Here is a 142084-nt window from a genome sequence, read left to right as displayed (position 1 = left end):
GCTCCTTGTGATTACTCTAACTGGTGCTAAGAAATAAATATATTTTAATGTCTCAAAACAAATACTATCATGTCTGTTAGAGTTGAGGATATTGAAGCAGAAACACCAGAAGAACACAGTTCGAGGAACAAAAGGACTGCTTCTTTTTCTGATTTAGTGGTGACGACTGAGGTATGTGTATCTATAAACTTAACTTTTTTTCTTCTTTTTTTGGCAATTATTCAATTATACCAATCATGACCTAACTGTGAGTCTGTATGTTTTAGGGAATATTTAGCTCCATTACAGAAGAAAAGGCAAACGATGACGTTGGCATTGCAGTAGAAGAATCAGTGGATGTAAACACTACTTTAACCCCACACGAAGCAGAGGATGCAGCAGCACTTGCTGCAGAGGAGAATCAAGGCGGAGAGGCTCTGATGGACACCAGCTGTGATCCTCACATGAGAATCGAAAACGTGTCGGACATAAAAGGAATAGAGGAGCAGTCTCGGGAAGACGGCACATCTGTCGACGAATTGCATATGATGATTGATGAAACGTTTGAGGGAAAAGATCATTCTCTTTCCGAAGGATGTGACAGCGATGATAAATCAACTGTTTTGCCGTTAAGAGGCAGATCTAAGGTAGCTCTTGAAGAAATTAACAAATACGGTAAAGTAAAACCTGACAAAACGGTTAATGAAAGAGAAGCAGAAGGACCAGCAGAAGAACCGAGCTCTATGGGAAAAGGTGGTGCTCCAGAGGCTGAGGAGGAAGTTAAATCATTGCCTGAAGTAAACCTGGAAGAGAGGAAGGAAGTGCAGGAAGATGAAAACACTAAAGGAATGAGAGCGGCTTTGACTGTGGCAGGAGATAATGGAGAAAATGCAAATAATTTGACACTGGAACTTGACACAGCTACTGTTGTTTTAGAAAAACACAAGCCAGGTGAAGACCAGAGTGTCCCAGCAGAAACAGAATCATCTCAGGCGGAAAGCACGGAACTTCCCAAGCTCCAGAAATCCACGGTCATACTTGTGGATTTGAAAACAACACACCATCAACTCAGTTTGATGGAAGTGGAAAAAACGGAAGCTCCCGTTGAGTGTGCTGAATCGCAAAAGGAGGCGACTGTGCTGGGACCAACAGGCGAAAAGGATGCGTCCAGTTCTGATGGGAAAGAACCCAAACCAGAAAAGCCTGAAACCGTGTCACAGGAAAATAGTTCAGAAGAATCTATCAGTAAAGTTTGTGAAACAGCAGAAACAGAGATTGTCAAAGACGGTTTTGCAGAAAAACAAAACAAGGAAGCTGTCGATAAAATGAAAGAAGTGTCAGTCATTCAAACAAGAGTGCTTAGGAGTGGGGGGAAGAAGGCAAAACCAAGCTGTAAGTCAAGATGCAGAACCAAAAATCAAAAGGCAGAAGACAACCGTGACATTCCCGTAAAGGAATTTAATGAAGCACATGTCATTGTGATGGAAGAAGACCCTGAAACTGTAACAAAAAACACAGACCAGAGCAAACAAACTTCGATTTCAGACACATCTGTAAATCGGAGGAAAGACATCATAGTGATGGTGACTTCAGATCATGTCGTCCCAGCAAAGAATCCGGTCCCACCACTTGGGGAGCAAACAGAACCGACTGCAGCTCAACACCAGAGTGCAGAAATGGTGTCACAGTTACTGGATCAGAAAACCGTTAATGTGGTCTTAGTCGACCAAAGTGTCCAAAAACAGACTTCTGACAAAAATGGAGACAAGAACGAGGAGAAGACAAACACGGAAACCATGGCGGAGAAAAATGTGACCAGAACACTTGCATGCGTGGATAACGAACAGGTAAACCTGGTTATGCGGTGCACAAAGGAAACGGAAGATCAAGTGATCGGTCACAAGGGAAAACCTGAAGACACAAATGAATTCATTCGGGATAATCAGGAGATCTATGATCAAGACGGAGGCCTTGAGGAGACGGCTGTTGATCTACAAATGGAAACTACAGAACTAAAAACAGACTTTAAGAAAGAGACTGTGATTGAAGACTGTGTTGCACAACAAGAGGAAGCTCAACAAGGACAAACGGCAACGGAACCAAAGGTTGCAACCAGAGACACTGCTGATTCCTTGAATGATCCGGCACCACAAGAATCCATGAAAACACAAGGGACGATAGAAGAGCATGACCAGACCAGATGTGTATTTAGCAACATTGAATCGGGGGGAAGTGGGCGGGAGACACATGTGGAGGAATTGACATCTATTGTTGATCAGAGCTCCGTGGAGAAGAGGGCAGATCTTGATCAACCAGAAGCCGAAAGGGTTTTGACTAAAGGAACGAAGTCCGTTCCTGCTACCACTCAGCGCAAACCCAAAAGAACCTGCAGATTGCATCAGTCAGAAGGCGAGATGGAAGAAAGTGCTACACGTGAAGAAATGCAGGTTGAGCAAATGGGACAACTACTGAAAGAAGCCGAGGACAAATGTGAGAATGGTGGAACCACGGAAAGGGATGAAGAAGGAGCTGCGACTCGGAGGGAAGAATACCCGGAGTCAAACATCGCGATGAAAGAAGAAGAATGGACGGCACATCCTCAGACACAAGAAGAGGGACGTACGTCGATTGCAAAGATAGATAAAAGGACAACCGTTTCAGAAGCGGAAACGGTTGCTGATCCTGCAAAGGAAACAGTTTCCCTAAGAAAAAGAAAGTCTACTCTCACTACTCTGCCTAGATCCAAAAGACCCCGCTCAAACCGTCAAAAAGGCAAGAATAAACTTTAGATTACATAGGAGGGATATCAAGGGAACAACTGTGGTCTGAGGACAAAATAGGAGACTAAACTGAAGAAGAGGTAACTCCATCCATCCATCCATCCATCCATTTTCTTGACCGCTTATTCCTCACAAGGGTCGCGGGGGGTGCTGGAGCCTATCTCAGCTGGCTTTGGGCAGTAGGCGGGGTTACACCCTGGACTGGTTGCCAGCCAATCGCAGAACAGAAGAAGTCTCAGAAATCGAACATACTGTTATCAATGAAGAGGCACTTTTGGAATTGACTGTGTTGGCATAGCAAGACACTCCAATCACAAAAGGAGTGCTCAGGAGCAAAACAAAAACTAAGAACAAAGATCACAAACCTGGGATTAAGCACACAAGTCTGCACGACAAGACAAGACAAAAAAAAAAATGATTTTTTTTTTTTTTTTTTTTTTTTTTTTTTTTTTTTTAGTTCCACGATGAGTGAGTGAGTGAGTGAGTGAGTGAGTGAGTGAGTGAGTGGAAAGAAAAAAAATATCCGTGTGTGCTGTCAAGTTGCCGCGGGAGTGACGTCACGCAGCCGACAAATGCGCCCCCCCCCCCCCCCCCCCCCCCGCCACACCCCCCACTATGCGATTGGCTGGAGAGGTATAAACACTGTCTGTCCAGAGAAACGTCCCGCTGTTTACAAAACAAACACAAAATGGCAAAATACAGACTGAGGGGGTGGGGGTTTAGGAGAAGAATCACCACCAAACATTAACATAAGCCCACATGTGTAGACTGAGAAAGCGTTAAAGTGTGTACACTTCTTCCCCTGTCGTGATTTAACACATTCACTGCCAGCCCAGCAAAAATGCATTATTTGACATCTTTTTCCGTCAATGGCAGTCAATGAGTTAAAAGGCCTTTGTGTGACCTACCAGAAAGTTACCATTACATGTTGTCAAATTTAATATTCCAACAATGTGCTCCCATCCCTGTATTGACAAGGATAAAATCAATAAAGTTGCAGGTTGACCACTCAACCGCACCACCGGAAATGCGTCACACATTTTCAGTGGGGGGTATACTTGAAATTCCACTTTTGTTAAGTACCTGTAGTCCAGAAAACGTCCCATTAAAGATATAATGATGTAAGAAAAAAATCAATTCACAATAATAAAATTATCGTGACTTCAGAAGTTTGTAGTTATTACAGGTAACACAAGCGGCCTGAATGAATGTAAAATGACTTTGTCATGACTCGTGAGGCAAATATACAGTATGAATAATGTCAATCAATATTTAGTGAACAATGAACAAAAAATGTGGAAAAACATTCACTATTAGATCCCAATATTGTTTTCGGCTGAATCAAAGTACATGTCTCCATTCTTGCGTTTTAGTTTACTTTAAAAAAAATGCAAATTCGCAGCTAATTTTTAGCTTACAAACATACATCACATAAACACATTCAACATACTGTATGTTGACGTAGACTTTAACTACACTTTGTACATTTTTTTCTTACATGCTATTAGTTATATAATGTTCTAAAAAAAAAAAAAAAAAAAAAAAAGTCAAACAAACATCCAAGTGTTAATCTGGCACCTGCCGCAGCTCTCACAGCCCCTGGTTCAGATGGAAAGTGTTCTTGCAGGAGCTGATTATAATGTACAGAGAATAATTAGCAAGTGTGGAGTGGTTTATGTTCTTTCTTTATTTCTTTGGCTTTTGTTAATGATGCCAGTGTTTGTTTCTACTTTGGAATTAACGTTTTATGAACATCCGACAGCAGAGGTGCAGCAATGGGAGATTGCAATGTTCCCTTGACGAAAAGCGCTTTTCTTCAAACCGCTTTCTCTGTTCGGGCTGCTAATGAGTGGAATCTCACTCCCATCACCATCAGAACTGTAAATACATAATATTACTAACTAAAGAAATTGTTGATTGATCATCAGAAATGTCAACCCTCACAGTATATAAGTAATTTAGTTTAATAGCACTTTTTAGTAAGTGTATTTCTGCACGTTATTTTAGCATAATAGTACTTTAGTGAATGTATTGTTATGTATTTTATTATTTTTTATTAGAGTGACACTCACTGTTCTGCCTGATTGTGGCATATTCACTGATATAAATAAATGAAAAAAAATAGTAGGCTACATGTGTTTTGATGTGTCGTCACTTTTCTGGTGCTATGGATGGCGTGCCTCGATACTGCTGTTTTATGAATGGGTATTTGTCGAATTATATTCAATACAATTAAAGCAGTCATGTCAAACCAGGTTTATTCTGGCTGTGATTCACGTTGGTCATTTTTGCCGTTCTGACTAAGGAGCTATATACTTTATTGAACACAACTATAACAGTTCAATGACTATTGTGGGTCAATATTCTACTGTACTAAACCCTTAAAAATGCTCAAGGGCTTTATGTGTTATTGCACATCCAAAGTTGCATCACTATGACTGCACTGTTGGTCACGTTTGCTTGATGATTGTCCGCATTGTTTGCACAGCAGTGGACAGTATTGCAGCACTTAACATTATGGAAAGCCTTATGAGTTACATCTTTGTCATACAGTAGTTGCTTGTTACTGAAATACTAGCACAGCTCACACTGCCGGAGACAAATGCCTTGTGCATTTTTACATACTTGGCCAATAAAAAGATGATTTTGATTCTGACTAGCAACATGATGGAACTCATTCGCTCCCAGCAATTTTCACAGAAGCAATCCCGTTCGCTCCCGGCTGTTTTACTGGATTTTGACTGATTTTCCAAGGCCCACAGAATATTGTGTTCTATTGAAATAACTATCAAAAGAAAGATTAAAGAGTCTTATTTCATCAGGAAAAAAAAAAAAAAGTATACTTCTATCTGTTTCCGTTTTGCAGCAATTAGCATTAGAATATGGCTAAGTTTCATCAATTTTCACAGATCTATTTAAACTTGTGAGTAATTGAGCTTTTTTTTTAAACATGGCCCTGGTTGATCTTCTTTGCTCTGCTGCCACCTGCTGGCCGTTTGTGTAATAACTACCATTTCTGCAACCGTTCTTTGCAGTTGAGAGGCTGCATCAAAGCCTTCTGTAGTCTAGCATTAAAAAAAAAAAAAGTATAAATACGTCTTTGGGACACAAAACATAAAAAAAACGTATTTATATGTTATTGGGAGCAAATGAGTTAATACATTTCAATCACATAAATATAGTACATATACTGTATTCCTTTCATAAATCTGTTATTTCTGAGTTTATAAAATCTTGTCAAGTATAAAACACTCATTGTGTGCCATTGTGTCGTGTTTGTCTTTTGACAATGTATCCACAGCATATAGTGTGTCGTTTGATTGTTGAAAGACACTTTATTTTTCTTTTGCATTGGGGAACAGTTGTTGGTAAACAAGGATTTAGGAATGACTGAAATCAGACATCCACAGTTTTAATTGTGTATACGTTCTTCAGAGATTCTCTGAGGAAAGGCTAACTTGTGCAAGATCAGTTGGATTCAATGCTTATTGGTTGTTTTGGCCAAAGGTGTAGGCATAATGGAGGGTGCCACCTTCCTCCAAGTAGCAGTCGTGCTCATGTGTTCCAGGTCGGATCTGTCTCTGGCACACTCCGAGCAGGTCATCAAAGAGAAGATCACGGTCATGAACCTCAAGCCTCAACACATCACTCTCCTGGGCCTTGAAGTAGGAGAACTTCTCCTCCCACCAAGGGTTAACAGTGTCCTCGCGGACCGTTGTTGTGCCCAGAGTGGCGGAGCCGCAAAACACATTGACATAACCGTCTGTGATCCCCAAAATGTCAGAGGGGAGACCGCTGGCGCGCAAGTTAAACACCTTGAGCTGGGCCTGAGCCACGGGCAGGGCACATAGCACCAGAAGGAGGAAGGACAGACTTGAGGCCATGGCTGTTGAGGGAAACAGACAATCGACATATTAGGAGGAGAAGGTGGAGTAATTTCACATTTCAGATTATTTTACTGTAACGTGTAAAATGAATTACATTCATATTTTTAGACAGATAAAAATTTTGCATGCACTTAGGTAGGGCTGTGCAATTAATCGGAATTCAATTACAATTTCAATTATTACACTCCACAATTACAAAATCAGCATATTCGTAAAAAAAAATAAATAAATAAATAAATTATTAATACTAATTTTTTTAATTTATACATTTGCACCTTTTATTTTTATTTTAAAATAACTAATTTAATATTATTTAATTACAGTTTTTCCTAGCAATTTTATTTGCCTTAATATTTTTATTTGTTTTTTACATTTAAACATTTTTTTGTTTCAAATAATTGATCGTCCTACTACACAATACACGTTGCACTCCAACCTCAAGTTTTTGCCAACATAAATATATATTATTATAATCAGCATAATCGTAAAAAAAATAATATACATTTTTGAATTGTTTAAATTTATACATTTGCACCCTTTTTCATTTTAAAATAACTAATATTTTTGTAATTATAGTTTTTCCAAACAATTTTATTTGTCATAATATTTGTATTTATTAATTTATTTTTTACATTTAAACATTTTCTTGTTTTGTACCAAAAATTAATGATCGTCCTACTGCACAATGCACATTGCACTCCAACCTCGAGTTTTTGCCAACATAAATATATAAATATATATTATTATAAATATATATTATTATAAATTCTGCTTGGTCCAAAAGGAACTTATATAATTATAGTGTTTCTATTTTTTAAATTGATCTTAATATTTTTGCATGATTAAACATTTTCTTGGTTTGTACAAAAAAAAAAATTGCCAAAATAATCATGATTATTAATTTTTTCCATAATCGAGCAGCCCTGCACTTAGGCAAACTATACTTTATCTCACGCAATGACTGACCACATAAATGAGTACACTGTCTTTAAAAAGCCTTTTCAGTTTCTCAGTGATGATGACAAAAATAATCTTCCAAATCATGCTAATTGTTAGACCGAATTATAAATATTTGAGACTTAATTTTGCCCAGTTATTTTGTTACATTAGTTCCAAGTAGTACAAAGCAGTAGCAGACAGTATGAACAGGTGCATGTCATAATCTTACCTGTGTTCATGGGTGTCTTGTTTCTAACCTCTGTCAGACCTTCGTTGTTTTTAAATGTCAGCAGGGCTCTTATCAGTTTGATAACGCTGTTCCAAAAACAGCCAGGAAGCACAACCTGCTCAATTCTCAGCATTTCGCAACACACAGCAGGATGGATCCAACCTGATGCAGCTGGTCCATGAATTGGAATTGTCATCATTTTACATCCCAGCCATCAAATTTGGAATAATCCACATACAAAAATTACCCAATATTAGTTTAGCAATCTAAAATATCATACAATTCCCTCCAACATATTATTAAAGGCACGGTCTTCCGTTTTCACTCAGGAAAATGCACTATGTAAATACAGGACTTGTACCCATGAACTCCTTCTCAATATACACCACTGGGTTTCTGTTAATGTGTGGTGGTAATTTTTTTCCTAAACAAGCATGCGAACATAAATAGTTAAAATCGGCAAAAAAGAGACCAATAGTCAGGCATTGATAGATAACATAGTATACTATACTTCAGATTTATCAAGTCAGATTTATCAAATGCTGTTAAAACAGTAACATGAGTTAGCTAAAACAGTACTTCCTGTTGTGCTCTTATTTGAAACCAATTCACACAACTTCCGGTGCACTACTCAGTGGACTGACGATAACGTCACGATCGACATGTTAACAACTTCACACCATATAAAATATTGTTTTGAAAAAGACTGGCCAATCCTTCCATCAAATTTTGAACGTGTTCAAAATTTCTCTGCAAAGGTTTGAGTGTGCGGCAAGCATGGACTTATGCTGCATTCGGGGAAGGTGGAAAGTGGGAAATTGGTCTTTTCCAACTTCATACCAGGAAGTGTGTACGGGAACGCCCCCTTGAAATCCCACTTGCGAAGTGGGGAAAAAAAAAAGGACGACTTCGCTCACCAACTTCAAGATGCCGTATAAATACATAATATTAACCTCATTCGTCATTGCTCCTTTTCTATTTGATTTATTGCGAGAAGGCAAGTTTGCTAGAGGCCAAAATGTGTTTGTGTTTTACGTTCGCCTCGAACGGGAAAATCCAACTGGGATTTTTCCGATTTCAACGAATGCAGCATTACATATGACTACGTAGACGGTCAATGGGTCCCTCGCGGCTGAAGCCAAACGGCAGCCATCTTACGTTGACACTTTAATTGCCAACTTATTCAAAGATTATCTCAATATTGTGAACTCAGAGGTTAGGTTTGCAGTACATTTTGCAGCATATGTATTCCTGATGTGCTTTACAGCCACTTGATTGTGGATGGTTCTAACAAAATGATGGAGACAAATCTTTGAGTGGCACCCAGAGATTAAGCATTTTTCTTTGCAACAGACCGCCATTCACTGAGTGGCAACGTAAGATGGCCGCCGGTGGCTTCACTTCTCCGAGCGGCATTGACAATCCATTCATAGGTAAATCAGTGGTGGCGAGTGTTTGTCTTTGCAACGTTTTGCATCAAGCAAGCCGAAAAGGCAACATTCGCTACCCCTCGCCTCCGATTTCGCGGCTCGGCTCTCCCAGTTTGAATGGCGTTCCCGACTGTGTACTTTTTTTTTGTCTGAATGTCTGAATGGTCGTCGAATGCAGCATGTATTTCCGTTTTCCGGCAGGACTGAACCATTCGGGAGAGCGGGAGGGGTGAACTGTAATTAGGAAGGTATTCGAATCTTTATTATTAGGGGGTTAAACCAGCAAAGACGAAGATATTCATTCAACATGTAAAAATTACGTTACTTAGATTACTTATTTGCAAGTTTTTTAAGTCTCATGTGAGTCTTTATGCAGCCATTGGAATCGTCCAAAACCCTGTCTTGAAACAAAGCAATGTCACAAGGCGATGTAAAGACATGTGTGAACAGTTGTTGGAATATTTTCAGGGTCAGATAAAGAAAAAAGACGCTGCTGAGGTGAGATGGTCACACGCAGTGAACAGCAGGGGCAAATTGACCGAGGCTCTCCAAGGTGGGACATCTCTTTTTTTCATTTACAAAGTCCTGTACAGCAAACTCACCATGGGTAATATATGCGAAGGTGCTTGAATTCAAACTTTCGTTGGAACCCAACCAATATTCATTTAATGTCAACAGTGAATACCTGAGACGTATTAGCTGTTACATACGGAGTAAGATTTACGATACTAATGATCAAAACAGTTTTTTGTTGTTGTTGTTTTTAAGTGTTTGTTTGCTCTTTGTTTTTGCTATACACTGTGGAATTCAAACCATTTGGTTAAAAATTCAATTCTAGCATTTTCATCTACTTAGTAATATAATTCAAACACATTTTTTTTTCTACACAAATAAAAAAAAAACAAAAAAAAACATCTTTTATTCTGAAGGTCCCACTCATATGATTGAGGCTGACATAATCGTAAGAGGTCGTGACCCTAAGGAGCCAATCATGGGCCACCCTCCTGACACCGACAGTGACATCACACTGAAGGAGTGGCTTGAATGTGTTAAGTTGCATGACAAGGGGATCAAACTAGACTTCAAGAGGTGAGATGTGATCCGATTGTGTTCTTTCAAAGTTGTGAGAGCTGATGTAACGTTAACCCATTTTGACGCTTCCATGCAGCCAGGAGGCGGTGTCTCTTTCTGTGGCGCTGTTGCAGGAAATGCTGGCCAAGATGACCTTTCCTGTGTGGATCAATGCTGATGTCCTCCCAGGACCTGGAAGTCAGGACAAACCGTTGGCACATCAAGCTTTCCTGGCTGCTGTAAAGACTCTTCCCACTAACATTGTACTCTCCCTTGGCTGGACCACAAAGTGGACTGCAGGGACTGATAACCCAGGTGAGAACGCATCAGTTTGTGCTATTGCCTTGTGTCATCTTGGCTGTTAACCGTTTATAGTACGTGTATTTTCACAATTATACTACTGGCTATGTGACAAGCAACGTAACAAGTGGCCGCCATTTTTGTGGAATTCTTCACCTATCAGCATAACAAATTAAAGGGGCGTCACCGTGTTCCAATTTGAAGCTGCTCAAGACTCTCTCAAGCGTGACATAACGTATTTTTCAGGTTACAGTTGGGAAATGGTGCATGAGATGCAGAACATATGCGGAGGCCTGGAACATCTCGTCACCTTCCCAGTACGGGCGGCCCTTTTGGCCCAGTCGTTCTCGGAGCTCACGTGGCTGCTGCAACAGTCCGACAGGTGACTGCCTCGCACATGTCATTTTTATTTTTATTTAATCTCTTTGAGATCAATCCGTTCAACAATCCTAATTATATCCAGCACGATCCGTTCCAAAATCATTGCGAATGTGCGTTTTTCATCATTGTTGAAACACCAATGGTGTCCGACTGTAGATTTGAGGCAAAAATAAAAATCTATCCAAAGAGAGGACATCTATAGATAAGTGTTGCATATTGTCATTTATCTGTTTGCTAGTTCTCATGAGAAATAATTCAGATGATCAGTGTCTTCACAAAAAAATGTATTAATAACATATGATTAAAGGTAATTTCATAAAATTTTATTTGTGAAGAGTCTGTCAAACCAGTAGCCCTTTGCATTAGTCAGTAGTAACGATATCCAAACATCACAATACGATATTATCACAATATCAAGGTCACGATATGATAATTATCACGATATTGTTGGGGGGTTGGCGATAATTTATAAAAAGATCACAATATTGTAAAAAAAAAAAAAAAAAAAAGAGCTCATACTAAAAAAACAAAAAAAAACAAAAAAACACGCACACAATATTGTGCTTTTGTACATAACAGCAATGCATATACACCACCTACAATCTCTAATAACAATATGGAGGCACTTACTTGCTAATGCAAGCACACATTGATCGCTTCACAAGCAAATTAGGTTCCCCTTCATCTGACAATTAACATAGATTTGAAACATAGAAGGCCAAAACATCCCTAATGAAAATTGAATTGCACTAATAAAGTAGCCACTAGAGGGTGCCAGAACTTCACAAATGGAAATCAGCCTGACTTTCTTAACTGTGTTCGTTTTAAATATTGTCAACATAACGACGACGATATTGTGGCAGTTTTAATATCATGATATCACATTATTGCCCTTTTTGTTACATCCCTAATCAGTAGCCAAGAAGGACCTCTTGGTGACCCCAGATGTCGATTATGCTTAAAAGCAGTGGCAAGCTACTTTAAATGGACTCAACCAATTCTGATGAAAAGAGTTGTCATATTATCAAAATGATTGAAATTGTATGTTGTATTATCATTCCACCTTGCATTAAAAAAAAACTGATCAAAAGCCCCAAATGAATGTGACATTTATGCCCGTGATGAGTATAATGTAACTTGCAATGCAGTTGTGCAAACGGGCATTATTTAGTGTTGAACTAAAGTAAGCAAAGGCACCTTTGGCCACGTGTAAGCCTTGACAAGCATCGAGTGAGCAAGTGCAACAACAAGGCAATGTGTTCTTGGGCCCACAGACCCGAGTGGGCGGCTCAAACTGCGCCTCCCGTTGTGATGGAGGTGAGTGCTGCAGCATTAAGTGGGAAAGGGGAATGTAGGTAAGAGGCTGCGATGATTCATTCAATCAGTCACGGGTCACCAACGGCTCAGTTTCGTCCAGTGAAGCCCCACAGAAATACAAATCATCATATTAGCGTGCACATTATGGACATACAGTATTAACTGTCGGTCGTTCTGCCATGTCGTGTCCATGTGATTACTTATGGATGCCAATTTATGCACGTGGTTAATCGACCTGTGAACCAAAATGTGTCTCAAGCAGGGATGGACAACTTCATCAGTGCTACTGGGGGGCCACATGGGTTCGTGCACTTTCCTAACCAGATGTAGTATGAAAAAAAAGGCTGTTTTAAATATGGACACAATGCGTGCATACATGTCCAAAATTAAAAGATTTCATTTTGGATACATTTTTCAATGCATGTTATAAAAGATCCACTATCCTAACCCCTAATAACAAAGTGTTCCACAGGTGAAAATTTCATGTTCGTTCTTATCGAAGGGGGGAAAAGCACGAACATCTTACCAGCTAGAAATGCAAGAAGCGCCTCTCGCTGTTCAACATTCAACAAGGAAATGCTATCACGAATGAGGAATTACATGTGATACTTTAATTGCCCTACAATGTGTTTTAAAATAGTTTTACACATTTGTTGTGTGCAGGTATTCTCTCACGGTGTGGACCGGCCAGAACGACCACTTAAAAGTAGATGACCTTTTGCCTTATAGAACATGCTTCGACGTCAGGAGGATCTGCTATGACCTACCAGAACCGCTAAGGAAAGAGCTGACAAAAAGTCTACAAGATGAGACATGAGCAATCATTAGTCAGGCTGAAAATGAGAACCTCCAAAACTCTGGATGGTCACTGTACCACTTTTTTTTTTTTGTTATTCATACACATAAATAAGTTCTCTTTTTATGCACAGAAATGTTTTGTGTCTTCGTTTAATGAAGAAATGTATTTGTTTATGCTAAAACTACTGCTATAACAGCATCCATGCTAATCTCGTCAAGAGAAGATACTATTCGACCTATTATGACCGTAAGTAATTGAATTAACATTTACAATACAATTTAGGAAATGCAGCCATTTTATAGATTTCTTTTTTTTTAGGTACCTCTTTTCTTTTTTTTTTTTGTTTCATGTAAAAAAAATTGTAAACTAGACCCATTTTGGTTGTAACATCACACTTCTTAGGTTTGAGTCATTTTGCATATGCACTGTGAAGTGTCATCGTTTTGCTTTTGTAACGTTTGGCTAATGGAATCCCACAGCAGGATCATACAACCATCATCTACTGTCAAAATGTGTCTAATTTTTGGAATAAAATCTGTCAAAATAAGCTGCATTTACTTGTTCATCACTCGGCTAGTTAATTAGCCCAACACATATTGTATTGTTCAGCCTTCTTTTTATTTGAGAAGAGCTTTTCTCTTCAGAAAGCCTTTTATCCAAATTGCCAATTCGTAAGCATGCATCCTTGAAGCAAGTACTGTATGCTCAAAAGGAAAACGGGTTGCCTGTGGCAACGGTTGCACTCAACCTTCAACATTCACTTCTTAACTGCGTGTACACGCATACACCACATTATTATGCGCACACACACACACAACTGTTTTAAGACATTATAGCCTAACCCATAAACTTGTCTTATGAACTATTACATTGTACTGTCCTGTGTACAGATGTAGGCTGTGAGCGTATGAATGGAGGAGAGTTGGAGACCAGACTGGAGTTTGAAGATTTTACTGAAATCTCAACACACACTTTCATCCACTCAGCCCAAAGTATTTGACTAAAATGAACTTTGTGAGGCAGACATATTTGTTTCACCATGTAAATACACATCCATCTAGCTATGCTTCAAACTCTCACAGAGATTAATACAGTTCACTTCCTGTTAAATCACTTTGACAGTTGTGACGTCACTTCCGGTCCTGCCCCTAACTTCCGGTCCAAGTCCCACCCCCTTGACGTCGAGGCTCAGTCCCACCCCTTCACTTCCTGTCTAAGTCCTACCCCCTACACCCATATTTGGACTTCCTGTGATGTCATACTTCCGGTGGCTGAGGACATGTCCTGTTTTGACCCCACCCCCTACGACCATATTTGGACTTCCTATGACGTCTCATTTCCGGTGGTTGCAATTGGTGAAGCTGAGAGAAGAAGCGGAAATGAATCGGAGCCGTTAACGACTAGTCCGACTATTCGTCAAAGTTGGACAACTGCTTAATCTGCTCACTCTGCATGGAGTGGCGCCTCCAAAGCATTTTACTGGTTTCCATTGCCTTTGGGAAAATAGGTACGCACGGCAGGGCAGGCTTCGATCCCTTACAAACGATATTGAGCGTTTTGTTACTTGCAGCCAGCGGGCACAGAGTGACAGAGTTGACACCAATATCAGGAATGGGAGCATGCGGGTTCAGAGGGGGGAGGTACCCAGGCCGAGTGGAGGAGATGTGATCCTGCAGAAGGGCCCCTGAGCCTCTTCGCTCCAGTCCAACGGCACCTCGTCTCTGGACAGAACATTCCAGAGACTCTCTGGAGCATGACAGGGTTGAGGACCTGCTGCTTGTCAGCTTGGGCCTGTCCGGCCCTTTTGTCAGGCAATTTGAGCTTTTGTCTTTGCTGCCAAACTGCGGCAACTGAGAGTCTGAACTGTAATGGTCAATACCAAAATTACGTCGATGAACGATGTTTTGCAGACTGGAAATATTTAACTGCCGAAGACCGTCTGATGTATTCCCATCGGCAGGACTGGATTCAAGGGGAAACGGGAGATTGTTTTCGTGGTGCAAGTTAGGGTGCGAAGTGGAGTGCTGTCCGCTTGCCACACTGTCGTATGACATCTTTCGAGCAAAGCCTCTTGGACCTCGCGCTTTGTTGTCGTTCTCCGATATATTGTCCATCGCTTTCAGGAGTCCATCCTTCATGTCCATGCTATGGTGGCGCGAAACAGACGGAGGGAGACTCTGGAAGTTGAGGCCTCTGAGAGACGAGACGTCCTCTGGTGGAAATTCGACTTGCTCCTCTGCCAACGACGAGGTCTGGCCCTTCTGAAGAAGTACGGGTGGATGTTTGACCCCTTTCTGCGAGTGTAATCTCTGGAGATTAAGCCTCTTGTCTACATTTAATGGATTAGGATGTTGAATAAGAGAATCTGGTTGAGATGGGCTGAAGCTAACCAATAAACCGGGACACTTAGGATTTCTGAGGCTGAGAAGGGGACTACCAGGCTGAGGAGAAGCACTTGCCGAGGAACCTTGTGGAGGAACTCGTCTTTGGACGCCAAATGGAGACGAGCAGGTTGGTGCGCAATGCGGATTCTCCTCAAGGTCAGCGGGTGGTGGCACATTTAGGTACTGCTTTGTTGTCTGATGGCCAGATGGGAGCTTGTTGGTGGTGATGATGATGACCTCCTTTCCCTTCGCTTTACAAGCATCCAGGAGGATCTTGAGGATGCCCCTGTTACCCGAATTAACGGCGTAAACGAGTGCCGATAAGCCGGAGTGGTCCTCCAGAGTTGGATCGGCACCGCTGCTCAGAAGCAGGGACAGGATCTCAGCTCCGTCCTGTCCGAGGCACGCATGCATCAGGGCAGTTTTCCCGCTCTTGTCTTGAATGTTTGGATCGGCGCCATTTTCCAGCAGATACCTAAAACATGGAACAAAAACATGCATTTACTATTTGGTTTATAGGGATAAATCAAATCAAGGTTTAGTTGTATAATACAAACATATTTAAATAAGTTCAAATGTAGTCGCAAATACGTTCAAATGTACTTGTAGGCTAAATGCCACAAACATTGCATACTTTCCCATAATTCCATGGGGTATTATTTGCGTAGACGTGAGTGGAAAAAAAACATCTGTAACTTTACGATTTATTTTGTCTGCAGTGCATGATTGAGGTTCGTTGTTCGTCGTCCCCCCCCCCCCCCCCCCCCCCTACATTGGCAGCTCCACGCTTCAGTAATATAGCACCTTTTATACATTATAATTAGTGCTATCAAAGTTAAAGTGTTCACTAATTAATTAACTCTTTGACCGCCAAAAAAGTTTAATAACGATTAGTAAAATCACGACGTATGCCGCCATAAACATAAATGATTTTTATTTATTTTTTTAATCACCGTCTAAGTGCAGCACGCGCTGCCTGGTCAATGAGTTGTGGAATCAAAAACACTCACTATCTATGGCCAGCAGATGGCAGCATTGTATCTCTTTTAAATGGACTCATTGCATATGAAATTACAATGAAACATGATGAAATTGAACGTTTTCAAGGATGATGTAAATGATCAAAGCCTTTGTAATATTAAAGTGTTTTTTTTTTATAATGTGTGGCAGTAAAAGAGTTCATCACAAAAAAAAAAATCGCATTAATCATGTATTAATCACATTATTAATTTTGACTGCAGATTATCCTTTAGCTGACAGCGGATGGTTATGTTAAAGGTGTAGCACATAAACATAACTACATGCATTAAGGTAAGCATTTAATAAATGTTTCCGTGTGACATTCAGAATATTTTTCATCACATTGACAATTTCTTTTAATGAACAAGTAAGTAACTGATTAGAAAAAGAGGAGAATGGGTGTGTGGAGTGGATGATCAAAATTTTTGAAGATGATCGTCATAACATTAAATGTTGAGAAAGAATTAACACATAACAGGTGTACTTTAAATTTGGGGGGTAAAAAAAATGTTGCTAAAAACGCCTTTGTAATTAAGTGATTAATCGTGATTAACTCATTCACTCCCAAAAACGTATTTATACGTTTTTTTGTTTTTTTTGTTTTTTTTTTTAAAGAGTTTTTGTATGAAGGCTTTGATGCAGTTTCTGACCTGAAGTGGTTGCTTAAAAAAAAAAAAAAAAAAACGCCAGCAGATGGCAGCAAAGTATAAGAGATCAACCAGGTCCATGTTGCAACAAGCTCTTTTTTCCCAGTATTTTCAACAGGTTTGTGCATAATAATCAAACTTAGCTAATTATAATGCTAATTGCTACAAAACATAAAACAGAAAAAAAAATATAATGTACTTTTTTTTTTTTTTTTTTCCCTGATGAAAGAAGAGACACATTTTTCTTTTGGTAGGTTCCATGTTTTTATAGCAAAATAACATGAAAATGGCTGGGAGTGAATGAGTTAATCAAAATTCTAAGATGTGATTTAATCTGATTAAAAAATGTCATCGTTTGACAGCTCTAATTATAATGCAACTCAAAGTGGAGAGTAATTAAATCAACCATAGTACAATAAAAAGAAAACCCACCCGTGTCCACAACATCCCCATAAATGGAACTTACTGGACCATTCTGTGTTTGGGCACACTCTGCGTGTCCGAGTGACGTGTCTTGCAAGCCACCATCAGCGGCGTCTCGCCATTTTCATTGCTCTCGTTGACGTAGGCCCCTCCCTCCAGAAGCAGCCGAGTCAGACGCAGGCGACTCAGATAGACGGCCTTCAGCAGAGAATTGCCAACTGTTGGAACCTCCGTTGACTCACCCATGCCGAAAATGCGCCGGCGTCATCCTGAAGAAGGGTTCACTCGCTCATTCAAAGCACACAGCCTGCAAACAAACAAAACACGCGTTTGTAAGGTTGTTGTAGTTTGTTTTTTGGACAGCAGGACATCCTTAGTTTTATAGAGTATCCGTATGATTTTTGACATTTTCCTTTTAACTCATTCATTCCCAGCCATTTTCACAGAAGCAGTCCCGTTCGGCTGTTTTACTGGATTTTGACTGATTTTGCAAGGCCCACAGAATATTGTGTTCAATTGCTATAAAAGCATGGAACCCATCAAAAGAAAGATTAAAGTCTTTCATCAGGAAAAAAACAAAAGTATGTTTCTATCTGTTTCCGTTTTGCAGCAATTAGCATTAGAAGAGAGCTAAGTTTCATCAGTTTTCACAAATCTATTCAAAATTGTAAGTATTTGAGCTTTTTTTCTACATGGCCCTGGTTGATCTCCTTTGCTCTGCTGCCACCTGCTGGCCGTTTGTGTAATAACTACCATTTCTGCAACCGTTCTTTGCAGTTGAGAGGCTGCATCAAAGCCTTCTGTATGCTCTACCATAAAAAACAAAAAAAAAGTATAAATACGTCTTTGGGATACTTAGAACATTAAAAAAACGTATTTATACGTTATTGGGAGTAAATGAGTTAACATTTTCTATGTGTGGATTCCAACATAATTTATCATCAATAACCACTCATGACATCAAATGTTTGATTAAAGTTGCTGTACTGGCAAAGTTGTGTTCAATTTATTCGTACAATCAAAAGTCATTCTCTTGTAAGCCGAATCGACAGAACGCAGACAGGTTGCATTTGGAAGGACTGTGACCAGAGTCAGCTTTTAACCTATGTTTGGAGCGTTTCTTTTCTTTTCTTTTTTTCTTTTCTTTTTATGCTCAGGATGACATTCAAACCGCCATCTATGTTTCATTAAAGGGGTCAGTCCTGCCCTTCATCCATCCCTGACACAAGACAGCATATGTAATGAGGCAACAGTGAAATGTCATTCCTGAACTGTTTATCATGACTCTTACAAGGAAAAATAAATATCGTTGCCTCATCTTTGCTTAAATAAGCTCCAGCAGATAAAATAATGCGGCTTCATTTTACGCGATGACAAACATCCAGGCTGATGATTCGTGGCACAAAAAAGATCACTGATAAACATGAGCAAGGATAAAGAAAACAAAGATACTATAAACAATGGTGGGATGGAGTCCTCCAAAACTCAGACCTACCTTAACGAATGTCACCCTTGAATGTGGTTCCCTCTGATTGTTTTCAGTATCGAGACTCCAGCAGGTTAGAGCAGCAAATCCGGGCAATAGGAGAGAGTGGTGGAAGCAGGCAGCCAAGACTAATATATGTCACATATGAGTGGCAGCAGTGGGAGGCATTCAGCCAATGACAGCACTTTGCATTGTGAGCAGACACAGTCATGATGTTGGTCTTTGGTTGAAGCATGCGCGCAGGTAACACTCGTTTCTTTCCACCTCCAGGTTATTCACATTGACGATTGTGAGGTATAACAAAAGGCGCCTCGGACGTCACCGGCAAGTTCAAGGCTGCGGACAGATTTGCTTTCAGTCACGTCTTCCTGAGTGTTACCATATTAAGAAGCAAAAAATGGCTTTTCAAAACATCCTCTCCAAGGTCCTTTATTTATCGCACGAATCTTTGACTGGAACCGACGCAACAAGAACGTAGATACATATAATATTTTAGAAAAATGTCAGTCTGGTTTTTCGGATGAACCACAGTACCGAGACGCCCTTTTAAAGACTTCAAATGATATCAGTTGTAATGGAGACCTGAAAAAGGTGACAGTCTTGGCGCTACTGGATTTAAGTGCTGATTTTGATAGAGTAGATCAGCACATTTTATTAAACAGACTTTATTAACTCATTCACTCGCCGCCATTTTCACAGAAGCAATCCCGTTCACTCCCGGCTGTTTTACTGGATTTTGACTGATTTTGTCCCACAGAATATTGTGTTCAATTGCTATAAAAGCTTGGAACCTACCAAAAGAAAGATTAAAGTCTCTTCTTTCATCAGGAAAAAAAAAAGGATGTTTCTATCTGTTTCCGTTTTGCAGCAATTAGCATTAGAAGAGAGCTAAGTTTCATCAATTTTCACAAATTATTTAAAATTGTCAGTAATTTAGCTTTTTTTCTACATGGCCCTGGTTGAACTCCTTTGCTCTGCTGCCACCTGCTGGCCGTTTGTGTAATAACTACCATTTCTGCAACCGTTCTTTGCAGTTGAGAGGCTGCATCAAAGCCTTCTGTATGCTCTACCATAAAAACAAAACAAAAACAAAAAAACGTATAAATACGTCTTTGGGACACTTACAACATTTAAAAAAAAACGTATTTACACGTTATTGGGAGCAAATGAGTTAAAAAGCCTGGTGGCATCTCCAGTACAGCTTTTAACTGGCTTAATTCCTATCTCACACACTGATATTTCTTTGTAAGTATGGATACATGTTCCTCAGGAAGCCATGAAATTAAATGTGGGGTTCCCCAAGGTTCAATTTTAAGCCCATTACTTTTTAATCTTTACATGCTTCCCCTTGGGGAGGTCATCAGGAGACACGGCGTCAACTTCCACAGTTACGCTGACGATACACAGCTGTACATCGCCAAGTCACCTGATGACATGGGGCCCGTTGATATTGATACCCTTTTAAAAATACATTTTAGATATTAAATTATGAATGGTGGAAAATTTCCTGCAACTCAACCAGGACAAAACAGTGGTTTTAGTCATCGGTCCTGAAGGTCAGAGAGAGAGACTTTTACCAAAACTACAAGATTTTAAACCCTCGCAATGTGTGAAGAATGTTTTTGACTTTTACTCAGTTTTTTTGTCTAGTTTTGAACTGTTTGTTTTGTTTGTTTGTTTGTTTTAGTGTTTAAATGTTTTTGTTTGGTACTTACTAAGTTTTAACTTCAGTGTTTCCTCAAGGGGGAGCCTCCACACTGGGACGGATGGCTGGTCTTCTCCTGCAGGCGGGAGGTTGTCCCGGTGGCCCCTTGGCCCCGGGGAGCTGTGGCTCGCTTCAGTCCGTATGGAGAACGCTGCGGTCACTGTGGTTGGCCATCATCCCTTTCAGTGAGGATGAACTCCTCCTGGGTGCCTTTCCTCACAGGGTTCTTCTGTGCCCCACCATGTTGTGGTTTGCGTGTGTGTCTGTGGGTACAATCATGGGGATATGGGGTGGAGGAGTGGCTTTTTCTTTTTCTTTTTTTTTGGTATTACGGATGTTTTAATTGTTCAGCACTTTGAATTGCATTTGGCTGATTTAAATTAATTAAATAAATGCCACCAATTCCAAACAATGCTTTTTGTTAGACTTTACACCCATCTGTTTGGCTGGATCGGACATTTTGAATTTATGCAAAATCGGTGATTGGCTCTGATGTCTTAATTTGCCAGACTGATCAATGAGATCGGCTCCGTGAAATAAGACATATTTTGCTCCATTCTCTGATTGAATTGGTGATCATTTTTGTCAAACTCAATCGCTGATTGGCTGAAAAATCCTGATAGTGTCAAGCCTGCTTTTTGTGGTCTGTAATACTCTAAATTGTCCCTCATGACAAATGAGGTCACTTACCCCAAATTTTTGTAAAATGCAAAAAAATATTCATTGAATGTTCATTTTGTGTGTGGTTTTATAGACCAGAATGTTTAAATCACTCTAGTTTAACAAAACTAAACCCAAAAAACTAATAATGTAGCTGTGACGAAATCAGGAAGCCATTACTTAGGAACAAACAACAAACCAAACATGGCGACATTGGTGGACGAATGCATGGATGCTGTGATTGATTTTGTTCTCACAGAATTACTCACAGTTTCCTTTAAGAAGAACAGCGAGATGCACTCCGTGCTTTTTTTTTTTTTTTTTTAATTCATGCACCACCAACCCATTCGTTGCAGTGATTGGTCAAAACAGAAGTAGGGTAGGCGTGCACTAGTTGGCGAATCATCCAATCAGGTCGTAGTATTCTACAGAACGTGCCCATTTGCCGACCGGTCCAAAATAAGTTGCTATAAAGTCCACACATCACAAACATACTCATTAAAAAAATAATAAAAAAATCTTACCGCTTTTACAGTAGAAAATACACCTCAAGTGGCCCAGTCAAGAGTCCTGACACCGCTGTCACATTTGATATATTCATTCAGAAATACGGGCAACACCAAATGTTCACATTCCATTTAAAGCAACCGTATTCATGAGAACTTGAGTTTAGAGGCTCTTTTAGACATCCACATTATCCCATACAAGTTCATTAGGAAGATACCAGGGGGGGTTTCATCGTGTGCACTGCTGACGTGGCCTCCTTGACAAACTTTTGACTTTCAACCAGTCTTATTGTTGTCCCCTACAATTCCATCCAAATTTTTGACCGGGGAACATAAGAAAATACAATGTTTAGTACTGTACTGGAGCAGATTAGCAATTACAAGGCAAAATGAACTAAATGTTATCTATTGAAATAATCGACCAAGCATCATCATCTTCATTCATGAGACAGTCAAAAAGTACACAGCACTTTTAATGTGGAAATGAGTTTATTGTGCTACTGGAATTGCACGGCAGGCGCATGTCAACAAGCGTTCATAACACATCAAATGGAGAAGTCCAGTACAAGGACCTTCCTTCCCTTTCCAAGCAGGATTCGTGTTCATTCCAGCATTGAATGTAGCACCTAGCCAAGACAGAAGGGCAAGGAGAAGTACATTTCCAATTCCAATATAGGATGCATTCAGAATATAATCATGCTCTCCACAAATCAAAGCCTTGCTTCGTCTATGATTAGAATTATACATGGAATTTCAAATTTCAGGACCTTTTCGAGGAGTAATTTGGCCAGATTAATACGCCACAGTAGCAAAAACACATCTTGGAACAGAACTATACAGATGAATGAAGGCGTTGGCAATGATAACTGCTCACCTCCCGATCCACAATAGAATAAAGCGTATTTCTCCATCACATCAAAGCAAGCAAGGAAAGTAACAGCGGATTGTTAAGAAAGCCCACTTGACAATATCACAAAACGGAATAATTTAACTGTTAAGATTAAAAAAAAAAACAAAAAAACAACTGCGGTAACTTGTACAGATGGAACCCAACCATTAAGAAATCTACAACTAAAACCAAGACACAAACACGGCTTTGCTTCTCTATTACACGTGAGGCTGCGATTACACTGGCGTTTCTATAGCTTAGTAACAAAAACAAAAGAAAAAAATAATAAAAGCTTGACTTTGGAGCTAAGCCAGGACACAGGTGATGGTGGACCCCATTTTAAACATACACATTTTTTTTGTTTGTTTTTTTGTTTGTCTTCTAACAGATTGTGACCCTTACAAAATATCATAATCCTTCTTATCCTTTTTGCCTTCCCCCTCAAAGTTGTCCGCCCCATCACTGTTGTCGTGGCGACGCTTGCGGCTGCTGTTGACTCCGAAACGAGGGTTCGTCTGCGGCAGAGGGTCCATACCCAAAATCCGATGAATATGACGGAATGCCAACAGCCTCAGCGCCAACTGAAGAGACAAAGACAGAAAACACATACAGCCATTTAGCACATAAGTTGAATTCTGCTGTTATCCAGGTAGGCTCACTTTGTTTTTTTGTTTTTTTATATTTTTTCGTTGTCTCCTCAGACAAAAATCTTAATTTTTTGGGTTGTTTTGCAGCTTCTCCTTGACAACAGTAATCACGCATAGACGTTCAACTTGACTTCCATCTTTGGAACAAATGAGGAAAGCTATGCTGTAAAGCAGTCTGCATGTTTGTAGTTTTTTTTTTTTTTTATGTGGCAGTGTTCCCACCATCCTCCTCAAAGTTGTTTCGTGCAAGTAAAAATGATACAGACAACTAATTACTTATTTAGCCATTTTTGGCAGTCAAACATGAATATTTTGCCTATAATAAATGTCATATTTTCATTATTTTTCATGTACAATTAGTACCTTTAAAAACACATTTTGCAACTTGCTGTCGACTGAAAATGACATCACGAGGGCTCAGGTAACCAATCACAGCTCAGCTTGTGAATGTCACATGACCAAACAGAACAGGTGAGCTGTGATAGGTTACCTGAGCCCTTGTGATGTCATTTGCAGCCGACAGCAAGTTGCAAAATGTGTTTTTAAAAGGTACTAATTGTACGTGAAAAATAATGAAAGTATTAAATTAATTAGAGACAAAATATTAACTTTTTATTGCTATAATGGGCTAATAAGTGAAGTATCCCTTTAATGTTGGTTTAATAAAATGTTTATGTACCTGAAGTACTAATGGTATCGGTGCCAGTGACTACTTAAGAGTTGTTTACTAGTACTGATCTTGGAAAAAAATAGTATGAAAAAAAAAATCCCTATTTTTTTTTTTTTTTATGTATATTTTACACAACGTCACACTATTTGAATTTGGGTTCGTACCACATTACGATGCTGGTTTGAATTCAATTCATCGGTCAAGCCTTATCGCAAGCGTTTTACATGCATTTCACAATGTCACAAATACAGGAAAGAAAAATGAAGAACTTGTACTTGGGCACTTAAGGTTATGTCCTCTCTCTCCTGCTGTCCAATAGGTGTCAGGGTATCGACAGCACTCTTTTCACAGGGATCCATCAGCCCGGGCCCACCTGTTAAAACAAATGCCCTTATCAATGTGAATGTAGTAAAATGTCAGCCAAAAAGTAAAGCGCTGGGACTAAGACAATCAATGTATTTGAAGATTACGAAAAAAGTTCAACGAATGAAAGGATGACTTTTCTGCAAAAGCAACCTTAGAGCAGCATGGTGAAGCCTCACCAGACAACAAACCAAAGCAACAACATTTATTTATTTATTTTTTTAAAATGGCATAATAACTCAAGACTGTCAAAACATTTACCGCTGCACTATTCAGTTCCTTGAAAGATAAGGATTGATACTGCAATTTTAAATATAAAAAATTCACAATATTAGATTATTTAATACAGGTAGTCAGCTAATATTTAAGTGCGCGCCACATCATACATTACGGTACATTATCGTACTGTAGTGCCCCTCTTTGCCACAACCCGCCGAGCAGCACAACGCCATTTGCACACGTCATCTACCTCCCCTGTCCGGCGATTAACGGCACAGGAGCCACGACCCAGTCGTCGTCTTTATCAGCATAGTAGCAAAACGTACAATATCGCTTCAGCTTCGAAATCATTTGAATCTGACTTGCCGGTTGCCATCTTGACTCGTCATACGTGACAATCGCATTCGTGTGCCCTTCACGGACAGTCGGAAAACACTTTCCTGAAACCATTCCACCCGATATGTAACGTCTTCCACTTCAGCAGCCTCACATGAACGCAGCTCAGTAAATCCTCGACCATCATATGTACAAGTGAAAAGTATGCAATACTCGAGCAGTAAAAAGTGGCAGATTTAGATTTAAAAAAATATGGGCTGGACTTTGGAGGTGCCTGTTAGGCGAACCAAATAATTTATATCTGAATTAACAACAGGAATGATCTAATGAAGAAAAAGAAAAAAAGAAATCTTACCAGAGAGTAAAATCCCAGATGAAATACATTCAAAGACGCGCCTCAGTGCGTCACCTGGGCTAAGCGGCGCAGAGGCACTGCTGATGGCCTTTTCCACAAGCAGCTCCATGGCCTAATGTGGGACAAGGGATCACAGCTTTAGAGTTCCAACATTACAATTAACCGTTTTGACAACTGGGACGCAGTGTCAATTATATAACGAAGCGACACGCTCCTAACCAAGGAACTTCTCTTCAACTACTAGCAGTTTGTGATTTCATTCCAGATACAAAATATGAGCTCAAAGTACTCAACTATGCGAGCAGAGTGAACCCATTGGAGAGGAGAAAACATGGCTAGTTCAACTAAAAACCTTGAAAAGGCAAAGCCTCCAAACCCATTCAGGTCAGCAGTGTAGGAGCATTTCGGCTACCTGGTCGAGAACAGAAATGGAATTCTACATATTTTGCCACAAGTGTTTAAAAAATAAAAATAAAATAATAATAATAATAAAATAAATTAAATAATAAAATCCCCAAGTCAGGTCAAATGTTGATGCACCTTCAAAGACACCATCCCAAAATTAAGTCGGGCATAAAAAAAAAGAAAAAAAAAAAGAAAAGAAAAAAAAGCACAGCCTACTGTGACAAATATATTAATGGTGCTGTTATGTCACTACTGAATATTTTTAGAATTGATTAATCTATCGATTATTCAATCGATTGATTGACTAATTGGATTCCTTTTATTTTGAACTAAAGTGCATTACAAAAGCATTTTTCCTTGATTAGTATTTACAAATTCATTTGCTCCCAAAAACATATAAATACGTTCTATTTTAAATATTACCATGGTCCAAAAAACGTATTTATAAATATACGTTCTTATGGGGTTTTTTTTTTATGCTAGAGCATACAGAAGGATTTGATGCAGCCTCTGCACAACAGCTAGCATGTGGCAGCAGAGATAAGAGATCAACCAGGGCCATATTGCAAAAAGCTCTTTTCCCCACTGTTTTAAACAGATTTGTGAATAATGATGAAACTTCAGTGCAATTAGAATCGTCTCTAGATTGGGACCATTGTCACCGATATCCAATCCAATTTATTTTCCATATCGGATGGGAGCATCCCTAGTTTATACATGTTAAACGACTACATTTATATGATATATAAGCTTCTGTTCGTCATCCATCTTCTGTATGACTTATCCTCACTAGGGTCACGGGTGATATTTATCATATGCCATTTGATTTATTCATGAAAAAAAAACAAAAAAAAACTGATTGTATATTACACCGTGGGTCAGAAATTGAGATAGAAATGGATTCTTAGCTCAAGTGTATTGTCACAGATATAACAGTAACCGATTTGACTCAATTACAGACAAGACAGGAAGAGGATTTTTGTGATTGTCATTTTGTTCGATAAGCTGACATCGTAATATGGGGACACTCACCCATCCTGGGAAGGTCGACCAGGTTGGAACTCGTTCACACAGGTCTCGGAGTATCCGAATGATGATCACGCATGACTGCAGTCCATTTGCTCTAGCCTTGTGATATAATAAAGTTACACTTATGTGCCAAATCAAGGGTGAATTTTGGATAGTCAATCCATTCTTAGAGGTCCAACAACTACTGTACATAATGGAAGCTTGAGTATGGTTTAAGGCCTTTAATGAGCCATCAAAATTTGCAATCAGCTGCCATTGGCAGTAGCCTTGTACCTCACAGTTAGTAAGAGTTCAAAGTTTGCAAGATGCGCAAGAAACGAGGACTTTCCTTGCCATCTTCTAAACCCTGACCCGAGGTTTTTCAAGGAAACCCACAAACATGTATTTCAAAATACAAGAGTTCAACTGAGAGAGAATGGAGACTGAAGGAGCACAGGAAATCTGCAATAATTTACCTGTGATTCGGCACAAGAAGTGGTCTCACAGGAAAATAATCAGATTTTCCTTTATCTCTCAATCTCCATTTCATACATATGTAGAATAACAAAAGGACACAAACTCTGTTGCACAACTTGGTGCATGTTATCATGCAGCCTTATGGAATCCTTTGCAACTTACAATTGAAAAGGCAAAACACTAGGATGCCAATTATCGGACAAGATTTATATTGAGTACATAAAATAGTCACTAATCAATTTCTTCATAGGCATCTTTTTTAAGTGCATAATTTCCTCAGTAATAGAAGATTCAAATATGTGCAAACAAAATAAATTAAACAAATAATGCATCTCATAAGGCTACAATAATAAAGTAAGATGATGTTCCGAACCTGGAACCACTTAGCGTGGCGCAGAGCAGCCAGAGCGTCAAGGCATTTTTGCCTGTCCAAGACGTCCGCTGGGTCTTTCACCAAACCCGAAGTTACATCTAAAAATGGATTTGAAGTGTCAAAATGTTGATGGGGAACGGGTGTTTGACCAGGTCAGCAAGGCTGGCAAAGAACAAACACATTGCCACACATACCAATGATTCTTTACAAAGCAACCCACTTTCTTTTTTTTTTTTTTCTTTTGATAACTTTCTTCAACTTTGACATTATGAACAATAAATATGTAACTTTAACAATCTGACTTACTGGATAGCTACACACTGAGAATGTATGCTACGTCATTTGATTTAGACTCAATATTGTAGATTGCTTTATTTGGAAACCACCATATCCTAGTCCACACAAGTTTAGGCTGACACCATTTGCAACCATTAACATTTTATCAGGTAATAGATTTGTTAAAACAAAATACTTTAGTTATCATGAGAACTGTAGACCTTCAATGAAACACAGAGAAAGATGATGGATCTGGATGACCAGTAAAATGTGTCGTACAAGACAAAGTAAAGGTCAAGACCTACAACAGCGACCTGATAAAAAGCGGCATGGCAAAATGGTAGGTGTGGCAACATTTTTGGGGTGTGGGAAAACCTTGGTCAAAAATCCTTCCGGAGCTGTTGGGCCCTACGAAATCTCTGATGGGAGAAATCAGTGGACAATTCCTTTTCATTTTGCTCAAGGCAATTTGTTGAACATGTGAACACTATGACAAAAATGAAGTAGCAATGAGTGCTGAAGGAGAGGGGGAAAAAAAATGCCAGCAATCAAGAGGTTAGGATTTCACTGCATGCATACCTGGCATCAGTGGGCTGGAATAAGACCTCAACAGACATTGCATGTCAAAGGCTGAATGAACTCAGGTCTAACCAACCAGTCTACTCAAGCCTTTATACCTCAGCGTCAATAATACTCCCCTAAGAAAACAAATTAATTGATCTAATTTTAAAGATTGTATAGCTCGTGGCTGTGTTCAGAAGACAATGTTGGTGTTTTGAATCTGGCATTGTTGGAGGTATACTTAAAATGTATTGAGCCACATTTTCAATTCAAAATATGCTAATCTACTCAGGGGAGCACGTTGGATCAAGAGACAGCATGGTGAACTGTTCACCAGAACACAAAAATCCCATTTGTTTCCTGTGGGGGGGGGAAAAAAATCATTTGTTGCGAGGGGGATTCTGATCTGCCTTGATCAAATGTTGATTTGAATGCTGGGTTGCAAAACAACCGTGACTCTTTGTCGAACAAAATGAATAAAACAAAAACAAAAACAACAAATCTATCGTTAATTCCTGCAAACAAATTTTTCTTGACTATTTTTGTTTTTAAAAGACCAAAATTCACATTTAAAGATCAATTTCAAAACACAGCCAGAATCCCTGAGAACACAGGAAACAAAATTTCTCCAGGGTATAACTAGACTTATCACAATGCAAACACTGATCATGCTTTGCTTGAAAGGGATAGCATCTGAGAAGAGTTATAGAGCGGAAAGACTAAAGAGCAATACTGCTGGCACCCTTTTTTTTTTGCTTTACATTTCAAGTGATCTCTTCAGCAATTGTGAGAGCATAAGTTAAAGTAGAATGTTATTTATTAGGCTCCAACCTCACTTTAATTATGTCAAAGAAAATAATTTTAACCATTTGTGGTTTAACAAACATTTATATAAACAAAGCCTGAAAGAAAGAGGTTCTTTTTTTTTTTTTTAAACTTTAGAAGCCAGATGTTTCTGACATGAAAGAACATGTAGCCAGAATGCTTCTTTAAGGCCCAAATTATTTTTGTGGTGTGCCAGCAGCACAAAACTCTCAGTGTCAACCAACGTACTGGAAATGATTTCATCGGGAAATAGCAGAGACAATATATAAGGAGGTAAAACATAAAGCTGTTTTTGGCTTTCCCAACCTCCATCCCGGCCATTTTCCTCTCTGATGACAGGTGACGTCAAAGTGATGGTCACTTGCATCTTTGGCTCCGTACAGGATGCAAGAATGATGGCCGCTTCTTGGAGAGACCCTTTAACATCATATTTTTCCGGTGCTACTATCTGGAAAGATAAAAGCACATGCAAAATAAAACAAGTATAATAAGTATTAAAAACAACAACAACAAAAACAATGACTTAATATTGAACACTTAAAAATGTTGAGCTTATTAAAGTGGTGAGTTCAGAAATAGATCAAACGAGAACTGTAAAGACAGTACTGTTAGTTGTTTAGGGAGGAGCTCCACAATTCGTGTAAGTAGACTCATGGTGGGGTTTTCTGAGCAGAGCAGCACTAAGTTGACGTTCTTGTCGCCACGAAGAAGCAACCCTTTTGCCAGAACTCCCACTCTCATCACACCCTTCAGGGCTCTACAGAAATACAAAAGAAACATGATCATTCCAACAGCGATAATGTTATTGTTGTGTTTAATTCATTTACTACAAAGGGAACGAAAGACAAAATACTTTTGCACAAATACTGTACATTGTTATGTGCCGGCACCCGATCTGATTACGGTAATATTGAATAAGAATTAAAACAGGATAATTAATCAACTGAAATTGTCATCAGCCGCAGCCCGGAAGTGACAAAAACACTGCAGTTGCGTTTTTCCTGCTACTTTAAGCACTTTTGCGTAAGCCTGGTTTGTTAAAAAACAGATTAGTAGGAAGTGCAAATGTGTCAGGATGTCAACTTCAAATACTTGCAAGAGTACAGACATTTGCACCTATTGCTTTGGGGGAAAAAAAAATAGTGGGCGGCTCTCACGGACCTGCCTGGCCATCATCACTCACGAATATGGCCAAACTGTACATTTTTAATTAAAAACAGCGTCATAATAAATTAGACAATTAACATTATTTCGGGGCGGTGTTGTGTTGATGACATTAACTCTTTTACTGCCACACGTTACCCAACCCCCCCAGATTCCGTCACGTTTCAGATTCCGTCACGTTTCACTGTAATTCCATATACCGGCAATCCACAGAAAAGCGATACAATGCTGCCATTTGCTGGCGACAGTTTGTGGTGTTTTTGATTCCACAACCCATTTACTAGGCAGCACTCCACTTTAGACGTTGCACTTCCCATTCATAATTTAAAAAAACAAAAAAAACAAAAACAAAACGGAGTTGACATCATTTAACGTTTTTGGCAGTCAAAGAGTTAATATAACAGACCTGGGAAACGTACAGCCTGGCTTCACATCCGACCCGCACAGTCGCTCAACAGCCCTCAAAGTGACCATGAAGTCAAACGTAAAATATGTGCTGCTTTTATTTTGAAAGTTGTGCTTTTATTTTATATGTATACATTTGGATGCTAGTACAAGCAAGGTCGCAAGGAAGAGCTACGATTTGTTCCTGCAATGTTGCCAATTTTGTGATGTTTTTCATCGATTGATAGGATCTGCAGGAATCTTTTGCACAAATACAATTGTACAGGATAAAGAAAGACTGAGAAGTTCAAGGTTTACAGTTCCTGTAATGTGCATACAATTAAGAATCACCACTGCTATCATACCTGTCGATGTCGCTCCTATCTTTGGATGGTTCTTTCTTTTCTTTGTCATCTTCTTCCTGGACCTTGTCTTCATCTGTTATTATGTCTGAAACCAGTTTGAGGGCACGCTCCGTGATTGACACAATTTTCTGAATGGACTGCAGCTCCTCCTCTGAGGGGTAGATGGAAGCATGCTTGGTCATGACATAGCGGTCATCTGAAGAGTCAGGTCGGCGTGGGGGCTGCAGAGCACAAAAGGTATTAAGTTCAATATTAAATTCCTCATTTCAAAACAGAATAAAGTAGGATTCTGTAGTGACTTTCTCCATTGATTGGCCTCTGTGTTACACGAGCGTGCATTGCTGTCTCAATTCATGCTTTCCCTGACCTGACCTGGAGGCAATTTAAGGTTCAGATTGTGACATACTGTACCAAATGATGGATGGGATAGGGGGATAGTTTATTCATCCACAAGGAAATTCTCTTTACTAGTTGTACAAGAATAGATACCAGATTTGTAGTTTACAAAACAAGAAAGTTATCAGTTATCGATATTACTGTGGAGGAACAGGAAGATTGTGGTATTTGGTATTGGTGGGAAAAAAACGATTGAGGGAAATAAAAGTTATGGTGCACCCCTACCCTTGACCTTACCAGAGGACCCTGTGGCTGCAAACCTGGGATACCAGGTCGGACTCCAAGTAGCCCCGGAGGGCCAGGTGGATACCCTCCATCAGGTCCACGACGACGTTCATCCCAGTGGTGTTCTTCCTCCATACGCCTCCAGTACATGTCCTCTTCATAGCGCCTGAAGGTAAGTGGCAGCTCAAATTATTTCTTGGTCTTTTACAGACCAGACCTTCCAGAATGTCTGACACAAAACTGATCTCGATGTTTATTGTAATTATCATCCGTTAGGTCTTGCCATACTTCATTTACGTTAAATGTTAGGGCAACACCAGATATTTTTCTCTTTCATATCTGTGTAAGATTACCAACCAAGAAGTAACCAAATTAGTCATTTGGGACTGAAACTGAAACAGTTTGGGAGGTTCACAGGCAGACTTCGTTCCAGATCTGTACTTTCTACGTGGACTGATTATTTAATTATTTTGATGAATGACTGCAACCTCAAGCTTCTTGCCTCACCATCTTTTAACGGAATCGTCATTGATGGATTATCGTATTTCAACCACAGACTCTCATGGTCATTGGGGTAGTAAACGTGGTTGCACTGGCGCGACTAGATTCTAATTTTAGTTGTACTGCCTCAAACTGTAGGGGAAAATTCAACTAATTAGTGGCTGTCTGGAGCCCTGCAGTCAATTATGTGACCTTTTTTTCATTTCAAATCCATTGTGGTTGTGATTAGAGCCAAAAAGAGGAGAACTGTGTCAGAATTTTGTGACATTTTTGTTTGCTGGTGCGCTGTGAGATTTTTGTAATAGGAAAAAAAAAAGGGTGCCAGTAAAACACTGCATTAAACCAGTGTTTTTCAACCCTGGTCCTCGGAGCACATTATCCAGCCTGTTTTCCATGTCTCCCTTTTCCAATGCAGCTGTTTCCAATCACAGCTCATCAGCAATCTCCGGAGAAGCCTGATAACCATCCTCGGCTGCGTTGGAATAGGGAGACATGGAAAACAGGCTGGATAGTGTGTCCCGAGAACCATGGTTGAGAAACACTAACATTAAACTACTCATTGTATACTGCATATTCTTAACATGCAAAAGATGAAACCACAACCACACCGCATTTCCATTCTCCAACGTTCCTCTTCCTCTCGTCTTCTCCAGTATTCCTCTTTTTGCATCTGCTTCCTCATCTTTTCTTCTTGAATCTTCCTTGCTCTGATGCTAGGTTTTACCTCCACTTGCAGATCTGGATTCACCTTTTTCTGAAAGTGTCAAACCAGCACCGTGAAGGTAAATGAAGGAAATACAGATTCATAAATGAGGGTTTTCGGCGAGAAAATGTGCATTGGAATAATGGATGTATTTCTACTTGGCAACAACCATCAGCGGACTACTTAACGAAATTGAGAAAATGTTCATATTTACAGTCCTTAATTGGACTAAAATGGACTTCATAATAAAGGCGGTAAAATGTGGTAAAATGTCAATTCATCAATTTTCTTGAAGACATTAAATGAATCCTCAACTGAAACACTGTATACTGTATATGCATGTGGTGGAATTGGGCAATCCAGTGACATTGGTTATGAGGAAGGACGTGGAATAGCTGAAGCCAAAAATATGTGAATCGCGGTCTCAGTCATTAGTCTTTACAAGAATAGATAGTATGATTGGTTAAAAAAAATAGAACCAGTAAAGCATAAGGGACTTGGGTCACTGATGTCAGATATTAGTTAAAACCGGTGGAAAAACATTTCAAAGAGAAATATTTCAATGGTCCCACATGTATGATTATTGTAAATAAAAACGGGTTGCCCAACAACCTTACCGGTTTAAGGATGAAGAATAAAAGGTCAATGAAACAAACCTTGTATTGCAGGCGATGTCGACGTCCCTTTAAATGCATTTCTTTTGCATTTGGATCATTGAAACTGCATTCACAGAGCTTGCAATGGAAGCGGATCACTTTTCCTTCATCATTTCGGACCTAGAAATCAGTTTCACATATTAAAGTTGATAGAGCTGAAAATTGTCTCAAAATTATTCTGTAATTTATCAAATGAAAAACAATTTGGTAATCCTTAAATGATCTAAAACAAGAAAAGCTTAGTCTGATTTCATGTCATACACAGAGAACAAAAAGACGTCTTAAATTTTGGGTATCAACTATATTTTCCACATCTTTTCTTTCCTTATTAACTTGAACTTCGATCAAAGCTAACCTCTTCAACATAGTCGTGGCCAACAGGTTGGACGTCATTCTGCAGGGCAGCCAGGGTCGATGCGGATAGAGATTCTGAAACCTCTGTTTTGACATCTGCAGCACCTGAGGACGACATTGCAGTCTTGGGGGTCTCGCCTTTGCCCTCATCAGTTTTCGCTGTGGTTTGCAATTTATTCCCAGCTGCATTCAAAACATGCAAACATAATTATTATTAATTTATACTGCAGTTAGCTACCAACCAACACTTGCAAAAAGGCCAAGAGGCTCTCAGTTATTTGTTTACTCACCAACAAAATTCATCTTGGGTGTGTTGACTTTCTTTCCAGATGGGGTAGAGGTGGCAGCAGACAAATTGTTCATCAGTTGGTTCTTAACACCAATTGCGCTACTGCTGACGAGGCTAACAGGTTTTAGGTATGGAGCACTAGATGAAGAGGCTCCCACACCAAGAGAGCTGCTGGTAGAGGAGCTGTTTAAGGTCGATGTGATGCTTTTGCTTGGGGCAGATGTGCTTGAAGCTGACGTCTGAGTCACCATGCTAGGTTCAGTAGAGGGAATGGGCTTTCCAAGTTTGGTGTGAAGCTTCAAAACCTGTAAGAAATACAGATTAGCCTGCTATAGTTTCGGCAAATCAACATCCAACGTTAGGGGTGGGCGATATGGGAAAAATGTCATATCACGATTCTTTAAAAATAAATTCACGATCTCGATTTTATCGCTATATTTTTTTTTAACATATTTTTAAACTAATCTTCACATTTCTGAACATTTTTGTAAATATATAAAACCCTAAAAGAAAAAGAAAAAACAGACATCTTAAGCCAACTAAGCTTCCTGAACAGGTTTCAATTGAAATAGTGTAATTTTTATCAAATAGGCTGGAGTGTGACGCACGGTGGACTGTGCGTGCTGTGACTGGTTGGTCGGGTACACGTCAGCAGCTGTGGTCGATATTCTCCCAGACAACACGAGGCAGTAAAGAGTGCCAACGGTGTATGAACAGCGTTTAACACCACAATAGAAATTGAAAATGTTTTTTCCTCAATAAACTATCGACAAAAACAGTTTGGAATGAGTTAGCAAAGTAAATAAAACAGAATAGGAAAGTTGAAAACACGGTTTACGAAAGCGTGGGCAATGTGGACGTGTCGCGGCGCAGGGAGAGTTGCATACCCGTCGGCTGTCGGGTAAGGTTCTGAGGTGGTCATTTTAACATGACCTAAATAAAACGGACATTTTCTATGCACAAAAAAAAAATGTGTTGGTATTCATTCATATGGTGATGGAATGCAATGTTCCAATTATTCCCATACCTTCTGATGTTTGGCTCCTCGAATGTGGGCAGCATATGCATCCGCACCGGTGCAGGAAACATCACAAAGCTCGCAGCGGAGTTGGTTCTGAGAACTTCGGGCCAATAACCCACCACCACTACCACTGCTGCTGTTACTGCTCTGTGAAACCTTCAATGCTGCTTCCTTCTTCTTGTGCTTCTGGCCTTCCAGGTGCTCCTTGTAAGTCTGGAATATTTATAGAAATACGAGAGATATGGCTTTACTTCAGACACCATTTCTTCTCAATTCAATGAACAGGAGTGTTTTGCTTTTGGGCATTCTGGTGTTCAGGATGTAATGAGATTATTTTCACAATTTAAAACAGATTCCTGATTTTCTTAATAAAATGTTTCTTTCATGCTTCGATGATAACGGTCCACAATCAAGGATTAAAGTACACTAATCCATTTGATGTAAGCTCACACCTCGACTATGTTAGAATGATGAACAAGGGCAGAGCTAGTCTGGGTCTCCAATCTGTATTGTGTGATAGTGAAGCCAACTGAGCCCACATGAGAGAGAAAAAGCATTGATTGTACTCATTGTAGCAGCACTAAATCATCAAGTCACTAAATTACATGCGCATGTGGTGCATAATACAAATAACATGAATATATGCCAAACAAGTGAGTCTTAACTGGTTATCCCAAACTAATGCTGATGACACTGTTAGCTGTCTGCATCTCAGAATAGTGGAACACAGTCGCTCTGGTTAACTTTAGGATTTGACATGATATGGTCTAACGTTAAAGGAACACAAGACTTATGGAAAAACTAACCAGCTATTCTGTGAAATGGTTAAGTTGAACTCTTCCCTGGAAAAATTGCCAATTTATGTTGAGCAATTGTGATTTTATAGCACTATTTATTAATATTTTTGCGTTAAGTACTGTATCGGGCAACTTGCTGGAATACTTTCCTCTCGACCAGAACTCGTGTCACGGAACGCTGTCAGGGGTAAGTCAGTTCTGATCGCGCACTACTTGAGGTGAGGATGAAATACAGATTAATATCTAAAAATCCGAACTATGCCTTTTTTCTTTGTTTTGTTTTTTGTCGATGTTTCCGTGAGGCGCTCGCACGATGGGAGTTCACTCGTACACTCTCTGGTGACCTTCATATCCAATTTTCAAACTCACCTGAGGGCCAGCACAGCTGATCTTACAGACGTCACAATAGTGGATTTGTGGGGGTTTTGGTGGCTGCTTGGGTCGGAGCTGCTTATTCTGAAAGGGAGGTTTCTTAGTGAAAGTGTTTCCAGTCCATGCTGCAGTTGCAGCCACAGCCGCCACCGCCTGCTTTTGGTGCTGCTGCTGCTGCTGTTGGTAATAACTTGAGGCAGCTGAATAGACTGCGGCTTCATATCCTGAATATGAGGTCCCTAGAAAATGGGGGGGGGGGAGTTTTCATTGCGATCTTTCCATCATTGCCTTTACTGCTGATGTGACATCAAACCAACGCGCACTATTAATTACAGTATGTTGTGGTGGGCAAACCTCCACCATATTTTGCAGAGACAGACACTTACCGGAGTAGGTGACAGCATTTGTGCTGTAAGTCGGACTCTGGGAATATGACGGGACCACGGAAGCGGCAGCAGCCACAGGCTGGACAGTGGAGGTCACAGGGTAGATGGGGAAAGAGGATGTTGCGGGACTGGGTGCAGCTGGTTTAATCACCGTCACCTGACGAGTCTGCTGGCTCTGGGTGTATGATGTTACCCCCTGACTATAGCCTGGTTTGGGGGCTGGTGAACCAAAAAATAGATATTCACAGGCTTGGTTATCATGACAAATGAAAAACTTCACTATGGGATAATTTTGGTCATTAGGCCAAGGTAGCAACATTACAAATGTTTAGGTGGGTCCAACTGACAATGTTCAAAAGTAATGCAGTAATGAAGTGATGCAGAAAAAAATAATTCCTATCTCAGTTCAATAAATAAATTTAACTCAAAACAATTTTATTTACAATCGATTATGAACTAGAAAACGTAATCAGTGCCCAAGAGTGGTATAAAATATAGTACAACGGTGATGTGGAGTTAAAAAGCCACAGAGAGATGAAAATCTATGAATTACTCAAGAAAACATTTACTCCAACCTGTTTGATAGTAGGACTCTGCGACAGTAGGTTGCGGCTGAGCAGCAGCCGCAACCACTGCAGTTGCAGTTGGCTGCTGGTAATACTGCTTGCTGTCATATGCTACAGCAGAAGCTGTGGAGCGGACATAAGAGTAGGAGTCCTGACAATGACAAAAATATAAAATAAATGAGTAACAGTCATATTCTTGCATTTCTAATTCCCTCATCTTCAATACAAATGCCTTTGTAGTGCAGTGCATTTACACCAGAAACCCCAAACCTCATCAGAAACATCAGAAATTCTTCCCTACATTCCATTGCAGCTGACTAAAGAAACAGTTACACAAGTTGCCGACAAAGCTGTACCACTACATAGAGTTGAAGACGGCGGTTTTGGAGTTGTTGAATTCGGCAGCGTGCCTCTTACAGGTGCCGGTTGGACTTCCAGACTGAATGACCCCTTAACTGGTAAAGATTTTCGTGCTCGTGCCCGTGAAATAAAAAGTCCAAGTCCAAATTTAAAATCCAAAAAACAAACAAACAAAAAAAAACAATACGTATCCGACCGCCACCAAAGTATCGGGATCCGGACTGTGAGAGTTACAGAAGTGGATCGTCCCAGCTCTAGAGTTTTTTAAGCAGACAAATAACATTTGCAATTCAGCCACTAGATGGTGCACTAACAGAGGAAATACAAATTCGATCACAGCCACCATTGCAATACTGCATGTGTCTGCAAAAATAAAGTCTATGTATAAAAAAAAACATGGGACGCTCCAAACATTGTTCTGGCGGAGGTTCGAGGCAGAAAATATAAGTCCTCCTAATTTTAAAGTCAACTTTTCCGACATGGTCGACTCTTTTTCTCAACCGTACAGACCATATTTCCGAACGCACCCACACGCAACAAGCTCTATTTTCATGGTCTCCTACCACAAATGACTAGTATAAGTATCGAGAGTATCATTATATAAGTAGTTCCGAAGATTTGAAAAATACTTGAATTGCGAGTTTTTAACCCAAGACAACCATGAGCATAAAATCCAGCTGTGTACCTGGTAGTTTTGTGAGGTGACAGGTGGAGGTGGTGGAGGAACTTCAGCCTGCCGCTGAGTGTAGCCATAGTCAGCTGTAGCATGAGTTGGCTGGTATCCCCCATATGCTGCAGCAGTAGCAGCAGCAGCCACTGCAACTGGCGCCGGCCGGGCAACGGCTACGGTCGCCGCCGTGGGCGCGTAGGCTGCTGCCACAGTGTGAGCTGCCACAGGTGCTTGGTGAACTGTATAACTGGCCACCGTGGTGGGATGGGTGTATGCTACACCGGCAGTTGGCTGCTGACTGGCAGGAGGAAAACAAAGCGGTTTTTAGTTACGTGTTGCATCTTCCGGCGTCATAAACGTTCACTGCAACAGAAGATCGACATTATTTCTTGAAATGCCTTGAAGTATAATAATAAAAATGTTAACATTGTTACAACTGTAACAGAAGCTAATCTCATTCTGTGGTATTTTTCTCAAAGAAACAGCATGAATACTGCAAAAAAACATATATATATACAACCAAAATATAATAATTGGCTATTTCATGAGCCTGCGATTGGCTGGCAACCAGTCCCAGGGTGTACCCCCGCCTACCTACTGCCCAGAGCCAGCTGAGATAGGCTCCAGCACCCCCCCGCGACCCTTGTGAGAAATAAGCTGTCAATAAAATGGTTGGTTGGTTATTTCATGAGCTAAAAAACGGGGGGGGGGGGGGGGGGGGGGTGAATTCTAGAGGAAAACACTGCAGATTCTATTATCTTTTCTGTTAGTGCCTTTATGATTACATACCTTTGATTTTGCATGCAGCTACGATAAAACTTTTTTTTTTATTTTTTTTAGAAGTGTTCTGGCAATAATTTAGCACTACCTTTATAATGATAGCTACAGCATGGTATATAAAAACATTATTCCTCATTCCTAAGTAACTTTTGGTTTTAAAGTACATCTCAAAATGTTTACATTTACGCAACAGTGTTATGACGTGTATTTTATTTTTATTTTACTTGTTTTTGTTTAAAATAAACATTTTATAACCTGCTAGTGATTGGAATAATACAATTGTCCTAAGGCAAAATCTAAACTCATTCCAAAGTTAGATTATTTGCGAGTGAAAACTAGAATTGAAGTCTCAACTTCCCACTGCATCCTGAAACTCTGATAGGCACGCAATTTACTGATGATCGTCATTCTTGTTTCTCTTGACTTGAGCACTCTAAATGGCCTGCTCAGTGCTCACATCCAACTGGAGCAGAAAAATACTGCCGCCCCCCTCCCCCCGGAATGAACAATGGCAGCAGTGGGAAGCATTCCACTAGCAAGTAAAACTGTATGGACACATACGGTGAGCGATGACCTCCTCGATCATAAGAAAGCTCGCAGAGAGGTGATCGCCTTACCTATACTGCGCGGCAGCGCCATGAGTGAATCCAAAGTAATTGCCGGTAGCCATTTTGGCATCTTCACCAAGCCGGCTGGGCACTGCGGAGGACAGACATGATACAGGGTTACGCTAAGCTAACAGTTAGCAACAAGCTAAACGGAGCACTCCAACGACAAATGACCTTGTTATGCCGATACCGTGTCGACGGCTTTGTAAACAGTAAACATGAATACTGCACTGACACCTACCATAGGTGAAGGATACAACAGGACATATGGGAATCATTGGTTTGGTCTGTTCTATCGACGATCGAGTAGGTCAGCGTATTTGTATTACATGTCGTACCCGGAAATGGCGTTTCGCGAATTCGCGCCTGCGCGATAGCCAACACTAACGGCGACAGACAGACGGACGGAATGCACATGTATTTAGAGGGCAAAATAACTATAAAGTGTTTGTTTATTTATATATATATATATACTATTAGTTTTCATTTACTTAGATTCACTTTTTATTATTTGCTTTTATTCTATTTTATTATTTTAATGTTTGTGGGTAGGAGTCGGTTGGGGTTTTTGATTTCTCTTTTTCTTTCTTTTTAATGTGAAGCACGATTGTGTTGTTTTTAAAGTATGAAAGGTGCTATAGAAATAAAGATACAAAATAAATAAATAAATACAAATAACTTAATTTACATTTCATGCAGAGAACCTTTTGTATTTTTCAAGTGAGCAATATTTTACATGAAAAATATAAGATTCTTTTTGCTGGTATGGTATTGGCATGATCCAATTCTAGACTTTTCAATTTCATTCACCTCTACAGGTTAAATAACACATTTCTATAAATACACAACTGTAGTGACAGTACTGTAAAGTCTATCAAATAGTGCAGACATATTGTACAGCATCCTGTAGTATGAGTATGTAATGTTATGCAACACATATGGACTTGAAACAGTAGACGTACAGAAAATAATTCAGCTAGTGCCTTCCTATTGGTGTTAGGCTACACAAGTTCACATGTGAAACTTACTGGAGGTATGATCTCGCGTTGCTTCATTTGGCTGTGGCTAAATCTTGATTGATGTACAACAGTAAAATTAACACTCAAATGTAAAGAAACATTTGTGGACAATTTAAAGGAATATGCAGCCAAAATCATTTGCCGATCTGACGCAGCAAGATAAATGACTCAAAAGACTGGCAAAATGACAAACGAGTCATTCAAGGGTAATAAGTAGAAAGTTTTAGATTGGCAGTCTCCAGACTCAAACCCTATTGAGAATTCATATTACAAAAAGAATCAACTGACAACATGAGTGACCGCTAAAAATATCAATTGAAAGAGGCAGATGTGATAAAAGCATCACAAAGGAAGAATGCAAAAGTTTGGTGCTTGCCATATTGACCAAATGAAATTATGGCTGTCTACGGACATTTGACCAAAGAAATAAAAACACAGCAACAAACAACGTTTGTTCAGTTTTCTTCCACAATTAAGAATGCTGATGGGTGAATTTTCCAGTTATAGAATATGCCATTCAGTCAATATATTTTGACAGTCTTATGAAGACCATCGGTGTATCAGTATTGAAAGTTGGGTGAATTTCCCCGAAGAAATTCTGTGCTGAAAATGTATCGTGCATCATCGGCAAGTAGTCCCGACAGGCACGTCTGGCGTTCGATGGACGTCAGAGCCGATGACTTTCTCGTGAATGAATCGCCCGGTGTCACATTCTGACTTGGATTTCCTCATCCTGGGAATTAAATAAATAAATGAATAAATAAATAAATAAATAAATAAAGGGGGGGGGAAGTTTCACTGTATGCAGACATATGCAGAAAACAACATCATTTCCTGAAAAAGGTTCAAATAAAGTACCTGTTTGATATGTTTAGATGTAAAAGTCAGCTTTAAAATTGGTTAAAAATAAATGTTATTAAATCAAAATCATACTGTATTTCAAGGGTGTCCAAACTTTTTCATTTGAGGGGCACATACAGAAAAATAGAAGGACGCAAGGGCCACATAATGTTATGAAGACAAATTGTGTTTAGTCCTAAAAATTGTACAAATAATTGATTTGTGCTTTTGCATATTTAGAAAAATGCTACAGTATATAAACCAATTTATTTGTACTATAGCAGTAGGATTGTTATAGTTTTGGAATTTTTCAATTTAGTTAGTTTTTATTCATATTCAGGGTGGTTATGCTAGTTTTTATTAGTTTGGTTCTTTTAAAAATGCTTAGTTTTAGTTTAGTTTGTTAGTTTCAGTATTATGTTTTTTTTTTTTTATAAACCGAATAAAGGCATTTGCCGAAAATTAACGACAACTAGCGACCAATTTTATTTCATCCAGATAAACCGGATAATAAAGACATTTGCCAAAAATGATCGGCAACAATCAACCAATTTGATTTCATCCAGATAAACCGGATAATAAAGAAATTTGCCGAAAATGATCGGCAACAATCGACCAATTTGATTTCATACAGTTAACCCGGACAATAGGGAAATCTGCCGATAATTATTGGCAATTATTGACCAATTTGATTTCAATTGTATTCAAGTAAATTTTGCAAACGGTTTACTTATCGGTTATCGACATCGACACTTTCTAAATGATTGCTTTATCGGTATCGGTTGAAAATAGCATTATCGTGCATCCCTAATAGGAAGGGCCAAAATCTCAATGTGTAAACTTTGAAGTAAGCCAAACGTGTAACTAGAGAGAAAGAAAATCCAAGTGGTTTGCAAATTGACAAATGACGTTTGCATTTTTAGTCCGATATACCGTTTCAGCAGTGTCGACCGTCTCCTCTCCTTCTGTGTATTCGCCGCCAGGCAAAAAGGTCTCAAAGTCAGACAGGCTTTCTACTGCCTCCTCGTCATAGTCCGTCTGGTAATCTTCTGATAGCTCATCTGAAGAAAGACCAGTTAGTTTCATGATCATTTCAATGAAAAAAAATAATAAATTGAAAAATCATACCTTCAATTAATGCAGTCTTGACAGGCTCGATCCGTGACACGATCTCGGCCAAGTCAGTGAAGGAGGCATTTGGACATGTGACCACCTAAGAGAGGAAAAAAACGACAACAACATTATCAGCTCCTGTTCTCATACCAACAAACAATCGTGGTGCCCCTAGAGGTGACAGAGAGAACTGCAGGCAGTTTCTCTTCGTATACATCACTCCTTGAGCGATCCGAATTTCTGTTACAGTAGATTTAATTTGAGACTAGATTATGTTATACGTGCTCTAACATTGTATGTCATCATATTATACTGCAGCTTGTGAATTGTATTTTATATTTTTGCAGCAAAACACAAAACAAACTGTGCTCACATGACTACTTTTGGTCTTATGGAACTCCTCCTGATGTCTGTCTTTAAGCATGCTGTCCACCACATTACTCCGCCGCCAAACGTCAAACAGTGTCTTCCCGTGCTGATATCCCACTTCCTATATCATAATGAAAGATCAGTGTGTGATTTTCCAGCCATTAATGAAAGAGCTGGTAATTGTAGCAATGGATGACAAGAAAACGTACAGCAATTTCGTCAAACTTGCCAAACTCCAGTGTTCCGTAGTGGTCGATGGGAGGCCGGATGTACTCGCAGTACTCGCTGTCTTTAACCAACTCGAGTTGTCGGACACAACAAACATAAGCAAGACGGGTTTGGATCTCTGCCATATTAAGGACCTGGAGGGATGGGTTAGGAGCTTAATAGAGGCTAACAGAAAAATAATTGACAAGTACTGTTTTACAGTAATGTAGCCATTCACATGTTCAAACTTGAATATACAGTTTTGATTTTTTTTTTTGGCACAGAGCACTGAAGTGAAGGGCATTTGAAAAATATATGAACTCATTTGCTCCCAATAACGTGTAAATCCGTTTTTTTTTTAATGTTTTAAGTGTCCCAAAGACGTATTTATACGTTTAAAAAAATTTTTTTTTTTAAATTTTTATTTTTATTTTTATGCTAGAGCATACAGAAGGCTTTGATGCAGCCTCTCAACAGCAAAGAACGGTTGCAGAAATGGTGCCCACCTCTGCTAACGATTCGCATACCTTGACTTTCTCAGCGAGAGGGTTGAATCGCTTCCACAGAAGCCACCACCCATTCAGGGAATCGCCATAATTGGTCAAGTTGGTTTCATCTCGACTTCCGACATCGACAGCAATCACAACTTTGGCGCCCATGGAGCGAGCCACGTCAGCTGGAAACAAATAAAAGGAGATTTTCAATGGACATAAAAGCCAAACAAATAATGAAGTGAATTAATATCCCCCCCCCCCAATATGTATACAGTCAAATAATATAAAAACAACGTAAATTAAGGAAATTTCCCTTGTAAATTAATTTCCTATCTATCCATCCACACATCCATTTATTTCTAATATATAGTAATGAGGACAAGAATGAATCAATGTGACCGCCGATTAACTCTTTGACCGCCAAAAACGTTTAATAACGATTAGTAAAAACACGACGTATGCCGCCATAAACGTTAAATGACGTCAACTACGTTTTTGTGTTTGTTTGTTTTGTTTTTTTAATCAATAGTGCAACGTCTAAGCGCAGCGATGCCTGGTCAATAGGTTGTGGAATCAAAAACACCCACTAACTATGGCCATCAGATGGCAGCATTGTATCTCTTTTCAGTGGGCTGCCGGTGTATGACATTACAATGAAACATGACGAAATCTGATTTAATAGAACATTTTCAAGGATGAGGTGAATGATCAAAGCCTTTGTCACGTTAAATCCAATTCACAGAGTGTCACTAAACAAAAAACTATTAACGTCAAAGTCACTGTTGTGGAGAAAATTTTCCCAAAAAGCTTGTTTTCTCCTTATCTTTTCAATTTTCGCTTAATGTTACTCAAATTACCTATTTTCAAATGATAATTACAAAAGAACGAAATAAGGTACAAATACATTTTTTTCCTAATAAAAGAATGAAATGCGATCTTTCATTTGGTACCCGCATTGTATATATAGTAAAAGCGCGCAATATTCTGTTTGCCTTGAAAGATGAGTTAAAATGCTCGAAATCAGCTGGCACTGTCTGGGTTGTTTTTTGGATAACGTGTGGCATTAAAAGAGTTAAATACATATAATACTGGAAACAATACTAATACTAAACACAGTATAATTTGTATGATGTTGACATCTTAAGATTGGTCTTACCAGGCAGATTGTTGATGTAACCACCATCCATCAGTAAGTGCCCGTCTTTGGGATCACAAAGAGGGGGAAGGTAACCAGACAGTGACATACTGGCACGGACGTAACGCCACAGTGAACCTGACAGGAAATGCACGGTTTCAACACTGAACATAAATGGAAGCACTTCCAAGCATTCAATTAGTCAAGAATATGACATTTTATTTTCATGCAACATCAATATTGTCACTTGACGTCATTTTGTGACTTTGGAGTAAAAGTGGGTGGGCGGTAGGGAGGGATGTAACGATATCCAAACATCACGACCCGATATTATCACGATATGAAGGTCAGGATACGATAATTATCACAATATTGTGGGGCGGTTGGCGATATTTAAGAAAGATCACAATATTGAAAAAAAAAAAAAAAAAAAAAAAAAAAAAAAAGAGCGCTCATACTTAAAAAAAGCACAATATTGTGCTTTTGTACATAACAGAAATGCATATAAACCACCTACAATCTCTAATAACAATATTGAGGCACTTACTTGCTAATGCAAGCACACGATCGCTTCACAAGCAAATTAGATTCCCCTTCATCTGACATTTAGCATAGATTTTAAACATAGAAGGCCAAAACATCACTAATGAAAATTAAATTGCACTAATAAACTAGCCACTAGAGGGTACTAGAACTGCACACATGGAAATCAAGCTGACTTTTTTAACAGATGTGTTCCTTTTAAACATTGTGAACATGACGACGACAATATTGTGGCAATTTTAATATCACGATATCACGATATTGCCCTTATCGTGACATCCCTAGCAATAGGGGTCTTCAAGATTTATATTTACCATCAGTGTGAACTCTCATGGAGGAAGCTGTGATATCTGTTGTAATGTTGAAGTATGGTAACCATAAGTCCTGGCACAGGAAAAATGATAAAAGCATTTTTTGTTAAATTGTTATGTATTTTAGTAGGTATAGAAAAATGTTGGCATTGATCTTTTGTGGAGTCACGATCTCAATGCCAAGTGGGCAGACTCAAAAATATGTTTTCATTATTGCAACATTATACTATACCTCTATCTGTTTGCCTTTAAAAACGGAGCTAATGCCGGAGTTAAAGGAAGCCCCAGAAAACATGGAAGTGACAGGGTAGGTTAGATCCACAATCTTTTTAAAGAAAGATGTCATATCCTGAAAAAAGAACGGAAATGCAGCAACAATTAAAAATCGGTGCATTGACGAGTAGGCAACAACAAAAAACAGAATGACTAATTCCTCATTAACCTACCATGGCCCATTCACGAGCTCGAACCCTCATTCGACTGCCGCTTTTTTCCTCAGCATACAGTGCCCCAATGAAGGACCCGATGGAAGTCCCGCCCACAATATCCACGGGGATCCCTGCCTCGTTCAGTGCCCGGATGATGCCAACTTGGGAGCAACCCCTGAAAAAGACGCCACATATGAAGCAAAGAGTACTCACAGAGGGAACAGATCTCCACCATGATATGGCTATGATGTATCAATCAGATAGCTAAAAAGAAGTTAAAAGTTTGAAAGAAATTTCTGATCTGGAAGAAAATTTCATTACAGCTATTAAAAATGCAACAAATTAAAACCTTGTAGAGATTAGATAGACATTCCTCCCAATCACACCCTCGCAGTTCTTACTGTCAAATCTCAAAGTGTTCTCGAACAGAACGATGGAAGACACCATTTCCAAAAGTGTGGGTACTCTTTAGTGCAGTGGTGTCCAAACGACGGCCCGGGGGCCATTTGTGGCCCGGCGTCCATTTTTCAGTGGCCCGCGACATATGCTAAAAATGGCATTTGACTCAGTTCAAATAAAATAAACAAAAGATAAATGTTTGGAGATGGTCAAAGTAAGAAGGGAGGGTGTCGAAAAACAGGTGTCATTAAAGGTTATTTTAGTTAACGAAAACTAATGAAAAAACTAAAATTCCAAAAACAATGTTGTTACCGAAATAAAATAAAAACGAAAATGCTTTTAAAAAACAAAAACTAACTGAAACTACATTTTAAGTATAATTATAGCAAACATGTCCTTTGTTTTAGTCTTTGGTAATTAATTTAATGCATGAGCCTTTGGGGATGTTTTGAAATGTGATTTTTAGTAGATTTATTTTGATATAAACCGGAATAATGACGTTTGAAAGTATGTCACACAGAAGTGACGTCATCTAGCAGCAGCCAATAGAAAAGCACCAAAAGATAACGTTGCTCCCATGGCGTTTTTTTTTTAAAGATTGCGCACAAGTATTACACATTAAAAAAAAAACAAAAAAAACTAATAATAATACTGAAACTAACAAGCTAAACTAAAACTAAGCATTTTTTAAAGAACTAAACTAACAGAACCACCCTGAAAACTAATAAAAACTAACTAAAATGAAAAATTCCAAAACTATAATAACCCTACTGCCATATTACAAATAAATTGGTTTATATACTGTAGCATTTTTCTTAATATGCAAAAGCACAAATAAATTATTTCTACAATTTTTAGGACTAAACACAATTTCTCTTCATAACATTATGTGGCCCTTGCGTCCTTCTGATTTTCTGTATGTGGCCCTCAAATGAAAAAGTTTGGACACCCCTGATTCTGTGTTTATGCCCAAACCCACACAAAGGGAAGGAGGATCCAGGTTGCACACACACAATTTCTGTTTTGTACTGTATATCTCGGGTGAGTGCTGCGAGGTATGCAGTCAATACCTTGTTCAAGCTTCAGGCCGGAGCATTAAAAGGAAAAGAAATAGATGAGTTAGAGCACAAACAACCGAACCTTCACAACCAATCATCTATCAAAATGAAATATAAATCCTCTATTTTATTAGTATTATGTTTTCTTAGGCTGTATCAGTGTTTCTCAAATAGTGGGAAGGGCCCCCCCAGGGGGGCGCGAGGCTCCATCAAGGGGGGCGCGTTTGGCCTTGGGTAACATGCTTTTTTTATTTTTTTATTATTATTTTTTTACTGTCCTAGAATAAAGTGCAATTGCACCTCCACTACATTAGGGGGCAGTGGCACGCTTATTATTGGCAGCGTGTGCGCAGGGAGCATTCGCTTGGTGGTGTAGGGGTTTTGTTTGCACTGAGCATTCGTGCTTACACACAGCAAAAATAAATAAATAAATAAATAAATAAATCTGCACAAATTATTTTATATTTTTGTTTTGCAGGTTAGAGTTTTTTTGTTTGTTTTTGTTTTAAATATTGTGCTCCTGAGTTAATGTTGGTGATCAGTTTGAATGCATTATTATTTATTGATTTTATGTAATTTTATTTTTCCGTATCATATGGTTTGACATGGTCAGTCAAAAAATGTTTATAGTTTAATTAAGGATTAAATTTTATTTTTGAATTTCAGATGCACTTTAAATCTTTTCTGTTACAGTTAACTCATTCACTGCCAGTCATTATAGAAAATTTTTACATTTCCAATACTCGCGTGATATTACATTCAATAATTATATATAAACCGAATCTACCAAATAACAGAATAGACTCCCTACTTTTTGTCCCGTCCCGTTCTTTTATAATTGACAGCAGAAAAATGTAGGTTTGCCAAAATACAGCCATTTCTCCCATGGACTCTGAAACTGTGTTTATTTCCTATAAAATGGGGCAATGATGTCATCTACCGGTGGTTGGGCATCAGTAAAGTTGTTTCCAAGTTTGATATTTACAGTGGAGCATGCTCAGATTCGCCCCCATTTAGCACCGCTCTAAAAAATACAATTGACAAGTATACTTGTCAAAGGCAGTGAATGAGTTTAATAAAGCTATTCTTTGTTGTAAGTTGGTCCATATTTCTTTCTTTTTTTATTCTCTTATACGTTAATACGGATCCAGTGTTATGCAGAGGTGTGCTCATAACAATTTTATAGACAAATGATACTATTTATAGTCCGGGGGGGGACTTAGCCATTCTTGGGTCAAAATCTTGCTATTTAGTTTCTTTGCAATGTAGCGTTTGTATCAGGATTATCTTAAAAGCCGCAGTACCTGGCACCTCCCCCACCTAGCACAACAGCGATGCTGTTTCCTGTCAGAATCCTGGCCAAGCGGGAGAAGTCCGAGTGCCGATCTGGACACTTTTCAAACACACGTTGGTACAGCTCTCTCTACGGTCATACACAAAAAGAGAAAACACAAACAATTCATGCTCACACGCAGAAAGACGAACCAAAAGTGTTAACTGATCTACTGAACGCAAGGCTAAGTCAAGGTTGTAAAGGTTGAAGTACCAATTTAGGCAAACTCCTCCTGGAGAAAACTCTGCGAGGACAGGACAAGTGATGGTGTCTGGAGATCCAGCTCCGCATGTTCAGCCACTCAGCAGTCCCTTTGGGTGGGGGGCCGTCCTCCCTGTGCAGCAACACCAATTGCTTCTGGGCCCTAACAGCGCCGCTTTCCAACATTTGCTCCAACTACAGGCAGATGTGCATTGTAAATAACGTCTCACATACAGTAGGTAGTGTATGTAACAATTCATTCATTTTTTTTTCAAGATATTCTTTGAAAAATGTGTTTTTTGGGGGGGAAGAGGAAATGAAATTTTTAAAGTAAAATTAAAAAAGTTGAAACAATTTTTTTTCTCTCGCTATTTTGCTGTCACTTGAGAATAGCGGAGGTCTATTTAGGTATAATTTTGTTTTACTTTTTTTTTTTTTTTTTTTTTAAATTCTGATTTTTTAAAATTAAATTATACTTTATAATGTAGCTAAGAAGTTAGAAGAGATACATTTTGACAGAAAACAAAAATATTTTCTGTCAAATGCATATGAAAAACCTTACTCGAGTCTTTCTGTATTGTGAAAAAAAAAATAAAACTGAAAAAATAATGATATTCAAACTAAAATATGAGTAGTATCTGGGGTCAAAAGTCAAAACAGAATAAGATTTAAATTTCCGGTTCAGTGCGTGTGACGACTAGGGATGTCACGATAAGGGCAATATCATGATATCGTGATATTAAAACTGCCACAATATCGTCGTCGTCATGTTCACAATATTTAAAAGGAACACATCTGTTAAAAATAAAAAAGTCAGGTTGATTTCCATTTGTGCAGTTCTAGCACCCTCTAGTGGCTAGTTTATTAGTGCTTTAATTTTTATGAGGGATGTTTTGGCCTTCTATGTTAAAATCTATGCTAATTGTCAGATAAAGGGGAACCTAATTTGCTTGTGAAGCGATCAATGTGTGCTTGCATTAGCAAATAAGTGCCTCAATATTGTTATTAGAGATTGTAGGTGGTTTATATGCATTGCTGTTATGTACAAAAGCACAATATTGTGCTTTTTTTTTTTTTTTTTTTTTTTTTTAGTATGAGCTCTTTTTTTCCAATATTGTGATCTTTTTTAAATATCGCCAACCCCCCCCACAATATCGTGAGAATTATCGTATCATGACCTTCATATCGTGATAATATCGTATCGTGATGTTTGGATATCGTTACATCCCTAGTGACTACACACCGTCGATTGCAATCCCTAATAAAATCCATATTAAAATCGTCATAAACTATTGTTTGTAATGTTTTTTGTCCAACCCCCCAACCCAAATTCTCGGAAAAAAAACACTGCGACTGTATGAGTGAATTAACGGACCTCTCCCACTGTTGGCTCCTGTTCACCCAGTCCCACAATAATGATGCAATCAGCCTGACGAATGCAGCGCTGCGTCCACGGAGTAAGGCCGGAGTCGGATTGGTAGAGGACGATGCGATGGATGTCTTCCTGCTGGCCGAGCCAACTGGACAGACGGTACTCGTGGACACTTGAGAGGCAAGGAGCACAACCCAAGATTATTGCATGCAACGGGTAGCTAGCAACCAGTACTCATCATGAAGTACTGCTAAGCCAGTCTCCATTATTAAGGCTACCAAAGTGGGGTTATTTTCATACTACCATTGGGACTTATTAACTCATTCACTCGCAGCCATTTTCACAGAAGCAGTCCCGTTTTCTCCCGGCTGTTTTCCTGGATTTTGACTGATTTTGCAAGGCCCACAGAATATTGTGTTCTATTGCTATAAAAGCATGGAACCCATCAAAAGAAAATTAAGGTCTCTTCTTTCATCAGGAAAAAAAAGTATGTTTGTGAGTAAAAAAAAGTATGTATGTATATTTCTATCTGTTTCCGTTTTGCAGCAATTAGCATTAGAAGAGAGCTAAGTTTCATCAGTTTTCACAAATCTATTTAAAATTGTAAGTAATTGAGCTTTTTTTTCTACATGGCCCTGGTTGATCTCCTTTGCTCTGCTGCCACCTGCTGGCCGTTTGTGTAATAACTACCATTTCTGCAACCGTTCTTTGCAGTTGAGAGGCTGCATCAAAGCCTTCTGTATGCTCTAGCATAAAAAAAACAAAAAAAAAACAAAACAAAAAAAACGCGTATAAATACGTCTTTGGGACACTTAGAGAAACAAGGGTCGTCAGGGAAATAGCTCACCATGTGATTCTCTTATTTAGCGAGGATTGTCAATAAATCTGAAAGAGTTAGCAGTAGGCAGATTATTAGTGAAAATATTGTTTGAAGTTCAATTTTTGCATTGTTTTATAAATGTATAACCACTGTTTTTCCATTTAAAATTTACATTTGTGAAGTTTGTTGAAATACTTTTAGTGTTTTAATATTTTGACCTCTTGCAGAGGACAGTTTAAATAACCTCCTGACTGCAGACCAGAAAATCAAATTCACATAAGAAAAAAAGTTCAACATTTTTCTGGTGTACCTGTCCAAGGCAGCAGAGCCCAGCCGTTGTTTAATGATGTCGCTTGTCAGGAGTAATGTAGGCCCTATGGGAAACAAGGTTACACAATACCGGTTTCAAATCTTTCCATTTTCCTCAACTCATGGTGGTCACGGTTGTTACTTTGCTGTATTTTGTTGGAAATATGTACAGAACTTTAATAAAATATATGGGATTATAGTTATTGAAACATGAGATAAACTTTTTCCAATGCCTCATTTTCCTACATGTTGCAGTTAATTTTAGGTTATCATGCTATATATTTTCTTATTCTTGGACTAGGAATATTGTTGTACTTTTCTTTGTATGTGACCACGGTGGTGTGCAAAACACTGACACTAGTTAATGACGGATTATCGGCCGGGCCGATTATCGGTGCCGATATTTGGCATGTTGACAAATATCGGCATCGGCTTTTTTACGAATCTGAAGGCCGATTAAAGCTGGACTCTCACCGAGCAGTGAATGCTTGTGAATGTATAGCCAATTTGGTGTTTTCATCAGGATACGTAAGATGTTCACAGACACTTTGTCCTCGTTGCAAAGACATTTTGAACATATTCCGACAAATTTTCACTGTTTGTGAAGATCTTTTGAACCCTGACGAAAACCCAAAATTAGATACATTTGTCACTGCTGACACTGGGAAGTCCCAACGCTTTTTAATTTTTAAAAATAATTAAAAAAAATTACATTCAGAAATGATGTTGAAATTTTGGAAAACTTTATTTCAGTGGAAAACTTTAGAAAACTATGTATTTATTTATTTATTTGCTGCAAACACTTGGAAGTTCCAACACTTTTTAATTTAGAAAAAATAATAATAAAAAAACAACAACTATAAATTATGTTGAAATTTTTGAAAACGTTTACAGTTGAAAACTATTTATTTATTTATGTATTTATGTATTTATTTATTTATTCACTGCAAACACTGGAAAGTCCCAACACTTTTTAATTTATAAAAAAAAATAATAATTAAAAAAAATAACTTTAGAAATTATGTTGAAATTTTTGAAAACTTTTACAGTAGAAAACTATGTATTTATTTATTTATTTATTTATTTATTTATTCACTGCAAACACTGGAAAATCCCAACACTTTTTTTTATTTATATATATATAAAAAATAGAAATTATGTTAAAATTTTGGAAAACTTTACAGTAGAAAACGATGTATTTATTTATTTAGTTGCCTAGTTTTGAATTTGGCTTAACACATGCTGATGAACCTGGAAGTTCCCTACAATTTCAGTTAAAAAAAAAAATTATTACACAAAGATTGTATTGTTTATATGTTAAAATTTAAAAGAAAAGTTATTTTTTTTACGTTTTTTTTTTTTTTTACGCTATTATTTTCTCTTTTACTGCACATGGCTAAGATCAAAAATCAAAATGGATGATCGTACCGATACCACTAAGTGCATGCTGTAGCTCCAAGGTGAACGCCATGAGAGGAATTTCATCCGACACAGGCAGAATGGCCACAGTGGATAGATTGGAGGCCGGATTCCCAGCATCCCACTTACTGTTTGGGGTGTGGAGGGGCACATTTCTACCTAGAAGTCAAAGACTTTTCTTATGAAAAGCAAAAAACACCTTCAGTACATCACACCATAATTCATATTTTTATAATATAATATAAAAAGCTTTCACTACAGCATAATGTGCCACTTTAATAATTTCTTTTCAAGGACTCCATACAGTATCACAGCCACATTACTTAGCCGACAATCGACACTTTTTATTTTTATAATTTCAAAAAGTGATAGAGCCTTAACAGTACATACCAGCCAGGGGTCCATTGACCTGCTGCATATTGCCCAAGATCTTCTGTCCCAGCAAATGAATCAGCCTAGTGACAACCTGAGGATACCTCCTCTTAATCGAGTTGAGAGCTCCTTCAGGCAGCTTGGCCAGCTCAGAGTCCCTCACGGCGTGGACCGTCGTGGCTCGGTTCATGTGGGTCAGAGCTTCGACCTAGATAGGTCACATTCAAAGGCAACCTGTCATTGTCGACTATATTCAATATACTTCAACACTTACCACTCCAATCAGGTCCCCGCGGCCATACTCTCCTGCAAGCTCCTTCTTCCCATTATCTTTTGCAATGACGGAGCGCAAACGGCCGCTAAGGACGATGAAGGTGCTGTCGGACTTGTCTCCTTGTCTGCATCCAATCAGAAAAGATATCGTTTATACTTCTTACGCACACAAGCATCGACATGATAATGAAAGAAACTATAGGCTGAAGCCATTCTAGCAGTGATTCTGACTATTTTTATTATTATTATTATTATTATTATTTTTAACACAAGAGCCACCTCAGCAGAGCAAAATCAAGGAGGGAGCCACTTTAGCGACAACAGATCAAATCACCGGACTCCTTAGATGGAGCGCCGACATATGTTTCCATGTTTGACAGCCACCTCTTTTTTGAAAACGGCTTTAATTGAGATGAAAGGCGACTTAGAATTTGGGTATTTGCATATTAGTGGCATAATGTTTGTTATCTATTTATGTAGCAGAATTTAAAAAAGAAAAGTATTGACTGTGTTTTTGAATGGTTCTAAGTCGCCGCTAGGCATCTGCCGATATTACATTCTGACAGTATGATATCAGTGAGCAAAAATATCACGGTCTTGCGGTATTGAAATTGCAGCTCTAAAATGTCCTTTTTTGGAAAAATTGGGGGAAATAAAAACAGCATTGAACACAATCGAATTAGTGTTGTTTTTTGGTACATTAACAAACATGTACCATGTTATTAAATAAATAAATAAATAAATAAATAAATAAATGCATCCTACTGCCAAGTTTAAATAAATAAATGTGTACAATCTTCTCATTGTTCAAATTCTTCTTTGCAAGTGTCCCATCAATGGTAAGCTCTTTTTCGAACAGACCACCGTTAACTCAACTGTCACACTTTGCGGGTGCGTTTGCACCGTTATATAATTAGAGCAATATCATTTGTGAATAGTACGTTAAAGGCGCAGTCTGCCGGTTTCACTCAAGAAAATGCACTTTTTAAATACAGGATTTAAACAAACAAACTACTTCTCAATTTATAGATATGGGCTTTTCATAACGTGTGGGGGTGATTTTGTCCTAAACCCCCAACCCCCCAGCCTATATTTTGCCATTTTGTGTTTGTTTTGTAAAGAGCGGGACGTTTCTGTGGAAAGACAGTGTTTACACCCCTCCAGCCAATCGCAGAGCGGGACAGGGTGGCGTGTCGCAAACGGGGCCGGGCAAATTTGTCGGCTGCGTGACGTCACTCCCTCGGCAATTTGAAAGCATGCACGGATTTTGTTTTTTCTTCACTCACTGATTCACACACGTAAGCTTCTGTGAGTGAGTGAGTGAAAAAATAAATAAATAACCGCGGTCTTCAAGGCGTACCTGTAGACAGCACGGCCAGCCTCCAAAGCCATCCAGTCCAAGGCAAAGTCAATCTGCCTGACAAAGGGTGACACCCTCCTCACGACAGTGTGAGCTACATTCAACACCACTCGGGGCTCCTCGCGCATTATCCTGTCAAGTAAAACAAAAAAGTTCTGTTTGCAAAATAAAGCTTCAGGGAAATCATGATGACAAGAAAGTTATTTGCATGGCCTTACTCATAAAAGTGAGCCTTTGATATGGAGAGGAAGGTGCAGTCTTTGTGAGCACGCGTGGTGAAGATAAGCGGCTCCCCCGTGAGCACAGCGAGGTGTCCCACCATCTCTCCCGGGTGGGTCACAAAAAGCAGCGTCTCCTCCTCACGGTCAATCATACGCTGGTACACATGGAGTGAACCTGAGATGACAAACGCCACGCTCACATCCTGCAAGTAAGGGAAAGGACACCGATAAGAAAAAGCACCGTCCCTCCAATTAGGGATGAAAATTGATAATAGAGCATTTCATAAACGGTATTAATTATTTTATACACTACAGTGTTGCTCTGAAAACCTGGTCTCCTTGGTGGGCCACAACTGAATTGGCTTTGACTTGGCGAAATGTCACCCTGCCCTCCAGTAGACCAGGATCCTGAGAAAATTCAACAGACTTGATAGGAAATCATTTTCAACTAAACAAGGAACCGCAACTGTAAAAAGTGAAAACTCACAATACCTTTAAACTACAATGTTGGTTAGTATGAAGCAAACTATTTAAAGTGGAAGGTTGGTTAAGTTACAATCCGTTTTTCTTGAGCAGGGTGAGTCGTGGTGCATTGAATTGTTTGAAGGCATCATTTGATTTTTGACATTTGTATTTGCCTGATGGATGGTGGTTGAACGAATGACGAAGGTGGTGAGTGTTCCTCTGTGATCAGGATGGCTTTCCTGAGAGCGCTCATACAGATGGCGAGTGGAATTTATGGTGAAACAATTCTTTTGTTATGTGCGAGTTTTGATTTTCTGTTTGCTGGTGAGATATTTGTATGAGGATGTGATATTGGAGGTGAGAATGACATACAAAATAATGTATGACCAATTGGTAGACCAAAAGTATTTAAAATCTTTTTACTGATATTATAATTCCTCATCTTCCTAAGAAGATGGAGGGATTTTAGAGTTGTTTTTTTTTTGTTTTTTTTTAATAAATTGTGTCCAAGTGAGTTTGGAAAAAAGGTGGGGATCCATCTGTGTCCCAGATGTTTAATACTAGGGCTGTAACTCATGATTATTCTAATAATTGATTAACCTGTTGATTATTTTGTCAATTAACTGATGAATTGGATTATTTTATTTTATTTTTTTTAATTTCCAAAATGCACCAACAATTATGATTCAGTTACTGGTTTGGGCTGTAACAATCAGAAAATGTTGATTATTGTTTTCCAAAGTAAAAACAATGTTTTATTTTGATTGGGCATAAAGATCAGTCCACCTTCATGAGGGACTACATAAATTAATTATACAGAATTAATATTGACTAATGAGAAGCTTAAATTCTGACTATTTATGCTCCAAGTTGGAGACCCACAATTTGGTATCATTATTTTGGGATACAACACAACAATCTTTAAAGGGATACTTGACATATTTAGCCATTTTTGGCAGTCAAACATTAATATTTTTTGCCTATAACAAATTTTATATTTTCATTATTTTTCATGTACAATTAGTACCTTTAAAAACACATTTTGCAACTTGCTGTCGACTGAAAATGACATCACAAGGGCTCAGGTAACCAATCACAGCTCACCTGTTTTCTAGGTTTGGTCATGTGACATTCACAAGCTGAGCTGTGATTGGCTACCTGAGCCCTTGTGATATGATGCCGATATCATTTGACAGCCATTTTTTTTTTAATACAGTAATTTGCCTTGTTGAGTGCTCCTGTATTTTAACACACTTTTTAGCTGCAAACTGCAAACACTCCCTCATTCGTAAAATATGAGTTTGGATCTGAATGTTCAAAAAGTCGACGCATTAAAACAACAACATGAACAATTGAGTTTGTGGCCTACCTGGAGCTGGATGACCTGCAGCAGGTCCTTTTTGGCAGCTTGGAAAATGGCATTGACTTTATTATGGGGGTCATTTCCTGTTCCAGCCTCACCATAGTGGTAAACTGCCGAAGGACTCTGTTGCATTGTCACAGTCTTCTTTAAAATAGACTGCAAAAAACAGACACTGAATGAATTTAAAAAATATATGACATACAATTTTGCTATTTACTGTATACATATGTCCCTGTGTTTTCTCCAAGTACTCATACTCACATTCCACAAACATGCCTCTTAACTCATTCACTCCCAGCCATTTTCACATTTCGCAATCCCGTTCGCTCCCGGCTGTATTGCTGGATTTTGACTGATTTTGCAAGGCCCACAGAATGTTGTGTTCTATTGCTATAAAATCATGGAACCTATAAAAAAAAAGATTAAAGTCTCTTCTTTTATCAGAAAAAAAAGTATGTTTCTATCTGTTTCCGTTTTGCAGCAATTAGCATTAAAAGAGAGCTAAGTTTCATCAGTTTTCACAAATCTATTTAAAATTGTAAGTAATTTAGCTTTTTTACTACATGGGCCTTGTTGATCTCCTTTGCTCTGCTGCCACCTGCTGGCCGTTTGTGTAATAACTACCATTCCTGCAACCGTTCTTTGCAATTGAGAGGCTGCATCAAAGCCTTCTGTATGCTCTAGCATGAAAAAAAAAAACAACAACGTATAAATACGTCTTTGGGACACTTAAAACATAAAAAAAACAAAAATGTATTTACACGTTATTGGGAGCAAATGAGTTAATTAAGTTCATTAAAACTCATTCACTGCCAGTCATTATAGAAATTTTTTACATTTCCAATACTCACGTGATATTCCATTCAATAATTATATATAAACCGAATCTACCAAATAACAGAATAGACTCCCTACTTTTTGTCCCGTCCCGTTCTTTTATAATTGACAGCAGAAAAATGTAGGTTTGCCAAAATACAGCCATTTCTCCCATGGACTCTGAAACTGTGTTTATTTCCTATAAAATGGGGCAATGATGTCATCTACCGGTGGTTGGGCATCAGTAAAGTTGTTTCCAAGTTTGATATTTACAGTGGAGCATGCTCAGATTCGCCCCCATTTAGCACCGCTCTAAAAAATACAATTGACAAGTATACTTGTCAAAGGCAGTGAATGAGTTAAAGTCTCTAATTTGGCCAGAAGTGTGAATGAGAGAATGGTTGTCCATAAATGCCCCCCGCGATTAGCGTCCAGTCTATAATGGTATACGGTACCCTGTTTCTCGCTCAAAGTCAGTTGGGTAAGCTCCAGCTCACCCATGACACATTCTATCAAAAATAAGGGGATGGACGGATCCACTAACTTTTTTAATGTGACCAGAGATTAAACTGATTAATCTCAATACACCCGCAGACACAGAAGCCCATCAAAAAAGGTCTCTTTGGGCCCATTTTCTAAAGGTTTGTGCGTGGGGAAAAAAAAAAACAACAGAAAAGAAAAAACAAGCACAAACTTGATGTGCTCACTCAAACAGATGTGAAAGCGGATCTACTGATCGATACTCAGGACTGCATCTGCCAAATGGGCAAAATTGCCATGTAGTTCATTTTTCGTGTAGTGGGTGACGTCCACTCAACGCCCCCACCCCCACTTCCAATTCCATCACTTCAAACTTGATCTTGCACTAGAGACACTCACCCTAAAGCGTCGTGATGAGGAGCTGAATCCCATAACCGTCTTCTTCCCCACCATTTTTACTATTGTTGTCAACTTAGCTTACAACCTATTTGACTGAATGAACATGCAATTCGGCACCCGCAAGTTGCGATCTTTGAGAAAGAATAAAGAAGATAATCACCTTTACTGGACTAGAGGGCGCAGCCTCCTCGGAAGCAACTCGATTCCGTTCAGAAACTCTGTTAAGAACCATTGACATTTCATCTGCGTGACGAACAGACACATGTAATGGTTTGACCAGGTCATATCAGAAAAACAATTGTTCATACCACTCCAGCACATAAATGTTTTCTGCAGTGTTTTTTTCCCCTTCAGCAATTTACTGAAACATTGGCCTTGCGACAGGCAATAATAAAAAACAAACAAATAAATAAATAAATTTTAAAAAAAATGTCTTGAGGTGGCTAAGACCCTTTCGCAGATCTGTACGTTTCTATCACCAATAACGTTTCCTTTTTGGTGAAAAAATAAATAAATCCATGTACACATGTGAGTCTTTGTTCTGAAGCTTGAGAACATTTCCTGTTGTAACATAATTAAAAATGGCTCCAGCATACTTTCAACATACGTTTCAACCTTGAAACGACATTGTACCGAAGGTCAAATGAAAACTCCAGAATACAGCGTTGACAAAGAATTTATTTGAACCAACTAAAATATGAACTGCATGTTACTACTACAGAAAAGAATGAATGAGGTAGAGTGTTACCTGTAACAGCGAGTGGAGTGGACAGCGAGCGAGATTTCTTGTATTTGGAACTTGAATTTTCAGTCTTTTCTGTTTTTTTAAAAAAAAAAAAAAAGAAAAAGAAAACATGAGCTAATCAAAAATGCCCACATGAACAAAACTGCATATTGTGCTCCCTGACCTGGGTCTGCTTTTTCAGAGCCCAACTCATCCGAGTGGGAAGGCTGCCTGCGAAGACCTCTGTGTGGATGAACCTCTCCTAAGACATGAGCCACTGACACCAAGTAGATGGCTTGACTATCCTGAAACATGTCAAATTCAATCAAAACAGCCCCACGTGTGCTGTGACCCTTCATCCCAAATATTTTCATTCATGCAGGTCATTGGCAGTGGCTACAAAGAATCTGCTGCCAATAAGCAAAATGGGGTTGGCGGTCTGGTGCCTGGAATGCGGCTGGCGTGGGCCGCTCTGCTGGGTGAGCTGGTCTTGGTAGTGCTCAGGAGTCCTCCGACAACAACAACTACAAGTAGCAACAGTGGTGGCTGAGCTGACCAGAATCGAGGCAAAATTGCTTGAAAGCAATGGGCCGAAAGCAAGCCGTGCTACTCTTCTGGAAGCCACAACGTGTGCGAAAGCTGATCCGAGGTCAGCGAAGACGCTACTGGTGAAAGAGAAGAAATGCGCTTGCCTTGGCTGCTCGCCTGGTGGGGTGGGCCTGCTGGCGGCGTCTGGGGACCGACTCACCAGTTCCAAATGACTGGGACTAGCCGCAATCTACACGCGGACATTCAAGATGAACTGAGCGAGCAGTGTCTGGGATAGTATGGGATGGATAACGATAAAAATCAATGACTATTCTAAACAATGTATATGACTGATGTGTTACAGTAATGGTTCGATGGGGACGGGTCTCCAATAAGCCATCGGATTCTGCCCTTCTTTCGGATGTCAATGTTGCAAATGATGTGATGCGATCGATGTAAGCTGTAATGTGTCGGAAAGGAAAAATAATAATAAACCAAACCAAACCAAACCAAAAGGACTTAACTCAATTGTATGCACTGGGTGGGAGAGATTCAGGTTTAAAAAGGTCCACTACAGAGGACAAATCTGAATTGCTGGTAGTCAGGAGGTTACAAAAACACCAATGTGACAAAAGTCAGGCAAATAGTTAAGTAAAGTAGCCTACCGTGTTGAAGAGCTCAGTGGTGAGGCCAAGATAGTTGTGTAACGCAAGGAAGGTCACTCTCTGGAGACGCACCATGATGATCTGCACATGACACAGGAACATGTGTAAACATCTGTTGCCTCTGTCTGACATTCTATTGCTTGTAAATCACTGCAGGATTTCAAAACTCTTTTTGTAACACTTGCTCTCCTTACCTGGATTACACGGACAAGAGTTTCAGGATATTTGTCAAAGACCGATTGGAACGCCGCCGCTGGAAGACGCAGGACCGTGGATGGGACCGCAGCCCTCGCAGATACCGTCTTGTATGGAGCCGGGTAGCCCTGAAATGACAATGAAACTATTGTGTTGAGAAGGTTAAATATTAGTTCAACTATACAGAATTAGGGATGGAACGATATCCAAACATCACGATACGATATTATCACGATATGAAGGTCATGATACAATAATTATCACGATATTGTGGGGCGGGGGGATATTTAAAAAAGATCACAATATTGTATAAAAAAAAAAAAAAAAAAAAAAAGCTCATACAAAAAAACACAAAAAAAAAAAACACCTACAATCTCTAATAACAATATTGACACACATTGATCGCTTCACAAGCAAATTAGATTCCCCTTCATCTGACAATTAGCATAGATTTTAAACATAGAAGGCCAAAACATCCCTAATGAAAATTAAATTGCACTAATAAACTAGCCACTAGAGTGTGCTAGAACTGCACAAATGGAAATCAACCTGACCGTTTTTAACAGATGTGTTCCTTTTAAATATCGTGAACATGATGACGACGATATTGTGGCAGTTTTAATATCACGATATCACGATATTGCCCTTATCGTTACATCCCTACACAGAACACGTAGTGAATAATGTTTTCGGGCTTGTGTGTTCATTAAACATCAATGCAAACTCATAACTGCACTGCCCGAGACGCAACCAAAAACGTCAAATACGTCAAAGTATATAAGCATAATTATACAGCTTGAAACTTACAGTGATGATATCTAAGATACTGAGCAAACTGTGGACACTGTCGCCTTGTAAAACCTCCTTTACCACAGCATCTGTACCATCCTGCAGCAAAAAAAATAAATAAATAAATAAAAAAAAAACACAAAACACATGATCAAATCACTCTGATTCACAAAAAAACTTGTTTGGAGCTAAGCAAATAAATAAATAAATAAATAATCAACTGTGCTGTAGTCTTACACTCTCACGGATGCACAGCTCTAGGCGGCCATCTTGAACAACATATATACTGTCATCTGCATCTCCTGGGCGGAATAGAGCCTCTCCCTGATGCAGTTGGATCAGGACCATGTGACGGCATAGCTCGAGGAAGAGTGGCTTCTCAAAGTGTCCAAGCACCCTATATATATAAAATAAAAAATAAAAAATAAATAAAAAAAATGGCTTGAATGACGATTCAATACGTATCTTGATACATGGGGAGAATCGATTCGATTCAATACGGCTCAGTTGAAGAGGTTATGATGCAATGAGTTTCTTGTCATTTGACATACATATCAATGAACTAGAGGTGTCAAAATTACTCGATTAATTGACAACCAATATTAATCCACACTATTTTAAATAATCAAATAATTGTTTAGAACCATTTTTTAACTTGAAATTGTCAGTGTTTATATGTACACATTTACTTTTTTGAAATACACAGTACAGGCCAAAAGCTTGGACAAACCTTCTCATGCGAAGCATTTTCTTTATTTTCATGACTATTTACATTGTAGATTCTCACTGAAGGCATCAAAACTATGAATGAACATTTGGAGTTATGTACTTAAAAAAAAAAAAAAAAAAAAAGTGAAATAATTGAAAACAAGTTTTATATTCTAGTTTGTTCAACATAGTCACTCTACTGTACTTACCTGACATTTTTCAGCATGTACAGCACCTCAGATGGTAGGTGGGAGCTCTGCACATCAAATTCTGTCAAGTCTGCCTCCAGCAATGAAGGAGGGGGCTCCTTAGGCTGCAAGGATGGGGGATCCCTTCGGATACGGAGGATCCTAAAACGCATACAATCCATATGTGCATGGACAGACAGGCACGCTCTCACCTCAACTATGCAACTGTAAAATAATTTAGCCTGAATAACCTGAACTGAAATTACATTTCACAAAAAAAAATAATAAAGCCAAAGAAAAACCCTGACAGGAAGTAATTATTCAAGGAATGTGGTCCTTTTGAATGGTGTCTTTCTTTTAAATAATCAAAAAAAAATTACGTTTTTATCAGTGCTTCTTTTCAATACATTATAGCGCTTGAAAGCATTTCACTTTGTAATGATGCCCCATTTGTGGGATGAACAGCTGAGTACAACAACAACAACAACAACAACAACAACATGTGACTCACTTGCGAGCTATAGTCAGGACTTTGGTCCTTTTCCGCACCCTCTGCCGGGAAGTGGAGTTGGACGAGGTGGGGGGAGAAGACAATGTCTGGACCTTCAAAGCAAAAAAAAAAAAAAAAAAAATTGATAGCAAAAATAATTATTGCATATACCGCACATTTTATATGTTGACATTCGATCATGGAGTCTTTTCATCAAATTTTGTAAGTATAGATGAGGCACTACTTTTAATTAAAAGCTGAATCTGACATGAAGTAGTCAACAGCAGTCATGGCAACTTTTTGTCGCTTAGTGCTACATGACTACACATACAGTATACACAGGTAGCTCGACTCACAGGTAATTTGTTTCATGACGCCGTTTGTAAGTTGAAACGTTCTTTTGGAGGGATTTTAAAATATCAGCCATAAATAAGAGGAGAGATGTGAGCAGAACATGTATAAGACGGACTAAAAAAAAAAAGAGGCAATGTTTTATTGATTATTCATTCCCCTCCTACATCAAGAAATAATTTCCTGACTGGTTGTTTGGGAAACTATAGGGACAGCTAAATGCAAGTGACTTCATGTAGCAACAGGAACGTGTCCAGAAATAGGCATCAGTAAATAAATGTACTAACCTTTCTCATGATCTTTCGCCCGTAGAACATAACCTTGTCTCTTTTTCGAAAGCGATAATGTGGTTTGCCTGCTTCCTCCTCTGAAACACACCAGCAACCTTTGTTAAGATTTTTTTTCTGGTTTTTCTGAGGTCTGCTGGTGCTAATATTTGTGCTATACTTATGCATCACGTGACGAGGCTCCACATCCATGTCAGAATTTTACTTCAAACAACAAGTAAACATACAGACAGTATTGTGCCCAACCTGCTTTCATAGTGGCAATCTACAGGGTGTTCCAAAATGGTTGACCCCATTCTAAATGCCCATATCTCGGAAACTACTTGATGGATCTTAATGAAACTAAATACACTTTATGTTGAAGGTCATACGTTTTATTGGTTAAATTTAAAAATAAATAAATTTGTGAAGAAGGCACGCTGCACTGTCTTCGGTGACTGAGTCTGAGCATACTCTAACACGCAAAATGCCTTTTCTTTTGAAGTGAACGGCATTTCTTAAGCTGAAAAGATAGAAATGCCAAACGTTACACACAACAACTTGAAACGTTTCTACACAAGCTGTGAAAATTTGAGGTCATTCCAATGAAAATTGTCAAAATTATTGGCCTAGGAAATGGGCTCAAAACATTTTGGAACACCCTGTATTACTGTCTAAAAAGGACAAAATAGCGTCAATGCAGTCAGGCCAAAATCAGAACGGCCTGACAAAATATTTGATCCATTCAAGGTAGTCAGATTATTTTCCTTTATTTGTTTGACGGTTGTCAATCAATGAAATTCACACGAAAAAAAAAGAAAAAAAAAAACTTGTTGGTTTTATTTAATGGTCTAACACTGTGGTGTCCAAAATACGGCCCGGGGGCCATTTGCGGCCCGCCGTCCATTTTTCAGTGGCCCGCGATATATGCTAAAAATAAAATAAACAAAACAAAAATGTTTGGAGATGGTCAAAGTAAGAAGGGGGGGGGGGGGGGGGGTATTGAAAAACAGGTGCCATTAAAAGTTATTTTAATTAACTAAAACTAATGAAAAAACTAAAACTAAAATTCAAAAAACATAAAAAACGAAAACTAACTGAAACTACATTTTATGTTTACAAAACTAACTATAATTATTGCAAACATGTTCTTCGTTTTAGTTTTTGGTCATTAATTTAATGCATGAGCTTTTGGGGATGATTTTAAATGTGATTTTTAGTAGATTTATTTTGATATAAACCGGAATAATGACGTTTGAAAGTGTGTCACACAGAAGTGACGTCATCGAGCAGCAGCCAATAGAAAAGCACCTTCCGATGACGTTGCTCCCATTGTGTTTTTTAAATATTGTGCACAAGTAATACACATTTTAAAAAAAAACTAATACTAATACTGAAATTAACAAGCCAAACTAAAACTTAGCATTTTTTTAAAGAACTAAACTAATAAAAACTAACAGAACCACCCTGAAAACGAATAAAAACTCAAATGAAAAATTTCAAAACTATAATAACCCTACTTCCATATTACAAATAAATTAGTTTATATACTGTAGCATTTTTCTAAATATGCAAAAGTATAAATAAATTATTTGTACAATTTTTAGGACTAAACACAATTTCTCTTCATAACATTATGTGGCCCTTGCGTCCTGATTTTCTGTATGTGGGCCTCAAATGAAAATGTTTGGACACCCCTGATCTAACACAACACAATATTTACCAGCCTCGATAAATGTTTGCCTTTGTTTTACATTGCGTCAAAACTCCGGCCTCATCACAGATAATAATTATATTTATCTATCATGATCTACATTGGAAAATGAACACTAAGTATACTGACTTGACAGCCTGTATCTTCTGTAGAGAAGGAACACCACACCTCCAACAAGGGAAACAACTGTCACAGCTCCAATGAGAAGAGCCGTCCACTAAAAGAAAACACGTGACATTCAAACGGCTCTTCAATTAAACAATCACAACTTGCGTGGACCATAATCATAAGCATTTTCAATCCTGCACCACCATAAGTATCGGATAGATTAACAAGGGCAGTCAACTCTCTAGATGTCCAGTGAGTCAAGAACAATACTTCATTTAACGAGTACACACTGTGGGTGTTTACCATGTTGGCCTCGGTCCGTTCCTCGATAATCTGCTGCATCTTGGCCTTGAGCTCACTCCCAAAAGGAGCCAAGCTCTGAAACAAAAAAAAAAAAAAAAGCACATTCGCAACACCAGTGTTGAAGTTGAGATGAAGTGCAAACCGTGCAAAAAGTAAAGTACTGTGAATATGTTCCGGATGTTGATGAGAGTGCGTAAATATGAGCACATCACCGCCATGCTGCATATTCTACACTGGCTCCACAGTGAATCCAAAATCTCCTTCACACCCATCACCGCTTAAAGATAGACCGCTATCGTTTTTCAGGGCCGATACCAATACCGATTGTTAGTAGTCAAGGAGGCCAATAACCGGTATTTGAAGCCAATATTCATTTTCAGTAAAGGGAGGGAAAATTAGCATCAAATATTTTATACATATAACATAAAGTGCAACTATAAACATGGCTGAAATATCTTAAAGCATTATGTTTATTTAACTTTTCAGATGAGCAAAATGTTGCAAATGGTTTTTTGTTGTTTTGTTTTTTTTATCTTAGGGACTTGACATCTTCAGTATAAAATTCTAAAAAAAACAACAACAACAACAACAACAACAAAAAACCCTTCAGGGCGCTCCAATGATCATCAGTATGTTTTACAAAGTTAAATGAAAACTTAAAAAATTTAATACTGCAGCTCCTTTTCTACTAAATATCTCTAACAAAGATATATTATATAAATAAATAATTCCCTAAGGTTTCCAAAGTCTTAAATTGATCATTTAGCGCCATCTGCCCCCCCCCCCCTGCTCAAGACCATGGACGACGGGGCCTTCGAGTTATTTATTCAATTCTTTATTTTACTAGTTCCAAGTGTAAATATTACTCTAAAACTGAGTCTATTTGCTCCCATTCTATATTGAGTCAAATTTACTCAGAATTGACTGTCCACCTCAGAGCTCCACAGAGGGTAGAAGTAAAAAACAAAACAAAAACCTCCCTTAAAAAAAATAATATATATATATATATATATATATATATATATATATATATATATATATATATATATATATATATATATATATAAGATGTATGTAAGATGATCACAATGACTTGAACACAATGACAGACCTACCAGATTTATACTGCAAATCTCGTCTTCATTGTTGCTTTCCATGTCTGATTGAAGTGAACACAAGGCAGCCCCTAGGTGTGATAGAATTAGGAAATTTCAGGATGTTGAATACAATGGACTATAACCTATTTGTATACTTGTATGTGGGTGGGGAATATGCATCACAAATCTAAGGAACACGTAAAGTCATGTAAAGACTCCCCTAAAGGAAAAAAAAAAAAATAGGTCACCCATTATATCAGCCGAGCGTCAGTAACCAGATACTCCAGAAACACCTCCAGTGGACTGTCCTATGAGCTTTAACCGCCCCGAAATTGGACAAAGGGCAGACGGAATTTAAAAACAAGTATCGCTTATCTGTTGTTTATATAGCTTTGAACCGGGCCAGCCTTTCACCTTGAAGTAATTAAATTTAAGTTCCAGTTAATCTATGGTCATTTTATGTATTTTTTCGTGACATATGTCCTGTGCATGCAGGAACGAGGGAGCGACTTTAGTGCCCGGGGAGATCTACCTCAGTAAGTTCTGTGGGTTGTGTGGGAGGCTACAAAGTTGCGTTATATTTTTAATGGACTTCAGACTAGGTCAATCAGAAAATGATCCAGTTTTGTTGCTGACAAATGCGCTGTGCAGCGCACCTTTGGCGAAGACCCGAGTAAAAATATTCAGTGAGGTTGCATGCAGGAATGACATTATTCAATTTAGAAATAAGTGAAATACATCGCCTGATGACCTCAGTTAATTCCAATCACAGTCTGGTTTACTCACTTTGGACTCCGCCTCCGTGATGCGCTACGATAAATGCGGTAAAAGTTTTTGAAAGAAGAGAAAAGTTCAAACAAAACGCGCCAGTTGTTAATGCAAGATATGCGTAAAGAAATTCATTCGGAATACAGCAAATATTTTCTCACGTACCCGCTTTTTGCTTTCGCGAATGCATGCGTATATCAACAACAAGGTCAAGATTGATTCGTGACAACAATTGGCATATCCTGTCTGACCCATCAAAATAAAAACAATATAGCCAAGACATTTGAAGGCGAGGCTTATTCCCAGTGAAATGTTCATGTCACACCCTCATTAAAAGGCCCAAAATAGAAATATAAATAATTTTAAGACAGGTAAATGTACTTTTCTTTGTGTTCGCCATACGAATCATGAACATTCGGGTCTTCTTTTGCTAAAAAATGATAGCTTTCGCATTATTTTGAAGGGCGACGTGCCGGAGATTGTGGTTCACTTAATGCTCCTAAAGATGGGGTGTTTCACAAACGCGTGTACACCAGTATCTTGGATTCTAATTGGTGAACACTGTTGCCTTTCGGCCAATCGCCAGACGTTTCATTTGACTGTCGTTCACATTCACATTATTGTCGCCCGCGTGCTCAAGGTGAGTGGAGTCAATTGTATAATTTCACTAAAATGCTTACCTTTAGACGCTCTATGTGTACTAAAACGATACTCCATGATTAGTATAAATAGCAACTAATGCGACACATATTTGTAATACAGCATATTTATTTGTTTATTTTTAGTAAGCTAACAAGCTAAACACAGCTGCGGTTTCAATGAGAATGCAAACTGCGTCTGCCATGCAGCACTTTGGCATGAGATTATCGTTAATTGCCTTATTAAATGTTTCGAAGAGTAGAAATGAAATGAAATTAGTCACACCAGTGCTGCTAATGCCTACACGAACGAAAGTAGTGTAGGCTACATTGTTGTCGTACAACAGTGTTTTTTTTTCCGATACTAACTATTGTTTCGGTTTTGCCTGTCACCAATTTGCAGCTCAATGATAGTGACCCAGCTGACACTGGAAGTTATCAAATTTCAATTTAATGGTGACTTTGCGATTCACTCAACAAAATAAGTCACGGCTTTCTGTGAGCATATTAGCATTCACACTGAGTACATTTGTGAGGAATTTGAGCTAATTTCATACAGTAATCTTACTTTTCGTGACCTTTCTGTTTGGTTTCTTCCATTTCTCCAGGTTTTCTAATCCGGAATCACAATGGGCGTATTGTCCACATTGATAAGGGGCCTTACGAGAGGAGCAGACAGAATGTCGGAATTCACCAGCAAGCGAGGTTCAAGGACTCATAATAAAGGCAGAGGTGCAAGACCAGCTGGAATAAAGATCTCCAGCAGAAAGTTTCTGTCAGTAAAGGAAATGATTCCCGAGTTCGTGGTCCCCAATCTGAATGGCTTTAAACTCAAACCGTATGTATCATACCGCTGCCCAAGAGGAACCGAGCCTCCAGTGACTGCAGAGAGCCTGTTTGCCGAGGCGGTGGCTCCTCAGATCGAGAAAGACTTTAATGAAGGGATGTATGACAAAGATCAACTGGAAAAGTACGGACTTGAACCCACACAGGAGGGGAAGTTGTTTAAATTGTATCCCAAAAACTATGTACGTTAAAATAAACCTCCCGTCTGTGAAAGATCTGTTTACAAGGGAAGACTTAAGATGACAACTGGTGACAGTGGATACGGATCCTTTTGCAGCGACGCCGTGCTCCAAGTTGGACCTTAATACTTTGTTTATGTCTGTCGCTCTCCTAATCAAGTACAATAAAACCAAACTGAATGCAGTCTGATATCCTGTGTCCTGAGCCTATTGCATTTTAGAATTTCCATTTACCATCATTACATTTCTGTACCTCTGTTCACGATTGACATCTTGATCCAACAAATTGCTAATTAGAATCATGTCGAATCATTTGAATGAGTTGTAGTTACAGGCTATGGCATTTGCGTTTTAGTGATCGTGTGGACTTGCAATTAAAGCTTCCTTTGAAACACCATGCACCAGAAAATCCTTTACATTTTTGTACTTATTAATAGCAAAACTATCAGAACTTCCCTCCAGCTACAAATTTACAGTATTCACTCAAAATGCATTTGCCTAAAAAAAAATTAGAATTACAGTGCGTCCAAAACTGTTTTTATTATTTAAAAGTCAATCTGGTAGGGAGGAAAAAATGATAAGGTAGGTGAAAGTGTGCATTAAAATTTTTGCTACACCATTCAGGAGCATTTCACAGGACAGTATTTACTGTGTTTGTGATTAGACTAACCATGGTTAAAAAGTCAGTCAACAGGAACACAAGTTGTTACAATCTGCACCAAACAGTTCATGTGTATACAAATGATAGTCAACTCAGTCATAATACGGTCAACAATGATCTTTTGCGTGCTGTGCCTCAACTGGGGTCCAATCCCACCGCCACAAGTGAAGCATATGGTCATAAAATGAGCAACTTGCAAGAAGAAATGACAATGAAGTGGCTTCATCGTCATCAGGTTTGACGGTGTCGCCTGCGTTTGAGCTGGTAGATGGCGGCGCAATTCCCTCAGGGATGTATTGGCCACAATCATCCTCCAGGGACGTGTCAAAGCTGGCAGTGGGAGATTCATACTGGATTCTTAGGTGCCCTCCGCTATCTACGAGGCATTCCTTTGCTTCTATAGCAGAAGGGGAGAGAGAAGCGGGTTCCTCCAGGGATAGTCGAGACCAGTCTGCTCCATATGCCAGTGAGTTGTGGAGGATGTAGGATGCTACAACTGGACACGCGCCTCCGTTGGACTCTAGAAGAAAACGAGGTGCAAAATGTTTTCAGAGATTTTTTTTTTATTATTATTAATGTTTTAAGTGTCCCAAAGACGTATTTATACGTTGTTTTGTTTGTTTGTTTTTTGTTTTATGCTAGAGCATACAGAAGGCTTTGATGCAGCCTCTCAACTGCAAAGAACGGTTGCAGAAATGCTAGTTATTACACAAACGGCCAGCAGGTGGCAGCAGAGCAAAGGAGATCAACCAGGGCCATGTACAAAAAAACCTAAATCACTTAAATATTAATATTTAAATAGTTTTGTGAAAACTGATGAAACTTAGCTCTCTTCTAATGCTAATTGCTGCAAAACGGAAACAGATAGAAAGATATTTTTTTTCCTGATGAAAGAACAGACTTTAATCTTTCTTTTGATAGTTTCCATGTTTTTATAGCAATAGAAGAATATACTGTGGGCCTTGCAAAATCAGTCAAAACCTAGTAAAACAACCGGGAGCGAACGGGATTGCTTCTGTGAAAATGGCTGCGAGTGAATTAGTTAAAAGGGCTCTAACAATTAATTATCAGAATAGTTGTCAATTAATTTGACAATCGATTAGTAGCTCCATCTGGAGTTGCTAGCTATCGCTTAAAACTGGCACAAAAATGTGGCTTTTCAAACATTCTACATAACTAGAAATAAAGTTTACATCATAAAGGTAACATCTCGTTGGTTGCCCAGGTGTGGCATGTACACTTTGACTCACCCATGGCCTGTTGACAGTGAAGTATGTGGAAGTCATTGTGCATACACGCTGCCAGCAGCAGATGCTGGTGAGTGGGATGCCACTTCAGCCGCCACACCCCACCGCCTAACAAACTCTCACTGAAAGGCTCCCGCATGTTTCTGCCATCCCACAGCAGAACCTTCTCATCATAGCTGCACAAGGAAAAAATACACAACATGATAAGAAAACACACACTGCAAACATATGCTATTATCTATTATGAACTGTGAAGTTTACCTGCCAGTTGCCAGAATGTGTTCCCGATGTGGGTTGCTGTGAATACTGCACACACCCATTGAATGCCTTTGTGACAAATGATCGAGAAATGTTGTGTTATTAGTTCATCAAAATGGACAATCAATATTAATTACCTTTTACTGACGAAAGTGGGGCTGGAGGGACCGATCCTGAGGTCCCAGCCTTTAAGCTTACAGTCATCTCCACCTGGCAACACACGAATCATTTCTCTAATTGCAACTTTCTCGCTCCTCACTACAGTTTGCATGCCATTTATTTATTTATTTTTAAACAAAAATACCCTAACATCTTTTATACGGCGGGTGGACAGTCAAGTGGTTAAAAAAAAAAAATAAATCTAGTTAGCGGTACGGTATCGGACGATACTGCAAAACTGGGCATCGGAATCGGTATCTGGAGCCAAAAAAACAGTATCGAAACCACAGTAGTCATTACGATGAGCACAAATATCCACTCAATGCATGCTTTGTTTCAAGTGGTGTTAACACTGCTCATATTTGCAACTTTGCAGATGCAAAGACAATCGTGATTGGGCCAACCCAAGACCATCTACACCACTCCCTTTCACCCCCTCCGAGTGCGTACTTGGAATTAGTGCCGTCACTACCAAATATTTTTAGAATCGATTCATCTATCGATTATTCAATTGATTAATCAGATTCATTTTAATTTTGCATTCAAGTGTATTCCAAAAGCATTTTTTTCCCACTGATTACTGTTTCTTAACCAGTGATTGCTGTTTATTTCGTACTTCGTAATAATAGTTTCTCTTTCCGTAACATTACACCATAATCGCTTGTGTCATATGCATGACCAAAAAGTCGGCCTTAGGTTCACATAAAAAACACAAAGCTGAAACTGCAAAATCTGTAAGCATTGATAGTGCAACGGCTACCAATAGTGAGCAGTAATTCTGCGTTCTGATGCATGCCGAAAAATAAAAAACTAACCCGCGAGTAATTGTATGCAAATGAGACACACAATTTCTGGAATGAGTATTGTTACCTGAGTAAACCAACTGTGTGTCCCAGTAGGAAAACGCTGAGATCCAAGCCTCAAAGTCGTGGGCCTTCCACTGTGACAAAGTCACCAGGGCACCTTCATCCAAAGAGAACACATTGACGCAACCTGCAGAGTCGCTGCACACCACCCGCACATCACTGCTGCTGACATCATACATGGGGTAGAAAAGGCACCACAGGGATTTATTGGATGCACCCATCGTACCGCTACCAGTCATTTATAAGAAAGGAAAGCTGGCTGTGGAGCACACGGAATCTCTCTTACCTGTCCATTCTTCCGGTGGACCAATCTAAGGACAGAGCCAGCTGTTGTGCTCCCAGCTCCACGTTGCTGAGAGTCTGCAGATTGCTGCTGCCTTCCTACTGAATAATGTGTGGAGTTAACCAACATCAGAGCCAAAAGAAAAGCCCAATGGAATGTCAAGGGAAATAAATATCATGCGTAAACTGATTTTGCATTCTGCATCTACAGTTGGCATTGCCGTTATGTCACATGATACTCGAGCCCGATCGAAATGTATTTTTTATTTATTTTTTAGGCCAGAAAAAGCCCCAATCCAAATATGTGGTTGTACAACTTCTTTTCAAGGAATACAGTTATGTGCAAAGAATTAAATTGAACACAACAGTCCTTCAAATAACATTTATAAATACCTACCATTTAACCAGACTTTAGGAAACGCAAGTTTATCAACTTGTTCTTAGGCACTGTTAAATTCAACTATGGTGTCTTGTAGGGATGTAACGATATCCAAACATCACGATATGAAGGTCACGATACGATAATTGTCACAATATTGTGGGGGGTTGGAATATATAAAAAAGATCACAATACTGTAAGAAAAAAAAAAAAAAGAGCTCATACTAAAAAAAAAAAAAAGCACAAAATTGTAGCCTCTCAACTGCAAAGAACGTTGCAGAAATGGTAGTTATTACACAAATGGCCAGCAGGTGGCAGCAGAGCAAAGGAGATCAACCAGGGAAAAAAAAAAAAAAAGAAGCTAAATTACTTACAATTTTAAATAGATTTGTGAAAACTGATGAAACTTAGCTCTATTTTAATGCTAATTGCTGCAAAACGGAAATAAATAGAAACATACTTTTTTTTTCCTGATGAAAGAAGAGACTTTAATCTTTCTTTTGATAGGTTCCATCCTTTTATAGCAATAGAACACAATATTCTGTGGGCCTTGCAAATCAGTCAAAATCCAGTAAAACAGCCGAGAGCGAACGGGATTGCGAAATGTGAAAATGGCGGCGAGTGAATGAGTTAATCGGTTGGGTGCTATGTTTGACTACCAATATATGGTTAATGCAGAAACGTGATTCCGCAAGTTTCTCACCTGGCAGTCTGCAAGTGCATACAGCTGCAGTTCTCCAGTGGCAGCAGCCAGTCCCAGCACGACCTTTTCTGATACAGGCACATGACACCTGATGAGATAAGTAATGATTCAAAAGCTTTCTGCAACATCCGGACACGGTCATTCAACTATTGACAATATGCTATCGAAGCCCAATCGGCAGTGGCCAATGTTTTTTATGCTTGTGTCTCGTGGTATGATATGGAGGGGCACACAAGTCCCCCAAGCCCATTTTCAAATCGACTCCTTGGCTATAATGTCGGAAAAGTTGTGTATTATCGCATCCAATTCAGAGGCATATTATACATTTACAGATCAATGTATACAATTGCAATTTTATCTTCGATTTGTGAATCTGGTTTGTGTCATTTTATTTATGAATCCAGTTACATATATTCGCAAATCTGGTTCCTTGTATTTGTGACGCTGGTTATGAATTTGCTACCATAATGGCTGAGGTTAAATGTATCAACAAAGACACTAAGGTGGCAACATTTACTAATTTCTCAAAGTGAGTGACAAACTAGGTACTGTAACTGTATACAGTTATGAAAACAAACAAAAACAAACAAAAAAACATCCAAGAAATATTTTAAAGTGCTTACCATTTCAAATCTAAAATGGCCGGTGTGTCTATGCGCTGGAGCTCCGTGAGAGGAGGACTCATTAAAGCCTCTCGCTGATATTCAAAGAGGTACAACCGACCAGTCCGGCTTGGGGGACCATCTTCTTCCCCTTTCTACAGTAGGAATGTAAAAGTGCAAATGATCATCATCGTTAAGAAAAATGAAAACATTGTTTATGATAGTAACTACCCGATTAACCAATAACACAAAAAACTGAATCATGAAATGACCCCATTGTCCAAACATCGACATTGTTGCTTAAGGTCGGTCTTGAAACAGACATGCTGTATTTATTTCTAAAGTCTCGAAACTTTCGAGACTTTAGAAATAAATACAACTGTCATTCCCAACCACGATACACCTGATGATATCTAATGTAATAAAATGATCGAAATTAGTCCCCAAAAAATACTCTTTCCCACAAATAATTGACTTTTATTGATCTATATACTGTACGCCGGCGATGTACGTTGACAGGCAGAACAAATAATGCTTTTTCACTACATGGCCCAAAGGCAAAATTCACCTGTATGCATGCATCTGTTGCAGAATAAGACATTGCTTAGACACGTTGTGACATCAGCTTTGTGTTCAACTAAAGTGACACTTCACAGAGTACATTTTTATTATTTCACCGTTCATACATCAACAACATCAATTTAAAGTCCAATCAACAGAATATGAAATATCTGTTCTAGTCCGATTACATACACAATTTGCAACTTTTCAAAAGAAAAATAAATGGACAAAGAGTTTTTGTTGCTCGATTGGAACCAAAAACACTGCATAGCAACGACACTCACCACTTTTTGGAGCTGGTAGGTCCCGCAGGCCAGGAATCTGTGGCAGTGCGAGACAGGGCACCATTCCACAGTGTCAGCACTTAACTCCGTGTCAAACACTTGCAGACTTCGGGTTCGTGACTTCCAAGCCATGCCCAACTGTTCTACATAATGTCACGGCACTGATCCAAAAGCTGGGAAGGGGTTTAATGAAAAATTAATCAACATGCGTTTTAACAATAAAAAACAAAAGCAGACAAACAATACAAAATTCGGCTAACGAATCTCATAAATCACTAGTTAGCTTGAAAGCTAGTTAGCTTGACTGCAGTAGTATATTACACGATCAGACATCAGTTAGCATGCTATAAGAACACAAATAAACTAATGTGGGCGACAATCGACATGTTTAAGAGGAATATAAACTGATTTTCTATAAAGAAACTCACGTTACTTTCTTACTCTGCCTGGCATTAATAAAGATGCTGTGGCATTCGATGATCAGCGCCGCCTTGATTTCCGGTGTATGCTCCACCCCTTTACTAAAAAATAAAAATAAAAAGTAAAATAAAAATAAAATAAGATAAACATTACCTCGCCATTTTACTCGTGTCAAATTTTAAATAAACACATTAATTTTGTTGGCAATATAATGAACCGTGCGACGATTACACTGTTCATCCTCAATAGATTTTGCAACTTCTTAACTAAAATAAGGCTGTAACCAAGAGTATGGTTTTAAATGTGAGTCATCTGGAGGGGGGAAAAAGGAAATACTGTATATGAATCAATGAATTAATAAATATGTTGTGACTCGTGACGTCAGACTCTCCAGCCGTGACATCGCCTGTCCGGTGTGGAACACGCCCCTCGACGAGTCGCTAGCTCTGGTGTGATATCAACGCGATGGATTTTAATGTGAAAAAGCTTGCCACCGGTGCTGGATTGCTTTTTACACGGGCTGTTCAGGTATGAAATTTCCCCATCCGTGTACTACACTGGTGTTTGGGCCGACATTTTGTATTCTACCATATGTTTCGAACCAACAGTAGCTGTATAATGCTTGTGTTGTGTAGCACGGCTAAAGCTAGCATCAATTGACATACAGTTTTGACAGATAAAACAAGCCACAGAATGCTTTGATTCACGTTTGGGGTTACATTATTTTTAAAGTTAGTATTGTTTTAACCTGTTTATACTGTATTGATGAATGTTGATGCATGGCGACAGAACCATGACGTTCCTAAATATCCAAATTTCTGATTTGTAGAAAACACATCATACAGAGGTTATGTTGCCATAGTTAATAATTTGTGTGCGTGCTGCTGGATCAGTTTACAGGAGAGAAGCTGGGCCAGGCGGAGAAGACTGAGTTGGATGCTCACTATGAAAACCTAATGAGCCGCGCAGACTGCACCAAAAACTGGACTGAGAAGATCTACAGACAAACGGTTGTCTTGCTGCAGCCCAATCCAAGTAAGACATCATTATGTATATGTAGATCTCGAGAGCTAGATGGAAAGACGAGAATAATATGAACATCTAAGTCAGGGCATATAGACAAATAAGGAGCAGTGACAGGCTGACAGCTCCATTTGATGTCATTTACCGGTAAATGAATTTCACTCATATTGTTAAACTAAAAAGCCACATAATTTCTTATGTTTATTGACACAAAGGACTGTTTATTAATAATTAATGAAAACAAAAGAAAAAAATATTGATCAATGTAAAACAATAATAATAATAAATTAATATATTGTTTTAAAGTCTGTAACAGCAAATATTTGAACTGCATCAATTTGCCCAAACTGAAAAAAAAAAAAAACGAAAAAAGAAAAAAAAAGAGCACCACTGCCACCTACTGTAGTGGATATGTAATTACACTTTGTAGTACGGAGAGAGAGAGAGAGAGAGAGAGAGGGGAAAAAAAAGAAAAGTTCCTGGAGTCACAGCCCCGTCTTGACCCCTCACCGGCGTCAGTACTAAATGTTATGAGTTACATATAGCAAAGGCTGGTTTATTGTTTATTTTCATTTGTCCATCCATTTTTACACTAAAGGTAGCATACAATATTTAGTTTTCTGTTTCATTTGTATTTAAAAAGAAGATGATGCCTAAGAATTAATGTCAAAATGAAGTTGACCAAATAGTGGCGTTATGTTCTACTTACGGTAATGAGAATCATCAGTATGTATGAGTGAGATGCTACTAAAGTTTGACAAATGGTTCAGGGGTACACAAAAGCCAAAAAAGGTTGAAAACCTCCGGTAAGGTATATAATAAGATGTCTATTTCACTGCATTGCTCCAAGTTTTGCACACATTGCCACCAGCTGTGTAAACTGCTTAAGGGAAGATTGAAAGAAGAAAATGCATCATTTTCCTCATCCACAAGACTTCACTTTAATATTACGTTATATTGCCAAAACTAGAAAATTACAGATATGGTGACTTGCAGTTCACAAAAACGTACTAGTTCACTCTCATACACTCAAAATATTGTAGCTTTTTAACATTTGGTTTGTTTGATTCTCCATGCTACAGTTGACCACACTGGTGAGTATTTTACCTCTTTACTCGAGCACTGTTACGGAGAACCTTCTATTCACTTTAGTCCATTGTATAGTAGGGAGTCTATTCTGTCATTTGGTATATTCGGTTTATATATAATTATTGAACGTAATATCGTATTGAAAATTTTGAAATTTTCTAAAATGGCTGGCAGTGAATGAGTGATTACAACAATTACTGTAGAATAACAGTTAATGCTTAATTTGCAGTTCATTCTTTATCAGAACAAAATAAATAATTCATTTTTAGTTTTAAGGGTTTTGTGGATTTTTTTTTTTTTTTTTTTTTAAGGTGTATAATTGCACAGCCAGCAAACAATGTTATTACTCAAATAAAATTACTTTTTGAACAGGAAAAAGGCCCTTTGGGCCAGAAAGCTATCCACAAAGGGGACAGATTTTCTCTTCTTATGTTTGCCAGTTACCCACATCCATACTGCCCCCCACCCCCCCACTATCTGTGACTGTGTCTACTTACTGTATAGCTACTGTACATAGAGTAGGTATGGCAGTCAGAGGCTGTGTAGTCATGCTGTTCAGTAATATGTAGTGTCAGTGTTGTTGTTAGATAGCAGTTGATAATCAATTTCAATTAGGGTTTCATTTCATGGGCTTATGTAACATTTGGCTGTGCTCAGCTACTCATTTTATTTTTTGACAAAGCTTGAAAAGTCACAACACCAATGTACAATGGAACAGATCAGGCTTTGTTTTAATAAACTAACTGTTCCTACAAGCTTTGCCATCAACTGTTTCATAAATATCACAGTAGACTATTTGTCCCGAGTGTGCACTGATTGTTGCTTTTTATTGTTAACGTTGGCGATATTTGCCCCAAATATTTGCCCTCTCTCTCTCTCTCTCTCTCTCTCTCTCTCTCTCTCTCTCTCTCTCTCTCTCTCTCTCTCTCTCTCTCTCTCTCTCTCTCTCTCGCTCTCTCTCCTGAGAAACATATACCTTTTCCCCAATTCAAAGATGAATAGAAAATGTATTCATGTGACATCAAAAGGTGTCAAAACTGTATCTTGACTTCATTCATTCATTCATTCATTCATTCATAATATTGGATATACATTACGCAAACTGATGGAAAACTAGTTTTGAAATCAGAAGTCCACAATAGTTTGTTCAACTATTGTTCAAGTTCCCATAATAAGGGTATTAGTAACATTAAAATGTATGATATCTCGTTATCATTTATTACGTATGACAATTTTGAAACATTGGTACAGATTTTCGCAAGCATCGTGGAAGTTGACACACGTGGTTCTAGCTTTCACGGCCACAAAATGATTTGGCGCGCCAGATCTGGCCCCCGGGCCTTGAGTTTGACACCTGTGGAAGACCACTGGTGTATGAGTGTGCATGTGTGTGAATGGGTGAATGTGAGGGTGCTTTCGGCACCAGATGGTGTAGATAAATGGAATAATGGATTATTTTGTCATTAATGTTAATAGGCTTATACACTACATTATATAATCATGTCATGTCATATGACAATGTAATGTGTGAAAGGTAACACCACTGAAGTTTCAATAGAATCTTTGAATGTCTTTATTGCCATAAATGAACCCTATTAACTTCCTGCAGGTGCTAGAATCGAAGAGTTTCTCTACGAAAAGTTGGACAGGAAGGTACCATCCAGGGATACCAATGGTGAACTTCTCGGTCATTATATGCAGGATGCTGCCAACGAATTTGGTCCTGACACTCCATATGGTAAGTGTTAAGCAAAAAAAAAAGGTTATTCAAGTAAAGTCCATTGAATAATTAATTATGTGAGATTACTCTTTGACTGCCTTTCTTCGTCTGAAATTGTCTTAAACACATTTGGAGCTGTAGAACTGACTTAAAGCTTTCCTAATATATTCATTCGATCAGAAGATTGTAATTCTGTGACAAAAGCTCGAAAGTAGACACAACTCGTTTCTGTTTCCCGCAGGAAGCAGTTTAATCAAGGTGGGAGAGTGTGAGAGAAGATTAGGAGCATCTGAGCGGGAGTTCCTTCACACGTCAGCCATCAGTTTTCTTACACCCCTCAGGAACTTTCTGGAAGGAGACTGGAGGACGATTACAGTTAGTGTGCAATTCATCACTGTTTTTACCGCTGTTTACTTATTATCTTGGTTTTGTCTTCCCATTCAAAGCATTAAGAAGCCTGCCTATTTTTTTTGGCCTGCCTACTGTGCAGAAAGAACGACGTCTATTGGAGAATCTTCGCCTTGATTTGGATGCTGCCAAAGCACGTTTGAAGAAGGCCAAAGCGGCGGAGGCAAAAGCTGCTGTGAGTTGAACACTGCGATCTCTATCATCATCATTCATGTATAATCATCATGCTTATGGTAATAATTAATGACTCTGCTAGTATTCATATGTTTCACTTGCTGTGTATTCATAACCTTGGCAGAGCGAGGATGATGTGAGTATTTAAAACATTCTTAAGAATACAGTGTACTTTTAAGCATTTTTCTTTCTGGTCCATTTGCTTTCATGAATTTTTTGGTTAATGACCATTAAGTAAGTCAAAGCAAAGCAAAGATTACACAAAATAATCATATTTCTGACCTAATGTTTAAATCTTCAACATACTGATTGAATTTTTGAGAAATAAACATTTAGCTACATCTGCTTTGGCTTACAACATTCTTATTTGTTTGTGTGTTTTGTTTTTCAAGCCTCAGTTCAGAAACAAATCACTTTAGTGTGATTGCTTGTATAATTCCTATTGTGTCTTTACAGTGTTTAAAAGTCATTTTCCTTTGACAATACTTACATTAAACTGTATGTACAGTAAAAACGAACGCATTAGCGTTGTTTATTTTAAAATGAATACCACTACAATGTAAAGACAAAGTCAAAACATTAAGCATTCGTTTTCCAAACATCTTCACGAGGGTTGCGGCTTGTAAAGTTAAAAAATAGTTTAAATTTAGATGACTTGGAAAACTCAATTTATTTCAGCAGTAAATCCAAAATGTGAAACTTGCATCTTCTATATATTGATTACACACACTGGCATATAAATATCTAAAAGTTATTAATACAAGAAAAGTCGGTCTTATTACATTACTGTTGTCGTATGTATTGGACGTTCTGTGCATCCATTAGCACTATCTAAAAAATTCTAAATCATGGAATAATTCCCCTCAAAATGCATTCAATGATTGTGAGAGTTCACTGTTGATTTCTACTTTTTATCTGAACATTTTCTTGGTGAAGCTCCATTTTTTTTTTCTCGAAAGATACAAAAAAAATAAAAATAAATAAATAAATAAAAAATTACAAAATCAGATTTTGTTTTTCTTTAATGCTGGGTAGCTTTTGCATGTCAAACCATTGCTGACTAGCTGTCTAGATCAGATCAGAATGGTTTGGTTCAGTGCATTAGATTTCCAGTGGGACTCGATAGAATGTTTACATTTCTCGAAACATAATATGATTGAAAAAGTCAGCGACTGTATTGAACATTTCCAAATTGTATGTGAAAATGAAATCTCTTTCTGTCTTCTAAGGTGGCTCCAGATTTTCAGGAGACCAGACCGCGCAACTATGTGCTCTCTGCGAGTGCCTCTGCTGTAAGATTCTCCTTCACTAAAAAACAAATTCAAAACTGTACAATCAACACTCATGTTTTATGTGTCTGCCTCACTTCACAAAAATACAATAACTTCACAGAAACAAAGGCTGATAATCGAGTCTGGATGACAGACTTGCATCTATAGACTAAGGATGTAACGATATTATCACGATATGAAGGTCACGATACGATAATTATCATGATATTGTGGGGGCTTTGGCGATATTTACAAAAGATCACAATATTGTAAAAAAGAGAGCTCATACTAAAAAAAAAAAAAAAAAGCACTATAGTGTGCTTTTGTACATAACAGCAATGCATATAAACCACCTACAATCTCTAATAACAATATTGAGGCACTTACTTGCTAATACAAGCACACATTGATCGCTTCACAAGCTAATTAGGTTCCCCTTCATCTGACAATTAGCATAGATTTTAAACATAGAAGGCCAAAACATCCCTAATGAAAATTAAATTGCACAAATAAAATAACCACTAGAGGGTGCTAGAACTGCACAAATGGAAATCAACCTGACTTTTTTTTTTTAACAGATGTGTTCCTTTTAAATATTGTGAACATAATGACGACGATATTGTGGCAGTTTTAATGTCACGATATCATGATATTGCCATTATTGTGACATCCCTACTATAGACAAGCAATCTGGCATCTCACTCAATAGTAACTAATGGGTGCAAGTGATGGCCTGTCAATGTGTTGACATCACATCTGCCCCAAACATGGCAACAAGTATTTAAATTAACGAGCTGAAGGATTTTGGTAAATACAAGACTAGTCACAAACATGGGAACACCAGATGTTAATCATACTTTATAGTATATGCCCTGCTTCCTCATCAAAACCTCGAAATGTTACTCCGGAGGTGCATTTTAAATGTGAATACGCTCTACACAACTCTGCATGCTATGTTATCAAATTATTTTAGGTTTTTATTGTTGTACTCTCTTCCCCTAAAATATCTGCTTCTTTTTATAAGTTTTTATTGAGTTATAGTACACATTAAAGATGGGGAAAAAAGTAAAAACAACAACAAAATGTTTTTTTAATTTTTCAATGAAATTAGAAGAGGACGTGGAAGTGATGCAGTTACAAAATCTTTTTGCGTTCCCGCCCCTCGATAATGTAAACATCCATCCATCCATTATATGAACTGCATAGAAAATATAAAATTTGTATTTACATTTGTTGTATCTTTCAGCTTTGGAGTGAGGAAGTTGAAAAAGTAAGTATAACTTTTTTTATTTTCTGCATTCTGCAACTTACCCCAGGACTCTAGACTAATTTTATGTACTGATTTAAAAAAAAATAAAAAATCACCACATTACATTTACAGAGCTGTCAAAATAATGACTTCCTAAACAATTATATTTTCACTTTCATAATTTAAAAATAAAATTACAACCGGACTGCGAATGGGAGTTTTTTTTTTTTTTTTTTTTTAAATACATATTTAATATTAATGCTTTCAAATAATAAATCAATTAAAAAATGTACATGACACACACATTTTTAAAGGATGGCCATTTTCATGTGACCAAAATAAATGTAAATGATGAAAAATATAACTCACCATAGCTAAACTTCAATAAGCAGTAGTGGGGTGGCAGTTTGTATTCCAACAATAAATACTATTATGACAATATAGGACACATGCAGTGTCATAGCATTTGTTAAGCCCGTTTCCCACTGAGGGGCCAACGTTTGCGGGTGTTTGCAATACTAGCAAATCTCCTCAGGATTTATCAGGGTTTGTTCAAGGTCACACAACGTTCGCTAAACACTCTCTAAACGTTTGCTCGACACGCTCACCAACAGTTTTTATGTTATTTCTTGTCGCAAGGAAATTTTGAACATGTTCTATATGTATACAACAGTACTGTGTATGATATGATGTTGACCTGATTAAGAAAACAGTCCCTGTGTTGGTGGGTTTAATCAGAAGTTCTCAAAGATGAAATAAGATCTACCTTTTAATATAGGTTCTAGTTTGAAATGTTTACATTTTTTTTTTTAATTCGATGTCATAAATGTTGTTTTCGTTATTTCAGGCTGAACATGAAGTCAGGGTTGCCCAAACCGAGTTTGACCGACAGGCAGAGGTTACACGGCTTCTTTTGGAGGGCATCAGCAGTACACATGTATGTGAGCCACAACTCTTTTTCATATCCATTAATGACACAAACGCGGTGATCTACGTATTTTGACTTTACGTCGGGGCAGTATCACAGGGTGTCAGATTATACTGTATGCCAGAAACCACGACGACGTGGAAAAGTGTCTGTGCAAAATATTATATATATTTAATATATAATATTGGGGATTTAAAAAAGATCACAACATTGTAAAAAAATCAAAATAAGAGCTCATACTAAAAACAAGCACAATATTGTACTTTTGTACATAACAATGAATATAAACCACCTACAATCTCTAATAACAATATTGAGGCACTTACTTGGTAATGCAAGCACACATTGATCGCTTCACAAGAAAATTAGGTTCCTTTTTGTCTGACAATTAGCATAGATTTTAAACATAGAAGGCCAAAACATCCCGAATGAAAATTAAATTGCACTAATAAACTAGCCACTAGAGGGTGCCAAAACTGCACAAATGGAAATCAACCTGACTTTTTTTTTTAACAGATGTGTTCCTTTTAAATATTGTGAACATGACGCAGACGATTTTGTGGCAGTTTTAATATCATGATATTACGATATTGCCCTTATCGTTACATCCCTAATTACAAGTCCATGAGACACGTACTTTTTTTCACAGACGCCACAGGGATTTTTTTTCAAGATGACATCATTGTAATTCATTTGGCTCAAATAATGAAAGAGGAAGGAAGCACGAGTCGAGTCGTCTTGATGAAATACAATTAAGAATGTTTTTTTTTTTTTTTTTTTATGATTTACTCTGAAAAGAGATAAAAGATGTGAAATTGTATAAGCCTAGCTGAACCATTCCATAGCAAATGAATGACATAATCCAATCTAATTTCAGCTCCATTTACCCTCTGTGAGTTTTTGGCATGTTGCAATTTTGTTTAAAAAAATTGATACATTTGTGTATGACTAACCTAATTTTGAGCTCCTAAATAAATGAGGTCAAACAGCAACAACAAATGCGGTTTAAACGATTTTGTGTGTGACTGACTTCAGGTGAACCACCTCCGTTGCCTGCATGAGTTTGTGGAGGCCCAGGCAACTTATTACAAGCAGTGTCACCTCCACATGCAAGAGCTACAGAAAGAACTTGGAAGGTGAGAGCTGGCTGGCAGAGTGTGTGGATGATTATGGAATTCACTTAATAATATATTGAGGAAGTACATTTAATCACACTGTCCGCAGAATGCGTTTTTTTTTTTTAATGTTCTAAGTGTCCCAAACACGTATTTATACGTTTTTTTTTTATACTAGAGCATGCAGAAGGCTTTGATGCAGCCTGTCAACTGCAAAGAACGGTTGCAGAAATGGTAGTTATTACACAAACGGCCAGCAGGTGGTAGCACAGCAAAGGAGATCAACCAGGGCCATGTAGAAAAAAAAGCTCAATTACTTACAATTTTAAATAGATTTGTGAAAACTGATGAAAGTTAGCTCTCTTCTAATGCGAATTGCTGCAAAACGGAAACAGATAGAAACATACTTTTTTCTCCTGATGAAAGAAGAGACTTTAATCTTTCTTTTGATAGGTTCCATGCTTTTACAGCAATAGAACACAATATTCTGTGGGCCTTGCAAAATCAGTCAAAATCCAGTAAAACAGCCGGGAGCGAACGGGATTGCGAAATGTGAAAATGGCTGGGAGGGAATGAGTTAATTATTTCTGAGTCAGTCTTCCCCAGCAGGAAAAAAAAATGTGTCAATGAGCTAGTCAGTAAATTGTATCCTGTGCAACATGTATGTAGCCACACCCTCTGGTTACAGTCTTACCATTTTGAATCCCGGCTTATATTTTCCCTGTTCGCCCCCAGATGTCCAAATGCTTTTGCACCGAACTCCACCAGTTCCATGCCTGCTGCAGACTTGACATCAGAAGGCTTCAACAGCACTGAGATGGATACACTGAAGATTGAGGAAGTGCAAGCACCTGCTGCCGGGACTCGCAAGGCCAAAGTCCTTTATGATTACGACGCTGCCGACTCCAGTGAGCTTTTCCTCAGAGCAGATGAGGTGAGGTTCGATTCGGGTCAAGTACTTAGTACTTAGCATTTTGACAGAAATCCATCTTTTTTTTTCTTCTTTTTCGGAAATGCTCGCTACCGCTTTTCCTTGACTTTTGTCCAAAATGACTATGTGCCCATTAGGGATGTAACGATATCCAAACATCATGATATGATATTCTCACGATACGGTAATTATCACGATATTGTGGGGAGGTTGGCGATATTTAAAAAAGGTCACAATATTGTTAAAAAAAATTAGCTCATACTTGAAAAAAAGCACAATATTGTGCTTTTGTACATAACAGTAATGTTATGTCATTATTGTTGTTGTTTTATTATTATTATGATATTATTACGTTATGTTGTTAATGCACGCACACATTGAGTTCCTCCATATATTGACTTGCTTCACAGGCATATTACTTTCCCCTTCATCTGACAATTAGTGTAGATTTTCAACATAGAAGGGCCAAAACATCCCTAATGAAAATTAAATTGCACTAAAAAAAAAAAATAGCCATCAGAGGGTGCTAAAACTGCACAAATGGAAATCAGCCTGACTAACTTTTAACAGGTGTGTTGCATTTAAATATCATGAACACGACGACGATATTGTGGCAGTTATGAATCGTCACCAAAATTTCCCATGCGCATCTTTCCTTACGTCCACCTCAACCTCTAAAAATATCAAAACAATTTATTTGCCACAGCATTTAGGATTAATGGCATTAAGCCTTTTTCACAGGGTGAGAAAAACATTTAAGCATTTTTATCATGGAATCCTACACACAGACATGACTAACCAAAATTTTTGGGTTTCAAAAGAGGGGATGACATCATTCTCTCGATGATAAAAAAATGACTTATTTAGGTCTTTACCATGTCAACTGCTTTATTTATTTATTATTACTTGCACATATACAAACTTTTACAGGACTTTAATATTTAATTTTTTCCCCCCAGATAATTACAGTTTACACAGTCCCAGGAATGGACTCTGACTGGCTGGTTGGCGAAAAGGGGGACCAAAAAGGGAAAGTGCCTGTCACCTACCTGGAACTTCTCAGCTGAAGAATAACGCACTGACAAGAAAATGAAGCCATGAGCATACTCCAGTCACCTCAATTCATTTTTCCAGTTACTCTGCTTTACTCTACTTTCACTAGCGTTACACAACAGCAACTATTTGATCTCATTGACATGCTTCACATTTTTGATGAGCTGCAATCTGTTGCAAGTATAGTTGACACCAACAATCTGCTCTGTGACGTACGTCAAACTTCAGTTTGAATGACTTTTGAAACACAAAAATCCCCATCTAAATAATCTAATTTGCCGTTAGAATTATTTGTTCCTGCGTGTATGTTTGGAATTGTTTGTTTCAACTGCCATCGTCGTAAAACCAAAGTCTAGGTTTAAAGTAACTGTTCAACAATCTGAATTACGATATAAGCGCAAGTTAACCATTGATCCATTCAGTCATTATCCGAGTCGTGGGTGTGCTGGAGCCTACTCCAGTTGACTTTCGGGCAGGGTACAGCCTGAACTAGTCGCCAGCCAATCACAATAGAAGTTAACCAGGAATTGCTTAAAAAAACCAAAACAAAACAATAAAACAGTTTCAACTAGAGCTGTCAAACGATTACATTTTAAAATCAGATTAATCACATCTTAGAATTTCCCTTCCTCCTCTGGGAAATTTAGATGTCCAGCAGCAATGAGAACAGATAATAAACTAAAAAATAATTCAATCAATCAATAAATAAGGTTATTACACCAGAGATTAAATTAATAATAATAGTAATAAAAGTAAAATAAAAAATAAAAATTCTATCAATCAATAAATAAGGGTATTACACCAGAGATCAAATTAATAATATTAATAATAATAATAATAAAAATTAAATCAATCAATAAATAAGAGTCCATTCCATAATTTCAAATCCGGACAAAAATTCATTTGGGAGCTCAAGTGTTTTTAGACAAACAATACTACATGAGACAAAGCCAGCAAGCAAAAATGAAACCAACATTTCTATATTAAGTCATCCATGTGGTGACAAGCGATCATTGCACGACTGTAACTGAAACACTCATTTTTCATCCCAATCAGTTTTCTGCTTCAAATTTGAGTCCACCTAACTTGTCTTGTGTAACTTCCAGTTACCATCTTTTTTTTATTTTTTTATTTTTTGTTTGTTTGTTTGTTTTTACCCCCCCCCTAAAAAAAAAAAAGCCAAATGAACTTTGGGGAACATTTTTCACCAAAATATTGCTCTCCACCTCCAAATTATAACGCGGTTGAAGTTCAAGCTACTACGTTACCATATATTAAATCTCTCATACTGTTTGCATTAGATGTATATTTATTTGCTAATGTATTGTTGTTGCTCTGATTTATTTATTATTATTGTATATTTTTGAGTTTTGATGGTACGTAATGTGTAAATTCAAAAAAAAAAAAAAATCAAAAGGCCTGCACTGAAGACCTAATGTAGTAGTGGCGTTTCATTTGGAAGCCCAACACATATTACAGAATAAAATTGAGCATTATTATCCAGTTGACATGAACAGTATTTGCTAGTCCCGCAAGTATTTGGACAACAATAATGTTTGATTCGATTTGCCTTCGTACAACCACTCCACATTTGTAATACAACACTGTACCATGTGATTACAATCACATATATTAGCTGCACATTTAGAATTTTAGAGCGGCTTATTTTAGTAGTCCAATTATTATTTTGATCGTCCAGATTTCTTTCCCTTTATTTATACAAAAACACAACCTTATTTCAAATTGACAGTGCAGAAAATGTGCAAAGGCGTACTGGTTTGGTCTTTACAGGCTGCAGGTGATTTTTTTTTTTTTTTTGTGATCGGCAATGAAGGTCATTGATTAACATACGCCTATCGTACTTTTCCACGGAAATCATCCGATGCGGGCCGATGGATCGGACTGCAATTCACTTAGCAGCCTTTCAACTTTGATTTGCTTTGGGGGAAAAAAACAAACAATATATGCAATTTTCCTTTTAGGGATTATAGCAATTTCATGTAGAGTAAAATACTGTCAGGGAGTTATTAGTATTTGGACTATAGGTGAGTCATTTTTAAATATAACCAGATTTTTTTTTTTTTTTCATGCCGTAGCCTGAATTATGGAGCCCACACACCACCGCCTATCTTTCCAGCTTCTTTTTTTCTTTTTTTTCTTTTTTGTGCGTTCGTACAGGCTTTTACACTATTTGTCTGCAGTGCCTTCCTATCAGTTTTGTAGCATTTGGCTAACTGTGCTCTATGCACTTTACTAATTAACTTTTGCCACGAGTGAGATCAACACTAATCTCATGAGCTACAGTTGTACATGCATGTGACAGGACCACAATCAGCAATTCCACACATGAAAGGCGTGATGAGCCTTGAAAGTTTTTGAATGGATTCCAGAACATTGGAGCACTTTTGAGATGTTTTGAATAAAGCCTCTGTATTTACTGTACATGCATAAACGTGTCTTTTGATTGTAAAGTTTGATAATGATATGCCCGTCATTTCCAGAATATTCTGATGATTTGTGATCAAGCAGTTTGAGACGTTTTGAACTCTGTGTACAGTGAATGTAATACCTAAACGGTAAAGGCCAAACTTTTGTGAAACCTTGTTTGTCAAAGCCTGTTTCATTTTATGCTTTTGTGTCTAATGCTTATTATCAGAATGTTCCCTAAAGAGTCTGTCAATACATTAAAGTGTGCATAATTTTAATGTTGCATGCCACTTTATGGCGCTGCCGTCCATCGTTGGTTTGCACGTGGGTTGGATCAGGATCACAAAAAAAAATAGAATGACCCAGACCGTCGTATGTGCTCTTTCACAGTCACTTCACGTACATGCATGTACATTTGTCACCTTTCATTTGACCATGGTATGTTGTTATGTTTATGAAATCTGTATTTTTAAGGAGTGACGTTAAGCTGAAGCCGAACCAAATTGTTTTCTTACTGTAAGTTGTGTCAATAAAGTCTACTAAATTTCCACCTAAAACCACCATTTTCTGTGTCACTTATCCTAATGCTGCATTCGAGGATAGTCGGAAATATCCGAGTTCAAACCAGGAAGTGCTTCCGGGAACGCCCCCTTGAACTCGGAAATTCCACCCGCGAAGTCGGGAAAAAAACAAGGACCCCGACATCACCGGCGGACTACAATGTGACGTCACTCTGAATGGCAAAACACAATTTACTCGAGTATAAAGGTAGATGGCTTTCTTCATTCATAAATATTCACCATAACTTCATGTAACGTAACGTACGTGACAGTATTGCCGCTATATCCTCGCATGAAATTATACGGTCAACTACTTAACTGTATGGAATGCTTATGAAATAAGATTAAAAAATAAATAATTAAGCAAAATTTCAAAAAGGTAAGTTTTCTGGAGGTCAAATTGAGTTTTGAGGACCAAAATAATAAACAATGGATCACTATCCGCCATTTTGGTTGTTTACTTTCACCTCGAACGCTTTGAGGTCGGAACTGGGAAGTTTCAACTCGGATATTTCCGACTTCCGGCCATCCTCGAATGCAGGAAGGTCCTGGTAGCCATAAAATAAATAAATGTGAAATAAATAAATGTGTTTAACAACAGCAACAATTTGCTGGTACAGGATGGTTGAATTTAAAAGAAGAACCGATGACAGAAAGACAAAGACCGTTAAATCCTTTTTATTTACAAGTTGAGCTTTGACTGGAGTATTATTCACATTTCACCTTTTGTTACGTGTTGGTGGTGCATTCGAGTCCTCCATCTGCATATATGACAAGTGACAATAAGAAAAAGAAACTATATATATAAAAAAAAAAAGCTGTGGGCTGACTTGCAACATGGTGCCCTTGTGAGTGAGAGGTTGGGAGTGAGTGACGGTGCACACGCAAAATATTCTACCTGTACAACTATTCACATTCATTCACTGTACACATTTACAGAGATCACATTAGGGAAATAGCCGGTACCTGAGGAATTAAGTCTCACAAAATTAGCATTACTCATTCTCTGTGGTAAAAATTTGCACAGCCAAACAATGGAAGCCGGAGCGACACAATGGATATTCAACACCAGTGACAATTTGATGTGTCGATAAGTGATTAAGTGATCCCAGCAGCTTCTGGAATGTTTACTACATGCTAAGTTAGGCTCACAACATAACCAAATCTATATTGGAATAGTATTTATGTTTTACAGATAACAATTACCTGAGGCTTTTCGTCATCAAGCCCCACCTCTAGATTGAAGTGATCACTTTCTCAAACGTTTGCTACTAAAACTCGGCTCAAGAGCAGATCGCTGGCCTGCAGGTGTTTTCAGAAATGGTTGTTGAGGCCTCTGAAAGAAACACTCCTCTAGGATACATCAGGTGTACTGGCATGCGTTCAGGAAAACAAAACAAAACAAAAAAAAACATTCAAGCTATAAACATCTGATGCACATGCCAGCAGCCTTCATCGTCCCCTCTCTGGACAACATACAAACTATACATGAAAAACAAATTAAAGCGACCATTCAGCAGCAGACAAGATACAGTAAAACGTCATGAATAAAACACATCATACGTGCGCAGCATTTCTCTCAAGAATGAAACGTCAACCAATAAATTAAGAACAAATGAATTAAATAACAATCATTGTCTCCGTTTCAGATCACAGTCAGCGTGATCAACCCAAACAGTCAAAAGTCCCATTTTTACAAATATGTGAAAATGCTTGTTGGCTCATTATAAGTCCTCTAACTGGCGTTCAGATCATTTCAGCATACAAGCGCCAATTTACAAAACAACTCGGCACACCGTCCTCGGAAAACACAACACCAATCAAACACTTTTCTTTGGACACTTGGCACCGATCACTCGTTCCCTGTAAAAATCATATCAAAATAAGGGGAAATGTATTGTCTCACTTGTGGCTTGGTTTTCAACTGTCAGTTTGAAGAGACGTGAAGTGCCGCAGATGGCAGTCAGTCATACATGAGGGGGGGGGGGCTTTGGATTTGGTACTTTGCAGCAGCTTGGTGTGATCTGTAAATGTGAAGGAGTCCAGTCCTGGGACGACCGGACGGGCGCTAAGCCTTGTAGCAGTTGCCCTGCGTGGTGAGCGCCAGCTGACCATTGGGTGCCACCTCGTTAGCCTCATCCTCCAGGAGGCCCGACACGTCGGCGTTGGGGATGCTGTCGTGATAGCTGCTGAAGCTGATGTTGTCCTCTTTCAGTTCGATGGTCCAGAAGGGCGCGTTGAGCTTCCGGTTCTGGTATTCTCTGTAAGTGTACACGACTCCGACAAAGCCCAAGAGCACCACCACCACCAGGATGATGACGGCCAGGATGATGATGTTGAACTGCGTCCAGGAGACGTCAGTCAGCGCCGCCGTGGTGTTGTCGGTGGGGCTGCTCAGACTGGTCAGCAGGGCCTGAGTGGTGGCGGCGCTCAGTGTGGCGCTCCAGTTGCCGCTGGATGCGGATGTGGAGGCGGGGATGCCTCTCGGTCTGGTGGCGCTCAGACTGCTGCTGGAGGATGAAGCCGTGCTGGGAGTGGGGGTGCTTGTTGTGGTCCCACCTGCTGGCGTGGGAGTGTGCTGAGGTGCTGGGGACAGAAAAACCATTCAAACCGTTCAAACATCGGCTTCATTCAACAGTAATGGGTGGCTAATTTAAAGACACAATCAAGCATGCCACTGTCCTTTCAAGAGACTGTGTGGTATCCATCCATCCATCCATCCATCCATTTTCTTGACCGCTTATTCCTTATTCCTCACAAGAGTCGCGGGGGGAGCTGGCGTCTATCTCAGCTGGCTCTGGGCAGTAGGCGGAGGACACCCTGGACTAGTTGCCAGCCAATCGCAGGGCACACAGAGACGAACAACCCTCCACACTCACACGCACAACTAGGGACAAGTCGGAGACTGTGTGGTATATGCCTGGTAAATGTTGACACCTAGTGGTCAGTCAAACTACTGTAACTAACTAACCAACTAACTAACTAACTAACCAGCCAGCTAACCAATTAAACTAACAACTAACCAACGAACTAACCAACTAACTAACCAACAAACTAACTAACTACCAACCAACCAACTAACCACCTAACTAGCTAGCTAACTAACCAGCCAACTAACCAACCACCTAACAACCAGCCCACCAACTAACTAACTAACTAACCAGCCAACTAACTAACCAACTAAACTAACCAACTAACCAATCAACTAACCAACTAACTACCAACCAACCAACCAACCAACTAAATAACCAGCCAACTAACTAACCAGCTAACTAACCAACTAACCAACAGCTAGCAACTAACCAACTAACTAACTAACTAACTAACTAACTAACTAACTAACTAACTAACTAACTAACTAACTAACTAACCAACTAACAGACCGACTAATTAATTAACTAACAACTAACTACCAACTACCTAACTAACTAACTAGCCAACCAACCAGCCAACCAACTAACTAACTAACCAGCCAACTAACTAATTAATGTAGCTCCACTGAGATGGAAAAAGGATTTTATTGCTTAACTCATATTCCACTAACACAATATTAACCAAAATAAAGTAATTGGACTAGCGGTGCTGCATAGAAGATATTATTGTCCAAAAATAGGCTGCTGTACACAAAGGCTGCTGTGTCTTCTGGAGCTGGACAGATCCCCATACTCGATTCATCCAACCCTGCAAGCTGAGGGGACTTCTTACCACTGTCACTGTTGCAAGCAACACTCCGTTTCCCTGGCGACTAAACCCAGCGCCGTGGGCCCTGAAGGGAAAACAACGACCTCACTCATCTCTTCGCTCACGTGCCTTTTTCACTTTCCAAGTTTGCTATGTTAGAGGAAAAGATCTCCACCCTCCACGAAGCAGTCCAGCAGACTGTCACCATCATTTTTGGGGTGAGCTCACGGGAGCCAAAATTCAACCAAATGGTTCTATCATGAGTTCCTGACAAAGCCTTGTAGACTGAGCAACAGAAATGACATCTTGGCTCGTCTGCCGTTGCCACATACAGACTCCTTTGCAGCTGCCCAGTCATCGCTGGGGGCTTGACCATCCTGTTCATAAAAAGTGATGGCCCTGCTTTGCTTAGCAGTCTAGTTACTGAAGTTATCATTCATGATTGATAATTTTGCGGTCTAGAGATGAATTAAATGGAATGATTTATCAAAACATAATCTGCGGTTGAAGATTGAAGAAGTGCTAAAATGGGGAAATGGATGTAAGAGACTTACTTATACGGCTGCAGTTATGAGCCTTGGCGTCCCCTGCAAATCCCGCAGCACAGAGACGGCAACGGGGCCCAGCGGTGTTGTTGACGCAGCTGAAGCAGTGGCCGGTGTCGGGGTGGCAAAGCTGCGTGGGACCCTGAGGATCTGCGTTCCCGCTACAGTCACATGGCACGCAAGCCCCGGATGCTTTGTAGGAGCCCGCGCTGCACTGGTCACACAGTGGGCCCGAGTACGGGTGAAGGCACAGGTCACACACTGGGGATCCACTGGGATCTGAACGAGAACACACAGCGGCATCTATCAGGGGGATGCCGATTCAACAAAAGGAGACGGTTGTGAAGTCACAAATGAGTACATCCTGAAATGAAATGATTTTTGAAAAAGGACGTCACTAGACTATATTGGAGTTGGCACTTCAGCAAATCAGTTTGACATTGTTTCCCCCGGCCCCTTTTTATATGATGAATGCAAGCGCTGCAAGACTATGGATAAGCTTTTTGTTAAATTACAATGCTGAACCACTAGGTGGCTCACACTCCTAGCAAAGTACAACTGAAAGGTTTCTAAACAGTTTCAATGTAATGCAGAATCAATTCAGGATGTCAAGTAAGAATAATGTATCTGCAAATTTTCAATTGTTTGTCCTTTGTATCCATTTGGATATACCGTACATGCTTTTATTTAATAATACATTGAACATGGGGAACAAGCAAATAGATGTCACAGCGTGTTGCTATCACTTATAACTAGCAAGGAAAATATATGCGCATAAGTGGTATAGAAATAATATTTCACATAAGAACACTCATGTTCTTATTTTAATCTACTGTGTGCTTGTATTGCTTTTATTGTTTTCTGTACTGTGCACTTTGATTTAAGTTATACATGTAAAGTGTATTATAAATAAAATCTATTATTATGACATTATTCTTTATTACTTGCGATGAAAGTGTGTCTTTGTAAACATTTGTAGTTTCAAAAATCAAACAAGGGCCACTAAGTGTTTTGTGCAGCCCGCCAGTTGCCCATTTCTGGTGTAGATAAAGCGCTATATAAGTACACTCCATTTACCGCTTACTACAATTTCACTTGTTAGATTATAACATGTCTTTATTCGGAAATGCACAAGCAATAATTCTATTCCAGTCAGAATTTTTCTTTGTTACTGACAAAACAAATAGCGAATGGAGATTTAGAGGATGATCCACTACTATCAAACACTGGCCTAGATGTGATTTTCTATCTGGAATGATCACATGACGAGTATGTTGCATTGCAACGCAGGCCATTGCTGCTCCTGATAAATTGCTGGAGGTTCAACGGCAGCCGACCTGCTGGGTTATATAACCCGTAGGAAACGTGAGCAGCACTGCGGGCGAGAACATTTGACCTGCTTCTTTACCCTGCGTCCTCTTTTTTTTTTTTTTTTTTTCCATGTTAGGTGAGCAGTTACTGTCGGTAAACACTGTCTGACACAATATAGAGAAAAACACAAGTACATGAAACATTAAAAATGAAGGCCCGTCTACGGCGGTATGTGCAGATATAATCATACATGAGTGATTTAATATGTGTGACCCAGATTCTGATCTGGAAGAGTGCCCCACTTCACCTCTCTTAAGTGTCACAATAAACATCTTCATTGACAACACCCAGGTTCATCCACATATTTAATGACAAATTATTTATCCTACAACATGAAGCGATACTTTGTTCTCAAGTGTCGTTGCTAAGTTTTGCTGCTGCTTTCTCTCCTCGCGCTGGTGTTCAGTGTCAAATCATTCACGGCCACAACACTGTGAATGTGAACATAGTGTAATACTTAAAAAAACGTGCATTATCTCTGATCATTTCCTTCTTCCTATAGTGACGCTGTCTGAAAGCATAATGCGGAAAGTCTGTTACTGCCTGAGTGGCACTGAAATGGCCCAACTGTGCTCACGCTGTCCCAGCTCAGCCCGGTTCATGTCCCTTCCCCTCCCTTCCACATTGCGGCACCTCCAGTGTGGTCCCCAGTAGGCGGAAACGGAACATAACAGCCGGCGCGTATCTTGCCTGCATGGCAACAGGCATGCAGGCAGAGAGGCTTGGTCAGAGAAGAGATTGGCCTAGCAAGGGTGATAAGGTGATAATAGTGTGTGAGGCGAAGCTACATATTAGGGATGTAACGATATCCAAATATCACGATACGATACTATCACGATATGAAGCTCACGATACGATAATTATCACGATATTGTGGGGAGTTTGGCGATATTTAAAATAGGTCACAATATTGTAAAAAAAAAATGAGCTCATACTAAAGAAAAAAAAAGCACAGTATTGTGCTTTTCTTTCGCAATACATATAAACTACCTCCAATCTCTAATAGCACTGAATATCATGGCACTTACTCACCTAATGCAAGCCCAAATTGAGTTCCTCCACATATTGACTCGCTTCACAAGCATATTACGATCACCTTCATCTGACAATTAGTGATTTTAAATATAGAAGGGCCAAAACATCCCTAATGAAAATTAAACCACTAAAAAACTAGCCACCAGAGGGTGCTAGAACTGCACAAATGGAAATCAACCTGACTTTTTTTTTTTTTTTTTTAACAGCTGTGTAGCTTTTAAATATCGTGAACATGGCGACGACGATATTGTGGCAGTTTTAATATCACAATATTGCCATTATCGTTACATCCCTACAAAATACAGTCATAAAACAATATGAAATACATTTAGTTTATTATTTTAAATTTCAATAATAAGATACATAATTTAGAAAACTGTAACATTTGAATTCAAGGCCAGCTTTATATGGTGCAAAATTTGAGACGCAATGTTACAACACTAGACAGGACTTGTCGTGGTGTTTGCAATCACATTCCTAGCTCCGCCCCTAAAAGCACATTACTTTCACCTGCAGCTCAATTGAGATCAATAGAAATAAAAATTAAAAAAAATCTTAGGAAAAGGGTTATGGACACACAACTATGAATCCTAATGATGTGGGTCTCACTTGAACCACATCAGCGTTATTCCCAAATAACCTGACATTTCTGTCTTCAGCCAAAACTTAAACATCACTTGAGAAGAACGGCTGTGTACACGGGGGTCCTATCACAAGGACGCGAAAAGCTTGAGGACAGTGGAGAGTGAAGTGGGTTTTCCCAACAAATACTCACTAATTAGAACAGAAACATACTGCCTGCCGTGCCGTGAACGATTTTTGTGATGACAACTGGTGTGAATCTTTGTATCACTGCAACTATATTTGAATCCCGCAAGATTCGAGTTGTCTAAAAGGTATCAGGGTATGACAGCGACAGTCAGTCCACCCAGAACGCCGCTTAGAAAAAAACAAAAAAAACACAAAAAAAAACATTTAGGTGTCGTGTAAAACTAGGACAGACGAAGCCTGGAGCAAAAAGGTCACTCAATCCCAATTTATGCAACTTTGCTCATTGACAAATTAAAGCAATATGTCAAGAAGCACAAATCTGATTCTCAACACTAGTAACCAACAAGAATGTGTATGTTTCACCATGTTACATGTAAAGTAGGGGTGGGCGATGTGGTAAAAATGTCATATCACGATTCTTTAAAAATAAATTCACGATCTCGATGTTATCATTATTTCTTTTAACATATTTTTAGACAAATCTTCCCATTTATGAACATTTTTGTCAATTCTTAAACATATTTACAATGTATATAAAACCCTAAAAGAAAAAACCAGACATCTTAATCCAAGTAAGCTTTCTGAACAGGTTTCATTTGAAATAGTGCAATTATAGCAGCTGTGGTCGATATTCTCCTAGACTACAGGAGGCAGTAAAGAGTGCCAACGGTGTATGAACAGCGCTAGTTAACACCACAATACACGTTGAACATGTTTTTTTTTCCTCAATAAACTATCGACAAAAACAGTTTGGGATGAGTTAGCGAAGTAAATAAAACAAAGAATTGGAGGGAGGGGGAAAAAAAGTTCAAAAATTCCCCATTCCCAATTTCGTACCCGATTTTTCACCATGTATTCTTAATGGGAGATTCTACATTTCACATTTACTTCCATATTTTTCATCCCACTGACTTCAATATATTCCACCAATTCACGCCATGAGCTCTTCCAGCTTTTCATTCGACATCATTCAATAGCATTCCAAATCATTCCACAGGTTTTTATTCATCCTTCCAGCCTTCACACGCAATTTCCCCAGAAATTGCATTCTCTCTTTATTGTTGCTGTTCTTTACTGATTGACAAAGAAAGAAATCAGATTGTTCAATCAAGCCGCATCCATTACAACTTAGTTACCAAATACAGTTACTTGGGCTGAAAGGACATTCTATGTCATATCCAGGTGACGACCAGCTTGCTTTGTAAAATGTGACAAGAATGATCCAAATGTGCACGCGTGTGTGAGGTCAGGGACTCACCGGTGTGACAGGTGCCAGTGGAGGAAGAGTTGAAGCAGGGGCATGGGACACAGGCTTCAGTCAAGGCAGCGCTTGGGCTGCGGTAATGATCTGGCTTGCACTCCTCGCAGTTGGTCCCCTGGGTGTTGCCCTCACAGTCCAGGCACACACCTGAGGAAATAAAGAGGACGACATCTCTCTGTTACGTTCTGATTCTATTTCTACAAAGGACCGATTGAAAGTAAAGTTTTAGCCTGACAAAAATGTACTCAACTCAATTGGATTTATAAAGGACTTTAAAACAACCGTATAAAATGCTGCACATGGAGTAAAAATAATGTTACATAACAACAATGTATTTACTGTATATTGTGGTCAGAGGTATATAATGTATATTCATCACGAGCTTGAATATCACATTAACTTAGCATCAGAGAGAATTGTTTGAAATGTTTTTTTTTTCCAGAGTGGGGTCATTATCAGTACTGTGAAAGTTAAAACGTTAACTGATTAACTCTTTGACCGCCAAAAACGTTTCTTAACTCATTGACTCCCAGCCATTTTCACAGATTTGACTCCCACACATTTACATGGCCCTGGTTGATCTCCTTTGCTCTGCTGCCACCTGCTGGCCGTTTGTGTAATAACTACCATTTCTGCAACCGTTTTTTGCAGTTGAGAGGCTGTATCAAAGCCTTCTGTATGCTCTAGCATAAAAATAAAATAAAATAAATAAATAAACAAAAATGTATAAATACGTCTTTGGGACACTTAAAACGTTTAAAAAACGTATTTATACGTTGTTGGGAGCAAATGATAATGAGTAAAATCACAATGTATGCCGCCATAAATGTTAAATGACGTCAACTAAGATATTTTTATTTTTTTTTAATCATGGAAAATGCATCATCTAAGTGCAGTGCTGCCTGGTCAATGGGTTGTGGAATCAAAAACAGCCACTAACGATGGCCAGCAGGTGGCAGCATTGTATCTCTCTTTTCAATGGGCTGCCAGTATATGGAATTAGAATGAAACATGACAGAACGTTTTCAAGGATGACGTGAATGATCAAAGCCGTTGTCGCATTAAACCTAAAAACCTGTACTGTATCGTTGAGGAAAGGCCAGCGTCAGTCCTTCGAGAGAAGCGTAAAAGCGTAGTTAATCCACAGCACTGTGAACGCTGAGCCCAAGTGAGACCTTCGTAGTCCATCTGTTCATGCGTAAGAGCGGCAAGACATATGGCTTCTAAAACTCCCCCTTCACCACCCCACTATCATCACCATGGACCCCTTCACCTTGGCGACTAAAAGCCTGGCTGCTGGGAGGTGAGGCGCAATCCTCCTCAAGAGGATAAACTTGAACTAAACTCTAGTTTCCAGTCCAGTTTAAAAATAGCCACTGACAAAACATACATACTATTATAAGATAGTATATATTACTGATATAACGATATCCAAACATCACGATACGATATTATCACGATATGAAGGTCACAATACGATAATTAAAAAGATCACAATATTGTAAAAAAAGAGAGCTCATACTTAAAAAAAAAAAAAAGCACAATATTGTGCTTTTGTGCATAACAGCAATGCATATAAACCACCTACAATCTCTAAAAACAATATTGAGTCACTTACTTGCTAATGCAAGCACACATTGATCACTTCACAAGCAAATTAGATTCCCCTTCATCTGACAATTAGCACAGATTTTAAACATAGAAGGCCAAAACATCCCTAATGAAAATTAAATTGCACTAATAAACTAGCCACTAGAGGGTGCTAGAACTGCACAATTGGAAATCAACCTGACTTTTTTTAACAGATGTGTTCCTTTTAAATATTTTGAACATGACGACGACGATATTGTGGCAGTTTTAATATCACGATATCACAATATTGCCCTTATCGCGACATCCCTAGTATATATAGTACAAGTGTATATACCATACAATAGTACACCATAACACTTTTCTTTTTTTTATATAGCACATTTAAAAGACAACAGAGGTTGACGCCAAAGTGATGTACAAAACCAGTTTTATATATATGTATATATATGTATATATATATATATATATATATATATATATATATATATATATATATATATATATATATATATATATATATATATATATATCTCGGCAGACTTACCTGACTGTGGATGGCAGGAGTTAGTGTGATTGTGACACTGGCAGGGTTGGCATCCAGTGCTGCTGAAGTGGAAGAAGCCTGGGTGGCACTCGTCACACTTGGGCCCGTACACTCCTGCCTTGCACACACAAATCCCTGAGCTGGAAGGGCAGTACAGAAGATAAAATATACTTAGCATTGTACAATATATGAAAAGTAATTATGAAAATTTAGTTATAACACAATAATAGCATATTGCCGTTGAAACTTTGTACCTCGTTCACCCATCCACCACGTTCATCCAGTATAAACAAGATTTCCATCTCTCATTTCAATTACATAGAAATATAACTAATCCAACAGCTCTAAAAAAAAAAAAAATCAAAAGCATTTCCTTTTCTCCATTGAATCCAATCTTTTCCTAAGATCACCTTGTCGGTTGTAGATTATAGGAGATGTAGGAGGCTCTAATTAAAACTAACATGTCAATGGCACATGAGCGTCATCCCTCCAATTGTTTGCCCATTCAAAGTAATCTACAAGAAGAACAAACACAATGCCAAGTCAAGCCCAATCAAGCCTCCACCCCAGACATTGTCCTCAAAAACATTCATTACACACAATGACTTCAAAACAATAGAAGTAAATCACAAGTGACTGGAAGAAATTTATGTGAGTGTGCATGTGTCTTTATCCAAATGGGGCTTTGTTTAATAAGTGTACTTAATGCAAATGAAGAGGCCGGCGGCGATGCTTAGTGGGGCGTGGACAATGATGGGAAGAACACACACATGCGCCAGATGTCTCAAGATTGTTCTCAAGCAACTCGGAAATACTCAGTAAATTAATACATCAAAACGTCACATGCATGGCAAATAAAAACTTTTTTTTTTTTTTTAATGCTGTAGTGACCATATGAACACATTCATTGCCAGACCAGCCAAAAAAAAATAAATGCATAATTTGACGCGTTTTTCCGTCAATGGCAATGAATGAGTTAAAAGCCATCATGTCACATTACATTACAACACCAAAATGTAAGCTCGATCTTGCAGGTTTTGGTCACAGTAGTTGTAACTTGTTACAACAGTTTATCTAACTTGTTGATGCGACGGAATACATCTTTGAAATTACTTTTATAAACAGTGCTCACTTTGGACAGACAGTTTTATTACAGAGCTTTTACAACATCTCAACAAAGCGAAAGCAAGAGTGGCACACAGAGCAGGCATTAATGGTGGCGTACCATCAATGTAATCTGTATAGTACGTTTTTGTCTACCTTAATGTAGTGCAGTCAATGTACAGTAGATTACAGGTCTTTGTGGATTTTGTAGTGAGGGATAAAGTTACATGTTGTAATAGTTGTGTCTCATCGGTTTTCATCGAAAACATAATCCTTGAAATGCAATAATCTTTGGAGCTCCCCTTCGTGCCTCATGATGTGGCTTCTGTACTCTTATCATAATACTAGTGGGTAACTTGCCAGGTTTGTGAACATCTCACAAATAATACATTTTCTTTCAAAAAAAAAAAAAAATGGCACTCTTGAAAAATCAGATTCTCAAATGCAATACTTGGCGATGCTGAGCACATGACAATGACATTGTCAAGACTATTTCTCCATCCCTGCTGTTATGTACCAAAACAAAATATTGTGCTTTTCCCACTTTTACAATATTATGAGTTTTTATACAGTATCATGAGCTTTTTTACGTCGCCAACCTCCCCGCAATACCGTGATAATTATATATTTATCGTATCGTGATGTTTGGATATCGTTACATGCCCACTCGCTACGCCCCGCCCCCTTTCCTCCCTTGTTAATTAGTGATCAGTAGGAACGGCAAATTAGTTAGGCTGTTAGCATCAAAGTGTGCGCAGTCCCTCAATCCATTTTCTGAACCGCTAATCCTCACGAGGGTCGCGGGCGCGTTGGAGCCTACCCCAGCTGTTTACGGACTGAAGTATTTACGCTTTAGAAAAGTAATCAGACGGCTGGACTCGGAGCACTTTACCGCTGCGAGCTAGTAGCGCGGCTAGCTTGTTGCTGTTAGCTAGCAATCACCGCTAACAGCAACAAGCTAGGCAACAGGCGAGGTACAATACAATGACAGCATAATTATGTCTTAGCGCTCTTAACTGGAGCTTGAACGTGACTTCAGGACTAAGTTGTGTTACTGACGTCTGTCGCAACAGTTTGGGGCATATTGCCGTTGTTCACAAACTCTGAATAGACGAGCACGTCGTCAGCCCCTATCCAACCATGTACTGCCGTTAGCTTGACTACGGCAATCTCAGACGGCAGAAATGACGAGGGCTCGTTTCAGCCCTGGTATTAATAATCGTTTTTGTACAATTATGCCAATTTTGTAATCGTGGAGGGCAATAATCAAAATCGTAATTGAATTTCGATTAATTGCACAGCCTTAAGTAGAGTATACAATTTTCTGACATTCCAGTTTTCCAAGTCGTGAACAGGACTGAAACAACCGCAGCTGCATCTATATGGTGGCCCTGGTGATCTGTCAAAGGAAAATTGGAACTTTACCAAAAAAACAAACAAACAAAAAACGCTTTCTTGGAATAAACGGCCACATGCTAAGAAAAGAACACAAAGTGCTAGCTGCCACTGTTGCCCTTTGTTTGTTGCGACAGGTCCAGTTTCACGTTATTTTTCCAGACACAATCCTTACTTTTCAAAGAAGCTGCCACATTATATATACTGTGTGAGTGGTCTGTTACACTATTTATGACGTAGTTCCAACGTCCCCTTTTACAAACCTTGTGGTGGAAACACAGCTTATCACTGGGAGTGCCAAACACCCTAAAGCTGTGTTTGTGAAAGGGGGGTGTTTTTCCACATTAAGCAGCACATGGTACTTTTGCTGACCTGTATTAACAGCTTATGTGACAAGAACACATGTTCAGACAATGTACTACACTTCCAAACAAATGGCTTTGTATGGCAAAATACCACGCTGGCCGAGGCCAAGAGTTGATAACTACATCCAACACGCACAGACAGTCACAGTCTCGAAAGGGGTCAAATGTCACCTGACCATCTCAAAATGTAATTTATTGTAAGCTGCCATAGACACTCATGCTAATAACAGTGTCCCTATTGTTCAAGGTTAGAAACTGTGGTCGGGAAGCATTTCATTTGAGAACGTCGTCCATGAACTGGTCGTCAGTCACTGTGAAGCGCACATTCAGACTTGATTCCATGCATTGCAGCTGCATAGTCACACAATAGCTCAACAGGAACCTCTGAAACTTCTGAATAAAAGGGTCTTTAGGATTTGTTTACTGCACTTAATGGGTGCATTCAGAAATTCAATTTGTGGAAGCGTTCCAATTAAGAGTCAGAGTGCACTCCCCTTCCATGAATGAACAAACACACCATGTTTTTGTTGTGGTGACTGGCGAGACTACTGTAAACATCTAAAGTGGCTCTTTGAGTAGCTAAACAACCACCAACTTCAGAAAAAGTTGAGTTGCATTCATGGTACACCAATGATGAATGAGGTTGTTTAAATCTCCCATGAGCCCACAACCATCACATCTTGCTTGCACAGCTTACATGCATCCTGCCTTGATTCTCTGACTGCTCTATGTCCAAAGTCAAGAGTGGTCAGAGCGTGCTCCTTCACTCATATTTTTGTGGCTTCCTGAATAACCGAACGGCACGTTCCAAAAACGCTCTGACTTTCTGAATGGTCAAAACGGTGCACTCCAAATGCATTTGCATGTTTGGTGAAGAAAAAAAAAAAAAACAGCAACAAAAACCCGACAGCAGATCTAATATTCCCTGCGCACACTAACAATAGTGTCACTGACAACTACTGTAGTCTATATGCAACTATACATACGGTAACTATTTGAGAAGGACTGGTGTAAAAAAAATTATAAAAAAAAAGAAAAGGCAAAATTTGTGTTCTTTTCTTCTTAGCTTGTGGCTGTTTATTACATAGTTGTGTGTAAGGCTATCAATTTTTCCCCCTGATATAAAACAGCATAGCCTATTCAACAAGGCTACACTTACTACTCCATACTATGGACCCGCCATTAATTATAGAACCTACAGGCTATTTAATTTCTTACACTATCTATCTATCTATCTATCTATCTATGAATGAATCATTATTTATAACAACATCACCAAGGCTACGAAGCGTGATTTGTGTATGCAGCTTGCCACCTAGGATACACCGTCAGTCAGTGCATGCCTGAGCATGCCGTGGATTGCGTCATGAATGTTAGTCAGTGTGGGGATCAGAGTGGTGTGTTGCAAACATCCGTTTTTCCATAGTGAAGAAATATTGGGTTTACAGTAATTACCTGGGGATGATCAAAAATGAACACAAAGTACTGTACACTTGGCAGGTTTAGTTGCATCATTGGGTGTAAAGTCAAATCTGAATGAGTTAAAGGCCGAGTATGCCGGTTTCACTCTGGAAAAGGCACTTTTTAAATACAGGATTTAAACAAACAAATTACCTCTCAATTTACAGATCAGAGCTTGTCTTAATTTCTGGTGGTGATTTTGTCCTAAACCCGCACCTCCCCCCAGCCTGTATTTGACGTCACTCCCGCGGCAATTTGAAAGCACGCAAGGATTATTATTTTTTTTTTCACTCACTCACTCACTCACTCACTCACTCACTCACTCACTCACTCACTCACTCACTCACAGAAGCTTACATGTGTGAATGAGTGAGTGAAAAAAAATAATAATCCGTGCGTGCTTTCAAATTGCCGCGGGAGTGACGTCACGCAGCCGGCAAATTCCCACGGCCCCGTTTGCGACACGCCACCCCGTCCCGCTCTGCGATTGGCTGGAGGGGTGTAAACACTGTCTTTCCACAGAAACGTCCCGCTGTTTACAAAACAAACACAAAATGGCAAAATACAGGCTGGGGGGGGTGAGGGTTTAGGACAAAAATCACCACCAGAAATGAAGACAAGCCCTGATGTGTAAATTGAGAAGTAGTTTGTTTGTTTAAATCCTGTATTTAAAAAGTGCCTTTTCCAGAGTGAAACCGGCAGACTCGGCCTTTAAGTATCAGATCAGTGAGATATGAGCAGGATTACAAGCGTACTTTGCATTTCATTTGGCTGTTTTTCCCCTCTGTCTTTTTAAATGATGCCACTGTATGAGAGATGACAAAGAGAAGGAGAACTACGTTTAAGACCATCATTTTGAAATAGATATGCGAGTGAGAAAAGCAGTAGACGTGCCAATCTGGTTGGTCAGTAATATTACTACTACTGATAAAATGATGGCTGAGTCAACTTGATTTCTTGGTCAGTTATTTGGTACATTGCATCTCTGTTAACGCACCTCATTAAAATATGGCTAACTGTAGTTTGCAATATAAGCAAAGGTGAATGGAATGTACACCGCCCACACAGCCAACCGGCAATGCAATGCAATGCAAACATCCTGCAACGTCATCTTTTTCAAGAGCAACAAACATAACAAAAACAAACTCTTTCTATTACTGTGCTAACAGGACACGGTGCTGAAACAGTGACAGACTACAAATATCTTAAGACAAAAAACATTTAAAAATAGTATTGAAACATGCATAAATCAACTATAGATGGGGCGTAATGGGACAAAAGCAATTTCAAGCCATTTAGGAAGCAGCTGATCAAAGCAGTCATTTTTATCAGCTTTGGATCATGGCGACGTTATCAAAAGACATACCCCAGTCCCCACACTAAAACCACTGCACTTTTTATTTTCACTCTGCACTTGCGACAGACAGATACTCCACCCATCATTGTACTTTATTACAGAAGGTGGGATGGGCACCGTTATCTGTATGCACTGGCTCATTTTGAATTTTCATTTACAAATCTCTTGAACGGCGAAACCAGCACTTTATAATAACCACATAAAATACTCAAGTGAGTGTTAATACTCAAAGTTCCACAGACTACAAGTACGACTGAACAGAATAAAACCACTTTCAGTTTACATTTAGGAAAAATACGTACATAGATAGATCAGGAAAGATGGCTGTTAGGTGCTAACTGCTTCTCATTCACAAATTCATGATCGTTTTAGACAAAAACATTTGAAAAAAAAGTCCTGCTTAACATACTTTCGCAATACTTAACGTCTATGACTACAGAGGCAGTCCCTCTTATCTGCCATCCAGAAAGTATTCACTTTTTCCACAGGGCAAAAAGATGTATAGATACACTAATGGTAATGACGAAAACACTGTCTGGCAAAATGCAGAGGCAGCAACATCTGCACCCACAATCAATATTTCATTCCAGACTGGCAGTCTGTAGGCAGTATTGTTTAAAAAAAAAAAAAAATGCCTCTCAGATAATACCCAGAGGATCTGACCCAAATAAAAGGACTGATGCAAGTGTTATGACAGATAGAAGTGGTTTGGTCCAATAATGCATTACCTAACCCACAGAGTGGCTAACGGTGCGCGAGCTAATTTTCTGTCACATGAATTGTGTACAAGCAAGCAGAGCGTATGCCACACTACGACCTGACAAGAAGAGGAAATCTCATTAGATTAAGGGCTGTTAAGCACACTGAACTAGTATCCAATTACAGATGTCACCTGAGTTTGGAAAGCCTGTAATCTCTCTGAAGATGAATTTACAGTGATGACGGATAAACTGGCTTATCAACTTTTGTGTGGCTAATCAAACAATGCAATATTTCAAATAGTCGTTGACTGCACCTTGGTTGTTTGGAGAAGTCATTTCTACAAAATTAGCATTTAACCACCAATTTGAAACACATGAAAACAAAACTCCAAGACGAGTATTTCTAGTTTTTCTGTGTGTGGTATCTATCTCCAAACAATACCACAATGGCTTTTATTTTAAAGACTTCACATTTGAGAACATAAAGCGAGCAAGTGCTGTTAGCCTACTTGGCTAATCAACTTGTTTTGCCTAAAACATGCTTACACCAAAACATTGAAACAACAAAATCAGCAGCTCAGTTTGAGTTCAGTCTTAAGGAATGAATCGAATCTGAGAACGTCTTTGTCACAGTAAACTTTTCTATATTTCCCCGCAGAGCAGAACACAAACAATTTCACAACAAGTTTGCAAGGCACTGGCAACTTCTACTACTTCTAATACTGTAGCACAGGGGTGTCCAAACGTTTTCATTTGAGGGCCACATACAGAAAATCAGAAGGATGCAAGGGCCACATAATGTTATGAAGAGAAATTGTGTTTAGTCCTAAAAATTGTACAAATAATTTATTTGTGCTTTTGAATATTTAGAAAAATGCTACAGTATTTAAACCAATTCATATGTAATATGGCAGTAGGGTTATTATAGTTTTGGAATTTTTCATTTTAGTTAGTTTTTATTAGTTTTCAGGGTGGTTCTGTTGGTTTTTATTAGTTTAGTAAAGTTCTTTTAAAAAAATGCTTAGTTTTAGTTTAATTTGTTAGTTTCAGTATTAGTATTAGTTTTTTTTTTATTTATTTATTTATTTTTTATTTTTTTTATGTGTATTACTTGCGCGCAACATTGAAAAAACACCATGGGAGCAACGTCATCTTTTGGTGCTTTTCTTTTGGCTGCTGGTTGGCTGCTGGTTGGCCCTGGACTGGTTGCCAGCCAATCGCAGTGCACTGAAACGATGATGATTTATTGTTGTATAGTTCTTGGCAGGTGGCTGCAGTCTAATGGGTTACTCCAGTTGAATGTATTGTCCAAATGAGCTCATTTTCCTTTGAAATGAATGTGATGCAAAAGATGAAATCCCACATCACATCTATAGTGACCAAAAAATTGGTCACTCTAGTAAAGAATACTGTATGATGACATTCATTTTGACTTTGGTCTGTCTGTTGCATTGATACCCATTAACCCTTTGCCCATTTTCTGGCTTTTCTGTTTTTCATCAAAGAAAAAGCATTGGAAAACAAAATACTAGGGAGATGACATGAATTTGGGGAAGTTCAAAATTTGGTGAAGTTCAAAATGGCACCATCCTGAAGTTTCTAAGTTAGTGCAAATGGGAGATAGATATTTAAATTTAGACTCTTGTGATTGTGCCATTTTTTGACACATAGACACCCATTATAATTCGTAATTTTTGATGTACTGTACACTTGATGTGTTATAGTGCATTTCCAATGTTTTTCCACTATATCCTTTCAGTACGACCTCAACTAAAGGTGGAAAATATAAAATGCGAGTTGAGAAAAAAAAAAAAAAAAAAAAAAAGAGCAATGATGACAAGACGTTGAATCGGTAAGACTACCGAATGAACAATTCTGAGCTCTTATAAAAAAAAAAAAAAAAAAAAAAAAAAAAAAAAAAAAAAAAAAAAAAAATGCGAGTTGAGAGTCATAAAAGCCATAATACACCAGGTCATCATTTTTGCTTGAGCTGACTTGTGTCTTTGCCACGGGACCATACTTGGCCCAAAAGTTGTCGTCATGGTCAGGATTGATGGAATAGGGCTGCGTGTGTGTGTGTGTGGAAGCAGTAACAATCGGAAAGGGGGGGGAATCAATTAACCTACAACATGAAAACTCCACACAAGAGAGCTTGTGCTCCCTCTTCCATTTGGTTTTAATTTGAGATAAGTAATGTAGTAAAAGTACACTGAAGTTGGTGTAGTATTGAACCAGTAAGAATCTAAACCTTGATTTATTTATTTTTTTTTTCATAAAATGCCTCCCATAAAATAGCTCTGTCTGACAATAAGCTGATTGTTACACAAACGCTCACCCAAATGTGAAGACTCCCCTACAGCTCACTGCGTGATGCACATGTAAGATTGTTTGCTTGTGGCATCTAAAAATGGAACGCATCAGATTTTCTGCTATGCTGCGCTGAAGGCATTTGAATGTTGAATTGAGAACTGCGTCAATGGCAGCTTCTTCCATAAGAAATGTAAACAATTAAAGTATCTGAAATTGTTCCCACCTCATTGACTCTTTTTTGCCATGAATGTACAGTCTATATAGGAATCCAACTTTGAAACCAGTAGCGGTAATTTATGAGACTTAATCTTAACACCATGTGATTTGCAGGACTCCACAATGTTCTTGGGTAAGATATCTGTACATAAGGTCAGCTCGCTAAGTCTAGTAAGTTTTCACTGCCACCATAGTCCCTGAGCAGTGAGCAGCCTTAAAAAGCCTCACATTACTTAATGAGAGAAATGCTGAAAGCAACAGCAGGCTCGGGGTTTGGAAAGCTGGCTAATCTGCGTACTCACAGTGATTAGCTCCAAGAGGGGTCCCCGCTAGGCTATTGGGGTTGGCAGTGGCCAGGCTCAGACAGTCTAAGACAGACTGTATTCAGTGTGTTATTATGAGACAGACAAGCAAATGCTGTTTAACCTTCTACGCTGCACCTTCATTGGCCTCCAAATCAGCAGTGGATGGAGAAAACTGAAATTCTTCAAAAGCACACCTCTCGTATAATGATGTGTCTACATTCAGAAAAATGAAGGCATGCAGTGCGGATTTGTTCAGTTTATGAAATTGCAAAACTCATGACATCATTTATATTTCATATCCATATTTTTTTTTCCTCAGAATGGTGTGATTCCATATTTATTTCCCTGCACTTGCTCCATAAAAGTAACATTTACTGACCAGCACAATGTTTTTTGTTCATTTCTTTTAGTGCTTCTGAAAGCCAAGATGTTGCACTTTGGAATGACCTTACGACTGTTTCATGCTTTTTATCTGAGTGAGTGCTCGTCCAAGACTGGTGATTCCATACTTTTTGCTAGGGGTAGTATATCTTGAATATTAAAAATCTAACCTTAATATTTGGACTGTCAGTGGGAGTATTATTAGCAAATTTTGCACTGTGCAGATTTGCCGTAACCTGGCAATAGGGATTGTCGAGCTGCTTTACCTGTATCTACACCTCTACACACAGTTGTGAAGTTTAGAAGTTTACATCCACTCATAATAGCCTAATCGGGTAAATGCCACGGACTTCCGATGACACAAGGTGAAAGGAAACCTCCAACAGGGAAAGTGTGTATTAAATAAAGCATTGAAGCAGTTGGGTACAGTACCTGTCACACAGGTGGCTGACTGCACCGAATGAGTCACAGGTGCAGGGTAGGCATCCGCTGGTGCCATTGGTAAAGTACCCCTCCTCACAGTCATCGCACTTCAGACCACTGTAGCCGTCCAGACACGAGCACTGACCGGTGGTCTGGTTACACTCATCTGGATACAAAATCCCCTCTCCTCCAATGTTGCAGTTACAGAAGCCATCTGGGGAGACAAACAAGCATGACAATTTACATTGTTTACATGAGTGGACGACAAAAAAAATCTGAAAAATCCTGTGAATAACACTCCTTATACAGGTTATAAAGGGGCCTAAATATGAAACAAACATTTTTCACATTGTTTAGACCAGTTCGGGCTTCAAGAGCCCCTAATTTGGTCATTTGACATTCGTGCTACGCAAATGAAAGATCGAATCATAATTTGGGGACTCGGATCAAATGGTGTGATGTTACCGGAATCGGCGTTGTGTTTACATGGTAACTGTTTAGCATGAGTGCACCTTTGGCAGTTTATCAGTTTTGGACTTAATCTATGTGATGTTTTTTTGACAATGCCCTGAATTTGTTCATGGCACCCCTTGCAAATCTTCTCCAGTGATTTGACATAAAGATAGTATGGCTGGGTATCGATTCAGATTTCCAAAATAGATTCGATTCGATTCAGAAGAGCCCGATTCGATTCGTTATTTGAAGGAAAAACACTCCCGAAATCGATGCTAACTTCCCGTTAGCATTTGCTAACATCCTGTTAGCGCTAGACTTGCGATGTTTTAAAAACAAAGCGTGTTTTGTATTTAAATATACTGTGGGTGTAATTCTTAACGTTGTGTATTTAGTATTACAGTTAACTCCAACTGTGGTATCATTAAGCAGCTAAATGGACGCTTAGGGACAAAAGAATAACCAGAATAACATTTGCTACACACTTGCTAGTTGCTAATGCTACGCAAACAAAATGGTGCAGTACTTTCACAGTGACGTAAACTTCGATAAGGTTTTAAGGGGAAAATAATCGACCATTTAGCTCAATTGGCCGATTGTTTTGGCCGATGTTTGAAGGCCAACAATCGGCCAATTATAATCGGCGGCTGATTAATCGGTCGAGCCCTATTTGGCACATTAATTTACGGGGGGAAAAACTGTATTGAAAGTATTGATTCATGGCTTTATGAATCGATATTGGGCTATGAAAAGGAATATTGATTCGATATTGATATATCGATATTTTAGACCCAGCCCTAAAAGATAGGCTTATTCTTACCGTAAATGTATAAATGTATATTGTATACATGCATACAGTAAACAAATGTACACATTGCAAAGAAATTTCAAACATTTCTTCAACATTCAAAATTGCCTTACAACACGAAGAAAACCATCAAAACAGTTGCCAAACATCTGGCGAACAAACATTTGCGACCTTGAACGAACCCTGAAGCGAAATCAACATTCGCTCCCGCCGTAAACACACGCAAACGTTCGCCCCTCAGTGGAATACAGTCTGAATGACATGGCCAGGTCTTGTACAGTAGACCCCCGCATACTCTCACTTCATAGAAAACACATTACGGATATGGAGATTAATTAGCGTTATTTGAAGAATTTTTGGGGTAAACAACAAACTAATACCGGTAATAATAATTCAAATGCATTTCACACAGATGACCTGAACAAGCACTCAGTAGTTATCTATTATTTATCTGGTCTCAGATTTTGTGCAGCGAGTGGTGACTACAGACCTCATTAAACACTATCTCGCACTTGCACTTTGCTCAGTACGTTGTACAACAGCAGAGGTGTTCTAAAACAATAAATAAACAAACAAATAAACAAACAAACAAACAACAGATCTACCAGTTAGATGAGTGAAACGGGCAAATTAATTAGAATATATTCGTGCACTAGAATCTGATTCAGAGGGTGTTGCTCTTCTCGTGTTATTTGTACTTTTATGTAACTAAAAAAAGGCCTGTGGTTACGCAAGCCTACACTCCCGGGCTCTTTTGCTACATTAAGGCACAGAAGAACTGTCAGCCCTGATGATGCCAAAGAATGTGTGAAATCCAGTTACCGTAATGCATATCCCACCTCAAACACGCACGCACACAGTTTGTCATTCTAAAAAAAGTGTTGTTTTTTTTCACTAGATGTGGTGTTTTGCTACTGTACAGCCACACACAGTCAGACACTGTGTCTGATATCCATTGGATTGAACCTGTGCGCAGTGGAAAGCGAGAAGGGGGCAGGGCTAACCTCTCCCCTGTCTCGTTTATCTGTTTGACTGTTGCGACGTGTTGTGACAGCATGGCTGTTATTCAAACAGGGGCAGGCTGTTCAGAACAAGTCGCAAAATTCCTCTTGAGCCTCGCTTAGTGCGTGCCAGTCTGCCACGACAGTGAAAACTAGACATGTGCAGCTAGGATAGTCATTTACGACATTTATAATGTAGAATTCGGATTAGTTATCTTCAAAACAGAGCTTCTCTAAAATTGGTGACCTCAAACTTTTGAACGGTAGTGTGTCTATAATAGAGGATGGATGGATGGATGGATGGATGGATGGATGGATGGATGGATGGATGGACGGATGGATGGACGGATGGATGGATGTTTTGAAGAATCAGCTGTGAATAATGTAAATGGCTAGCAGGTGTTATCGTAATCTGTGATGTTGTTTCCTTATGGAACTTTGTCCAATTTTAAGTAGAAATATTTATTTATTTTTGTCCACTGCTACAGAGATGTAAATGAGTGTTTGAAGATGCTTGGGGTCAGAAAGGGACGAGAGGTCCCCAAGCATGTTAAATGTGTGAGCATGTGTGTGTTTGCCGAGGCCGGATTTGCGTGCCGACCTTGATTTGATACATGTTTTTTCTCCCCCTTTCCAGTAGAATGTTTACTGCTGAGTTCAGAGAGGAGAACCATTAGGCAGATTAACAGTTGTCATGGCAAATAGACTTATAGAAGACTGACTGTTTATTTTAACTGATGCAATACAGCCAATAAGTGAAAGTGGAAGTTAATTCAATCAATTTAGGTCTCTTTAACAAGCTTTCAACTATCTTGTATTTGACTAAATCGATGCTGTGGTACTGAAGATTAGGGATGTCACGATAAGGGCAACATCGTGATATGATATTAAAACTGCCACAATATCGTTGTCGTCATGTTCATAATATTTAAAAGGAACATCTGTTAAAAAAAGTCAGATTGATTTCCATTTGTGCAGTTCTAGCACCCTCTCGTGGCTACTTTATTAGTGCAATTTAATTTTCATTAGGGATGTTTTGGCCTTCTATGTTTAAAATCTATGCTAATTGTCGAATGAAGGGGAACCTAATTTGCTTGTGAAGCGATCAATGTGTGCTTTCGAGTCGAAACAATAGCAGGCCCATTCAGTTTGTATTTGTCGAGATCATATGTTTTTTTGTTTTTTTTTAAATTTCAGTTTGAAAGCTAGTGATATAGAGATGGGTCCATTTTAAAACCCTACTGAACTCGAACACGGATGTGAGGAGCCAATATCAGTCAGAACTTGATATATTCAGAAGGAAGTCACAAGGAGGCCAATTGTACTTTTTCTTCCCGGAACACTCAAAATGCCCGTTTTTATAAAATATTTGTCAAGAAAACACATCACCGGTCATTTTTGTTTAAAATTGCTTAGCTTGGTAAAAATCAACTTGGTGGGCTTGAGTGGGGGTGGAAAAAACGAAATCTGCCTCACACAGCCATTTAAAGAATTATTGTCACAACTGTGCTTCTGGATGGGATTTAATCTAGGCTACACACTGATGCTTGGATGGTTGCCAACTTGCCACTGCTCATTCATGTATTTGACCGTCTGGCCATCTTGTTTGGGCATCCTTGGTTTCTACACATTCCACAGCCACATCCATAACAAGTGACATACACAAGAGGGTGTGAATGTAATTTCCTTTAAGCAAACATAAATCCTGCTTGGCCTAATACAAAATGACCATGGGTCTGTGCAGATGCTGTGCGGCCTGGTAGACGAGATGCCCACATGAACAACAACAGGATCAACCTTACACCCCCCCCCCCCCCCCCCACCCCCTTTCATGCTCTCCCTCATCCAATACGCTGTAATATGTGGCACACTCATCTTTTATTGAGAGGCCTCATGTAGGCCACGTAAAATGTTCACTCTACACGGATACTGTATTTAGCTTGAATACATCACAGTTGGTTCTTTAACGGGATGCAGCATGCATAAACTGATGGAGTCTGCCCATTGTTGCAGTGTGCTTTAGTTGGTCCATCTCTGCGTCAAAAAGCACAGTGCAATGCAATCCTTTTTCTAGCAGACACGGTGCATGGCCGTGACTCGTTTTCCACACGCTTCTTTCATTTGTCTTTTAAATCAAGCAAAACCAAAAATATTTTAGACCAAACGTTCCACTTTCACTAACAATGCATTTAACGACACTCACCTTGACTATTCTCCACTGAGGTAATAGATGCGTCGATGCTATCTGACGACCACGCATCGTTTTCTGTCCGCTGAGAAACCATGGACATCATTGTCTGTAGCATTTTCTCCGGGGCGAAGAGTGATGTGTGTGCATCAGTCGATCTCTTGCGGGGGGCGCGTAACCTGGAAATGAGCGCAGCGATGTCTTGAGAGCTTGAAATGGTCCCGGAGTCGAAATCGGCGGCGGTAGTCGGCTCAGTTGGCGCAGAAAGAATTGTGCTTCGGGGTATATGGCTAGCTATGCCAATAGCAGACGACTGTGCCAAAGCGAACTTGTTCTCGGATAAACGGCGAGGCATATCCGTATGGAGGGTCTTCCAGGTGTCGGAGGCTGTGTCTGGCTTCCTGGAGATAGGCGACGCATCGTACAGATTGATGCGAGGTGCAGCTTCGGAAAAATCGATATATACATACAAAATAAATACAACGAGCGACGATATGTACATCATTAAGGACGTTAATCTCATATTCAGTCTCAGCTCTCCATGTAAGCCCCACTAACGGTCTCTCTCAGACCTTTCCCTGAATGGATGCGTACTCCACCATTGATGTCTCCCGGCGGCGTACGGTGCTGTTTGTCGCCTCATGAACCACAAGTCATTGCTCTGCAACCTACCGTGGCTCAACAGTCCAGCCCAAGCGCACGAGCCAATAAGAACCCGAGCAGATCAGTAAACGGACAATCCGGGGTAGCTGATTGGACAGGCTTCATAACAATCATTTCGCGAGGGCAAAGATTCGCACAGGCAAAAATGTTTTGTTTATTACCAATCTGACCTGACACTGAAAGAAACATCTCTTTGTCATGCTCTTTAATTCGTTAAATTAACAAATGAAATTTAAAAAGAGAATAGTAAGTAAAACACGTACACTACAATAACAGAAGATAAATAAATAAACTCAGACATCAAATGCTCAGGTCTATTTATTTCTAAATCACAACTTTCTCAATAAAAGGATTCAGTGAAAATAGAAATTAATTAATGTATCAACCTAGTTCGTTATATCAGTCACATTATAACGGTGACTGCACAAAGCCAGGTGTCTATTTACCTTGACGCTAAAACTAGTGAAATGTTTTTTGTTGTTGTTGTTGTTGTTGTTTTAATTGCAGTACTGTATTCCATACAAGCGGATATGTCACTCAAAGTGTCAAAATATGCCACTACACCCAAAATAATAACAGATGAAATGTAACATAAGGACGGTAGGTGGCAGTAGAGTGTTTCATAAAACACAAATGGCCCGACCCACCAAAGCGTTGCAGGAAGTTGCGCAAGACACATAGCTAGTTGCAATGGCGCCTCTAGATCTGGATAAATATGCGGAGATCGCAAAACAGTGCAAATACCTTCCAGAAAATGACCTAAAGGTAACCCACACATAATATGAACGCATTCAGTAAGAAGAAGTAGTGCGCTTGTATTACTTTGAAGTAAGTTGTGGTTAAAATGTGCAATTAATTGACGTTAGCTTAAGATAGCTAGTAGCGTTTAGCACACTGGCTACGTCTGTGCGGCCAGGAAGTGAACATCTTTACCAGAATTAAACGGAGCGAGGAGGTCGTGTCTTTTATGAAACATTTGGCATGATTACCTTTGTCTGCTGCATATTTGTGAAGGTCAAATGATTAGACCTCTGTGTATTGACTTGATGGGGGTGAGGTAGATGTTACAATCGCTGTATTGACTGCATAGTCATGTGTTTATGGGTGGGTAACCCAAGTAATTTTCAGTGACTGGGAGACACGCAATGTCATTGCCAATGGTAAGTCAAAGGTCCAAAATTACACTATAATATACTTTCATTCAGAATGTTATTAAAATTATTGTGGGTTGCATGATGCTGCAGTTTACCAATGTTAAATTATACTTTATTTGTCATTTTGCCTCCAAGGTAATCAATATTGTTATGTATGTGCCTGTATTATGTATCTGTTAAAGTATCATTTGTTACCAGTGACCTCTTCTGGGTTGATGTCATGTTATGTAATGTGGATACAACCACTGGTTAATGGAAAGTGCTCTCACCATTATTAACCCATTTAATCCCAGTGACATATTTAGTTTTTTTAATCCAGACATTCATTCCTATTAGTATGAATTGTTGTTTCTTTTATCTAAATTGGTGATGGGCTGTAATATTTTAATTTGCCCAATCAATCCATGTCGTCATTAGTCTGCTCCACGAAATAAGACACAAGCCTACAAGTTATATTTAATGTTTGTCTGCATTTTTTTAAAGAATTATTATTCCCCCAATGCATTGCAGTTGATGTCAATTATATGTGGGTTTTCACTTTCGAACTAGGGAACTATCGAACTAGGGATCGGTTATCAGTTTTTCCAAAATCGTTGATCACTGATCGGCCGAAAACCCCTGTGTAAAGCCTAATATCCACAATGTTTTGATAATAGAATGCCCTGTAAGGTATTATAACATTTTGGTAGTTGCTTATTGCCATCATGAATTTCTGTCTGTCTGAACCTCCACCACCTGTACAGTACTTTTATTTTTTCTCTTACATAGCGATTATGCGACTACGTGTGTGATCTTCTACTGGAGGAGTCAAACGTTCAACCTGTTTCTACTCCAGTGACAGTATGTGGGGACATACACGGACAGGTGACAGACACAGAAAGCTAGTGAAATAAATGCAGTGCTTTTTTTCTTTTTAGCTTGATGGTATACAAGACTGTCTCAGAAAATTAGAATATTGTGAAGTCCTTTATTTTCTGTAATGCAATCAAATAAGCAAAAATGCCATACATTCTGGATTCATTACAAATCAACTGAAATATTGCAAGCCTTTTATTTTTTTAATATTGCTGATTATGGCTTTTTTTTTTTAACTTGGTCTGATGAAATATTCTAATACTTTGAGATAGCTTCTTCAGCTATAAGCCATAATCAGCAATATTAAAATAATAAAAGGCTTGCAATATTTCAGTTGATTTGTAATGAATCCAGAATGTATGACATTTTAGTTTTTTTAATTGCATTACAGAAAATAAAGAACTTTATCACAATATTCTAATTTTCTGAGACAGTCCTGTATATGCTGTATAACATATATATATATATATATTTTTTGATATTCATTTTTTCCCCCCCTTTCGTGCTAGTTTTATGATCTTTGTGAACTCTTTCGAACTGGTGGCCAAGTTCCAGATACAAATTACATATTTATGGTTTGTATATATTTTATATTACTGTAACTTAATAACAAGTTTTCTTAAAGGTCTTTCCTTTGACTTGATGTTGATAATAAGTCTGTATGATCTTTAGGGAGATTTTGTTGACCGAGGATACTACAGTTTGGAGACTTTTACCTACTTGCTGGTGCTGAAAGCCAAATGGCCAGACCGCATCACGCTTTTGCGTGGAAATCATGAGAGCAGACAGATTACTCAAGTTTACGGCTTTTATGGTGAGATGAGTGTAAAAGAATGATCAGTTTTTAATCTAGTGTAATAAATACAATAGTATATGTTTTTGCACCTGAACTGTAATGGCTGTGTTTATCATTTTTATTTGTTCCACAGATGAGTGCCAGACCAAATATGGAAACGCTAATGCCTGGCGTTATTGCACCAAAGTGTTTGATATGTTAACAGTGGCAGCTGTAAGTATTACATTAATATTATATACAGTGGACCTCCATTTAATGTACCACAAGCTATGCGAAAAACTACCACAAGCTATGCTAAATAAACTAACCAAATACTATGCTAATAAATCACTACTTTGAAAATCGATATAGAGATGTTCACAAACGCTACAATTTCAACTTTTTGTATGAGACTGAGCCAGCGGGAGGCAGAATGGCAACATCTATGGGGAGAGATTTCTCTCAAAATTATTCACACACAAATAAATGACTAGTTTTTCACGTTTTTAAGACCCACAAAGATTTTCTCATGTTTTTCAGATCCACAAATATAGCCACGATTTTCATGTCTTTTTTTTTTTTTTTTTTTTTTTTTACTCATGTGCTCCCAAAAACATATAAATACATTCTATTTGAAATATTACCATGCTCCCAAAGACGTATTTATAAATTTTTGTATGTTTTTTTATGCTAGACCAGGGGTGGCGAGATCCGGTCCTCGAGGGCCGCAGTCCTTCAGGTTTTGGATATTTCACTTCTTCAACACAGCTGATTCATGATCAGCTCATCAGCAAGCTCTGCAGAAGCCTGATAACGAGCCTGTTAATTGGAATCAGCTGCACTTCGAGTAGGGAAATCTATAAAACCTGCAGGACTCCGGCCCTCGAGGACTGCAGTTTGCCACCCATGTGCTAGACGCACATGTGTCAGGCTTCGGTCCTCGGGGGCCTGAGTCCTGCATTTTTTTAGAGGTTTCTCTACTTCAACACATCTGATTCAATGATCAGGATAATTATCAGGCTCCTGCGGAGCTTGCTGATGAGCTTAATATGAATCAGCTGTGTTGAACGTAGGAAACCTCGAAAACATGCAGGACTCAGGCCCTCAAGGACCGGACTTTAACACCACTGTTCTAGAGCATACAGAAGGCTTTGATGCAGCCTCTGAACTGAAGAGAATGATTGAAGCAATGGTAGTTATTACAAAAACGGACAGCAGGTGGCAGCAGAGCATAAGAGCACAACCAGGGCCATTTTGTAAAAAGGTCTTTCCCCAATGTTTTACAGATTTGTGAATAATTATAAAACCTAGCAATATTCTAATGCTAATTTCTGCAAAACAGAAACAGATAGAAATATACTTTTTTTTTCTTGATGAAAGAAGAGACTTTAATCTTTCTTTTGATGCTTTTATAGCAATAGAACACAATATTCAAAATCCAGTAAAACAGCCGGGAGCGAACGGGATTGCTTCTGTGAAAATGGCTGGGGGTGAATGAGTTAAACTATTGCTGCATTAAATGTTCTTCTGCTTTTCACTAGCTGATGGATGAACAGATCCTGTGTGTACACGGAGGCCTCTCACCTGACATTAAAACCTTAGACCAAATTCGGACCATTGAGCGGAACCAGGAAATCCCTCACAAAGGAGCCTTTTGTGATTTGGTTTGGTCTGACCCTGAAGATGTCGACACTTGGGCCATCAGCCCTAGAGGAGCAGGTTGGCTCTTTGGAGCTAAAGTCACAAATGAGGTACGTCACATCTGTTTTTACACCAGACATTGATATTTATGGTTAAGGTAATGTTCAAGTTTGTTCCTGACTGGATTTTTTATTTTTTATTTTCACTTTTAGTCATTAACTTATTTAGTCATTTATTTATTTGGAATTTTGGCAGTTTTGGTCCTCCATAAGAAACAGTGCAGGTGTGTGACTTTTGGAAGTCGGAAGTCCGTGACATCTACCCATTGTTCTCGTCTTTCCCCCTAATATTTCTTCATTTCTGTGTCTTATCAAATCCCCGCAGTTTGTTCACATCAACAATCTTAAGCTGATTTGCCGGGCGCATCAGCTGGTCCACGAGGGCTACAAGTTCATGTTTGATGAGAAGCTGGTCACAGTGTGGTCTGCTCCCAACTACTGCTATCGCTGTGGCAACATCGCCTCCATTATGGTCTTCAAAGATGCTAACACAAGAGAGCCAAAGCTCTTCAGAGCAGTGCCTGATTCTGAAAGGGTCATTCCACCTCGGACAACAACACCTTATTTCCTGTAAGATAATGAAGTCCTGTACATTTAGTTGTTGTTGTTTTTTGTTTTGTTTTTTCCCCAGTGCAAAGACACCAAGGAGAGTGGCGACAGCACTTGTTAGTCTGTATGACTTTTGTAGTGTAAATTTAAAAGTATTTACAGTGCCAACTGTTGTTTATTGCCCCTCTGTACATTTAAAGCCATGTTCTGCAGCTTAAATCTTAGGCCCCCTCACTCGACCTGGAAGTTTGCGACAAGGTATCGATGCTTACGTGTTAGCAATATAGGTTTATTCTGCACATTTAGCATTATCCATTGCATTACAGTAGCATTTCGGTGATGGATGGAAACTAGATGTCAATCGTTACCGCTTCTATCCCGATCTACTTATGAATTGAAAGTACCATGCGATCACTTGATGGCTCAAAAAGCAGTTAGAACTTTTGATATTTCTGTTATGAAAAAACGAACACAACAGCCAAATATAGAATACTGTACATTGACATACGGAAGCTTAATATTGCTACCTGAGCTGCTGTTTTAGTATAATTGTTTTTATTTTTATTTTATTATTTCACTGAAGCAGTGATGCCCTAAACTGCCTCTCAGACTTGTAACTTCCTCACAGATGTTCAGTTCTCACTCGGGGCTTAAATCACAAAGATATTTCACAGCTAGTAAGCTGGAATCTGTGTGCTGAGGTCGACTGACCATTGTAAAATGTTCATATTTGCAGATCTCTGTTTTACTTTACAATAAAGATTTTCTCGTCTGAACTAAATCCTGTTGCTGTGATTTGGACATGACTATTTCGTAATAGCTATCTTGCATGAGAATGACAGAGCAACTACAATTATGTACATACATTGTGGTATGTTTAAATGTGGAGTTAGGCTATGATCTTTATACTTTTGTCTCATTATGGAAGTAAATATAGCTGAACGGCTCACCCTGTCAATCTGTACTAGGGGTGGGTATTGCTAACAGCCTCACTCTCTTTCAAATATACATACATACAAATATACATACTTTCAAATATGCATACATACAAATGCACGTATGTTAAAGTAATTGTTTACACGAGCAGGATTACACATTTTATCGTAATGTATTAATTCACTGTATTAATAATGAAATAAGTTAAAAGATACAAAGAATAAGGGGTAGGACTAGATAAGTTTTTAACTTCTTCCTACTCCCTTTGGACATGTAAACCATCACGAATGATTGCTATGAGTTTCTTCTTTCTGTAAATTTTTATTTGCTACTTATTTATGTTTATATATTTATATGTTATGTTTATATGTTCAATAAACAAACGCTCACTTACTCACAGTGGCCAGTCAGTTACCCACCCCTGTACTTCTAATCCATTTACAGTAATACTTTTTTATTATTATTAATTTGGGGGAATAATTATAGACTGATAATGACGTACTTTTATCATTTTACTTTCTTTTTTTTTTTCCAGGCATATCGCCCCAACTTGTAGGTAGGTATGGTATGAATATGGATAATTGGAGAAGCTGAAATAATACTAGGAGCGAATGTTGCTTTTACCTTTTCGCCCGCTAGCAGGCGCACCCTCCTTGTTCTTTCCACGTCCCTCTCCAATGAACAGGAGGCGCAGCCGTGATGTCATCGGTCATCTGTGTTGGTCGATTACGTGTAGCTCACAGACCTGGGTTGGCTAGCTTGACAGACGAAAAAAGCAACGATTTGGTTCCTACAGTAACGACACGCTGTTCTTGGAGCGGACAAGGCAACCCCGGTAGGCACGAGAAAACCTCACCAAGTAAATGTGGAGTTGTTATGGTAAGAGAAAGTACACTCTAAAGAGCAACCAAGCTAACAATTGCTAACCAAACCCGGTGGTTGTAATGTTAACTTTCATTGTTATGACTAGCGTATGGATGTTTTAGCGCTACGTGGCTAGCTATTTAGGCAAACGATTTAACAGTTCACCCAAATTACACACATCCAACTTAGTCGTTTATAAAGTATGACAAAAAATCCCGACAAACAAGCTAAAGCTGTCACCTGACATTTACATATCAGGTGTTTAGTTAAAGGATGTGCTCACTGAAACGGAATCAGCAAATTCTTCAGCACCGTTCAATTCATCAAGTTATTCCAAAAGCCCTCGTTACTATTAATCTGAACTCGGGTATCTCGTTTCGTTCGATGTGCAGATTCATTGTTAAGTTCTACTTGAAATGTTATACTTAAGATAACAGGTTCAGAGGTCACATTGCCCAAAATGCAATTTACCATCTTTTCAATGTATCATGGAATTGATAAATAAAATATTTACCCGTATGTTTGAATGATACTGGTCTTTCAAAATTGCTTCACTGCTATTGCAAGCCTAAAAATGACCCTGCTGTCACAGTCACACGATGCAAAATAGGGCTGCACAATATATCGAAAAAATATCGATATCGCGATATTGGCCCTTGCAATATGCATATCGCAAAGGCACGCACTAAGTTTTATATGGAATTTTATGTTTTTTATATGAATTTGACCAGTCAGATGCTAACTAAAATGTGCATCGCCATTCAATAGTTGAAAATTATCAAGACATAATTACAATTAATTAACTAAGATTACATTAAGGTTGCTTATTTTGCCACATGAAAAATGTTTTTCTTTCATTAGGTTACAAAAATGTAATTTCTTTAGGTACATGTTAAATATCGCAATAATATCGATATCGCTATGTTCAGCAAGTATATCGTATATTGCATGTTTTTCCAATATCGTGCAGCCCTAATGCAAAAGCGTTGTTTAAAACATGATTTGTAGCAAATTTTCCCAGATTTGGCATTTGAAAGACACATCTGTTTCTGTTGTCTCCCCAGATGTAGTGGAATGGCAATACTAAGGTGTACTTCATTTGAAGGGTACCGCAGAAGGATACGTGTCTTGTTACGCAAAGAGGCGATGAAGTCCCTACACCGTATGGTGTGCAATGATCTCTAGAAGCTTCTGTTGAGGAAGTTACTGCAGATAGAGACATGTTTGCCAAGCTGAAGAAAAAGATTGCAGAAGAGGCAGCCACGGCCCCACGGACTGGCATTCGTTTACCCCGCACCATCAGCAAGGAATCCATCACTTCAATGGGAGCAGACTCGGGGGATGACTTCGTAAGTTTTCTTTAAGATTATGGTTTTTTGAATGGCCCTGTAACATTGCCTTTAAGTCCGGACTCGTTCTTGTGACGCAACGAGTACGTTCTTGGTAAGCCCAGTCTCAAGAACGTACTTCCCAAGCGCGCATATCTCGCTGGCGTATTTCCATATTTTGTCGCAGTTATATCATGTGACTAGATTTCAATTATTTTGTACTACTATTTTGATGTTTCAAAATGTGTTTGTACAACATACATCAGTTGAATCCAGAATCCAGGTCCAGAAAGTAAAAAACCTGGAACTGTTTGGCTTTAGCTACAGGTGTTTCTACTCAACAGGTGGAGAAAAACTCCTTTAGATGCCAATTGAATAGGAGCACCTGTGGCAAAAGCCAATCTGTGGCACTGGCAGGGTTTTTACCTTCTGGACCTGGGTTTTCCCGAACCTGCAGCACTTCAAAAGTGTTTAATAAGTTTGTACCTGTAGTTCAATAGATAAATTGGCTTTTATATCAATTAATGCTTCATTTGCCTTTATTTTAGTATCTTATAATTCTTAATATATCTGATATTGTTGTAGTAAAGAATAATAAAATAAAAATACATTAAAAAGGGAGCTTGAAAACAAATAATCACAAATTAAATCCCAATTGCAGTTTTGAGGAAATGAATGTCTAATTAGATCCATCCATCCATTTTCTTAACCCTTATTCCAAGGGTCGCGAGGGTGCTGGAGCCTAACCCAGCTGTAGGCGGGGTGTACCCTGAACTGGTTCCCAGCCAATTGCAGGGCACACGGAGGCGAACAGCCACTCACACTCACAAGCACACCTAGGGACAATTCAGTGCACCCAATTAACCTGCCACACGTGTCTTTGGAATGTGGGAGGAGACTGGAGTACCCGGAGAAGACCCACGCAGGCACGGGGAGAACATGCAAACTCCACCCAGGAAGGCCGGAGCCTGGACTTGATCTTGCGTCCACAGTACTGGGAGGCGGACCTGCTAACCAGTCATCCACAGTCTACAATTTAGTTTACAATCTTTGCCCCGATTTGCTTCCAAGTCATGGGTAGAAAGAGTCATTGTTGTACTAATGTCATTTAAGCTCGCCTCAGTCATCTATCACAAGCTGCAAAAATTCAGGGCATCTTGTTCACAGCCACCTTTTCAGAAAAAGCTCATAAAGATTTACTTAATGGTAGTATAATTTTATAATTCAGATCCAACCATGCAAACAAGTAAAAAGTTGAATTTTCAAAAATAGTCCTGATTCATATTCTTTGCTTATTTTATTTAACACATCTTAACTCGGCCACAAGCTAACTGGAATCCTGGAATAATGGTGACATTAACACTTGTGAAATAGTACAGTAGCAGGTCTGACAGTTAGTTGGGTGTGACTTTTCTAAACTAAAATGATGACGTCAGGGCTGGGCTGTTGCATTCAGTGTTTGCCATGCATCAGGATGTTGTTACCGGACTCCTTAAATTGAACAACCTTTGATTTTGTTATGTTACTTTGAAATACAGATTTAAAATAAAAACAATAAATAAAAAAATTAATCCTGCTCATTTTGCTGCTTACCTTTTTTTTTTTTTTATGTGATCATTTGTTGAAATGGTGCTGTGAATATGCTGATATTGTTCCAGGTAAATACTGTCATATTTATGAAGACGATTCTCCATGATTATGCTGTTTTGCTAAGTTAGCTTAGTTATTGTTTCCCCCTGTAGTGGAAGGTTTATTCCTAAGGCTGTAGTACAGGCTCAACTGCACCTCCATAAATTATTTAGAGTTGACCAAGCAATGATGCCAAGTGATACATGACACCATATGTTTATTGAATCATGCAAGCGTAAATATTTTTATATTAAAGGCAGTATGTTGTTTGCCATTTTAGAACACCGGTATGTAAAAAAAAAAAAAAATCTAAAAATGGTGGTGGTAGAGTGGATTTTGAGTTGTTTATAGCTGCTGCTCACTTTCAAATGTAATATTGTGTCATCTCTCTGTCCCTAGGCATCTGACGGTAGCAGCTCCAGGGACGACCTGCCCGCCCAACTGCTCAGGAGGAATGATCAGATCCGTAAGCTCGAAGCAAAGTTATCAGGTGGGACATTCAGTGTGATGTCTACTTGTCTTTGTCAATTCATCCACGGTATAAACCACCTCTCGCTCGAGTCAGCTGAGCCACCTAATTCACCTAAACAGTATCGAAAATGGATGGATGGAAGGAAGGGATTGTCTTTTACAAGACTGCATGCTTTGGGCGGTTATGTGCAAGTGTGATTTCCTGTTTGGAGTTATGGTTCAGGGTGGATGATTTTGTGTTTGGATTAAGAGCACCTAATAGCAGAGGTGGGCGCGTCAGTGAATTTTGAGAATCCGTCATTCGGCAATCGTCAACAGTTGGTACACCCGTCCGTCATCGTCAAGCCATCAATATTTCAAGCCGAACTGCATTACGTGCTCGGCGGACACGTCAATTTCGAGTTCTTTTTCTTGCTTCCTCCACTGATGTGGAATTCCCTCATGCCTCCATGTACAAACGCGTAATTGATTGCAGTTTAAATTATGCCTCGTAGACATGTGTCTTCGCTGATCCCATTTTCCGAATTCCTTGGTCAAACGGATGTTGAACAGTGCAAATACCGGCAGTATTTTGTTGTCCGTTCCTGCGGCCGCACATTGCCAAAAAAGTGGGCTCCGAACGGGTTAGGCGAAATGAACTGCAGGACACAGGAGGTCTCACTGCAGTCTGGTGTTTTATATTATCTGTCTCTTTATTCACTTTCTCGTTTAATCTCCACATTCAAGTACATAGCCTCAACTCTCTTCCGCGTTCTTCCTGCATGCATGCTCCAAAGTCACACGTCATACGCAGTCATTTACAGTGGCTCGAGGAAGCAGCCAACCAGGAACGAGCGCACAGCAATCAGAAATGCATGGTGGCACAGCAAAATTTGCCCAAATGCTTGGCTGGAAGGATAACGTCTTTGGAATTCTTCTGTCTTCGGAACTCGGTGCACACAAAAAGCACTTTTTTTTTTTTTTGTTTTGCTTTGTTTTTTTTGTTTTGTTTTGTTCTTTGCTGGCTCGAAAAAGCAGCGGTTCGGATTTAGGAGCGGCGCAACGCCACTGCCAAATGAATATAATGGGAACGCTGTTGAGAGTTGGCGCACACAAAAGGCGCACTTTTTTTTTTTTTTTTTTTTGTTTGTTTGAAGGAGCGGCGGCGCGCCGCTGCGCCGCTGCTGAATGAATAGAACGGAAACACTGTTGACAGAAGGCACACCTCTGCCTAATAGGTTATAATATCACATATGATGGTTCTTCGTGGAAAGCAAGTTTCAGAATTTTGATAGTGATTTGGCTTTTTTGTGATTACATTCTTGTGAATTTGACGTTTCAGTGTAAAATTAGCTGTGCTTAACTTTAGTTTGTTAAAATATGACCAAAGGTAAAAAAAAAATTGGTGTCAAATTTAATGTTGGTATAGCTCAGTTGTCGTGGTTGTCTTCCATTCGTGAGGTTGTGGGTTTGGCCCTCACCCCTGGTGACTGTCGAAGTGTCCTTGAGCAAGACACTGAACCCCGATTTGCTCCCAGTGGACCTGGCAGCGCCTTGCGTGGCAGCAGCCGACCATTGGTGGGTGAATGTGTGTGACTGAGCCATTTTAAATAAATTGCACAATAACCCTTTAAAATCTAAAGATTCGTAGGACACGTGTACGCACACACACTACTTTGTTGCTTCTTTGGATCGGCACAAAAGTAGTCAGTGAACTCGACTCAGGAACGGTTCTTGTGTGTTCAAAACGTGCTTTTGTGCTCAAAATTTCCCCGTGCTTGTGATTGTCACCAAACTTAACCCCACATTGTAGCCTAAGCCTACAGCACGCACAGTGGCACGGTCGGCGTTTGCTCCCAGATTTTTTTTCTATCAAACATTTTACAAATGTTATTAATATTGATTTCTTTTCAAGCCCTATTTTATTTTGTCTTGTAATAATTGTACTTATATTATAATTAAACCCCTCTACTCAAATAGAGTAGAGCCTTGAGATTTTGATAAATGCTGCTCCCCCCACAATAATGATTTTCTCAAATAAGAAAATCATTAGGCTTATTTTTCATTATTCGTCAATCACATTTTCCCTTTTGTTTTCTCCTTTTGTTCTTTTGTTCTCTCTATCATCTTCCTGTTTCCTCGTGTGTTTGCGTGCGTTTGTGTGCACACGTGTGCCATTGATATTCCATCTCGTCCCTGTGTCCCAACAACACTAGACTACGCTGAGCAGCTGCGAATAATGCAGAAGACCAAGGAGAAGCTTGAAATTGCATTAGAAAACCACCAGGATTGTACGTACCTCTCCTCTCGCTCCCCTCCTACCAGTGAGCTTCTTTTCTCTTATCTGTCATTCAGCTGTACTAAATAACTCACCGCTTCTTCTCCTTTCCACAAAATCAGTTCTCACATTTCGTGTGTTATTATCAAATGCTTTGTAAATGTTTTCTGTGGTCATGTTGAAGGATCTTGAAACCCAAAACCTGTTTATTCAAGTCATAGTTAATATTCTGGGAGAACAAATGGCTATACGGTCAAGTGGTGGTCTGCATGCTCTGATATACTGATTGCTTTTTTTTCCGCACAGGTGTTTTAAGATTTAAATGTGAGCAGCCTTCTGAATGCTACATTGATGTGCGGTCATGAGCCAGTGTGTAAGCATGCACTGCTTTGTTTTCTTCTGCCTCTCCCTTTAAAGCAACACATTAGCAGCCTCTGACATTGTGGCCTTTTGTCACATTTCAGGCTTCAAACATACACATAAAAAATGTATTTTATTTTATTTTATTTTTGCGAAGAATCTACACCAAGTGGGGCACAATCATTAAGTGGAATGAAATTAATTATAAAATAAATAAACAAACAAACAAACAAATACATAATTGAACAGTAGTGCATGTGAAATTATTCACCCGATTTTCTCTCAGTGTAGCACCTGACTTTAAAAGTTCCCTGATGATTTCTGAATGACGAGATCCAATGTTGACCTAATGGCTGGTGATGATAAATAGTCCACCTGTGTGTAGTCTAGTCTCAGTGTAAATGCCCCTGCTCTGTGATGGTCTCTGAGGTCTATTAAAACAATCATGGGGAGCAAACAGCATCATGAAGACCACGGAAAACGCAACAGGCATTCCGGTCTGGGATGACGTTGCGGAGAAGTTTAAAGCAGGATTAGGGTAAAAGCAATACGTTAAGTTTGGGCTGGTGCAAAAGTAAGGCTGCACATCACCCTGAAAATACCAACCCCATTGTCAAACTGGTTGGCACCATCATGCATTTTTTAAAATGTTATTTTTGTGAGGGAAAATGAGATTTGTGTATGACATCAGATTTACTTCACATTTAAGATATAATTTTGTCTTAGACAAATCACATTTCTGTAATTGTTGGATAGCAATGACATGACAATTATGTGAAAGAAACTCTGTTTAAGCAGTTTCTGCATTAAGGGATAGTCTTCTCACAAAATCAAAAAGATTATTCCGTCCCCCAATAATTTCAAGTGACCCTCATGAGTGTCCAAATCATTGCACGTCATGATGGTACAACACATTGCCAAGCTCCCGTCAACAGCAAAACAGGTCAAGTGTGGAGAAAGCATGTATGGCATTTGTCAGCCTTTGCTTTGGATCATGTCGCAGCCTAATACTTTGACTTTTCAAATATGTTAACGTGTTAACCGTTTCCTCTTTTTGGCTTTTCCTTTCTCAGATTTACTTCATGCTTGCAGTCAACTTTGTGTTTTTTGTTTTTTGTTTTTGTTTTTTATTTTCTTGTTGTGCCCTTTGTTTTTACTTTGTCTCGTATTTTCTGCCTAGCTTCCATAAAGAAACTTCAAGAGCAGAATGAGTTTCACCAGGCTAACAGAGCCAAAATTGCAGAAGGGATGACTCTAGCACTGGACAAAAAGGACCAGGTAAATGTTAATCTGACCTATGCATACATACAGGGCTGTGGGAAAGTATGCCCCCTTCCTGATTTCAGATATTTATATCTATATTTATTTTTTGCATATTTATTAGTACTTGATTCAGATCACCAAACCAATTAATAGCTCAAAAGAAACAGATAAATCACAAAAGAAGAAATTTTTATTTTTCATTTTATTATTTTTCATTTTATTATTATTATTATTATTATTATTATTATTATTATTATTATTATTATTATTATTATTATTATTTCAATCTCTAGTGTAATAACCTTATTTATTGATTGATTGAATTATTTTTTATTTTGTTATCTGTTCTGTTCTCATTGCTGCTGGACATGTAAATTTCCCAGAGGGAGCCATCCCAAAGGGATCAATAAAGTCAAGTCTAAGTCTAAGAGTGAATCTTCTGGGGAGATACCGAGGCGTTCCCAGGCCAGCCATGAGACATTGTCACTCTAGCATGTTCTGGGTCTTCCTGGGACTCCTCCCAGTGGGACGTGCCCGCGAACACCTCAACAGGAAGGCGTCCAGTATGCATCCAAATCAGATGTCTGAGCCTCCTCGTCTGGCTCAATCAAACTTGACTGGCAGTAAGAAATTCTGGGTGAGACCAGTGAAATGGAACTTAGCTTTCTGAAAACAGTGGTGAATCACTGGTAACTCATGGTTTAAATAGGTGCAATTTATTAAAAATCCCAAACATTGAACAAATGAAAAGGGAAGAAAAAAACATCTGAAATTAGGAAGGGTGTGTACTGTGTATGCTTCTTCAGGGCACTCTTAATTACAGTACATACATAGACACAGTCACATTATTGTGGTCTGAATGCATCGTTGTTGTCTATACTTTAACCACAGGAATGGATGAAGAAGTTGGCTGATGTGGAAAAGGTAAGCATTATGTTGTTATGGTTCATTAATTTGAATACAGTGTTCCCTCATTTATTGCGGGAGTTACATTGCAAAAATTACATTATTATAAAATAAAGAACATTATTTTCGGTGTAAACTAATTCCGTTGGGAAAAAAAACTGCGTTAAGTTAATAGTGCTGCAAAGTCAAGCTTTTTGGACACATTACAACAATGCGCTACAACTTCAAGTACATTGTGTCACATTGCAACATCATAGCAAGGATAATAGAGACTAACATTTTTGCCGAGTGACTAATTACATTTACAAGGCAGTAAGTGATTTATGAAAGGAATTACTTTTAGAAGAAGGCATTTGTAATTATAACTACTGGTAATTAAATTTTTAGGAGCGCCAAAGCAACAGACGAGGGCGATGATGTGGTGGCTGTTGACTACGTTAGTTGTTCATTTTACCGTTGTGCCTTAAAGATGGCTTACGTTTTCTCCCACATCACATTGCAGCCAAAGGTACGATCCTGGTGGATTTACGTGTCTTTTAGATCTAGATTTAGGAAACCAGCAAAGTATTGAGGTAAACCTGCAGTTATGATCACAGATGAAAATCCACTATAGAGTGAAGCTGCGATAACCGAAAAGCGATGTAGTGAGGGAACACTGTATTTCGTCATTTTACTTCACTTGATTATTCCCAAAATTACAAAACCCAAAATGTGTATGTTCATTTAGGAGAAGACGGCCTTATCAGCAAGACTCGATGAGATGATGGAGCAAAGCTTGACACTCTTCCAGAAAAGGGATGATATGGATGAACTGGAGGGCTTCCAGCAGCAGGAACTTGCTAAAGTTAAACACATGGTGCGTCTTGTACGTGTAGAACACTGATACTCCCAACCCATTTGGACTTAAAGGGGGATAGAGCAGTCACTGTTGAATATTTTTAGAATCGATTATCCTGTCGATTAGTCCGTGTCATCGGGTGGATTTGTGTCAAACATACTGTATCATTGATGTGGCTTTACCTGATGAGATGTCATAGATTGCAGTATCAACATTCCACCAGTAGAGGAAAGGTCATGGGTAGTTTAAATACAGTAGATTGGGGGTTTATGCAGATTGGAAATGTCAGCGTGAATGGCTACATGGTGCAGATGAAGCCTCTGTGCAAGAAGTTTGTCTATATTTCTTCGGGTGCAGTGATTTTTTTTGCAGTTTAGAGGCATAAGATGAGGCCAGCGACGCATCATAAACAGATCATATTTATCATTTGTCATAGTTACTATGTTAACTAATGAGGAAAGTCCTCACATTTTTTTTCATTGCAAACACCATCTTTATAGTTATCAGCGTCTTTTTTTCTCTCTCTTTCTTTTCTAATTGCAAGTGCCAACTTTGTAGTTAGCTTGGTCTTAAACTTAAGGATTGCTTGTTTGTGATAGTCCGCTATGTCTACCAGTTGCTGAGAAAGGAAGAACAGCTGGGCCAACGGGAGCGGGACCTCCAGCAGCAGGAGGCTGAACTTCATTCAGCGAAGCAAAGGCTTTCCGAAACTCAGGGGAAACTTCAAGCTTTACAAAAGCAACTTGAAGAGAGCTCCAGATTCACAACTGAGCTGGAAATTGAACGGTAAAATGGCACACCTTTGTTTTACACTTGTTTGTTTTTTGGTCAGGAATTTACCATACTGAGGAATGTAGTAGTTCACACAGCTGCCTTTTACTCGCGTAGAATAGAATCATTGAGTAGTGACTGTAGTGGTGGATTTGAGTCTGTGTGTGTCTGATTGGCTGGCGACCAATTCAGGGTGTAGTCTGTAATATGATGAGCTAAGTTAGGGGTCACGGGCCTCAGAGAGCTGCTTCTTGACTACTAATTAATGCAAAGGGCGACCAGTTTGATACATACATATGAGATAACAACTGCTCAGATTTACTTAAATATTATAATTAAACGTTATTATTAATAATTAATGATAGTCTTACTTGAACTCATTTATCATGTTAATGATTTCTCATAATAGTCGGAGAATAATGAAATCATTTCAAGTCATACTTTAAATACATAATCTTATAAGTGTAAATTGCTGAATCAAAAGTCTAAACACTTTTGTCAAATGCAGTTTGCAAGTCTGACCAGAAATTACACAATTTGTGTACATTACCGGTAATTGTCACTGCACTCTGCTGTGGTGTTGTTAAAAAAAACAAAACAAACGTATAGCAGTGTGAGAACTGAATAATCAGTCAATTGAAATTAATATAAACACGAAACAATGTACAGATTCAGAGATTTCCAAAAGTGACTTCTTTTTTTTTTTTTTTTTTTTTTTTTTTTTTTTTTTTTTTGTCTGAATAAATTAAGATTTGAATCATAAACATTGGTTTGCATATGCACTGTATTCTGCAGGGGTGTGTATCACCCCAATAAAAGACAATTCAATACATGTGTAATACAATTAAAGAACGTCTCATTGTTAAAGTGGAACCATTCGATTTGGTTTGATTCAGTGGGATTCCGAGTCGATTTGGTTCGGCTCAGTTTGAGAGTCTTATGGAATGAGTTTCTTGTTCTTTTACATGCATATGAAAATGAATTTGTCAGTTCTGAAAATGTGGCAATTCTCTTGAATAAAATACAATTCTATGAATATATTTTAAAGTGGAAGGATTCGGTTGAATTTGATGAACTTGTATCTTTTAACTTAAAATCGATTTTCAGATTCAAAACGTTTTTTTTGTTGTTGTTTTTTTTGTGGAACAACGTCTATTTGTATCAAAATCTTGACAAAACTGGATTTGTGCAGAGAGGAACTGCTGCTACTCGGAGAAGAGGCAGATAAGAAAATTGGTGAGTTGGAAGGACAAAACCAGAAGCTACAGTTGGTCATCCAGCAGGTCTCAGAAGACTTGCAGAAGGTCAGTGTGAGTGAATGTCGTTTGTCATTTTATCTGTTATTTATTATGAGTACCCCGCCTCAATACATGTTTTTTTCTTTCAGTCACAGAGTATGGTGTCCATTTCAGAGAGCTCCCTCCGGGATCTTCAGACTGAACATAATGCCCTGAAGTTGAAACAACAAAAGGTCAAAGAAAAACAAATGTTCTTGTCAAACAACTGTGGGTCATTATGGAAATATATGATGTATTATTTAGCTTTTTAATGCAAAAGCATTTAACTCAATAGGTTGAATTTAAGAATTCATGTAAATTTGAAGATGACTTCTTGAATTCATTAGGCTGCTGTTAGTGAGGAGGACAAGGAGCGTGTCTTGGGGGACCTTCAGAAGAAGGTGAACTCTTTAGAGAGGCAATTGCAAGGAAACCTGAGCCAGGACGACCATCTTCTTGAGCTTCTCCAGGAGGTGAATTAAAAAACTTAATTTCCTTCGCAGTATTAATAAAGTATGTTTGGGGAAGCTTAATGCTTATTTGTTGTTTTGCTTTGCAGAGGTCCAGTCTTGAGCAAAGACTGGAAGAGTCCAGAACAGAACTACTAGAATTTCGGACAAAGCATGCTGATACAGTCAGTTCCTCGGAGGCACAGGTCTTCACAAACATCTATGATACACGATTCACACTACTGTTTGTTGTTCACTTGAAAACTATGCAACTCCATTTTTTATATGAAGTGTTTATCAAGTGCAAGATAAGAAAAAAAAGATTGCTAAGTTTTGCGTAATAACTTAAAGCTGCTCTATGTAGGAATTTGCCCAAAATATCTTTACAATAGCCTTTTTTATTTGACCATCTATGACACACACCTTTTGTAATTATCAGATTAACATCTTAGCTGTTCACAATGGATAAATACCGCCTTATTTTCCTCGGTGGCGATAGCCAATTGTAGCTACATCATGCTAGCGGAATGTGAATGCTACTATGCCGAAAGCTGCGCATTCATTGCCTTCTAAACATTTCTTACATCTGTAAGCATAGATAATTTGTTATGACGATTCCAGCCTCTGGGACATACTTGCCAACTTTGTGTTGTGAAAAATTTGGATTTTTTTTTTTTTTTTCCCCATCAACATTTGTGTCTGGACGTCTCCTTCACTATCCATCCGGTGTAACGCTGCATGCTGCAGTCCCCTTCCCTCCAGCCTCCTACTGCTTTCCCAGTAGAATTTTGGGTGTGTTATGGGTAACCAGGAAGGTGCGTTCTGCTCGGCCTCCCTTTTATTCATGCCCGCCGACATCCACTGGATTTCCGGTCAGGCCACCAGTGGCCTGTGCTCAGGCCGTGGCTTTGCTGTAGCAACAAGAGGTTTTCTTCACCCATCCTGATTTTATGCATGCTCCCCTTCCAACTGGAGCTCGAAATGTTCCAAGTTAGTTGCCCCACAGCCCCCACCCCAAATGGCCCGGGAAGGTGCCCTGTGCTCGTCTCAAGGCTTCTTGACTATCACTGTCTCCAGCGGGAGTCTCGTAACCGGCTGCTCATCGTGCGAGCAGGCCAGTGTTGCCAGATACTGTCAGCTCACCGAATGTTTTTGTCTGTCTGATCTAAGGTATCCAAAATGACGTGCAGCATTACAGAGCTCCAGACACTTCTCCGACATAAAGATGAATCCTCAAGGTCCTACCGAGACAGAACAGACACACAAGTGAGCAAGGACATCTACGAAAAATACCCAAGATGACGTAGCTTTTTCACTTTAGTTGAATGGTGTGCTGTTAAAATGATGAAAGATAAAATCATCTTGTTTGTATGTACCCACGTATATGAAATTCTACCACTACGTTTGACCAATCACAGCAAATACATGCTGTTAGTGGCACCCGCTGGAATTAAGATTTCCATGTTGTGAAAAAATCATGTACATTTTAGTTTAAAATCATGGTGAAATCTTATCTGGCATTTAAAGTTGTCATGAGAGTCATCAACTTGCTTTAAGAAAATGAAGGCTAGAAAACCTCCAGCTCAGCCAGAAACCTTAGAAATATACATTCTATTGAACATACTGTGTATGTGCTGTTAAAGCTTCTATTCTATTGTGTTATTGTGCTGATTTATTTTTCAGATAGCAACCCTGGAGCAGCAGGTTCAAGCAAGTTGTGATCGCCTTAAGAGTGCACAGCAGCAGATTGAAGTGAAAGAACAGCAGACAGAAAAATTGGTTAGTTCCCATTCAGTAGTCAAGAATGTTTTATTCTGAGCTTCATTTTGTAAATCAATGAAATTAATTAAGGCTCAGGCCTTCCTGTGTGGAGTTTGCACATTCTCCCTCTGCCTACGTAAGTTTTCTTCTGGTAATCCGGCTTCTTCCCAGATTCCAAAAACACAGATGGTAGGTTAATTGGATACTTTAAATTGTTAGTAGGTGTGAATGTGAGCGTGTCTGGTTATTTGTCTACATATGCCCTGCGATTGGCTGGCAACCAGTTCAGGACGTACCCACCTCTCTCTTGAGTCTCCAGCACATCCGCGTTCCTTGTGCGGATCGATAATGAATGACTGAGTGAATATTACACAAAATACATGATTTTTGAGATTCCAGGTGGTTTGACTTGTCACACAAGCTGGAAATAAACTTTACTATTAAACATCATGACAATCATAAGAATGCAAGTTGTACAGATAATGGATTGATGGATGAAAAATGTGAAACTGAGTGTGTGGGGGGAGGATGAGGCAAATTCTTTTTCACGGTACTGTAGTATTGTCTTTGGTTTATTTTCTGATCATATTATGACAGGTGACTTTCCTTTAGGAGGTCCTGTGTGAATATTTGAAAAGATACATAATGTATCACACTATGGCATTAACTGAGTTTAAAGACTTTTTTTTTCCAGACAAAAATATTTTTTCCTATAAAAAGCAAAAAAAAAAATCATCTAACCTTGCTGACAGTTTCGGCTGTCACTTTAGCCTTCGTCAGAGCTGTCAAACATCACGCAAGGAAGTTTGACAGCTCTAACAAAGGCTGAAGTGACAGCCGAACTGTCAGCAAGGTAAGGATTTTTTTTTTTCCCAAAAAAAAAACTTTAAACTCAAAATACCTATACATTCATATTGTGTTTGTCATTTTACAAAAACATATTAATCAAGTGATGCATTATGTTTTTCAGCAAGGAGAATGGAATGCAGAGAAAGCCTTTTTGGATCAGCAGTTGTGTTTGTTGAAGCAGCACAATCTAGAGAAGCAAAACAGGCTGGAGGAGACTATAACCTCTTTACAAACAGATAAACATGCAATGCAAGACACAATGGTAGGCTCTTCACAATTCTGGGTTGGGTTTGTCAATGGGCACTTTGCACATACTGTAATCTCCAGCATTGCTGAAATACAGCTCTATCGTTTCCAATTTGAGAACTGTAACCTCCTCCAAACCAAAGCAGCAAGCAGCAAATAAGAGATGCTCTAATGCAGTTAATACTTTAAATCCATGGTTTCGTGGACCAGCAAGTATTGAATGCCTGCTCCAGTTTTTCTTGATGTTGTTTTTAAATTGGCAGTTTTATAGCATCTGGACTGAAAAATAAAGCTGGAAAGCAATTTTAACATTTCATTAATATATGAACTATGTGGAAGTTTTACAAAGTTTATGCCCATCAATTACAACTAGATGGCTGTTGAGAATGAATTTTTGTTTGGGTGTGGGGTTGTGTGGTATAAGGGGGTTCTATGGATCAAGATTCAAGATTTCTTTCATCTATGAAGCAAAATTCAATATAAGCAGTTGGCCTTGCTATCGAAAATGTCTCCCATCAGTGGCCAACTTTGCATATTCATAGTCCATTCTGCGCATTTTTTTTTGCTGATGATTTGTTTCTGTATAGAGCATAAATCACAGGTTTATTTGGAATTGGGATTCGTCTTTTTTGACCAGCCACAATCACATCAGATTGAACTCGGATGTTCATGAGGTGAAGATGGGTTCTATCATGGTACATCTGTCTTACAAGGTTTTGTTCTGACGTCATAGGTGTACTGGTATTTTTGGCGATGTCATCTTTTTATGAATCATATGGGAGCATTGATAAGGAAGGACTAATTCTTTGCCATCACTTTTCTTGTTCTAGGCTGACCTAATGAGGCAAAGAGATCAGGCAAATGTCCAACTGAGACAGCAGATGGAAGATCTGGAACAGTGCAAGGTAAAAGCTGCTAATGATTGGAGCATATATTGTCTATTGTTAATGTTTTTTAAATGAAATTAATAATTGAATATAAAGAAAATATTCATTCTCCGTTGCAGGTGGAATTGGTCGGCAGACAGACAGTTAGCACTGAAATTGCCAAAGCTCTAGAAGAAAGCAGGCGGCAGAGAGAGGAACTACAAACACAGGTCTGTTGGCATCATTCATCAGTTTCTCCTGATCCAATTTCGCGTTTGTTATATGAAACGTAGAGTGTTATTATGTGTTTGAATTCAGGTTGAGGTGTCAACCGCATCACTTGAGAGATTACAACAAGAATTGTCAACTGTCAATGAGAAGCTAATGTTGAGAGAAAAAGACCTCCAAAGACTACGTGAAGGTACATACGCACACTTAATTACTTCAAATTAATGTAATCCACTTCATCATATTTATTCTCCTTGAATTCATGCCCTTCGTAATGGTTTCAGTGTACAATGTTCACCAATGATCACCAGTGTTGTGATACATTTTTTTTTCTGTCAAGGAAATACACACAGTGTAAAATTGTGTTACAGAACTGCAGAGTCGGCAGGCATCACTGGCCCAGCTCCGGGACGAATGTGAACAGCTGCGGCTGCAACGGGAGCAGATTGAGCTCGACAAAGACTCCCAGCTAGCTCACCTGAGAGAAGAGCTACTCAGCCAGACCCAACAGCAAGATGCTTGTCAGGCTCGGGTCAGTACCTACCGGTGCCTATCCATTAGATTAATGATGCTTAATTCACATTTCTGCATACCTTAACGGCCTGAGACTCCCAACGTGTAAAAATATATACATTTAGCTGCTTACAGTTGCAGTTGGTGTGTTTGCAGATCTCATATTTAGAGGTGGAGGTAGAGACCCTGACTGAGCAGCTTCACAGCCCTGCTGTGTGCGTGGAGGACTACAATGGCAGCGTGACAGTGGATGATCTAGATCAAACTCAGAAGGTTAACATAGAGCTCGAGCAGCAGCTCAGTGACAAGAACAGGGTACGATACATTTTTCTTCTCATTGTGTTATCTCTACTTATGAAAGTTTCAAAAGGGGACACATCCTCAGGAGTTCTTAATATAATTATTGACTTGTAAATCTCTTGTCAAGTGTATCCGTGAAAACAGGTGTGATAATAAAAATAACATGCCGATATTTTCAAATGTAGAGTGACTGAAACCACCATCTTAAAAAAAAGCTTGTGTTTGACTTTCAGACTATCAAACAGCTGCAGCAGCGAATGGCAGAACTAAAAAGAACGTTGCAAAAAGAACTGGTAAGACAAATTAGTAGTAGTTGTTGTTGTTGTTGTTGTCTAACAGACTGAAACCCTCGTTTAAAAGTCCAGTGCATAACTATGTATAATATGCTACAAATGCTTTGGATGAAAATTCTCAAAGATGCACCTTCTCTGTGAACTCACCTGATTGCCATGTAAAAAAAAAAAAGTTTGAAATGCTTGACTGGCAGGTGTGATTTTTTTTTTCTTTATTTTTTTTTACACAGGTGCACTATGCCCAATTACCATAATTTCACAATAACATGCGATCGAGCATTATATGCGGTTGCACTTCAATTGATAATTCTCCTTTCTTCTCATATATTAAGTGCTCCTACAATTTGCTGGCATCCATAATCCAATATTGCAGCATTATCTGCATCGTGATTTGAAAGAGTCCTACTTTACAGTTTTCTGTTGACAGAATTTTTTTCTGTATTCTTTCTTTGCTCACTATAGAAGCTGAAACCTGAGCCAGAAGAGGAAGCAAAGGAAAAGATCACAGAAAGCATTGTAGTAAAACAAGAAACGGTTTGTGCAGAATTGCCACCGTCGTCTAGTCCAAGTTTTTACACCCCAAACACCACAGTGACCAACACCTCAGACCTTAACGACTCAAGAGAAATCAACTTTGAATACTTGAAGCATGTTGTTCTCAAATTCATGTCATCCAGAGATGCTGAGGTAAGTCATCAGTCGTTTTCCTAAATAGTTTGTCAAATTTAAAGCTCGAATATGGATTTAGAAGCTATTCATGTATGTGTTTTGGTTGTAGGCATATCAACTCATACGAGCTGTGTCGGTGTTACTGAACTTCACCCACGAGGAAGAGGACATGTTAAAGCAAACCTTGGAGTATAAAGTCAGTGTTAAATAATTTTTTTTTTTTTATCTATATTTACAAATTTTGGGCAGTATAAAACAAATATACTGAATTCATTGTACTAATTTTTTTTCGACTGATCCTTTTTTTTTTTTTAAACACTTAAGTACAAGACTAAATGCTAGATACAGTCCCCTTTATTTTGTATTCATTTGGGTTCCTTTGATTGCAATCTTTCTCATTTGCTTTTCAGATGTCCTGGTTTGGCTCCAAGCCCTCTCCAAAGGGAATTATCCGGCCTTCAGTCTCAGGCTCTTCGACCCACTGGAGCTAATGGACTACTAGGAAGGTGATCTGAGAAACACAAATAGGAGGACCACCATCAGGAGAAAATCAGTCCCCCTTGTGTCGTTCCAAACATTTAGTGGGAAGCTAGCTCCAAAACTTTAAGCAGTATCCTGCTAACACACTATCATCCCCAGTTGCGTGGGACAAAGGACTACTGTTGTTTTTTGTGTTTTGTTTTGTTGAATATTTTCAGGAGAAGGGCTGCATGGATTTTTTTTTTTTTTTTTTTTTTTTTTTTTTTTTTTTGTAATATTGATTTTAAAATTGTCATTATGAAGGCCGAAGCCAGTGACATCGTTAAAGACACATTTACACTGTAAGTGGAGTTGTCCTATGTTTTCACTTACACGACACACCTACTGGACCTACTTGGCGTGAAGGGAACTGCCTCAGTTTTTCTCAGATGCAGCTGACGGTCTAATTTTCCTGATTGATATTTGTTGCTCTTTTTCATTATTTGTCTCAATTCATAAATACATATTTTAATATACTGTTAAAAAAAGGTTTCTAAATGGAATGACCCTAGGTTTGTGAGCAATCAAGAGTCAAGATATTCAACTTTAAATTTAAAAAGTCAGTCATTACAACATTCCACTACTTTATTCTGGTTTTGTTGTTGTTTTGTTTGTTTGTTTGTTTGTTTGTTTGTTTGATTTTGTGCAAGAGGCAGGGTAGACCCTGGTTTGATCGCCAGACAATAGATCTCAATCAAAACCCATGGACTAACCTAGGCTTTTTAACAGTTTTTGTAAGCCATTCAATTAAATAGAATTTCGTGATGATTAAAAGACATGCTTTTTACAGTAAATGATTGAATAAATTATGTCATATAGTGCCTCTCTCGGTCACTGAGCTGCTCACCCTATTTTTAAGGGACAGCACCTTAATGAAGAAAACTCATTTTCAGTCGCTTGTATCTGGGATCTTGTTCTCTCAGTCATGAACCCCAACTCCTTAGCATAGGTAAGAGTAGGAATGTAGATAGACCTGGTAAATTGAGCTTTCTTCATCGTGACAAACTGATATAGAGTTACTGCAGACACTGCACCAATCGTCCTGTTGATCTCCCGTTCCATTCTTCCCTCACTCGTCAACAAAAGCCAAGATTCTTGAACTCCTCCACTTGGGGCAGGATCTCAACCACAATTTGTTAGTAATGTCTGATTTTCATCAAATGGTTATTAATTTTGTCAGATTCAAGTTATTTCTTTCATTACGTGAGGGCTACCAACAATTTTGTCCACTTGTACACAGGGATGACGGATTATTTTTAACTCATTCACTGCCAGTCATTATAGAAAATTTTTACATTTCCAATACTCACGTGATATTACATTCAATAATTATATATAAACCGAATCTACCAAATAACAGAATAGACTCCCTACTTTTTGTCCCGTCCCGTTCTTTTATAATTGACAGCAGAAAAATGTAGGTTTGCCAAAATACAGCCATTTCTCCCATGGACTCTGAAACTGTGTTTATTTCCTATAAAATGGGGCAATGATGTCATCTACCGGTGGTTGGGCATCAGTAAAGTTGTTTCCAAG

The 142084-nt window shown here is 38.7% G+C and overlaps 12 protein-coding genes across 22 annotated transcripts in view; 6 read left to right on the top strand and 6 right to left on the bottom strand.

Annotated features, from left to right (window-relative positions):
- The window catches only part of LOC144019348 (uncharacterized), an 11167-nt gene extending 7987 nt beyond the window's left edge, over nucleotides 1-3180 (top strand). Inside the window, exons 8-9 of the mRNA XM_077522359.1 lie at nucleotides 81-171; nucleotides 267-3180. Of these exons, the coding sequence (XP_077378485.1) occupies nucleotides 81-171; nucleotides 267-2768 (2593 nt within the window). The 3' untranslated portion in view covers nucleotides 2769-3180. The remainder of the gene's footprint in view (nucleotides 1-80; nucleotides 172-266) is intronic.
- A 2922-nt stretch (nucleotides 3181-6102) lies between these two features.
- On the bottom strand, nucleotides 6103-8536 carry LOC144019610 (uncharacterized). The gene is made up of 2 exons (XM_077522775.1): nucleotides 7815-8536; nucleotides 6103-6645 (listed from the first exon to the last, which is right to left on the bottom strand). Exons 1-2 carry the CDS (start codon nucleotides 8011-8013, stop codon nucleotides 6245-6247), a joined length of 600 nt encoding a protein of 199 aa, XP_077378901.1. The 5' UTR covers nucleotides 8014-8536; the 3' UTR covers nucleotides 6103-6244.
- A 1021-nt stretch (nucleotides 8537-9557) lies between these two features.
- Nucleotides 9558-13659, top strand: fam151b (family with sequence similarity 151 member B). The gene is made up of 5 exons (XM_077522360.1): nucleotides 9558-9797; nucleotides 10174-10333; nucleotides 10413-10630; nucleotides 10862-10997; nucleotides 12977-13659. The coding sequence occupies exons 1-5, from the start codon at nucleotides 9683-9685 to the stop codon at nucleotides 13128-13130; spliced, it is 783 nt and encodes a 260-aa protein (XP_077378486.1). The 5' UTR covers nucleotides 9558-9682; the 3' UTR covers nucleotides 13131-13659.
- A 696-nt stretch (nucleotides 13660-14355) lies between these two features.
- Nucleotides 14356-19412, bottom strand: ankrd34bb (ankyrin repeat domain 34Bb). Its single transcript, XM_077520901.1, has 3 exons — nucleotides 19082-19412; nucleotides 17630-17893; nucleotides 14356-15971 (listed from the first exon to the last, which is right to left on the bottom strand). Exons 2-3 carry the CDS (start codon nucleotides 17830-17832, stop codon nucleotides 14522-14524), a joined length of 1653 nt encoding a protein of 550 aa, XP_077377027.1. The 5' UTR covers nucleotides 17833-17893; nucleotides 19082-19412; the 3' UTR covers nucleotides 14356-14521.
- A 3001-nt stretch (nucleotides 19413-22413) lies between these two features.
- Nucleotides 22414-40327, bottom strand: zfr (zinc finger RNA binding protein). 2 transcript variants are annotated; one of them, XM_077520900.1, is made up of 20 exons: nucleotides 40186-40327; nucleotides 39954-40035; nucleotides 38572-38854; nucleotides 37536-37677; nucleotides 36961-37179; nucleotides 36572-36813; nucleotides 35412-35618; nucleotides 34386-34689; nucleotides 34097-34278; nucleotides 33742-33861; nucleotides 32991-33136; nucleotides 31894-32047; nucleotides 31261-31481; nucleotides 29954-30104; nucleotides 29654-29795; nucleotides 27686-27783; nucleotides 26860-26955; nucleotides 25423-25534; nucleotides 24425-24522; nucleotides 22414-23413 (listed from the first exon to the last, which is right to left on the bottom strand). In XM_077520900.1, exons 1-20 carry the CDS (start codon nucleotides 40220-40222, stop codon nucleotides 23231-23233), a joined length of 3219 nt encoding a protein of 1072 aa, XP_077377026.1. In that variant the 5' UTR covers nucleotides 40223-40327; the 3' UTR covers nucleotides 22414-23230. The 2 variants fall into 2 exon arrangements, 1 of the variants encoding a protein (XP_077377026.1); XR_013283470.1 differs by lacking the exons at nucleotides 22414-23413; nucleotides 24425-24522; nucleotides 27686-27783 and having other exon boundaries at nucleotides 25482-25534.
- Nucleotides 40328-41412: 1085 nt separating this feature from the next.
- Nucleotides 41413-68165, bottom strand: pnpla7b (patatin-like phospholipase domain containing 7b). The gene is made up of 36 exons (XM_077520889.1): nucleotides 68123-68165; nucleotides 67976-67999; nucleotides 67208-67278; nucleotides 66093-66167; nucleotides 65811-65898; nucleotides 63989-64068; nucleotides 63372-63463; nucleotides 62882-63022; nucleotides 62202-62361; nucleotides 61983-62063; nucleotides 61175-61303; nucleotides 60981-61061; nucleotides 59972-60092; nucleotides 59812-59880; nucleotides 59224-59306; nucleotides 57375-57524; nucleotides 55871-55948; nucleotides 55538-55743; nucleotides 55320-55451; nucleotides 53961-54084; nucleotides 53705-53894; nucleotides 53324-53473; nucleotides 51897-51960; nucleotides 50770-50938; nucleotides 49407-49589; nucleotides 49165-49283; nucleotides 46422-46578; nucleotides 46208-46324; nucleotides 45979-46048; nucleotides 45143-45259; nucleotides 44020-44168; nucleotides 43495-43647; nucleotides 43290-43406; nucleotides 42932-43016; nucleotides 42737-42864; nucleotides 41413-41696 (listed from the first exon to the last, which is right to left on the bottom strand). The coding sequence occupies exons 1-36, from the start codon at nucleotides 68145-68147 to the stop codon at nucleotides 41670-41672; spliced, it is 4005 nt and encodes a 1334-aa protein (XP_077377015.1). The 5' UTR covers nucleotides 68148-68165; the 3' UTR covers nucleotides 41413-41669.
- Nucleotides 68166-68470: 305 nt separating this feature from the next.
- On the top strand, nucleotides 68471-69810 carry mrpl41 (mitochondrial ribosomal protein L41). Of its 2 annotated transcripts, none has more exons than XM_077520898.1 (2): nucleotides 68471-68597; nucleotides 69204-69810. In XM_077520898.1, exon 2 carries the CDS (start codon nucleotides 69225-69227, stop codon nucleotides 69630-69632), a length of 408 nt encoding a protein of 135 aa, XP_077377024.1. In that variant the 5' UTR covers nucleotides 68471-68597; nucleotides 69204-69224; the 3' UTR covers nucleotides 69633-69810. The 2 variants fall into 2 exon arrangements, with proteins under 2 accessions (XP_077377024.1, XP_077377025.1); XM_077520899.1 differs by lacking the exon at nucleotides 68471-68597 and adding an exon at nucleotides 68679-69093.
- A 207-nt stretch (nucleotides 69811-70017) lies between these two features.
- On the bottom strand, nucleotides 70018-76123 carry dph7 (diphthamide biosynthesis 7). Of its 3 annotated transcripts, none has more exons than XM_077520890.1 (10): nucleotides 76051-76123; nucleotides 75623-75795; nucleotides 74799-74932; nucleotides 74176-74263; nucleotides 73098-73192; nucleotides 72816-72976; nucleotides 71924-71996; nucleotides 71790-71855; nucleotides 71532-71704; nucleotides 70018-70801 (listed from the first exon to the last, which is right to left on the bottom strand). In XM_077520890.1, the coding sequence occupies exons 2-10, from the start codon at nucleotides 75752-75754 to the stop codon at nucleotides 70389-70391; spliced, it is 1335 nt and encodes a 444-aa protein (XP_077377016.1). In that variant the 5' UTR covers nucleotides 75755-75795; nucleotides 76051-76123; the 3' UTR covers nucleotides 70018-70388. The 3 variants fall into 3 exon arrangements, with proteins under 3 accessions (XP_077377016.1, XP_077377019.1, XP_077377017.1); XM_077520893.1 differs by having other exon boundaries at nucleotides 72816-72973; XM_077520891.1 differs by having other exon boundaries at nucleotides 76056-76110.
- Nucleotides 76124-76442: 319 nt separating this feature from the next.
- LOC144018579 (endophilin-B2-like) lies at nucleotides 76443-89602 on the top strand. 4 transcript variants are annotated; one of them, XM_077520894.1, is made up of 13 exons: nucleotides 76443-76570; nucleotides 76936-77077; nucleotides 78148-78159; nucleotides 79764-79892; nucleotides 80116-80249; nucleotides 80365-80457; nucleotides 80581-80592; nucleotides 81686-81748; nucleotides 82974-82997; nucleotides 83824-83913; nucleotides 84940-85040; nucleotides 85755-85953; nucleotides 86910-89602. In XM_077520894.1, exons 1-13 carry the CDS (start codon nucleotides 76508-76510, stop codon nucleotides 87015-87017), a joined length of 1170 nt encoding a protein of 389 aa, XP_077377020.1. In that variant the 5' UTR covers nucleotides 76443-76507; the 3' UTR covers nucleotides 87018-89602. The 4 variants fall into 4 exon arrangements, with proteins under 4 accessions (XP_077377020.1, XP_077377022.1, XP_077377021.1 ...); XM_077520896.1 differs by lacking the exon at nucleotides 78148-78159; XM_077520895.1 differs by lacking the exon at nucleotides 80581-80592.
- A 1050-nt stretch (nucleotides 89603-90652) lies between these two features.
- Nucleotides 90653-115926, bottom strand: LOC144019516 (multiple epidermal growth factor-like domains protein 9). Its single transcript, XM_077522637.1, has 6 exons — nucleotides 115275-115926; nucleotides 110819-111023; nucleotides 100792-100931; nucleotides 98652-98801; nucleotides 94226-94495; nucleotides 90653-92576 (listed from the first exon to the last, which is right to left on the bottom strand). The coding sequence occupies exons 1-6, from the start codon at nucleotides 115780-115782 to the stop codon at nucleotides 92059-92061; spliced, it is 1791 nt and encodes a 596-aa protein (XP_077378763.1). The 5' UTR covers nucleotides 115783-115926; the 3' UTR covers nucleotides 90653-92058.
- A 632-nt stretch (nucleotides 115927-116558) lies between these two features.
- ppp6c (protein phosphatase 6, catalytic subunit) lies at nucleotides 116559-121736 on the top strand. Its single transcript, XM_077522501.1, has 7 exons — nucleotides 116559-116687; nucleotides 117845-117940; nucleotides 118441-118506; nucleotides 118604-118745; nucleotides 118861-118940; nucleotides 120248-120457; nucleotides 120732-121736. The coding sequence occupies exons 1-7, from the start codon at nucleotides 116613-116615 to the stop codon at nucleotides 120978-120980; spliced, it is 918 nt and encodes a 305-aa protein (XP_077378627.1). The 5' UTR covers nucleotides 116559-116612; the 3' UTR covers nucleotides 120981-121736.
- Nucleotides 121737-122538: 802 nt separating this feature from the next.
- golga1 (golgin A1) lies at nucleotides 122539-141369 on the top strand. 4 transcript variants are annotated; one of them, XM_077522800.1, is made up of 24 exons: nucleotides 122539-122726; nucleotides 123820-124104; nucleotides 126112-126202; nucleotides 128379-128486; nucleotides 129981-130078; nucleotides 130955-130987; nucleotides 131697-131825; nucleotides 132424-132593; nucleotides 133771-133882; nucleotides 133966-134049; nucleotides 134203-134328; nucleotides 134415-134510; nucleotides 135475-135570; nucleotides 135988-136083; nucleotides 137036-137176; nucleotides 137991-138065; nucleotides 138167-138256; nucleotides 138345-138447; nucleotides 138626-138786; nucleotides 138924-139082; nucleotides 139301-139360; nucleotides 139823-140047; nucleotides 140139-140225; nucleotides 140440-141369. In XM_077522800.1, the coding sequence occupies exons 2-24, from the start codon at nucleotides 123976-123978 to the stop codon at nucleotides 140518-140520; spliced, it is 2550 nt and encodes an 849-aa protein (XP_077378926.1). In that variant the 5' UTR covers nucleotides 122539-122726; nucleotides 123820-123975; the 3' UTR covers nucleotides 140521-141369. The 4 variants fall into 4 exon arrangements, with proteins under 4 accessions (XP_077378926.1, XP_077378928.1, XP_077378925.1 ...); XM_077522802.1 differs by having other exon boundaries at nucleotides 122539-122770; nucleotides 128379-128453; XM_077522799.1 differs by having other exon boundaries at nucleotides 122539-122770.
- The last annotated feature ends 715 nt before the right edge of the window (nucleotides 141370-142084 follow it).

Source organism: Festucalex cinctus, chromosome 5, assembly GCF_051991245.1.
Source record: "Festucalex cinctus isolate MCC-2025b chromosome 5, RoL_Fcin_1.0, whole genome shotgun sequence".
NCBI classification, from domain to species: Eukaryota; Metazoa; Chordata; class Actinopteri; order Syngnathiformes; family Syngnathidae; genus Festucalex; species Festucalex cinctus.
This window is presented reverse-complemented; position numbering and strand designations above follow the sequence as displayed.

Bases quoted from the DNA above. Each gene is read 5' to 3' on its own strand.
- golga1 (XM_077522800.1), top strand. From the start codon at position 123,976: ATGTTTGCCAAGCTGAAGAAAAAGATTGCAGAAGAGGCAGCCACGGCC. The intron at 137,177-137,990 runs GTAGGCTCTTCA...TTCTTGTTCTAG, and splicing joins ATGCAATGCAAGACACAATG to GCTGACCTAATGAGGCAAAG. The intron at 138,257-138,344 runs GTCTGTTGGCAT...GTTTGAATTCAG, and splicing joins GAGAGGAACTACAAACACAG to GTTGAGGTGTCAACCGCATC.
- LOC144018579 (XM_077520894.1), top strand. From the start codon at position 76,508: ATGGATTTTAATGTGAAAAAGCTTGCCACCGGTGCTGGATTGCTTTTT. The intron at 79,893-80,115 runs GTAAGTGTTAAG...TGTTTCCCGCAG, and splicing joins TGGTCCTGACACTCCATATG to GAAGCAGTTTAATCAAGGTG. The intron at 85,954-86,909 runs GTGAGGTTCGAT...TTTTCCCCCCAG, and splicing joins TTTTCCTCAGAGCAGATGAG to ATAATTACAGTTTACACAGT.
- ankrd34bb (XM_077520901.1), bottom strand. From the start codon at position 17,832: ATGGGTGAGTCAACGGAGGTTCCAACAGTTGGCAATTCTCTGCTGAAG. The intron at 15,972-17,629 runs GTAAGTTCCATT...TCCATGTTTTAG, and splicing joins CCCAAACACAGAATGGTCCA to GTATCTGCTGGAAAATGGCG.
- LOC144019516 (XM_077522637.1), bottom strand. From the start codon at position 115,782: ATGAGATTAACGTCCTTAATGATGTACATATCGTCGCTCGTTGTATTT. The intron at 111,024-115,274 runs GTGAGTGTCGTT...TTGTCTCCCCAG, and splicing joins CTCAGTGGAGAATAGTCAAG to ATGGCTTCTGTAACTGCAAC. The intron at 92,577-94,225 runs GTAAGTCTCTTA...TTCTGTCCCCAG, and splicing joins TCATAACTGCAGCCGTATAA to CACCTCAGCACACTCCCACG.
- fam151b (XM_077522360.1), top strand. From the start codon at position 9,683: ATGTGTGAACAGTTGTTGGAATATTTTCAGGGTCAGATAAAGAAAAAA. The intron at 9,798-10,173 runs GTGGGACATCTC...TTTATTCTGAAG, and splicing joins ATTGACCGAGGCTCTCCAAG to GTCCCACTCATATGATTGAG. The intron at 10,334-10,412 runs GTGAGATGTGAT...GCTTCCATGCAG, and splicing joins ATCAAACTAGACTTCAAGAG to CCAGGAGGCGGTGTCTCTTT.
- pnpla7b (XM_077520889.1), bottom strand. From the start codon at position 68,147: ATGCATTCGCGAAAGCAAAAAGCGG. The intron at 62,064-62,201 runs GTAAGACTACAG...TTTTTGCTGCAG, and splicing joins AGCTGTGCATCCGTGAGAGT to GATGGTACAGATGCTGTGGT. The intron at 60,093-60,980 runs GTAGGCTACTTT...GACATGTTTCAG, and splicing joins CCACTGAGCTCTTCAACACG to GATAGTCAAGCCATCTACTT.
- LOC144019610 (XM_077522775.1), bottom strand. From the start codon at position 8,013: ATGATGACAATTCCAATTCATGGACCAGCTGCATCAGGTTGGATCCAT. The intron at 6,646-7,814 runs GTAAGATTATGA...TTCCCTCAACAG, and splicing joins CAAGACACCCATGAACACAG to CCATGGCCTCAAGTCTGTCC.
- ppp6c (XM_077522501.1), top strand. From the start codon at position 116,613: ATGGCGCCTCTAGATCTGGATAAATATGCGGAGATCGCAAAACAGTGC. The intron at 118,507-118,603 runs GTTTGTATATAT...TATGATCTTTAG, and splicing joins ATACAAATTACATATTTATG to GGAGATTTTGTTGACCGAGG. The intron at 118,746-118,860 runs GTGAGATGAGTG...TTTGTTCCACAG, and splicing joins TCAAGTTTACGGCTTTTATG to ATGAGTGCCAGACCAAATAT.
- mrpl41 (XM_077520898.1), top strand. From the start codon at position 69,225: ATGGGCGTATTGTCCACATTGATAAGGGGCCTTACGAGAGGAGCAGAC.
- zfr (XM_077520900.1), bottom strand. From the start codon at position 40,222: ATGATTCCCATATGTCCTGTTGTATCCTTCACCTATG. The intron at 33,137-33,741 runs GTTTGTTTCATT...TGACACTTTCAG, and splicing joins GACATCGCCTGCAATACAAG to AAAAAGGTGAATCCAGATCT. The intron at 31,482-31,893 runs GTAAGGTCAAGG...TGTGCTCTGCAG, and splicing joins TGCAGCCACAGGGTCCTCTG to CCCCCACGCCGACCTGACTC.
- dph7 (XM_077520890.1), bottom strand. From the start codon at position 75,754: ATGGCTTGGAAGTCACGAACCCGAAGTCTGCAAGTGTTTGACACGGAG. The intron at 72,977-73,097 runs GTAAGAGAGATT...GTATGATGTCAG, and splicing joins TCCACCGGAAGAATGGACAG to CAGCAGTGATGTGCGGGTGG. The intron at 71,856-71,923 runs GTAATTAATATT...TTTGTCACAAAG, and splicing joins CCCACTTTCGTCAGTAAAAG to GCATTCAATGGGTGTGTGCA.